The 144,179-nt window shown below is 33.6% G+C and overlaps 2 non-coding genes and 4 pseudogenes across 2 annotated transcripts; 4 read left to right on the forward strand and 2 right to left on the reverse strand.

Annotated features, from left to right (window-relative positions):
• Positions 1 to 386: 386 nt before the first annotated feature.
• Positions 387 to 458, reverse strand: TRNAN-GUU (transfer RNA asparagine (anticodon GUU)). Its single transcript has one exon. It is a non-coding gene; the product is annotated as a tRNA-Asn (tRNA).
• Positions 459 to 17,222: 16,764 nt separating this feature from the next.
• LOC125419376 (photosystem II protein D1-like) lies at positions 17,223 to 18,295 on the forward strand (annotated as a pseudogene).
• Positions 18,296 to 21,065: 2,770 nt separating this feature from the next.
• Positions 21,066 to 105,246, forward strand: LOC132799879 (protein Ycf2-like; annotated as a pseudogene).
• LOC132799841 (DNA-directed RNA polymerase subunit alpha-like) lies at positions 52,943 to 53,903 on the forward strand (annotated as a pseudogene).
• Positions 73,185 to 73,911, reverse strand: LOC132799874 (photosystem II CP47 reaction center protein-like; annotated as a pseudogene).
• Positions 93,217 to 93,290, forward strand: TRNAW-CCA (transfer RNA tryptophan (anticodon CCA)). Its single transcript has one exon. It is a non-coding gene; the product is annotated as a tRNA-Trp (tRNA).
• Positions 105,247 to 144,179: the final 38,933 nt, after the last annotated feature.

Raw genomic sequence — 144,179 nt, forward strand, 5'->3', positions numbered from 1 at the left:
AGCCTGAATCAAACATTTTTTTTTTGTTTTATGGCTCGTAATTCTTCCTCAACCAGTATGGGGCAGAATACCTAAGAAAGTACAAGTATTAGCAGCATAGCAAAAATATGTTCCTTGCCATTAATATATTTGCTTGCGGTAATTATGGCCTCCCAAGCAAATCGATGACTGCATCTTTGATGCATTTGCTAGTACATCTATGGAACAAAGGATTATCTCAGACCTACGCCGAGGTATTGATGGTGATTCTCAAATATCGCATAATAGAATGTGATATGATGAGATAGAATGCAATAGAAATAAAGACACAGAGAATGAGTTACCTACTCTTAACGGTCAAAGCGAACCCTTTCCTTCTGAATTCTTTAATTCGGAATGAATCAAATCTCCCTAAGTAGGATTCGAACCTACGACCAGTCAGTAAACAGCCGACTGCTCTACCACTGAGCTACTGAGGAACAATAGGAGATTAGATATGATATAGTTCAATTCCCATTCTCAACCTATGACCAATATAAGCTCGAAGCTTCCTTTGTAACTCCTAGAACTTCTTTGTAATGGCTCCATTCCATGCCTCGTTCCGTCCATATCCCAATTCCATTCATTTAATATCCCTTTGGTGTCATTGAGATAAGAGATGTCGTTTCTAGTCTATCTCTTTCTATTGCTATATATATATGGAAAGTTTAAAAATCTTCATATAATAAACAAGAAATTGCAATAGAAAAGAAAAAAGGGAGGTTTGTGATGATTTTTAAATCTTTTATACTACATAATATAGTATCCTTATGCATGAAGATAATCAATATGGTCGTTGTGGTCGGACTCGATTATGGATTTCTGACCACATTCTCCATAGGGTCGTCTTATCTTTTCCTTCTCTAAGCTCGCATTATGGAAGAAGGAGAAGAAGGAATCGAGAAGAAAGATCAGCAACAATTGATTTTATTACGGGATAGCTCATGATGTTCATATTGATTTATTATATGCCTCTGCATCTAGCATTGGGTAGACCTCATACAATAACTATCCTAGCTCTATTGTATCTTTTGTTTCATTTCTTATGGAACAATAACAAACACTTTTTTTGATAATGGATCTACTAACAAAAATTCAATGCGTAATCTTAGCATTCAATGTGTATTCCTGAATAATCTCATTTTTCAATTATTCAATCATTTCATTTTACCAAGTTCAATGTTAGTCAGATTAGTCAACATCTATATGTTTCAATGCAACAACAAGATGTTATTTGTAACAAGTAGTCTTGTTGGTTGTTAATTGGTCACATTTTATTCATGAAATGGGTTGGGTTGGTATTAGTCCGGATACAGCAAAATAATTCTATTAGATCTAATGTACTTATTAGATCTAATATGTACCTTGTGTTAGAATTGAAAATTTCTATGGTTTAAATCTTTAGTATTCTCTTATTTATTACCTGTGTCTACTATTTAGGCATAATACCACCACCCATTGTTACTAAGAAACTGAAAGAAACCTCAAAAATGAAAGAAAAGGTGGAAAGTGAGGAAGAAGCAAATGTAGAAATAGAAACAACTTCATAAACGAGGGGGACTAAATAGGAACAAGAGAAATCCACTGAAGAAGATCCTTCTCCTTCCCTTTTTTGGGAGGAAAAGGAGGATTCGGACAAAATTGATGCAACACAAGAGATATGAGACACGCTATAAACATAGACCCATTTATGAAACTTATTATATGGATGTGGATGAAAATCAAGAAAATTCAAAGTTAGAAATATTTACAGGAAAAAAAAAGATCTACTTTGGGCTGAAAAACCTCTCGTTAATATTCTTTTCTACTATAAACAATGGAATAGGCCATTTTGGTATATAAAAAAAAAATCAATTTGAAAATATTTTTTTTTATATATGCCAAAGTGATGGAAAAGAAAGAATATCTTTTACATACCCACCCAGTTTGTCAACTTTTTTGGAAATGATACAAGGAAAGATGTCTCTGTTTACAGCAGATAAACCCTCTTCTGCTGAATTATAAAATAATTGGACTTATAGCAATGAACAAAAAAGAAAAGACCTAAACAAAAAATTTATAAATAGAGTCAAAGCTCTAGATAAAACTTTAGATAGGATATTTTTTGTTTGGGATATACTCGAAAAAGAGACTAGATTTTGTAATGATAATCCTCAAAATGAATACTTACCTAAAATATATGATCCTTTTTTGAATGGCCCCTATTGGGGACAAATCACAAATTTTTTTTCAACTACAATCCTAAATGAAACTTCCAGAAAAAAAAATAATATTAACATAGAGGGTTTTTGGATAAATAAGATTCATAGTATCCTTCTTATTTTTAATTACCTACAATTTGAACAGATAAAAAATCCATTTGTAAAAAACAATTAACAGCAAAAATTTTATATTTCTTGAACTTATTGAAAAACCACCATCAAGTTTAAAATTTTAAAGAGCTTTCTTTACTTCTCGAAGAAGAACAAATAAAAATTGATTCAGAAAATAACAAAAAAAATTATAAATTTCTATTTGATGCAGTTATAAAAGACCCTAACGATAAAAAAATTAGAAAAAAACCTATCCAACGAAAATAAATTAGTAAAAAAGTTCCTCGATGGTCGTACAAATTACTTAATGATTTGGAACAACAGGAGGGAGAAAGCGCAGAGGGGGTGGAAATGGAATATGAGATTCAATCATGAAAATCCAAACGTGTAGTGATTTTGACTGATAACCTACAGACTGTTGATACTAATACCAAAGATACTAATAATCCCGATGAAATAGAGGAAGTGGCTTTGTTACGTTATTCACAACAACCGAATTTTCATCAAGACATAATAAAAGGTTCTATGCACGCTCAAAGATGCAAAACAGTTATTTGGAAACTCTTTCAAGCAAATATACATTCACCCTTTTTTTTGGATAGAATCGAAAAATGATATATTTTTTTTCTTTTGATATCTTTAAGCCGATGAATATGTTTTTTAAAAATTGAATGTGTAAAAACACAAAATTAACAATTTCAGATTATACAGAGAAAAGCCAAAAGGCACTGAGAAAAACAAAGAAAAAGATAAAATAGAAGAAGACAAAAGACGAGAAAAAGCATGTATAGAAATAGCATAAGCATGGGATAATATTATATTTGCTCAAATACTAAGAGGTCTTGTGTTAATAACCCAATCTATTTTTAGAAAATATATTCTATTACCCTTGTTGAAAATAGTTAAAAATATTATACGTATACTGCTGTTTCAATTTCCCAAATGGTCTAAGGATTTAAAGGATTGGAATAGATAAATGCATATTAAATGCACTTATAATGGTTTCCAATTATCAGAAACAGAATTTCTGAAACACTAGCTAATAGACGATATTCGAATAAAGATCCTATTTCCTTTTGTCTGAAACCTTGTCACAAATCTAAGCTATACAAAACTTAAAATGCTATAATGAAGAAGAAAGGATAAAAAAATGATTTCTGTTTTTTAACAGTTTGGGGAATGGAAATTGAACTGCCTTTTAGCTCTCCCTAAAACCACCTTTGAGTTGTTGAACCTATTTTTAAAGAACTCAACAAAAAAACTAGAAAATGGAAAAAGCAGCATTTTCTAGTTCTAATAATTTTACAAGAAAAAACAAAAAATTTTCTAAATATTTCAAAAGACATAAAAAACCAGTTTAGTGAAATCATTATATTTCTAAAAGAAATAGTAAAAGAACTCGAAAAAATAAATCCAATTGTATTATTTGGCTGGAGAGAACTAGAAATATATCAATTAAGTGAAACTAAAAAAGAAAAAGATTCAATAAGAAATAATACAAAATGAAAAGATATATATAGGTATCCTTTTAGGTATCATTGATATTCGGAATATTAATGCACAAATTTTTCAGGAATCAACAAAAAAAAAATTCTTAATAAATATATTTACAATGATAAAGATATTTCTAATTCTAATAATGAAACAAATCAAAAAATAATTTATAGAAAAAATAAAAGTCTAATTCACTTTATTTCGGCTATAAAAAAGTCCCTTTCTACTATTAGTAATAAAAGCGCACAAACCTTTTTTTTACTTATCTTACGTGTCACAAGTATACGTATTTTAAAAATTATCATAAGCCTTAGCCCTTAACATATATAAGTTAAGATCCGTTTTTCAATATAATGGAATAGCTTTTTTTCTTGAGTATGAAATAAAGAATTATTTTGGTGGAACACAAAAACTATTTCATTTCAAATGAAGACATTATTCTCTTCAAAATTTGGGAATGAATCAATGGAAAAATCGGTGAAAAGGTCATGATCAATATGATTTATCTCCGATTAAATGGTCTAGCTTAGTACCACAAAGGTGGCGAAATAGAGTCAATCAGTGCTCTATAGCTTAAAATAACCATTTAAAGAAATGCAATTCATATGAAAAGGAAAAAAACCTATTAATTCACTATGTAAAACAAAAGAATTTGGAAGCCACCTCATTACAAAAGGAAACAGAGAATTTTTAAAAACACTATAGATATGATCTTTTAACATATAAATTTATATCATCTAAATCTGTTATTTATGAAGATTAGAAGAACTCATCTATTGATCAACTTCCTTTTATAGTACCTACCCCCATGGGAAGTCGAATCCCCGCTGCCTCCATGAAAGGGAGATGTCCTGAACCACTAGACGATGGGGGCATACTTGCTCGAGCGCCATCATACTATGCTCATATGATGAATAGTTTTTTGAAATTGTCAATATACAATATAATAGAATGGGAATGGTATGACTCAATACAAAGGCTAACACTTTTCAGTGAGTAGTTGTTCTACCAAAAAGGGGACTAAACCCGATTCTTACGCTTTCATTCATCGATTGACTCATTGTTAAGATTAGGGGGGCATATCTCTACCTCAAACTAAGACAGGAAATTCAAATAAAAAAAATGATAAGTTATTGAATTTTTTGAATTTTTTTCTCTAAATTTCTTTTTTTTGGTTAAGAGGATATGTCGAATCTCTTTATCAACAATTGCTTCGATAAAATATTTCGGAGCTATGTTGAATTGGTAGGTACATGTATCAATCAAATGAATTTCATTATAATGGAAAATAGTGAAAAGAAATTAAGGTCAGCCGGTTAAAACCAATTCTTGCATTGATATGCATCAAATCCAATATCAATAAACCTTTTGTTACATACACTTACTAGTATATACTATACTCACTATGTAAATCAAATTGAGCATTCCTCAATGACCCACTATGCGTCTAAGATATATCTATTAGATAGACTATAATGTATACAGGTATAAGATATGTCTGCAGACATATAACATATAATAAGTATATACAATAGACTCATCGTAACTAGAGGCTTATTCAGGAGTTTGAGTAAATGAGCGCTTTTAACTCAGTGGTAGAGTAACGTCGTGGTAAGGCTTAAGTCATCGGCTTAAATCCGATAAGCGGCTTTGGTTTTTCCATAAAATCTAATGGCAGTATTCATATTTATAGAGATTGTTGCCATTTGTAATAAAAAAGTAACAAACCATAAAATGTAATTGTAATATAAGTAATTTTTATATTGAAATTCTATTAAATACTAATGAAGTTTAGTAATTTCTAGTAATTATAGTTATAAAGTTGAACATTTGTTATTATGTTTATTATATTGTTATAAATATTATAATGCTAAGTTTATAATGAATAATGCTAAGTTGTCTACTTGAATCTCCAAATATTCCTATTACTTTAGTCTATTATTCCAATAAAATCAATTAGAAATCAACCCAAAAAAAAAGTAAGTGGACCTAACCCATTGAATCATAACTATATCCACTATTATGATATTAAAAGATTTATTCCAAGCACAACATACATAAAACGTGTTTAAAATACATTTCTTTGATTCCAGCACACAAGACAAGATCACTTTCTATTTTATTATATATATTTCATAAGTTATAAGTATCTATTTTAGATACTTAGATAGATATCTATCAGATCATGGTTTCATGTAACAAATATTTCCATCCATATGGATACAAACAATATTTTTATTCCAATAATAAAATGGAAAATGATGCAAGAAAGAAACTTTTATCTATAATCTCCTATTATTAAATTCAATACCCTATTAATTTCATCAAAGATAAATAATAGAATAAAATAAATAGAACAGGAATTTTATTAAAAGAAAATGAAAGACTAAAATAGAAAGTAATAAAATATATGATATTGTAGTAGTTTAAGACATACAAATTCTTATTTTTATTAATTTTCCCAATGGGACTCAAAAATAAGATTAGTATATGGAACGGGAGGAATATATCTGGGGATCTATCAGTAGCAAGAAAAGGGATCACTTGTTTCTTGAATAGTTTTTTTCAAATCAAATAAAAAATGCATCTATCTGATTGATGAGTCATAAGACAATTCATGGTTCAAGTGGTTATTAAGAATAGGAAAGGATAGCCAAATTAAGTTCAGGGATTTTACTTTACTAGGTCGAGTTAGAAACCAATAAATTTTTTTATATTCGAAACCTTTTCAAAAGAAGGGGTCGTAGATGAGAAATCAAATCATACATAAATGATAGAATCCCCAATGTTCTGAAAATGCTACAAGGTGCTCAAAAAAGGTTGAAATAGTTGAATAGGAGGATCACTATGACAATAGCCCTTGGTAAATTTACCAAAGATGAAAATGATTTATTTGATATTATGGGTGACTAGTCACGGAGGGACCGTTTTGTTTTTGTAGGTTGGTTTGGTCTATTGCTCTTTCTTTGTGCCTATTTCACCTTAGGGGGTTGGTTTACAAGTACAACTTTGTAATTTCATGGTATACCCATGGATTAGCAAGTTCTTATTTCAAAGGCTGCAACTTCGTAACCGCCGCAGTTTCTACTCCTGCTAATAGTTTAGCACACTCTTTGTTGTTACTATGGGGCCCTGAAGCATAAGAAGATTTTACATGTTGATGTCAATTAGGTGGTCTGTGGACTTTTGTTGCTCTTCATGGTGCTTTTGGACCATTAGGTTTAATGTTACGTCAATTTGAACTTGCTCGATCTGTTCAATTACAACCTTATAATGCAATCACATTCTCCGGTCCAATTGCGATTTTTGTTTCTATATTTCTCATTTATCCGCTAGGTTAGTCTCATTGGTTCTTTGCACCAAGATTTGGTGTAGTGTCTATATTTCGATTCATCTTTTTTTTTCCAAGGGATTCATAATTGGACATTGAACCCATTTCATATGATGGGGGTTGCTGGGGTATTGGGTGTTACTCTACTATGCGCTATTCATGGTGCTACTTTATTTGAAGATGGTGATGGTGCAAATACATTCCGGGCTTTTAACCCAACTTAAGCTGAACAAACTTATTCAATAGTCACGACTAACTGCTTTTGGTCCTAAATCTTTGGGGTTGCTTTTTCCAATACACGTTGGTTACATTTCTTTATGTTATTTGTACCTGTAACTAGTTTATGGATGAGTGCTCCTCGAGCAGTTGGTCTAGCCCTAAATGATACGAACCTAGGACGACCTTCTCCTAAACCCGTATTATATTAGCCCAGATCTTAATTAAGTTTAAGTTCTAATGGAATTGACCTCAAACCCTAACCAACCTGTGGTTAGAAACCTTGGTATAATGTAGACGCCATAATAGGGGATGGAGATCCTACTGATAAGTCAAGATAAAACAACCAATTCTCTAATGGTGTTTTAGGTGTTCTCAAAGAACAAAGAGATAATTAATGTCACAAGTATTTTCTTAATCAAATCAAAGTTTTATTCTTATTGAAAAATAAGCCTTTAAATAGGCTTTGAAAGATACAAAATAAACCCTAAAAACCCTAGGAAAAACCAGCCACACAATGAAGAGTTCTAGCTTGATCGAATCTTTCCTTTTCCTAATCTAATTAATTAATTCCCTTATTTTCAATTAGGAATTAATTAATTTACAAACAAAATAATAAAATAAAAACTTTCCTAAACTTATTTGTCCAGCAAATAAAGGAAAACCCAAAAAGAAAAGTCAAACGCAAATCAGAAAATGAGTTGACTAGTTTGGCAACTAAGCTAACTTATGTTTGATGTCCGAGCTAACTTATGTCTGCCTAATGTCCGAGATAACGTATGTCTGTCCGAGCTAACTTATACTAAGCATTATTTATTCCACTAATATTTGTTTTTGGAATATATTCATAGCCATCTAGAATTAACATTGATCGTCAAGTTCACTTTATCATAATAAACATAAAACTACAATGACCTTGTATCCAGTGTGTTTTCTTATAGCATGATCCTTTAGGTAGGTGATAGCAAGGTAGTGAAAGGCCAATGTCAAGAGCTGCTAATATATATTTTTGTATCATATAAAAATTACATGTATGTACATATACTTTAAAAATAATAAGGATAGCAATTTCCAGCTTACTAGGCATTAAATTATGGCTAAACTTTGTGATATAGAGTTATCTTGCAACCTATTATTTTAAATAGAATGTGGACAATATCCCTGCATTTGGTTATTTCAATTGCTCTGCCACATGATTTTTGGGCTAAAGTTCGTGTAGATGCACTATTTTTATGGTTTTTGCCATAATAATAAATTAGTTTTTTCAATCTTATTGGATGGTAAGTCAAAAGGAAAAAACCACCTCATCCATGAACAACCAAACTATAATTCCAGGAAATTACATATAAGCTTAGAGATTATGAAAATCAAATAGGATTTGAAAATGTAATTTGTATAAGTCATAGTAACAAAAAGTATTCACATAATCCTATATATGCTGCAATAAGCTATAAGTTGTTCCAACAAAGAATGCAGGTTACATATATTTGTTTTCCTAGTGACTCATCATGTAGTTTGGTATGAACCCAAAAACAAAAATCTGATATATTTTTCAATATTTACAGTACTATAACTCTGTCATTTATAGAAAGACACCACAAAATCAGAAAGAAAATGTCTCTTGCCAAGAATGCATTCCTTAGGTCATGAAGAACCTTTTCCCTCTCAGCTCATCATATCCAGCTTCTTCCCCATCTAGCTCCTCAATCCAGTTGCTTTTGCTTGACATACTTATTAGAAATTTGATATTTTGATAAATATCAAAATATATAAATATATATTAGATATATAGATTTATAAGTTTTGACTATAAAAAAGAAATATTCAAAAATATTCGATAGAGATAAGAGAAAGTAAGCATAAGCAGGTAGCGGGGAATTGAAACCGCATCGTTAGCTTGAAAGGCTAGGGGTTATAGTCAACATTGATTCATCATTGTTAACGTCTCCAATTCAAAACCAAACATGAAACTTTGGTTTCATTCGGCTCCTTTATGAAAGATAAATAAATTTCCAGATATCAATGAAATTAAAAAATTCGACCCATAACATCTATGTCAGCTTTTCAGTCTCAATGCATTCAAAATGACCCGCTTTTTAGATGATCCTTGTAGAAAAGAGGGGATTATAACAATCTTTCTAGTTACTTCATTCTCTATTTCTATTTGAAAGAATCCTTAGGAAAAGGATTTGTTTCCACCGAGCTAAAACAATTTTTTGATGTCTCTAGTAAACCAAAGTCATTGTTTAATTAGTTATTTTGTTTCAATTGTCCCTATACAAAAAAGAAAAATTGAAGATTTAGTTACGATTAGAAATACACTTTCTGTCTTTATCCATGGATCCTTTACTCATACTTATTCAATTGGAAATATCAATTGATCCAATTAAAAAAAAAAAATTATGTTTTGTAATTTTATAATCAAAATTTTCAATTTCTAATTGATTATTGGATACAAATCACGAGAATGTATACTCTTCCTCGAATTTTTCATTGAAAGGTAAAGGATTTAATCCTTTTAAGACATAAAGTTTTTGCTCCAAATGGAATATTAATCAAACCAAGAGACCCCTTAACTATTCGGTGGTTAATTGAACGAATCGCACTTTTACCACTAAACTATACCTACTCAAATTTGATTATTGTATATAAAAGGACTTTTTCTCGAACAAGAAACTCGGGCGCAATCAAAAGATAGGATCAGAAAAAAATGCATTGTGCACGAATCCATAGTTCCGTTTTTTATTATATACATATTATTATTTATTTTTTATTTCAGTAAAATATCATTAAACAAAAAAGATAAAATAAATAACGAAGATAAGAAATCTCGCTTTGATTCTATATCAAAATAGGTCTTTTTATGACTTTTGTTGTTTCAATAATAAGCCTTTTTGTTTTGGTTTCAAATTAAATAATTCATTTTATCTTATTACGATTGAAAAAAAGAAAAGAGGCCCGGCCTGCTACGTACTACCAAGCGAAGCCGTGGAAAGAAAGGGCCATTTCGGACGAACGCAAAGAGGTTTTATTTATTTATTATTATTAATAAATATTATTTTCTCTCATTATTTTTATTTTGCCTTTTTTCTATTTCTTTTTTCTATTTATATATTATTTTTTTCTATTTATATATTACATAAAATATAGAATATATCTACTAAACATATATTAATTATGTAAATCTATTCAAAAAATCTAAAAAAACTATGTTAAACATATTAACAAATATAGATTCCATTTTTATATTTGATTTATATTGGATTTTAGATTTGATTTATATTGGATTTTTTATATTTATTTAATTTATATTGGGTTTATATATTGGATTGTTGATATCTCTTTCAAGTCTTTTCTTTATACATATATGTTATATGATTATAGAATTATAAATAACATATATGTATACGTTTTATGTACATTTTATACAATCTAATTATATAATATAAATGCTTTTATTTTATCTAAATGGTCTAAATGGAATTTGATTCTATATCATCATCATTCCGTATCTATTATATAAACTATCGTATATATATATAATATATAATAAAATAATAAAAAACACTAAAAAAAAATAAGGGCTTTTTTCAAGCCTTATTTTTGTGATGCAACATAGTAATTACCTCCTTTCAATTGGGGGAGAGATGGCTGAGTGGATGAAAGTGTCGAATCCCTCTCTTTCCATTTTCATCGATATCTTGTTCTTTTCTTTCAAATTTCTCATGAGTTTAGTGTGGAATAGATAAAATTCTACTAAGCTAAGAACGTTTTAAAATCAAGGAAGAAAAACCTTATTTCCTTTTTTTCTTTTTTTAATTCTTCACATCCAGGATTACATCCTGGGTCGTTAGATAGGAATTCAAAGATAAAGAGTGAAACAGAGAATATTACTACTGTGTAAACAAATAGTTTGAGAGTAAGCATTATACAATCTCCAAAATTATTTTTTAGGTAAAAAGATAATAGATTTGCTATTTTATTTTAGACTGCATACCCTACTCTTTTTATTTTGTATTTTGACATAAAGAAATAAAGGTTTTTTTTTAGAAATAGAAAATGAAATTTTCAAAAAATGCATTTGTAATATTTAAAATATAAGTGGATAAGTGGAGTTTTTCATTACCAATTTTTTTTTTCATACCCACAATTTGACATTGTGAGTACTCCAATAAGGCCTTTCAATGGAAAAAAGATCATAACAAGGAAATGGGTTGATCCAAATTTCTCGCGGCTGTACAAAAATTTCAATATTAGAATCGAGAGTTCATACTCTAAAACCTATCTAATCTTATTAAGCGTTATGTTAGAATTTTTTTTTTCAAATCAATCATGAATTTGGCTAGGACATTATTAAAGATCTCATCGAAAACTTACAGCAGCTGCCAAACAAAAGCTAAGAGAAAAAATAACACAGGTATTACTAACATAACATCTACGATTGGATTCAAAAAAGTGTAGGCCTCTAGTAATTTGGTGACCAAAAAGCCGTTTGAATAAAGGGTAGAATTAAGACAGATCCATATTAAACTAAATATATTAAGCATAACAAATATTTTGTTATTTTTGCTATTGAAGATAATTATATTATTTTGATTGAGTTATTAATAAGTTGAGTTATTGATAGAAGGGAAAATGAATAAAACTAGGTAAGATAGACCCCAAAAACCTTCTTTGATTTGAACTCCCCCAATAAAAAATCCTTCAATTCCCAAATCAAAAGACCTTCTTTAATTTGAACTCCCCCAATCAAAAATCCTTCAATTCCCAAATCAAAAGAAAATAGAATAAATCATACTTTCATACAATATGGATGCTAAAATATGGTCCTTACTTTAAAATGTTATTCAAATAATGTTCTCGAGTTCGAAAATTTTTCAATTACTTAAATCTTTATGATGATTTCTTATGGGTTCGTAATACTCGAAGAAGTGTGAAATTGGTACATTTATCCTATCAGTATCAAGTTACTTGAAGGTGCAGATTCAAAAAGAAATTTTTATTTTATTCGTGGTATTCATGGTATTTATATTTTATTATATTAAATAAATAAAAAACGAAATAAAATATATGTTAAAATAAATATATGTATTGGGTGTTGGGGATTAAATTGAATTCGTTCTGAGACTTTGTTAGAATATAGCCATTCATATTTCATATAGAAAGAAAAATTATAGATTACTATGTATCGACCGAACCAATGACTATTCATGATTCCATAATTGAATCAATTACATACTGGTTCCAAACTAAACGAATGTTATAGTAAAACTTCGTTTAAAACAATGTGGTAGAAAGCAACGTGCGACTTGAAGGACACGATCCGTTATGGATTCTTACATCTGCCATTTATTATTATACAAGAATTATAGAGGAATGAAAATGCTCTTGACTCGACCTCGTTTCTTCTGTTTCAATAGAACTTTCATTTTTTTTTTTTGGGTAATGTAAATCATACATGATGGAGCTCGAGTAAAAAGTATTGATTCATTTCTTGGAGGCAAGAATCTAGGGTTAGTATTAATCAATAAATTGGGACAATTTCGTAAATGTATTTGTAAATATATTTTCCATATATAAGTCAAACGGATCCAATTCAAGCAAGTTTCAAATTCAAAAGTCAAATTTTTTGGAATTGGTAAAACTTTTTTCGATCAAATCAAAAGTGTATTACACAAGAATCATTTAGTCATATGATTCTTTGATGGAAAGAAATCATAAAAAAGGGTATGTCGCTGCCATTTTGAAACGATTCAAAATCATCGAAGTAATGTCTAAACCCAATGATTCAAGGCAAAGATAAAGGATCCTGGAACAAGGAAATACCGTTTTCGATTGTCTCCACAACTAGATCAGAATACAGAATCAAAAGAGATTCTAAAAGAGACAGACAAAAGGGGCGTTAGAGACCACTCAATAAATGAAATGCTTAAAAGGTTTCCTTAAGTTATTTAAAAGTTATCCAACCTGAGTTATGAGGGTGCAAAGTGTAAATAAGAATAATTTTTTTTGGTGGGGGAAAGAATAAGTATTTAAATCATAGTCTAGTTGATTTTATGATTTTATGGATATATTTGACCTTATCATTCTATACATAGATATAATTTCCAATTTTCTTGAGCCATATAAGGAGAAAACTTCTTATACGTTTCTAGGGGGGGTTATTGTTCATCTATCCCAATGAGCCATTTATCGAATCATTGCAATTGATGTTCGATCCAGAAAAGATCTCCGCAAAGTGGGTTTTTATCACCCGATAAAGAATCAAACCTATTTGAATGTTCCTGCTATTCTATATTTCCTTGAAAAAGGCACTTAGCCTACAGGAACTGTTCATGATATTTCAAAGAAAGTGGCAGTTTTTACGGAACTTACCCTTAATCACCAAACGACAGTCAATTAATGAAAAATTAATGAAATATATCAAACTGAAATATATAAGAAATATATAAATAAAGAAGGTGGAGGTCACTCATAGAGAGCTTTTTATAGTATTTTCTCTACTATTCTCTTTTAATTTGTCATTCCTACTTTTGATTTTGGGTATTACCATTAATGATGATGGGGGTAGTTAAGCTTTTTTCTTTTAGTTATATTGATTGATTGACTAAATTCAAGCTTTTTTCTACTTCTTCTTCTTTCTTTTTTTCTTTATTACTTTTTCCTTACGTCTACATCCCTTATTAGTCTATATATCAATTAGCTATGTAGTGCCAATCCAACAGAAGTCCTTTTTTTTTATTTAAATTTACAATATTTTATTTTTTCCTAGTTCTCCATTGTATTCTTTTCTCAAATACTCATATTGACAACAGTGCATCGAATAAATATAATTTGATTGTGGATAAATGGATCTATTTTTCTCCATGCCATAGATTTGATTTCATTCAAGGAATGGGTTCATTGGATTTTCTGTAATACAAGAAGTTTTTGTTTTTGTATGATACAATTTGTTTTGCCGTTTCAAATTTAATGTTGTGATTATGCTGTGCAATTCAACCTCTTTATTTATTTTATTGGGATTCTGATTGTATCTACACATTCTAATTCTTTTATTCGAGTTGCTGACTCAATGGTGAAGTATTCGGCTTTTAAGTGCGGCTAGCATCTTTTACACATTTGCATGAAGCAATAGATTCATCCATACCACCAGTAGAGTTTGTAAGACCGCGATTGATCCTGAAAGGAATGAATGGAAAAAGTAGCATGTAGTATCAATGGAGAATTTTGAGAATATTTCATTGTTTCTGGATATGTCCAAAACCTTGTTTGTATTGTTTGAATTCGTAGTGTGGCAGAAAAAAAGAAATTGGAAAATCAATTTCAAGTTGGACAGAGCCCAACTGTGGCCCCAATTAAATTATAGGGAAACAAAGAGTAACGAGCTTTTGGTCTTAATTTTTGAATGATTATCCGAATAATTAGACACTAAAAATATATTAGTGCTTGACACAAGAAAGGTTTTTCCATGAGGGATTATCCATTTTTTATGAGTCCTACCTATTGGGTATTCTCCATTATGAGGTGGAGATAAATGAGTAAAAGAAGGCAGTGTATTGATAAAGAGGTTTTTTTTTTTTTTTTTTCCAAAATCAAAAGAGCGATTGAATTGCAAAAATAAAGGATTTCTAACAATCTTGTTATCTTAGATTGAACATAAACCACTTAGATGAAAAAAGAGAGGATAGAGAGTTTGCCGATGGTTTTACCTTTTTTCCGAGGTATCTATTTTTTTGTACTATAATACCTTGTTTTGACTGTATCGTACTATGCATCATTTGATAACGTAATAAACCCGTAATCTCTGGTTCAAATTGAATTTCAAATGGAAGAATTTCAAGGATATTTTGAACTAGATAGATCTCAGCAACATGATTTGCTATACCCACTTATCTTTCAGGAGTATATTTATGCATTTGCTCATGATCATGGTTTAAATGGATTGAGTTTGCTGGAAAATGTAGGTTATGACAATAAATCTAGTTTACTATTTGTAAAACATTTAATTACTTTAATGTATCACCAGAATCATTTGATTATTTCAGCTAATGATTTTGATCAAAATAAATGTTTTGGGTACAACAAGAATTTGTATTCTCAAATGATATATAAGGGTTTCATGATATCTGAGGGATTTGCAGTCATTGTGGAAATTTCATTTTCCTTACGATTCCTATGATTGGTATGTTCGAGGGCAGAATCATAAAACATTTTAATTTACGATCAATCCATTCAATATTTCCATTTTTAGAGGACAAATTCCCACATTTGAATTATGTATCAGATGTACGAATACCCTATCCCATTTATCTGGAAATCTTAATTCAAACCCTTTGTTATTGGGTGAAAGATGCCCCTTCTTTGCATTTATTGCGACTTTTTCTTCATGAGTATTATAATTGGAATAGTTTTATTACTCCAAAAAATCTATTTCTTTTTTGTTTTGAAAAGTAATTCAAGATTTTTCTTGTTCCTATATAATTCTCATGTTTTCTCCATTACCGATCTTCTCATTTACGATTAACATCTTCTGGGGTATCTTTTGAGTGAATTTATTTCTACAAAAAAATAAAACATCCTGTACAAAAAGTCTTTTCTAATGATTTTTCGGTGGTCTTATGTTCTTCATGGAGCCTTTCATGCATTATGTTAGATATCAAGGAAAATCGATTTTGGTTTCAAAAGATACGCCTTTTCTAATGAATAAATGGAAATATTTTCTTGTCTTTTTATGGCATTATCATTTTTATGCGTGGGCTCAATGTGGAAGGATCTATATAAACCAATCGGCCAACCATTCTTTCAGCTTTTTAGGCTGTCTTTTAAGTGTGAGACTAAATCTTTCGGTGGTACAGAGTCAAATGCTAGAAAATTCATTTATAATGGATAATGCTATAAAGAAGCTTGATGCATTAGTTCCAATTAGCCCAATGATTGTACCATTGGCTAAAATGAAATTTTGCAACGCATTACGACATCCTGTTAGTAAGTCGACCTGGGTCGATTTGTCAGATTTTGAGATTATCGACCGATTTGCTCGTATATGCAAACATCTTTCTCATTATTTCAGTGGATCCCAAAAAAAAAAAAAAAGAGTTTGTATCGAATAAAATATATACTTCGACTTTCTTGTCTTAAAACTTTGACTCGTAAACACAAAAGTACTATACGAGGTTTTTTTTTTTAAAGATTAGGTTCAGAATTATTGGAAAAGTTCTTTACGCTGAAAGAAAGGGTTCTTTCTCTGATTTTTCCAAGAACTTATTCAACATTTTGAAGGTTATATAGAGGGCGAATTTCATATTTGGATTTTGTTTGCATCAATGATCTAGTCAATCATGAATGATTGGCTGTTCGACCATGGAAGTGGAAATTAGCCTTAAATGCTGAAGAGATAACAAAAAATTTATCTAGTCGTCTATTATGAAATGTTCATGCAGTAAGAGTAAAGGTTGACCAACTGAATATTCAATTTTCTTAGAGGCTTGTCTAGGGAAGGAGCTGGATTTAGATGTATACATAGGGAAAGCCGTGTGCAATGAAAAATGCAACCATGGTTTGGGGAGAGATTTTTACCTATTTTTTATTTTCTAATTCTATGAAGTAAATTAAATCTGAATTTTAATCCAAATTTTGTAATTTATTTATTTTTATTCAATTTATTTATTCAGTTTACTAAAAAACATGGATGAATCTAGATAGATAAAAACCTCAATATATCTATGGATGTTGAATATTGGTTGACATGGGTATGTAAGTCATGTTATATTGTTGAATAACAAGCCCTCGATTATCTATTTATAGAAAATTCATGTGCTTGGGAGTCCCTGATGATTAATAATCAAATAAACCAATATTTTACCATGACTACAATTTTAGAGAGATACGAAAGCAGAAGCCTACGGGATCGCTTCTGTAATTGGATAACCAGCATTGAAAACCGTCTTTACATTGGATGGTTTGGTGTTTTTATGATCCTTACCTTATTGACCGCAACTTCTATATTTATTATCGCTTTCATTGCTGCCCTTCCAGTAGATATTGACTGTATTCGTGAAACTATTTTTGAATCTCTACTTTATGGAAACAATATTATTTCCAGTGCCATTATTCCTACTTCTCTAGTGATAGGTTTGCATTTTTACCTGATATGGGAAGCAACTTGCATTGATGAATGGTTATACAATGGTGGTCCTTATGAGCTAATTCTTCTACACTTTTCACTTGGTGTAGCTTGTTATATGGGTCATGAGTGGGAACTTAGTTTCCGTCTAGGTCTGCGCCCTTGGATTGCTAGTGCATATTCAACTCCTGTTGCAACTGCTACTGTTGTTTTCTTGATCCATCCAATTGGTCAAGGAAGCTTTATCGACGGTATGCCTCTAGGAATCTCTGGTACTTTCAACTTCATGATTGTATTTCAAGCTGAGCACAACATCCTTATGCACCCATTTCACATGTTAGGCGTAGCTGGTGTATTCAGGGCTCCCAATTCAGTGCTATGCATTGTTCCTTGGTAACTTCTGGTTTGATAAGGGAAACCACAGAAAATGAATCTGCTAATGAAGGTTACAGATTCGGTCAAGAAGAAGAAACCTACAATATCATAGCTGCTCATGGTTATTTTAGACGATTGATCTTCCAATATGCTAGTTTCAACAACTCTCATTCTTTGTACTTCTTCCTAGATGCTTGACCTGTAGTCGGTATTTGGTTCACTGCTTTAGGTATTAGTACTATGGCTTTTAACTTAAATGGCTTCAATTTCAACCAATCTATAGTTGATAGTCAAGGTCGTGTAATTAATACCTGGGCTGATATTATCAGCCGTGCTAACTTGGGTATGGAAGTTATGCATGAGCGTAATGCTCATAACTTCCTTCTAGATCTAGCTGCGGTCGAAGTTTTGTCTATAAACAGATGAGACATTGGTATTAGTGTATACTGAGTGATTGAACATAAAGGAGCAATAATCAATTTCTTATTCTAGCAAGAAGTTTGGTATTGCTCCTTTAGGAGTTTTTTTACTTAAATTTTTTTCTTTACTTCATCTTTACTTAAACATACCCATACTTTCGTTATGTATAAATTTTTATTTTCGATATCCTCTTTCCATTTGTTTTATTTTACATTTCAATTTAAAGGTTTCAATTCCATTTTTTCTTCTTTTAGTTTGAAGAATGAAAAAAAATATGATAAATGGTGTAAATTGACCTATTTGCTTGTAATTTGTAATAGGGTGGGATGTAGCCAAGTGGATCAAGGCAGTGGATTGTGAATCCATCATGCGCGAGTTTAGTTCCCGTTGTTCACTCATATATATATATATATATATATATATATTTAAACTAAAAATAGAAAAACATTAAAAATAGTAAAATAGTTAACTATATATACTATATATATTAACTAAATATAATATAGATATTAACTAAATAAAGAAAAATTTTAAAAATTTAAATTGAAGTATCAACTAAACGGGACCAAGTGGCTATTATTTCTTTTTCTGCTTTTGTGTTAAGCATATTTATTTTTCTTAGTAAATGATTCACTACAAAATGATTTTTTTTTCAGTGAACGTGTCACAATTAATTACTCCTATTTTTCTTTTTTCTTTTTTCTAAAGACAAAGAAACAAATTCTGTTTACTATGGCGATGAAGAATCAAATTATTACTATATTTATTCCTTTTTTCACTTCTTCTTCCAAGTGTAGGATAACCCCAAGGGGTTGCACGTTTTTTTCTACCAACTGGGGCCCTCCCTTCACCACCCCCATGGGGATGGTCTAACGGGTTCATAACTACGGGATGCTTACCTAACCAACATTTCGATCTGGCTCTACCCAAACTTTTTTGTTCACCCTAAAATTCCCCACTTGTCCGATTCTTGCTAAGTAGTTTTTGCGTATCAAATAGACATCCCTAGAAGGTAATTTTAATGTGGCCGATTTCCCCTTTTTCGCAATCAGTTTCACTACAGTACTTGCTGTTCTAGCTAATTGTCCAACCTTTCCAAGTGTGATTTCTATGTTATGTATGGCTGTGCCTAAGGGCATATCGGTTGAAGTAAATTCTTCTTTTTGATCAATCAAAACCCCTTCCCAAACTGTACAAGCTTCTTCCAAAGTATACGGCTTTCTAGATGTAGATGATGATATCTATATAGATGGATCTTATATATATATATTGTATAATTCTTATATATATCATATAATGAAGTATCACATGAGTGGATATATAGGGATGAAAATCTATCAAATCACTCATGTTATCCTAGGTCTTCTCATTCCTTCATTTGGCTCATGTTCTTCATGTAAACATTCAGACCAAATGACTCTATGAATTATGTCGATACTTCCACATATTACAGGTAACGTAGGAGAATTCTCTATTTTTCCCCTCGATAATCCTTAGAATTACCACTGCTTAGCTTTCAATTCGCCTCTGACCATAAAATGAAATGTGAATAACCCATCCTCCTCTCTTTGAAACAAAGGGCACTTCTCGTTTTGTTGGTGCTTGAAACAGTTTTATCTTCTCCATATTACTATATCTCTAGAATCAATAATTTTAAATGAGGAACTACTGAACTCAATCACTTGCTGCCATTACTCTTCAGTTTTTGGTTGAGGTCTATCCTATAGATGTACTCAAATTGGATCAGTGATCGATTTATAGGTTTCATTGGAAACCTAATTGGTTACTTCCAATTACGTAAATCAATAGTTCAAACCGCACTCAAAGGTAGGGCATTTCCCATTTTTATAGGAACTTCTGTACCGAAAACAATGGTATCTCTAATTATAGCCCCTCTGGGATGTAAATATATCTTTTCTTATGATCCCCAAAGTGTATGAGACAAATGTATGCATTTCAATTAGGATCGTATTCTAGAGTTACGATTCTACCATATATGTCTTTTTAATTTCATCAAAAATCGATTTTACGATGTAGATGCTTATGACCACCCCTTCTATGCCCTGCGGTAATGATTCCTCTGGCATTACGACCTTTACCATAATGATGCTGTCTACGGCTCCTTTGCATGTGCTCGGGGTAGAAGTTTTGTATAAATGTATCACCATGCTATTAAGTATTTTGATTTAAGTTCTTTTCTTTCTAACAGGTGGAATAAAGTAACCCGGTTGAAGTGTAATGATCATTAGTCTATAATGCATTGTATATCCCGTAATAGGTCCCATTCTTCTACCCTTTCTCGGTAGTCGATGAGTCTTCATAGCTATTACCTTGACACCAAAGAAGAGTTCAACCCAATGCTTTATTTCTATCCTAGTTGATCGTGATTCGACATTAGAAGTATATTGATTTTCAACAATAACCGAATACTTGTGTCTATAAATACTGCATATTTGATTCCATCCATAAATCTATTTTCTTCCCTATGAGTTCTAGTCTCAATAAGAATGCTAGTTCTTGCTGTTCATATGCTATGATATGAATATACCACCACCAATTTGTTATGTATGGATGATGAAATTCCATTGATATAGAGTCAATTCAATAGATTTATTTTATTGGAGGGTCCCATTAGCATGAATCTAATAGGAATTGAGTTGGGCGCTTTAACCATTCAGCCATGGATGCTTAGCAGGGATCCTCATACATGATGAATAACCAAATTCCAATTCAAATGAAATCTTTAGGATAAATCAATGCAATTTAGGAGGACTCAATGAAAGGACATCAATTTAAATCCTGGATATTCGAATTAAGAGAGATATTAAGAAAGATCAAGAATTCTCACTATTTCTTAGATTCATGGACCCAATTCAATTCAGTGGGATCTTTCGTTCACATTTTTTCCATCAAAAACATTTTATAAAACTATTGGACTCCCGAATTTGGATTATCCTACTCTCACACAGTTCACATTTACAGGATTCAACAAGCAATCGATTTTTCACGATCAAGGGTGCGGTACTATTTGTAGTAGCGGTCCTTATATATTGTATAAACAATTGAACGATGGTCAAAAGAAAAAATCTCTATTTGACAGGGCTTCTTCCTATACCTATGAATTTCATTGGACCTAGAAATTATACATTGGAAGAATCTTTTGGGCCTTCCAATATCAATAGGTTTATTATTTCGCTCCTGTATCTTCCAAAAGGAAAAAAGATCTCTGAGAGCTATTTCCTGGATTTGAAAGAAAGTACTTGGCTTTTCCCAATAACTAAAAAGTGTATCATGCTTGAATCTAACTGGGGTTCATGGTGGTGGAGGAACTGGATCAAAAAAAAAAAAAAGGCTTCTAGTTGTAAGATATCTAATGAAACCGTCACTGGAATTGAGATCTCATTTAAATAGAAAGATATCAAATATTTAGAGTTTCTTTTTGTATATTCTATGGATGATCCGATCCGTAAGAACCATCATTGGGAATTGTTTGATCATCTTTCTCTGAGGAAGAGGAGAAGCATAATCAACTTGAATTCGGGACAGCTATTCGAATATTAATGAAAGACTGGATTTGTTATCTCATGTTTGCTTTTCGTTAAAAAAAATACTAGCTAAAGTGGAGGGTTTATTCAAACAACAAAAACATGGGTTAACTATTCAATCAAATGATATTGAGCATGTTTCCTATCTCTTCTCAAGAAACAAGTGGGCTATTTCTTTACAAAATTGTGCTTAATTTCATATGTGGGAATTCCACCATTTCTATATATATATATAGTTTCAACGACTTCTTAGTGATATCAAGTGAATTCAAGAAGATTTGACTCTATTTCCCGCTGCCCGAAATCCATAAATGAACAAAAACTGCTACCCGGGTCCGTATTGGCTTCCACCACTTGTATGCCCAAAACAGGTCTTGGATCTTTGGATATGGACAAGCCCTCTTGAGAATGAATTATCCCATAGATAAAGGCAACAATGTTGTCCCTAAACGGGTTGTCGGTTGGTCAGCACCTCAACGGGTTGTCGGTTGTGTGGGCTTGGGCGGATTCGCATCAAGTAGGGTATAAGTACATCAAATACATAATTTAAATGTGGGAATTTGTCCTCTAAAAATGGAAATATTGCATGAATTGATCATAAATTATAATATTTTATGATTTTTGGCCTCAAAAAAACTAATCGTAGGAAGCATAAGGAAAATGGAATTTCCACAGTGACTGCAAATCCCTCGGATATCATTTGAGAGTACAAATTCTTGTTGCACCCAAAACATTTATTTTGGTCAGAATTATTAGCAGACATAATCAAATGATTCTGATGATACATTCGAGTAATTAAACATTTTATAGTTAGTAAACTAGATTTATGGTCATAACCTACATTTTCTAGCAAACTCGATCCATTTAAACCATGATCATGAGCAAATGCATAAATATACTCCCCAAAGATAAGTGGATATAGGAGATCGTGTTGTTGAGATCTATCTAGTTTGAAATATCCTTGAAATTCTTCCATTTGAAATTTGATTTGAACTGGAGATAAAGGGTTTATTGGGTTATCAAATGATACATAGTATGATACAGTCAAAACAAGGTATTATAGTACAAAAAAAATAGATACCTCAGAAAAAAGGTAAGACCATCGGCAGACTTTCTATCCTCTCTTTTCCATCTAAGTGGTTTATGTTCAGTCTAAGATAACAAGATGTTTAGAAATCCTTTATTTTTACAATCCAATCACTCTTTTGATTTTGGAAAAAAAAAAAAAAAAACTCTTTATCAATATACTACCTTCTTCTACACATTTATCTCCACTTCATAATAGAGAATACCTAATAGGTAGGACTCATAAAATGGATAATCCCTCATGGAAAAGCCTTTCCCACGTCAAGCACTAATATATTTTTAATGTCTAATTAGTTTGGGTAATCATTCGGATAATCATTCAAAAATGAAGACCAAAAGCTCATTACTATTTGTTTCCCTATAACTAGGGCCACAGTTGGGCTCTGTCCATTTATTCACTCAATCCGACTTGAAACTGATTTTCTAATTTCTTTTTTTCCGCCACATATAGAATTAAAACAATTTAAATAAGATTTTGGACATATCTAGAAAGAATAAAATATTCTCAGAATTCTCCATTGATACTACATGCTACTTTTTCCATTCATTCCTTTCAAGATCAGTCACCGTCTTACAAGTTCTACATATGGTATGGATGAATCTGTTGCTTCATTCGATTGTGTAATAGATGCTAGCCATACTTAAAAGCCGAGTACTCTACCGTTGAGTTAGCAACCCGGATAAAACAATTAGAATGTGTAGATACAATTAGAATCCCAATAAAATAACTGAAGAGGTTGAATTGCACAGCGTAATTACAACATTGAATTTGAAACGGCAAAACAAATTGTATCATGCAAAAAAAAAAAAACAAAAAACTTCTTGTATTATAAAAAATCCAATGAACCCATTCCTTGAATGAAATCAAACCTATGGCATGGAGAAAAATAGATCCATTTATCCACGATCAAATTATATTTATTCGATACACTATTGTCAATATGAGTATTTAAGAAAAGAATACAATGGAGAACTAGAAAAAAATAAAATATTGTAAATTTAAATAAAAAAAATAAGGACTTGTGTTGGATTGGCACTACATAGCTAATCGACATATAGACAAATAAGGGATGTAGATGTAAGAAAAAAGTAATAAAGAAAAAAAAAGTAGAAAAAAAGCTCGAATTTAGTCAATCAAACAATATAAGTAAAAGAAAAAAGCTTAATCCCTCTTTTTATTTGGTCATAGAAATCCAACTAACCCTCATTACCCTTAATGGTAATACCCAAAATCGAATGTAAGAATAACAAATTAAAAGAGAATATCAGATAAAAGACTTTACAGACCTCTCTACAAGTGGTCTCCACCTTCATTATTTATATATTTCTTATATATTTCATTTTGACATATTTCATTAATTTTTCATTAATTGACTACCATTTGGTATTAAGGGTAAGTTTTGTAAAAATCCTCGCTTTCTTTGAAGTATCATGAATAGTTCCTGTAGGCTGAGCGCCTTTTTCAAGGAAATATAGAATAGCAGGAACATTTAAATAAGTTTGATTCTTTATCGGGTCATAAAAACCCACTTTTTGAAGATCTCTTCCTTCTCTTATTTATCGAACATCAATTGCAATGATTCAATAAATGGCTCATTGGGATAGATGAACAATACCCCCACAAGAAACATATACGAAGTTTTCTCCTAGTACAACTCAAGAAAATTGGAAATTATATCTATGTATTGAATGAGAATGTCAAATATATCCATAAAATCATCAAATCAACTAGACTATGATTTAAATACTTATTCTTTCCCCCACCAAAAAAATTATTCATATTTACACTTTGCACTCTCATAACTCAGGTTGGATAACTCTCAAATAACTCAAGGAAACCTTTTAAGCATTTCATTTATTGAGTGGTCTCTAACCCCCCTTTTGTCTGTCTCTTTTGATTCTGCACTTTGATCTAGTTGTTGAGACAATCGAAAATGGTATTTCCTTGTTCCAGGATCCTTTATCTTTGTGTTGAATCATTGGGTTTAGACATTACTCCAGTGATCTTGAATCATATCAAAATGTCAGCAACATACCTTTTTTTTTATGATTTCTTTCTATCAAATAATCATACGACTAAGTGATTCTTGTGTAATACACTTTTGATTTGATCGAAAAGGTTTTGCCAATTCCAAAAAATTTGACTTTTGAATTTGAAACTTGCTTGACTTGGATCCTTTCGATTTATATATGGAAAACAAATTTACAAATATATTTACGAAGTTGTCCCAATTTATTGATTCATACTAACCCTAGATTCTTGCCTTCGAGAAATAGATCAATGCTTTTTATTCAAGCTCCATCATGTACGATTTACATCACCCAAACAAAAAAAAAAACTGAGAGTTCTATTGAAACAAAAGAAATGATGTCGAGTCAAGAGCATTCTCATTCCTCTATAATTCTTGTCTAATAAAAAATGGTGGATGTAAGAATCCATAACGGATCGTGTCCTTCAAGTCGCACGTTGCTTTCTACCACATCATTTTAAACAAAGTTTTACCATAACATTCCTTTAGTTTGGAACCAGTATGTAATTGATTCAATTATGGAATCATGAATAGTCATTTGCTCGGTCGGTACATAGTAATCTATACTTTTTCTTTCTATATGAAATATGAATGGCTACGTTCTAACGAATTCTCAGAACAAATTCAATTTAATCCCCAACACCCAATACATATATTTATTTTAACATATATTTTATTTCATTATTTATTTATTTAATATATTGAAATATAAATACCACGAATAGCACGAATCAAATAAAAAATTTCTTTTAGAATCTGCACCATCAAGTAACTTGATAGTGATAGGATAAATTTACCAATTCACACTTCTTAGAGTACTATGAACTCATAAGAAATCATCAAAAAGATTTTAGTGATTAAAAATTTTCCGAACTCGAGATCATTATTTGAATAACATTTAAAGTAAGGACCACATTTTAGCATCCTAAGAGAAATCCATATTTGAATTAAACCATCAACGATTAAAAAACTAGATAGCTAAAAAATCCAATTTATTTTTTTAGTGAACTAGTGGATAAAGACTGGTCTAAGGTAAGGTTGTTGTTTTTTCATACTGATTTCTAAAATTGGAATCAAAATAACAATAATACCCCTATACAGATAGACAAAAAAATTGTTACTGAAAGGAATTATAGATATTTTATGTTAAATATTTAACATTTAGGGACCATAAATGGATCCAATTATATCTACGTATAATTTGAACACGATTCAATTTGTGAAAAAGATATGATTCAGAGAAGAATTATTAAGAATACTAATAAAAATTTTACAATCCAATATTATACTCTTAAACATAAATGTATTTTATTTTAAAAGACAATCTTTTTTCTGATATATAGCATTATATATATTACAATGCTATAATGGGTTAGGCATGCTCTAGGATGGAAGGATTTGAACCTCTAAATAGTGGGACTAAAACCCGTTGCCTTACCACTTGGCCACGCCCCATTTCTATTCGAACCTAATGAACACTAATATTGATATTGGTTGTTCGTCAACTCCAGTACAAATATCTATAAAATATATAGATTGTTGCTAGAATTTTAATATGTGTCGATATAGAATTAAATTGAATTTATTGATCATTACATAGAGTTCAATTAAGATATAGATATTGAATTTATTGATTTATTCTATTCGCTTTTGATTTGAGAATTTAAGGATTCTCATTGGGGAAGTTCAAATCAAAGAAGGTTTTTGGGGTCTATCTTATTTAGTTTTATTCATTTTCCCTTCCATTAATAACTAAACTTATTAATAACTCAATCAAAATAATAAAATTATCTTCAATAACAAAAATAACAAAATATCTGCCCTTTATTCAAATGTTTTTTTCTTCGCCAAATTACCAGAGGCCTACACTTTTTTGAATCCAATCGTAAAAGTTATGCCAGTAATACCTGCGCTATTTTTTCTCTTAGCCTTTGTTTGGCATGCTGCTGTAAGTTTTCAATGAGATCTTTAATAACATCCTAGCCAAATTCATGATTGATTTGAAAAAAATAAAATGAAAATTCTAACATAATGCTTTGTAAGATTAGATAGGTTTTATAGTATGAACTCTTGATTCCAATATTGAAATTTTTGTACAGCCACAAGAAATTTGGATCAACCCATTTCCTTATTATGACCTTTTTTCCATTGAAAGGCCTTATTGGAGTACTCACAATGTCAAATTGTGGGTATGAAAGAAAATTTTTGGTAATGAAAAACTCCACTTATCCACTTATATTATAAATATTACAAATTTCTATTTGAAAAAGAAAAAAACTTTATTTCTTGGTGTCAAAATACAAAATAAAGAGTAGGGTATGCGGTCTAAAATAAAATAGCAAATCTATTCTCTTTTTTCCCTAAAAAGAATTTTGGAGATTGTGTAATGCTTACTCTCAAACTATTTGTCTACATGGTAGTAATATTCTTTGTTTCGCTCTTTATCTTTGGATTCCCATCTAACGACCTAGGGTGTAATCTTGGTAGTAATATTCTTTGTTTCTTCCTTGATTTTAAAACGTTCTTAGCTTCGTAGGATTTTATCTATTCCACACTGAACTCGCAAGAAATTTGAAAGAAAAGAACAAGACATCGATGAAAACAGAAAGAGAGGGATTCAAACCCTCGATAAGAAAAACCTATACAACGGATTAGCAATCTGATGCTTTCGTCCACTAAGCCATCTCGTCCCCAATTGAAAGGAGGTAATTACTATGTTACATCACAAAAATAAGGCTTGAAAAAAGCCCTTCTTCTTTTTTTTTTAGTGTTTTTTATATTTTTTATTATTTATTATTTTATTATATATAATATATATGCAATAGTTTATATAATAGATATGGAATTATAATAATAAAGAATCAAATTCCATTTAGACCATTTAGATAAAATAAATGCATTTATATTATATAATTAGATTATACAAAATGTATGCATATATGTTATATATAATTCTATAATCATATAACATATGTATAAAGATATAACATATATGTATAAAGAAAAGACTTTAAAGTGATATCAACAATCCAATCTACACAATCTACAATAGTCCAATATATAAATCCACTATAAATGAAATAAATATAAAAAATCCAATATAAATCAAATCTAAAAATGGAATCTATATTTGTTAATATGTTTAACATAGATTTTTTAGATTTTTTGAATAGATTTATATAATTAATATATGTTTAATAGATATATTTGGTATTTTATATAATATATAAGTAGAAAAAATAATATATAAAAAGAAAAAAGAAAAAATAGAAATAATGAGAAAAATATATATATATTAATAATAACAATAATAAAAAAACTTCTTTGAGTTCATCCGAAAGGGCCCTTTATTTCCATGGCTTGGCCTGGTCAGTACCTAGCCAGGCTGGACCTCTTTTGTTTTGTTCAATCATAATAAGATAAAATGATTTATTTAATTTGAAAAAAATTAATTTGAAACCAAAACAAAATGGCTTGTTATTGAAACAACAAAAGTCATAAAAGACCTATTTTGATATAGAATCAAAGCGAGATTTTAAATCTTCTTCATTTTCTTTTTTTTTTTTTTTTTTTTGTTACTGAGGTTTTACTGAAATAAAAAATAAAATAAAAATATGTATATAATAAGAAACGGAACTATGGATTCATGCACAATGCATTTTTTTCTGATCATATCTTTTGATTGCACCTCAGTTTCTTGTTCGACAAAAAGTCCATTTATATACAATAATCGGATTGGAACGGGTATAGTTTAGTGGTAAAAGTGCGATTTGTTCTATTAAACCCCGAATAGTTAAAGGATCTCTCGGTTTGATTAATATTCCATTCCGAGCAAAAACTTTATGTCTTAAATTGATTAAATCATTTACCTTTCAATGAAAAATTCGAGGAAGAATATATATTCTCATGATTTGTATCCAAGAGTCAATTAGAAATTGAAAAATTGGATTGCAAAATTACGAAACATAATTTTTTCTTTTTTATTGGATCAATCAATATTTCCAATTGAATGAGTATGGGTAAAGGGTCGATGGATAAAGATAGAAAGTGTATTTCTAATCATAACTAAATCTTTAATTTTTCTTTTTTGTATAGGGAAAATTGAAACAAAATAGCTAATTAAACAATGACTTTGATTTAATAGAGACATTGAAAAATTGTTTTACCTCAATGGAAACAAAATCCTTTTCCTAAAGATTCTTTCAAATAGAAATAGAGAACGAAGTAACTAGAAAGACTGTTATAATCCCCTCTTCTGTACAAGGATCGTCTAAAACATAGGTAATTTTGAATGCATTCAGACCGAAAAGCTGACATAGATATTATGGGTCGATTTTTTTTTTTTTTATTTCATTGATATCTGGAAATTTATTTATCTTCCGTAAAGAAGCTAAATGAAACCAAAGTTTCGCGTTCGGTTTTGAATTAGAGACGTTAACAATGATGAATCTATGTCGACTATAACCTCTAGTCTTCCAAGCTAACGATGCTGGTTTGATTCTCGCTACCCGCTTTTGCTTACTTTCTTTTATCTCTATTCAATATTTTTCAACATTTTTTTCTATAGTCAAAACCTATAAATCTATATATCTAATATATATTTATATATTTTGATATGTATTAAAATATCAAATTTCTAAGAAATATGTTTTATAGAAATATAAAAAAAATGAATATAATTAACGTTGTGCATAGTTGAACAAGCAATTCCAAAATTGTTTCACATATTCGTTTCGTCCGAATAATAAATGTGAACAGAACCCTAAACCCTAAACCCTAACCCTAAACCCTAACCCTAAACCCTAAACCCTAAACCCTAAACCCTAAACCCTAAACCCTAATAGGTCAGTATAGTGTTAGTGCCGCATTTCATGTCGCTGATTTAACTCCTTTTGCTGCAAGTGATGATATTGATTTGTGGACAAATCCTTTTCAAGAGGAGGGCAATGATGTGATTATGCCTGAGCCCGCTCAACTGATAACCCGCTGGGGTGTTGAACCGACACGGATGAAGACTAGGTCAATCACAAGAGCTCAAATTAAGAGATTTAAGGACAACCTGGGAGCATTTATATGGGGGGTAGTCAATCTCAATGGAGCTTTTCCATACTTGAAGATACAAAGCCTATTCTAAGCATCCAAGTGGTGGAAGCCGATACGAACCCAGGTAGCAGTTTTGGTGCAAATATGGACAACGGGCAGCATGGAATGGTTCCAACTCTTTATGGATTAAATACATATGTCTAAGAGGATATGGAATCAGGTCAATCCAACTTCAAAGGCATTCAAAAAGGGATTGTACAGACAGCTTCAAATTTGGCCTTTTTTTACTGTATTTTGTGCTGGCTTTACTGTATTTTGCTGAGTTAGCTTTTTCTTCCTCTTCCAAGCATGGGCAACGTGTGGGACTTCATATTCAGCTTATTTTGCATCCTACAAAGCATATTGTAGCTGATTTGGAGCTCAATTTGGTCAAAGATTGGTCAAAGTCAACATAGTCAAAAAGCTAGTATTATAGTTTCCTAATTTGATTCTACATTTTGTTTTAGGAAAGACCCATTTCTTTTTAGTTTTTATTTATTTATTTTCCGGAACAATAAGCTTAGGAAAGTTAATATTTTATTATTTTCATTGTAAATTAATTAATTCCTAATTCAAAATAAGGAGATTAATTAATCCAAATTAAATTAGTAAAGGAGTTAAAATTTCGACCACCATAAGAAACTACTTTGTATAGCCGATTTTCCCTTTGTTTTTAGGGTTTTATTTCATGGCTTTGTAGCCTATTTAAAGGCTTGTTCTTCAATAAAAAAAAAGCTTGAATTTTATACAGAAAATTATTTGTGAGATTGAATTCTCTTTTTTCTTTTGAACACCTAAAACACCATTTGTGAATGAGTGTTTTGGTTTTGACTTATCAATAGAATTTCCATCACCTATTGTGGTGTCTTCATTATATACCAAGGTTTCTAATCACAGGTTGGTTAGGGGTTAAGGTGACCATTAGAACTTGGACATAATTAGATCCGGGCTAATATAATATGGGTTTAGGAGCAGGCCGATCACTAAGGCTCAAACTAAGAAGTTTAAGGAAAATATTGCTGCTTTTATCCAGGGAATAACTCATACTCAAAAGGGCTTGTCCATATCCGCAGAGCCAAGACCTATCCTAAGCATCCAAGTGGTGGAAGCCGATACAGACCTGGGTAGCGATTTTGGTGCAAATATGGACACCGCGCAGCATGAAATGGTTCCAAATCTTTATGGATTCAATACATATGTCTAGTAGGATATGGAATCAAGTCAATGCAGCTTCAAAGGCATTCAGAAAGGGGTTGTACGGACAGCTTCAAATTTGGCCTGTTTTTTACTGTATTTTGTGCAGGCTTTACTGTATTTTGCTGAGTTGGCTTTTTCTCTTTCTTCCAAGCAAAGGCAACGTGTGGGACTTCATGGTCAGCTTATTTGGCATCCTAAAAAGCACATTGAAGTTTATTTGAAGCTCAAATTGGTCAAAGAATGGTCAAGTAAACTTAGTCAAAAAGCTAGTATTTTAGTTTCCTAATTTGATTTTGACTTTTTGTTTAAGGAAATTAGTCTTTTAATTGGATTTTGATTTATTTATTTGTTAAAAAATAAGTTTAGGAAAGTTATCATTTTAGTATTTCAATTGTAAATTAATTAATTCCTAATTCAAAATAAAGAAATTAATTCATCCAAATTAGTTTAGGAAACTAGGAAAAATTAGGCACTTTCCTTTTCTCTACTTTTCTTTTCTCCACACTTTGAGTTCGGTTTTGAATTAAATTTTTTTAGGGTTTTTGCTTTGTAATCTTAGCCTATTTAAAGGCATATTTTCAAAGAGAAATCAAGCTTGAATTTTATATAGAGAATTAATTGTGAGAGTGAATTCTCTTTGTTCTCTTTGAACACCTAAACACCATTAGTGAATGAGTGTTTTAGTTTGACTTATAAATAGGACATCCATGACCTATTGTGGCATCTTCATTATATACAAAGATTTCTAATCATAGGCTGGTTAGGGGTTAAGGTGACCATTAGAACTTGAACATAATTAGATCCGGACTAATATAATACGGGTTTAGGAGCGGATCGTCCTAGGTTCGTATCATTTGGTATCAGAGCCAAATTTTGTTCAGGTTTGATCTATCTTTATTTGCTTTATTTGTTTTTATGTTATTCTGCAATTTTAGCATTAGGTTAAGGTTGCATCCATCCCATACACGTTCTGCATCTTAAAAAATAAAAATAAAAATATTTCATTCCTAGTTGAATTAGGATTTCCTAGTTTTAACGTATTTTTTGTTTCCTAGTTTGTTGGTTGTCTTTCATCATTGTTCTTTTAATTTGGTTATTGTTGATTTTCTTTGCTGTTTTAGTCTTGAATATTTTCATTCATCTATTAAAAAAAAAAAAAAAAAGAGTTCAATGCAACATTGAAAAAAAAAAAAAAACAAATCGCACAATTTGAATTTTTTATTGGGAGGTCATGGGTTTAGTGTTTGTTTTGGAGTTGGAATTGCAATTTTGGTGATTTTTCTTGCTACTTCAGTTGTTTATGTTCTATGAGTGAAAAAGAAAAAAAAAAAAAAAGAAGAGGTAAAGCCGAATTAAAAAAAACATTTCGGGTTTGTTGAATTTGGTGTTGAAATTTGAGTTTGGGAACTTGTTTGATTTGGAGATTTGATTTGTGATATTTTGATTTTCTGGAGAATTATTTTGTTGGATATTTGAATTTTGGGTGCTTAAATTATTTGGATTAAAATTAGTTAAAGGATTTGATACAAAACTTGAATTACAAGAACAACAACCAACACTTTTCTATATTTTTGTTCTCTTTGATTCTTGTTCGTATTTGAATTTATTTTTCTAGAATTTTATTCTTGAACTCATTGTCTATTATCATCTGGTCCAGATCTTCAAAATTCCTAAGTTTTCTCATTAATTTGCTTTATTTCAGCTAGAAAAGCCTAAAACTAGGTTTTGTTGAATTCTTCGGTATTGCCTACTTTTTGCTAATGTTTTGTTGATAAGTTTAATTAAAACATACTTGTGATCTAATTGCTGTTTTTTGGGTGTTTTAATTAGAATTTTGAGATAATTCATTGAGAGGAAAAAGGCAAGAGAGTGTGAGCACAAAAGAAGGTTAAAAGCCAAAATTAGTGTGCAAACATGAGTGTCGAGTTCTTATATCGAGTGAAACACATGAGGGAGTGAACCTGGTGAGAATTTATTTTATTTATGTATTATTCATACTAACATGGCAGATTCAAGGGTGAGAAGAGGAGATCCACCTTTGAGAATTAATGAAGAGGAGTCCGTAGGATTTAAAGGTGATTTCCGAGCTACAAGGAGCGGTGAGCAAACGGACATGAGGGCTATATTGGAGCAATTACAGCAGATGCCTGATTTGACCCATTAAATCAAAAGATGGACAGGTTAGAAACATCCCAAGGAGTGCCCAATATAAGGTTAGATGCTCATGGAGGTCGAGGTCGAGGAGGCCGAGGGAGACCAAGAGAGGAATTCAGGGGAAGTAACTATGGAGATGACTTGGATGAGGGGCTTGATGAAAATTTTGAACTTCAAGAAAGGCTAATCCATGGGAGACCAGCAAGGAATGAAGATGATGATCTTGGCAACATCAAGGTAAACATCCCACCATTCATGGGTAAAAGTGATCCGGAAGCATATTTCGAATGGGAAGAAAAAATGGAGATGATCTTTGATTGTCATAATTATTCGGAGGCTAAGAAGGTGAAATGGGCAACAATGGAGTTTGGCCATTATGCACTCCAATGGTGGACCAATGAGCAAAATACCCGAAGGAGAGTTGGTGATGACTTGATCACTACATGGCACCAAATGAAAGGAGCCATGAGGAAGCGATTTGTACCATCACATTATCATAGGTTACTGCATCAAAGGCTTCAATCTCTATCTCAAGGGAGTATGTCCGTGGAGGATTATTACAAGGAGATGGAGATGCTTATGATGAGGTTAAACATGAATGAGGATAGAGACGCAACCATGGCAAGATTTCTTGGTGGCTTGAATTGTGAGATAGCCAACCAACTAGAATTGCAACAATATGTGGAATTGGACGAGATGTTGCATGTGGCTATTAAGTTGGAGCATCAATTCAAGAGGAAGGGTGTAGGCTCATGGTTAGGAGGAGTTTCCAACAGTGGAAGATCAATTCCAAGTGGCTGGAGAAACAATCCTACCTTTGAAAACAACCCAAAGCCAAAAGTGGGAGAAGAAAGTTCAAATCGGCCAAGGAAAGAGACTAGAACCGAATCTGTCCAAGCACATAAAAGTGAAGGTAAATATGATCCTAAGCCTTCTAAAAGTCATGAAATTGTGCGTTTTAAGTGCCAGGGACAATGACACATCACTAGCCAATGCCCAAATAGGAGGATTATGGTGTTGAAAGGTAATGGCGAACTAGAATCCAAAAGTGAAGAGAGTGATGCTGAAACTGAAATTGAAGATTGAGAAGTCAAAGATGATGAGCATGAGGAACCCGAAACACTCCAACCTTCAAGGGATGACTTGAGCTTGGTTGCAAGGAGGTTCCTTACCGTATAGAAAGATAAGGAACAAATTCAAAGAGAAAACATCTTCCAAACCCGATGCGAAATTCAAGGTAACATATGTAGTATGATTATAGATAGTGGAAGTTGTGCAAATGTAATTAGTAGCATGGTAGTTGATAAATTCGGCTTAACAACTATTCAAAATCCAGAACCATATAGATTACAATGGCTAAATGATAGTGGTGAGATAAAAGTAAATAAACAAGCCAAAGTAAAATTCAGCATTGACACATATGTGGATGTTGTATTGTGTGATGTTGTTCCTATGCATGTGGGTCGTATTTTGTTGGGTAGGCCATGGCAATTTGATAGAGATGCTATCCATTATGGTAGAGAGAATAGCATTGTATTTAAATTGGAAGGGAAAAAGTTTAAGCTTGAGCCATTAACTCCAAAGGAAGTATTTAGCTATCAACTTCAAATGCAACAAATGAGGGAAGTCGAGAGGCTCAAGGAGAAGGCTAGTATGGCACCAAAGGTTCCACCATCCATTCAAGAGGCGAAAGATGAGTTTGCTGTCCAAGGTAAGTCCTCTAAAACCCGGGTTGAGTGGAAATATTTTAACAAACCCGAGAGAGAGAAAGTGAGAGAAAAAACCGAGTGTGAGAGAAAACAAATGCAAACCGTGAGTGGGAAAGAAAAAGAAAGGAAAGAGAAGAAAAATAAATTTTTTTATCTTAGCTTTGGTGATGTTAATAAAGTAATTATGAATAATAAATAATTGCTGATCATAAATTTTAAAGATACTTATATTGTTCGCTAACTTTAAAAAGTGTAATTTTTACCACAATGAGCATGTATTTCTAGATTTTGTTGTAATGGTGTTTGACCCAGGAGAATTGGTTTGGTTGCACTTACGAAAGGAAAGGTTTCCTAAACAAAGAAAGTCAAAGCTCATGCTGCCAATGGATGGACTTTTTCAAGTTTTGGAGTGGACTAATGAGAATACCTACAAACTTAATTTAATATGTGATTATAGTGTTAGTGCCACATTTAATGTTGCCGTTTTATCTCCTGTTGTTGCAGGTGATGATCTATTTTTGAGGACAAATCATTTTCAAGAGGAAGGGAATGATGTGATTCCGAGTGAACCTGCACAACCGACAACCGCTGGGTTGCTAACCCGATACGGAGGAAGACCAGGCTGATGCGAACCCGCTCGAGCTTACACCACCGACAACTCGCTGGGGTACTGATCTGATACAGATGAAGACTGGAATGATTACTAGGGCTCAAGCTAAGAGGTTTAAGGACAACCTTGCTACCTTTATCCAGAAAGTATTTCATTCTCAAAAGGGCTTGTCCATACTTGAAGATAAAAGACCTGTTTTACGGACACCCATACATCGGATATTTTATATCGGACACCCATGTCTCGGACATCTGATATCGGATGAGTCTTGCCTCGGACATCTGATCTCGAGCGAGTCTTACCTCAGATATCTGATCTCGGACTTCGGACATCGGATGTAACTTAGCTCGGCCAGACACAACTTAACTCGGACAGACATCCGTTAGCTCGGCCAAGCACAACTTAGTTCGGACAGAAATCAGTTAACTCGGCTAAACACAAGTTAGCTCAGACAGACATCGGTTGGCTCGAATAGGCCATAAGTTAGCTCGGACATCAGGCAGTCATAAGTTAGCTAGGTTGAAGACATAATTCAGCCTAGATGTCAAAGTCAACTCGTTACCTAATTTGTGATTGACTTTATTTCTTTTTGGGTTTTATTTATTTATTTTCTGGACAAATAACTTTAGAAAGGTTTTTATTTTATTGTAAATTAATTAATTCCTAATTTAATATAAAGGAATTACTTAATCAAACTTAGATTAGGAAAGGAAGTATAGTTGCGGCCAACTAGGTTTCCTTATGTGTGTGGCAGATTTTTCCTAGGGTTTTTAGGGTTTATTTTGTTTCTTTCAAAACCTATTTAAAGGCTTATTTTTCAGTTAGAAAAAAACTTTGATTTGATTAAGAAAATACTTGTGAGATTAATTATCTCTTTGTTCTTTGAGAACACCTAAAACACCCTTAGAGAATTGGTTGTTTTAGCTTGACTTATCAATAGGTTTTCCATCCCCTATTGTGGCGTCTACATTACACCAAGGTTTCTAACCATAGGCTGGTTAGGGGTTGAGGTCAATTCCATTAGAACTTGAACTTAATTAAGATACGGGCTAATATAATAAGGGTTTAGGAGCAGGTCGTCCTAGGTTCATATCACAGGCCGATCAAGGCTCAAACTAAGAAGTTTAGGGAAAATATTGCTGCTTTTATCAAGGGAATAATTCATACTCAAAAGGGCTTGTCCATATCCGAAGAGCCAAGACCTATCCTAAGCATCTAAGTGGTGGAAGCCGATACGGACCCGGGTAGCGATTTTGGTGCAAATATGGACACCGGGCAGCATGAAATGGTTGCAAATATTGATGGATTCAATACATATGTATAATAGGGTATGGAATCAAGTCAATGAGGCTTCAAAGGCATTCAAAAAGGGGTTGTAAGGACAGCTTCAAATTTGGCCTGTTTTTTACTATATTTTATGCTGACTTTACTGTATTTTACTGAGTTGGCTTTTTCTCTTTCTTCCAAGCAGCAATGTGTGGGACTTCGTGGTCAGCTTATTCGGCATCCTAAAAAGCATATTGAAGTTGATTTGAAGCTCAAATTGGTCAAAGTCAACTTAGTCAAAAGGCTAGTATTTTAGTTTACTAATTTGATTTTGACTTTTTATTTTAGGAAATTAGTCTTTTATTTTGACTTTTATTTATTTATTTGTTGGAAAAATAAGTTTAGGAAAGTTCTTATTTTAGTATTTCAATTGTAAATTAATTAATTCCTAATTAAAAATAAAGAAATTAATGAATCAAACTTAGATTAGGAAAGGAACTATAGTTGCGGCCAACTAGGTTTCCTTATGTGTGTGGCCGATTTTTCCTAGGGTTTTTAGGGTTTATTTTGTTTCTTTCAAAGCCTATTTAAAGGCTTATTTTTCAATTAGAAAAAAACTTTGATTTGATTAAGAAAATACTTATGAGATTAATTATCTCTTTGTTCTTTGAGAACACCTAAAACACCATTAGAGAATTGGTTGTTTTAGCTTGACTTATCAATAGGTTTTCCATCCCCTATTGTGGCGTCTACATTATACCAAGGTTTCTAACCATAGGCTGGTTAGGGGTTGAGGTCAATTCCATTAGAACTTAAACTTAATTAAGATCCGGGCTAATATAATACGGGTTTAGGAGCAGGTCGTCCTAGGTTCGTATCACAGGCCGATCAAGGCTCAAACTAAGAAGTTTAAGGAAAATATTGCTGCTTTTATCCAGGGAATAATTCATACTCAAAAGGGCTTGTCCATATCCGAAGAGCCATGACCTATCCTAGGCATCTAAGTGGTGGAAGCCGATACGGACCCGGGTAGGGATTTTGGTGCAAATATGGACACCGGACAGCATGAAATGGTTGCAAATATTGATGGATTCAATACATATGTCTAATAGGATATGGAATCAAGTCAATATGGCTTCAAAGGCATTCAAAAAGGGGTTGTAAGGACAGCTTCAAATTTGGCCTGTTTTTTACTGTATTTTGTGCTGATGTTACTGAGTTGGCTTTTTCTCTTTCTTCCAAGCAAAGGCAACGTGTGGAACTTCGTGGTCAGCTTATTTGGCATCCTAAAAAGCATATTGAAGTTGATTTGAAGCTCAAATTGGTCAAAGTCAACTTAGTCAAAAGGCTAGTATTTTAGTTTCCTAATTTGATTTTGACTTTTTATTTTAGGAAATTAGTCTTTTATTTTGACTTTTATTTATTTATTTGTTGGAAAAATAAGTTTAGAAAAGTTATTATTTTAGTATTTCAATTGTAAATTAATTAATTCCTAATTAAAAATAAAGGAATTAATTAATCCAAATTAGTTTAGGAAACTAGGAAAAATTAGGCAGATTTATGGATGGAATCAAATATGCAATATTTACAGACAAAAGTATTCGGTTATTATTGAAAAATCAATATACTTCTAATTTCGAATCACGATCAACTAGGACAAAAATAAAGCATTGGGTCGAACTCTTCTTTGGTGTCAAGGTAATTGTTATGAATAGTTATCGACTCCCGGGAAAGGGTAGAAGAACGGGACCTATTATGGGACATACAATGCATTACAGATGTATGATCATTACGCTTCAACTAGGTTATTCTATTCCACCTGTTAGAAAGAAAAGAACTTAAATCAAAATACATAATAGCATGGAGATGCATTTATACAAAACTTCTACCTTGAGCACATGCAAAGGAGCCATAAATAGTCAAGTGAAATATAATCCATGAAATAATTTGATCTATGGGCAGCATTGTTGTGATAAAGGTCATAATGCCAGAGGAATCATTACCGCATGGCATAGAGGGGGAGGTCATAAGCATCTATACTGAAAATTGATTTTTGACGAAATGGAAAAGACATATACGGTAGAATCGTAACTCTAGAGTATGATCCTAATTGAAATGCATACATTTGTCTCATACACTATGGGGACCATGAGAAAAGATATATTTTACATCCTAGAGGGGCTATAATTGGAGATACCATTGTTTGTGGTACAAAAGTTCCTATAAATATGGGAAATGCCCTACCTTTGAGTGTAGTTTGAACTGTTGATTTACGTAATTGGAAGTAACCAATTAGGTTTATGACGAAACCTAGAAATTGATCACTGATCCAATTTGAGTACCTCTACGGGATAGACCTCAACAGAAAACTAAAGAGTAATGGCAGTAAGTGATTGAGTTCACTAGTTCCTCATATTAAATTATTGACTATAGAGACATAGTAAGATGGAGAAGACAAAATTATTTCAAGCACTGAAAGAACCAGAAGCGCCTCTTGTTTCAAAGAGAGGAGGATGGGTTATTCACATTTCATTTGATGGTCAAAGGCGAATTGAAAGCTAAGCATTGGTAATTCGAAGGATTCCTGAGGGGAAAAAGAGAGATGTCTCCTATGTTACCTGTAATATGTGGAAGTATCGATGTAATTTCATAGAGTCATTTGGTATGAATGCTACATGAAGAACATAAGCCAGATGAAGGAACGGGAAGACCTAGGATTTAGAAGATCATAACTTGAGTGATTCGATAGATTTTGATTCCTATATATCCACTTATGTGGTACTTCATTATATGATATATATAAGATCCATCTGTATAGATATCATCATCTACATCCAGAAAGTCGTATGCTTTGGAAGAAGCTTGTATAGTTTGGGATGGGGTTTTGATTAATTAAAAAGAAGAATCTACTGCAACTGATATGCCCTTAGGCACGTCCGTACATAACATAGAAATCATGCTTAGAAAGGGTGGACAATTAACTAGAGCAGTAGATCCTATAGCAAAACTGATTGCAAAAAAAGGGTAATCAGCCACATTAAAATTACCTTTTGGAGAGGTCCATGGGATGCCCAAAAACTGCTAAGCAATAGTCGGATAAGTGGGGAATGTTGGGGTGAACCGAAAAAGTTTGGGTAGAGTCGGATCAATATGTTGGCTAGGTAAGTGTCGTGTAGTAAGAGGAGTAGTTATGAACCCTATAGTGATGTGATTCCGCCCGAGCCCGCTCCACCGATAACCCGCTAGGGTGCTGACTTGACATGGATGAAGACTAGGCCAATCACAAGAGCTCAAATTAAGAGATTTAAGGAAAACCTGGGAGTATTTATACATGGGGTAATCAATCTCAACAGAGCTTGTCCATACTTGAAGATACAAAGCCTATTTTAAGCATCCAAGTGGTGGAAGCCGATACGGACCCGGGTGATGGTTTTGGTACATTTTTGGAGTCCGGGAAGCATGAAATGGTTCCAATGATTTATGGGTTCAATACATATGCCTAAGAGGTCATGGAGTCAAGTTAAAGCAGCCTCAAATGCAATAAAAAAGGGCTTGTATGGACAGCATCAACAATTTGGCCGAATTTGCTGTATTGCTTGCTGGCTTTACTATATTTTACTGTATTAGCCTTTTCTTATTTTTCCAAGAATGGGCAACATGTGGGCCTTCATATTCAGCTTATTTGGCATCCTAAAAAGCACCTAGAAGCTGATTTGGAGCTCAAAGAGGTCAAAGATTGATCAAAGTCAATTTGATCAAAAACGCTAGCATTTTTAGTTTCGTAATTTATTTTTATTTTTTGTTTTAGGAAACTACCATTACTTTTTGGCTTTTATTTATTTATTTTCTCAAAAAATAACTTTAGGAAGGTTTTTATTTTATTCTTTCCATTGTAAATTAATTAATTCCTAATTTAATATAAAGGAATTAATTAATCAAACTTAGATTAGGAAAGGAAGTATAGTTTCGGCCAACTAGGTTTCTTTATGTGTGTGGCCGATTTTTCCTAGGGTTTTTAGGGTTTATTTTGTTTCTTTCAAAGCCTATTTAAAGGCTTATTTTTCAATTAGAAAAAAACTTTGATTTGATTAAGAAAATACTTATGAGATTAATTATCTCTTTGTTCTTTGAGAACACCTAAAACACCATTAGAGAATTGGTTGTTTTAGCTTGACTTATCAATAGGTTTTCCATCCCCTATTTTGGCGTCTACATTATACCAAGGTTTCTAACCATAGGCTGGTTAGGGGTTGAGGTCAATTCCATTAGAACTTAAACTTAATTAAGATCCGGGCTAATATAATACGGGTTTAGGAGCAGGTCGTCCTAGGTTCGTATCACAGGCCGATCAAGGCTCAAACTAAGAAGTTTAAGGAAAATATTGCTGCTTTTATCCAGGGAATAATTCATACTCAAAAGGGCTTGTCCATATCCGAAGAGCCATGACCTATCCTAGGCATCTAAGTGGTGGAAGTCGATACGGACCCGGGTAGGGATTTTGGTGCAAATATGGACACCGGACAGCATGAAATGGTTGCAAATATTGATGGATTCAATACATATGTCTAATAGGATATGGAATCAAGTCAATATGGCTTCAAAGGCATTCAAAAAGGGGTTGTAAGGACAGCTTCAAATTTGGCCTGTTTTTTACTGTATTTTGTGCTGATGTTACTGAGTTGGCTTTTTCTCTTTCTTCCAAGCAAAGGCAACGTGTGGAACTTCGTGGTCAGCTTATTTGGCATCCTAAAAAGCATATTGAAGTTGATTTGAAGCTCAAATTGGTCAAAGTCAACTTAGTCAAAAGGCTAGTATTTTAGTTTCCTAATTTGATTTTGACTTTTTATTTTAGGAAATTAGTCTTTTATTTTGACTTTTATTTATTTATTTGTTGGAAAAATAAGTTTAGAAAAGTTATTATTTTAGTATTTCAATTGTAAATTAATTAATTCCTAATTAAAAATAAAGGAATTAATTAATCCAAATTAGTTTAGGAAACTAGGAAAAATTAGGCAGATTTATGGATGGAATCAAATATGCAATATTTACAGACAAAAGTATTCGGTTATTATTGAAAAATCAATATACTTCTAATTTCGAATCACGATCAACTAGGACAAAAATAAAGCATTGGGTCGAACTCTTCTTTGGTGTCAAGGTAATTGTTATGAATAGAGCTTGTCCTACCTTTGAGTGTAGTTTGAACTGTTGATTTACGTAATTGGAAGTAACCAATTAGGTTTATGACGAAACCTAGAAATTGATCACTGATCCAATTTGAGTACCTCTACGGGATAGACCTCAACAGAAAACTAAAGAGTAATGGCAATAAGTGATTGAGTTCACTAGTTCCTCATATTAAATTATTGACTATAGAGACATAGTAAGATGGAGAAGACAAAATTATTTCAAGCACTGAAAGAACCAGAAGCGCCTCTTGTTTCAAAGAGAGGAGGATAGGTTATTCACATTTCATTTGATGGTCAAAGGCGAATTGAAAGCTAAGCATTGGTAATTCGAAGGATTCCTGAGGGGAAAAAGAGAGATGTCTCCTATGTTACCTGTAATATGTGGAAGTATCGATGTAATTTCATAGAGTCATTTGGTATGAATGCTACATGAAGAACATAAGCCAGATGAAGGAACGGGAAGACCTAGGATTTAGAAGATCATAACTTGAGTGATTCGATAGATTTTGATTCCTATATATCCACTTATGTGGTACTTCATTATATGATATATATAAGATCCATCTGTATAGATATCATCATCTACATCCAGAAAGTCGTATGCTTTGGAAGAAGCTTGTATAGTTTGGGATGGGGTTTTGATTAATTAAAAAGAAGAATCTACTGCAACTGATATGCCCTTAGGCACGTCCGTACATAACATAGAAATCATGCTTAGAAAGGGTGGACAATTAACTAGAGCAGTAGATCCTATAGCAAAACTGATTGCAAAAAAAGGGTAATCAGCCACATTAAAATTACCTTTTGGAGAGGTCCATGGGATGCCCAAAAACTGCTAAGCAATAGTCGGATAAGTGGGGAATGTTGGGGTGAACCGAAAAAGTTTGGGTAGAGTCGGATCAATATGTTGGCTAGGTAAGTGTCGTGTAGTAAGAGGAGTAGTTATGAACCCTATAGTGATGTGATTCCGCCCGAGCCCGCTCCACCGATAACCCGCTAGGGTGCTGACTTGACATGGATGAAGACTAGGCCAATCACAAGAGCTCAAATTAAGAGATTTAAGGAAAACCTGGGAGTATTTATACATGGGGTAATCAATCTCAACAGAGCTTGTCCATACTTGAAGATACAAAGCCTATTTTAAGCATCCAAGTGGTGGAAGCCGATACGGACCCGGGTGATGGTTTTGGTACATTTTTGGAGTCCGGGAAGCATGAAATGGTTCCAATGATTTATGGGTTCAATACATATGCCTAAGAGGTCATGGAGTCAAGTTAAAGCAGCCTCAAATGCAATAAAAAAGGGCTTGTATGGACAGCATCAACAATTTGGCCGAATTTGCTGTATTGCTTGCTGGCTTTACTATATTTTACTGTATTAGCCTTTTCTTATTTTTCCAAGAATGGGCAACATGTGGGCCTTCATATTCAGCTTATTTGGCATCCTAAAAAGCACCTAGAAGCTGATTTGGAGCTCAAAGAGGTCAAAGATTGATCAAAGTCAATTTGATCAAAAACGCTAGCATTTTTAGTTTCGTAATTTATTTTTATTTTTTGTTTTAGGAAACTACCATTACTTTTTGGCTTTTATTTATTTATTTTCTCAAAAAATAACTTTAGGAAGGTTTTTATTTTATTCTTTCCATTGTAAATTAATTAATTCCTAATTTAATATAAAGGAATTAATTAATCAAACTTAGATTAGGAAAGGAAGTATAGTTTCGGCCAACTAGGTTTCTTTATGTGTGTGGCCGATTTTTCCTAGGGTTTTTAGGGTTTATTTTGTTTCTTTCAAAGCCTATTTAAAGGCTTATTTTTCAATTAGAAAAAAACTTTGATTTGATTAAGAAAATACTTATGAGATTAATTATCTCTTTGTTCTTTGAGAACACCTAAAACACCATTAGAGAATTGGTTGTTTTAGCTTGACTTATCAATAGGTTTTCCATCCCCTATTTTGGCGTCTACATTATACCAAGGTTTCTAACCATAGGCTGGTTAGGGGTTGAGGTCAATTCCATTAGAACTTAAACTTAATTAAGATCCGGGCTAATATAATACGGGTTTAGGAGCAGGTCGTCCTAGGTTCGTATCACAGGCCGATCAAGGCTCAAACTAAGAAGTTTAAGGAAAATATTGCTGCTTTTATCCAGGGAATAATTCATACTCAAAAGGGCTTGTCCATATCCGAAGAGCCATGACCTATCCTAGGCATCTAAGTGGTGGAAGTCGATACGGACCCGGGTAGGGATTTTGGTGCAAATATGGACACCGGACAGCATGAAATGGTTGCAAATATTGATGGATTCAATACATATGTCTAATAGGATATGGAATCAAGTCAATATGGCTTCAAAGGCATTCAAAAAGGGGTTGTAAGGACAGCTTCAAATTTGGCCTGTTTTTTACTGTATTTTGTGCTGATGTTACTGAGTTGGCTTTTTCTCTTTCTTCCAAGCAAAGGCAACGTGTGGAACTTCGTGGTCAGCTTATTTGGCATCCTAAAAAGCATATTGAAGTTGATTTGAAGCTCAAATTGGTCAAAGTCAACTTAGTCAAAAGGCTAGTATTTTAGTTTCCTAATTTGATTTTGACTTTTTATTTTAGGAAATTAGTCTTTTATTTTGACTTTTATTTATTTATTTGTTGGAAAAATAAGTTTAGAAAAGTTATTATTTTAGTATTTCAATTGTAAATTAATTAATTCCTAATTAAAAATAAAGGAATTAATTAATCCAAATTAGTTTAGGAAACTAGGAAAAATTAGGCAGATTTATGGATGGAATCAAATATGCAATATTTACAGACAAAAGTATTCGGTTATTATTGAAAAATCAATATACTTCTAATTTCGAATCACGATCAACTAGGACAAAAATAAAGCATTGGGTCGAACTCTTCTTTGGTGTCAAGGTAATTGTTATGAATAGAGCTTGTCCTACCTTTGAGTGTAGTTTGAACTGTTGATTTACGTAATTGGAAGTAACCAATTAGGTTTATGACGAAACCTAGAAATTGATCACTGATCCAATTTGAGTACCTCTACGGGATAGACCTCAACAGAAAACTAAAGAGTAATGGCAATAAGTGATTGAGTTCACTAGTTCCTCATATTAAATTATTGACTATAGAGACATAGTAAGATGGAGAAGACAAAATTATTTCAAGCACTGAAAGAACCAGAAGCGCCTCTTGTTTCAAAGAGAGGAGGATAGGTTATTCACATTTCATTTGATGGTCAAAGGCGAATTGAAAGCTAAGCATTGGTAATTCGAAGGATTCCTGAGGGGAAAAAGAGAGATGTCTCCTATGTTACCTGTAATATGTGGAAGTATCGATGTAATTTCATAGAGTCATTTGGTATGAATGCTACATGAAGAACATAAGCCAGATGAAGGAACGGGAAGACCTAGGATTTAGAAGATCATAACTTGAGTGATTCGATAGATTTTGATTCCTATATATCCACTTATGTGGTACTTCATTATATGATATATATAAGATCCATCTGTATAGATATCATCATCTACATCCAGAAAGTCGTATGCTTTGGAAGAAGCTTGTATAGTTTGGGATGGGGTTTTGATTAATTAAAAAGAAGAATCTACTGCAACTGATATGCCCTTAGGCACGTCCGTACATAACATAGAAATCATGCTTAGAAAGGGTGGACAATTAACTAGAGCAGTAGATCCTATAGCAAAACTGATTGCAAAAAAAGGGTAATCAGCCACATTAAAATTACCTTTTGGAGAGGTCCATGGGATGCCCAAAAACTGCTAAGCAATAGTCGGATAAGTGGGGAATGTTGGGGTGAACCGAAAAAGTTTGGGTAGAGTCGGATCAATATGTTGGCTAGGTAAGTGTCGTGCAGTAAGAGGAGTAGTTATGAACCCTATAGTGATGTGATTCCGCCCGAGCCCGCTCCACCGATAACCCGCTAGGGTGCTGACTTGACATGGATGAAGACTAGGCCAATCACAAGAGCTCAAATTAAGAGATTTAAGGAAAACCTGGGAGTATTTATACATGGGGTAATCAATCTCAACAGAGCTTGTCCATACTTGAAGATACAAAGCCTATTCTAAGCATCCAAGTGGTGGAAGCCGATACGGACCCGGGTGATGGTTTTGGTACATTTTTGGAGTCCGGGAAGCATGAAATGGTTCCAATGATTTATGGGTTCAATACATATGCCTAAGAGGTCATGGAGTCAAGTTAAAGCAGCCTCAAATGCAATAAAAAAGGGCTTGTATGGACAGCATCAACAATTTGGCCGAATTTGCTGTATTGCTTGCTGGCTTTACTATATTTTACTGTATTAGCCTTTTCTTATTTTTCCAAGAATGGGCAACATGTGGGCCTTCATATTCAGCTTATTTGGCATCCTAAAAAGCACCTAGAAGCTGATTTGGAGCTCAAAGAGGTCAAAGATTGATCAAAGTCAATTTGATCAAAAACGCTAGCATTTTTAGTTTCGTAATTTATTTTTATTTTTTGTTTTAGGAAACTACCATTACTTTTTGGCTTTTATTTATTTATTTTCTCAAAAAATAACTTTAGGAAGGTTTTTATTTTATTCTTTCCATTGTAAATTAATTAATTCCTAATTTAATATAAAGGAATTAATTAATCAAACTTAGATTAGGAAAGGAAGTATAGTTTCGGCCAACTAGGTTTCTTTATGTGTGTGGCCGGTTTTTTCTAGGGACTTTAGGGTTTATTTTGTTTCTTTCAAACCTATTTAAAGGCTTATTTTTCAATAAGAATATAACTTTGATTTGATTAAGAAAATACTTGTGAGATTCATTATCTCTTTGTTCTTTGAGAACACCTAAAACACCATTAGAGAATTGGTTGTTTTAGCTTGACTTATCAATAGGTTTTCCATCCCCTCTTGTGGCGTCTACATTATACCAAGGTTTCTAACCACAGGTTGGTTAGGGGTTGAGGTCAATTCCATTAGAACTTGAACTTAATTAAAATCCGGGCTAATATAATACGGGTTTAGGAGCAGGTCGTCCCCATGGGGGTGGTGAAGGGAGGGACCTAATTGGTAGGAAAAAAACCATAACCCCGTAGGGTTATCCTGCACTTGGAAGAAGAAGTAGAAAAAGGAATAAATTTAGTGATAATTTGATTCTTCGTTACCATAGTAAATAGAATTTGTTTCTTCGTTTTTATGAAGAAAAAAAGGAGTAATTAATTTTGACACATTCACTAAAAAAAAATAAAAATCCTTTTGTAGCGAGTCATTTATTAAGAAAAATAAATATGATTAACACAAAAGCATAAAAAGAAATAATAGTCACTTGGTCCCGAGCATCTACTATTATACCGACAATGATCGGGCATACTATTGCTATCCATAATGGAAAAGATCATTTGCCAATTAATATAATAGATCATATGGTAGGACATAAATTGGGAGAATTTTCACCTACTCTAAGTTTTTGAGGACATGCAAAAAATGATAATAGATCTCATCGTTAATAATTTTTTAATAAATACGAAAAGTGAATATAGTTTTATTGTTCATTAGTGAGAGGTAAACCTTATGGGAAAGAAGAAAAAGACAGACCGATGTATAGAAAAATACGCTATAGGTGGATTTATAGATATGTTTGCTCACAAAGTTGAAGAGTAATTGATCAGATTCGTGGGCATTCTTATGAAGAAACACTTCTGATACTCGAACTCATGCCCTATCGAGCATGTGCTCCCATTTTAAAATTGGTTTCTTCTGGAGCAGCAAATGCTAATCACAATAGAGGTTTCACCAAAGCAAAGTTAAAAATTAGTAAAGCAAAAGTCAACGAAGGCATTACTGTGAAAAAAATTAAAACATCGAGCTTGGGGATGAGGTTATCCAATAAAAAGACCCACTTATCATATAACTATTGTACTAAAACATACAGCTGTATACTATTATACAGACTACTTAAAGAACAAAATTGTCTTTCAAGAATTTTAAGGTTAAGGTTAAATGACAAATATTTTTCTATAATAAAAATACAAATAAAATATGCCATATTATGCTTAGAAAAACATGGATGAATAAAAAAAAAGTACATTGATATGACATGTCATGATATGTATAGCAGTGGGGGACTATGGGACAAAAATAAATCCACTTGGTTTCAAACTTGGCGCAACCCAAGGTCATCATTCTCTTTGATTTGCACAACCAAAAAATTATTCGGAGGATCTAAAATAAGATCAAAAAATACGAAACTGTATCAAGAATTATGTACAAAAAAATATGAAAATATCTTCTAATGTCGAGGGAATTTCATGTATAGAAATTTAAAAATGAATCGATTTGATTCAGGTCATAATTTATATGGGATTCCCAAAGCTATTTATGGAACCTAGAAGAATCGAAGAATTATAGATGACTATACAAAAGGAACATAATTGTGTGAACTGAAAACTCAACATTGCTATTACAAGATTTGAAAACCCTTATGGAAACCCTAATATTCTTACGGAATTTATAGCCGGACAATTAAAAAATAGAGTTTCATTTCGCGAAGCAATAAAAAAAGCTATTGACTTAGTTGAGCAGGCGGGTACAAAAGGAATTCAAGTACAAATTGCAGGGCGTATTGACGGAAAAGAAATTGCACGTGTCGAATGGATCAGAGAAGGAAGAGTTCCTCTTCAAACCATTCGAGCTAAAATTGATAGCTATTCATATACAGTTTGAACTATTTATGGGGTATTAGGCATCAAAATTTTGATATTTATAGAAGAGGAATAATAGGCCTTTACTTGACTTATCTTTAGTTCTATTCTATCCATTCAGTAATAGAACAGAAAATGACAAATTCTTTCATTCTTTTTCTCTTAACTTAAAACAAAAATGAACAATTCTATAAGGTTGAATAAAAATTCGATTAATCATTTGATATAATTGCTATGCTTAATGTGTGACTCATTGGTTTTTTTTAAGATTAGGATTCAAAAAAAGAAAGAAGTACCAGCCCATAGTATGAACTAATAACTATTATAGAACTAACATAGATATAGAACTAATAACCAACTCATCATTTTGCATTATCTGGATATAAAAAACCGGTCGGGATATGATATATTGGTCATACCAACGTAGCAACTGAAATCTTTTCGCATAAACAAAGAACAAAAAAGAAAAACCTAATCTGAAAAAAAAATGCGGATAAATGGAAGGATGACAGAAAGAGAGAAAAATATATATATATATATCAATGATATATTATTCCAATATGTAGGGTCTATGATTCATCTCATAACGAGGAATGTAATAAAGCATTAATACTGATTGGTCTATAACTATACAAAGCCATTCATAGAAAAAGAATCAAGAGCCCCGAGCTAATAAATACTGAGAGGATTGACTCGAGAACAAATCAAATTTTGTTAGGGGCTCCATTGTAGAAGTCAGACTTAACCATTAATCAAGAAGCGATGGGAATGATAGAACCTGTGAATACATAAGATTATATTGAAAATGAATCATAATGATTCATTGGGTAGGATGGTGGAATGAACCAGAAACCAATTCATTTATTTTGAAAGGTCATGTCATAAACTAATCATATAATTGAATATTGAAAGAGTAAATATTTACCAGCAAAATTTTTGATTTTATTGGATTTCCAAATTTTGGCCGATCTGATATGATAATAAAAAGCAAAACAAAATAAAGATTTGTTATAACCTTATATAAAAATGACTTTATCTATGCTATTATCTCTAAATGTATCCCTAAATAAAAAATTATCTATAAATCAAATCCATGTTTAGGTATATATCAAAACAAGATATACAGGTTTCTAATAGATTAGATGAAATTTCAAAAAATCTCACGAAACAATATATTTTTTAGTATATTATTCATTAAATACATAAATATAAATACATAGATATTATTTTTTAATCGTTTCAGTCGCAAGGAGCTGGATGAGAAGAAACTCTCATGTCTAGTTATGTAGTAGAGATGGAATTAATAAACAACCATCAACTATAAGCCCAAAAGAACCAAATTCCATAAACAGCATAGAGGAAGAATGAAAGGAATATCTTATTGAGGTAATCGTATTTGCTTCGGTAGATATGCTCTTCAAGCGCTTGAACCCGCTTGGATCACATCTCGACAAATTGAAGCCGGTCAACAAGCAATGACACAAAATGTTTGCCGCGGTGGGAAAGTATGGGTACATATATTTCCAGAAAAACTGGTTACAATAAGACCTACAAAAACCTGTATGGGTTCAGGGAAAGGATCTCCTGAATATTGGGTAGCTGTCGTGAAGCCTAGTAGAATACTTTGTGAAATGAGCGGAGCCAAAAGGGCTATTTCACTAGCGGCATCAAAAATGCCTATACGAACTCAATTCATTATTTTGGTATCGAAATGTAGAACCAAAAGAAAAGGTTTTTTGGATGAAATGAAAAAAATAATTGCAGGTTTCCTTTTTTGTTTTGAACAAACAACATTTTTTTTTTTTTGTTTTCTTGCTTCGCCCTTTGTGTCAATTGAAAAAACTGATAAAAAAGTGATTCAACCTCAAAGCCATTTGAATGTAGTAGATAACAACGAAGCTTGAGAATTAATGTGTATTCAAATCATAGGAGCTAGTAATCGACGATATGCTCCTATTGGTGGCGTTACTATTGTTGTAATCAAGGAAGCAGTACCAGATACACTTTTAGAATGATCAAAAGTGATCAGAGCTGTAATTGTACATACTTATAAAGATCTTAAACGTGAGAACGGTATGATAATATGATATGATGATAATGCTGCGGATGTTATTCAAGAAGGAAATCCAAAAGGAATTCGAATTTTTGGTGCGATCACCTGGGAATTAAGACAGTTAAATTTCACTAAAATAGTTTCATTAGCGCCTGAAGTATTATAAGAAGAGACCATAACATAATTAGTATAATTAATTATAACATAATTAATATAATTAACATAGTTATAATATTTAACTAAGTATTTACTGAGTATTTAACTGAAGTTGATTAAGATTATTTAGTAAATTGAGATTTATTATTAGTAGTAGATTGGTTGTGTCTCACGTATATGCCTTTAAGAATTCATAATTAAAAAATAAAGAAAAACAGAAAAAGAGCATGTTGATTATATCAAAATTTGAGTACAACAATAATATGAGTTTATCATGAATAAAGACACTACTGCTGACATAATAACCTCTATACGAAATGCTGACATGAATTAAAAAAAGAACAGTTCGAATACCATCTACTAACATTATTGAAAACATTGTTAAAATCCTTTTACTCGAATGTTTTATTGAAAACATGCTGAAACATCAGGAAAAGAACAAATATTTTTTTGTTTTAACCCTACGACGTAGAAGGAATAGGAAAGGACCATATAAAGCTGTTTTAAATTTAAAATAGATTAGTCGACTCAATCTATGAATATATTCTAACTATCAATGAATTCCTAGAATTTTATGCGGAATGGGGATTGTAATTCTTTCTACTTCTAGGGGTATAATTACTTACAAAGAGGCTCGATTAGAAGAAATTGGTGGAGAACTTTTGTGTTATATATGGTACTGCTTCTGATATAGGAATTATATGCGGAACTTTCTTATTTGTGAAAAAAAAAAGAAAAAAAGAGAGACGGCGGTTTTCTAATATCACCCATCCCTATTAGTTGATACCTCAAGAAGTTTGATCTAAAATGAAAGAAAAAAAAGGATTCGTGAAGGTTGAATTTCTGCATGACTGCCCAATGGTATAGTCTAAATTCGTTTAGATAATGAAAATCTAATTCTCGATTATGTTTGAGGAACGATTATAAGTAGTTTTTTTATATGTATATGATGAGAAAATTGAAACAAAAGTGAAGCAAGTTTTTATGATTCAACCAGCGGACGTATAGTTTATAGACTCTGAAAAAAGATTCCAGTGATTAGATGGTTTTTTCAAATTCAACATTCATTTTTGGGGTATAGAATTCGAAGTTAAAAATGTTAAGCAACTTATTTTCTTAGAATAAGGAAAGTTAGAATTAAGTTAAGGAATGATAAATATGAAAATAAGAGCCTCTGTGCATAAAATTTCTGAAACATGTCGATTGATTTGTAGGCAGGATAAATTATACTAATTTGTTCCAACCCGAGACATAAACAAATATAAGGATAATCTCTCTAAACTAAAAACGACTCTATAAATCTAAAGGAACCATTGTACAAATACATAAATAAAAATAAAGGATCTGTTTTGATATGAAATGGATATATCCATATATCTTTGACTTATATTTATGAGATGATAAAATATGGCAAAACCTATACCAAGAACTAGTTCACATAAGAATAGATGTATTGGTTCACATAAAAATGCACATAGAATACCAAAGGGATTTATTCATGTTCAAGCACGTTTCAATAATACTATTGTGACTATTATAGATGTAAGGGGTCGGGCAATTTCGTGGTCTTCCGCTGGTACTTGTGGATTCAAGGGTACAATATGAGGGACACCATTTGCCGCTCAAACCGCAATGGGAAATGCTATTCGGATAGTAATAGATCAAGGTATGCAATAGATAGAAGTTGTGATAAAAGGCCCTAGTCTCGGAAAAAGATGCGGCATTAAGAGCTATTTGTAGAAGTGGTATACTATTAAGTTTCATACGAGATGTAACCCCTATGCAACATAATGGTTGTAGACGTCCTAAAAAAAGGCATGCATAAAAATAAACATTGAATATATTTCAAGAGAAATAAATTATTCAATGATGTGATTAAATAATATTACTATGGTTCATGAGAAGGTAACAGTATCTATTCAAACACTGCAGTGGAAGTGCGTTGAATCACAAGTAGACAGTAAGCGTATTTATTATGGATGCTTTATTCTGGCCTCACTTATGAAAGACTAAGCTGATACAATAGGCATTGTGATTCAAATAGCTTTGCTTGGAGAAATAGAGGGAACATGTATCACATGTGCAAAAATTTGATAAAATACCATATGAATATTCTACCATTGTGGGTATTCAAGAATCTGTATATGACATTTTAATGAACTTGAAAGAAATTGTACTAAGAATTAATCTTTATGGAACTCGTGATGCATCTATTTGTGTCAAAGGTCCCCGATATGTAATTGCTCAAGACATCATCTTACCACCTTCTGTGGAAATCGTTGATAATACACAGCCTATTGAATTACAACTCGAAAGGCATCGTGGGTATTGTATTAAAATGCCAAATAACTTTAAAGATGGAAGTTATCCTATAGATGCTGTATTCATGCCTGTTCGAAATGCCAATCATAGTATTCATTCTTATGCAAATGGGAATGAAAAACAAGAGATACTTTTACTCGAAATATGGACAAATGGAAGTTTAACTCCTAAAGAAGCACTTCATTAGGCTTTCTAGAATTTGATTGATTTATTTATTCCTTTTCACATGCAGAAGAAGAAAGCTTCCATTTAGAAAAAAACCAACACAAAGTTACTTTACCCCTTTTTAACTTTTCATGATAAATTGGCTAAACCACGTAAAAATCGAAACGAAATAGCATTGAAATCTATTTTTATTGAAGAATTAATTGCACCCCAGGGTCTATAATTGCCTTAAAAGGTCCAATATACATACATTATTAGACCTTTTGAATAACAATAAAGAAGACTTATAAAATTGAAACATTTTCTCATAGAAAATATAAAACATATATTGGACATTCTAGAAATAGAAAAGCATTTTGCATAAATTTTAATGGATTATTTCTTTTTTTTTTCTTAAAAAAAAGATAAAAATGAGTTTTGAATCTTTAGTACATTCCATATACTAGGAATAGATCCAAAATTTATTTGAATAAATAAATGTATCTAGGGAGAATTCACTTTGAAGCGACTATTCCCTAGATACACACATCGTGTTTTTATTTATTTATTTCACAATTGAATCAGTTTAAAAAAGACCTAAAGTTGGGGATTTATCAATAGGTAATGTTGCTCCAATACCAAACCAAAGGCTACAGCGGTACCAATAAAAAAGACGATCGTCACTACTGGATGAAGAAATGGGCTTTGGAATTTCTTAACATTCTCCAAAAAGGGTACTGTTAATAACTCCGTGGGTATGGAAACCATTAAAAGAATTCCTAATAATTTGTTAAGCACCGTACGAAGAATTTGAAATACAGAAAAGAAATACCATTCAAGCAATATATCCAAAGGAGATGCAAATGGATCCATGGGTTCGCCAATCATTGATGGTTCTAGAACTGTTAAACCTATGTTACATACAATAGTATCTAAAATTACTATCGGAAAAAATATATAAAAGATCATTGGGCCATGCGGGCTTTCCATAATAATTATACCTGATACGAACCTAGGACGACCTGCTCCTAAACCCGTATTATATTAGCCCGGATCTCAATTAAGTTCAAGTTCTAATGGAATGGACCTCAACCCCTAACCAACCTGTGGTTAGAAACCTTGGTATAATGTAGACGCCACAATAGGGGATGGAAAACCTATTGATAAGTCCAGCTAAAACAACCAATTCTCTAATGGTGTTTTAGGTGTGCTCAAAGAACAAAGAGATAATTAATCTCACAAGTAATTTCTCAATCAAATCAAAGTTGTATTCATATTGAAAAATAAGCCTTTAAATAGGCTACAAAGTCACGAAATAAAACCCTAAAAATAAAGAAAACCGGCCAACCACACATAAAGAAACCTAGTTGGCCGAAAGTATACTTCCTTTCCTAATCTAAGTTTGATTAATTAATTCCTTTATATTAAATTAGGAATTAATTAATTTACAATAGAAAGAATAAAATAGAAACCTTCCTAAATTTATTTGTCCAGAAAATAAATAAATAAAAGCCAAAAAGTAATGGTAGTTTCCTAAAACAAAAAGTAAAAACAAATTAAGATACTAAAAATGCTAGCCATTTGATAAAGTTGACTTTGATCAACCTTTGACCTCTTTGAGCTCCAAATGAACTTCTAGATGCTTTTTAGGATGCCAAATAAGCTGAATATGAAGTCCCACACGTTGCCCATGCTTGGAAAAATTAGAAAAGGCTAATGCAGTAAAATACAGTAAAGACAGCAAGCAATATAGCAAATTCGGCCAAATTGTTGATGCTGTCCGTACAAGCCCTTTTTTATTGCATTTGAGGCTTCTTTAACTTGATTCCATGACCTCTTAGGCATATGTATTGAACCCATAAAGAATTGGAACCATTTCATCCTTCCCAGACTCCAAACATGTACCAAAACCGTCACCCGGGTCCGTATTGGCTTCGACCACTTGGATGCTTAGAATAGGCTTTGTATCTTCAAGTATGGACAAGCTCTGTTGAGATTGATTACCCCCTGTATAAATACTCCCAGCTTGTCCTTAAATCTCTTAATTTCAGCTCTTGTGATTGGCCTAGTCTTCATCCGTGTCGAGTCAGCACCCCAGCGGGTTATCGGTGGAGCTGGCTCAGGTGGAATCACATCATTCCCCTCCTCTTGAAAATGATTTGTCCTCAAATCAAGATCATCACCTGCAGAAAAAGGAGTTAAATCAGCAACATTAAATGCAGCACTCATGTTATACTCACCCGGTAAATCAAGCTTGTAGGCATTCTTGTTATTCGACTCCAAAACTTGAAAAGGTCCATCCATAGGCGGCATGAGCTTTGACTTTCTTTGTTTAGCAAACCTTTCCTTTCGTAAGTGCAACCAAACCAATTCTCCTGGGTCAAACACTATTACAACAAAATCTAGAAATACATGCTCATTATGGTAAAAATTACACTTTTTAAAGTTAGCAAACAATATTTCCCAAATTTTCAAATTGCCACTAAGTAAAACTCTCAACAATGCAGATAAAGTTCTATGCAATAAAGACATCTTTAAATAAGTATCTTTAAAATTCATGGTCAACAATGATTTCTTATTCATAATTACTTTATTAACATCACCAAAGCTAAGATAAAAATTTATATTTTTCCTTTCTTGTCTTCCTTTTCCTTTCTCACTCAGGGCCATCTCACCTTCCTCACTCTCGGCTTTTACACCAAATTTTTCACTATTGGTTTTATTAAAATTTTTCCACACAACCTGAGTATTAGAAGACTTACCTTGGACAGAAAGCTCACCTTTTCCCTCTTGATTGGATGGTAGTCCACTTGGAATTTCATTTGGGAAGACATCTCCAAATTCCTTCAAAAGAGAAATCATTGAACTTGGCAATCCAAGTTCTTCAATGTTAGTTTGATCATTAAAATAATTTTCTTTATAAATCATGACCAAAAAAGGTTTCTTACACTCAATAACCATATTAATATCCCCTAAACTCTAATAAAAGTTGCTACGTGACCTTTCTTTTCTTTCTTTTTCTTTTTCTCCCTTGGATTGGCGCAAACCTTTGGATTTCCCTTCCTTCTCCAAGCTCTCGGGTTTGCCACTTTCTTTCCCCTCTCTTTCGGTTTTTACTTGATCTTTCCACTCAATATGAGTCTTAGAAACCTTACCTTGATCAGCAACCTCATTCTTACCTTCTTGAAAGGATGGTGAAGCCGTTGGTGCCATACTTGCTTTTTCCTTGAGCTTTTCGGCTTCTCTCCTTTGTTGCATTTGTAATTGGTCTTTGTAAACCTCTTTAGGAGATAATGGTTCCAGCTTGACCTTCTTCCCTTTAAACCTGAAAACAGTACTATTTTCTCGACCAAAATGAGTAGCATCTTTATCAAATTGCCATGGCTACCTAATAATATATGTCCAGCAATCATGGGTACAATATCACATAAAACTACATCCTCATATCTACCTATATTAAATTTTACTTTGGCTTGTTTATTCACTTTTATTTCACCACTATCATTAAGCCATTGTAATCTATAAGGTTCTGGATGTTTAATAGTTATTAAGCCTAATTTATCAACTACAATGTTACTAATTACATTTGTATAACTTCCACTGTCAATTACCATACTACAAATCTTACCTTGAATTTCACATCGGGTGTGGAAGATGTTCTCTCTTTGAATTTCATCCTCCTCTTTGTATGCAGCAAGTACTCTCCTAGAAAGCAAGTTTAATTCAGCATTGGATGCTTGCAAGGTTTCGGGTTCATCCTCCAAGTCCTCCTCCTCTTGCTTGGCTTCATCCTCACTTTCTTCACTTTTCGATTCTAGTCTCCTTCTTTGGCCAATTTGAACTTTCTTCTTTGACTTTCGGCTTTGGCTTGCTTTCATAGATGGGATTGTTCCTCCAGCCACTTGAATTGGACCTTCCACTGTTGGAAACACCTCCAAACCATGATCTTACACCCCTCCTCTTGAATTGATGCTCTAATTTAATAGCCACATGCAACATCTCCTCCAATTCCACATATTGTGGCAATTCTAGTTGATTGGCTATTTCACAATTCAAATTACCAAGAAACCTTGCCATGGTTGCTTTCCTATCTTCATTCAAGTTCAATCTCATCATAAGCATCTCCATCTCCTTGTAATAATCCTCCATAGATCCATGTCCTTGAGATAAAGATTAAAGTCATTGATGCAGCAACCTATGATAGTGTGATGGTACGAATCGCTTCCGCATGGCTCCTTTCATTTGTCGCCATGTAGTAATCAAGTCATCACCAACTCTCCTTCGGGTATTTTGCTCATTGGTCCACCATTGGAGTGCATAATGGCCAAACTCCATTGCTGCCAATTTCACCTTCTTAGCCTCCGAATAATTATGGCAGTCAAATTTCATCTCCATCTTTTCTTCCCATTCCAAATATGCTTCGGGGTCACTTTTTCCCATGAATGGTGGGATGTTGATCTTGATATTGCTAAGATGGTCATCTGTTTCTTCCTCCTATATCTTCTACGGCCAGCTCTATCTTGGACAGCAAAAGTTTTGTCCATACCTTCCTCAAAGCCTCCACCGAATGGCTCCTCATCAAATTCCTCTCTTGGTCTCTCGCGACATCCTCGTCCTCGGCCTCGTCCTCCATGGAATTCTTGCCTATTTCTTGTGTTTGGAATTCCTTGGGAAACTTCTAGCCTTCCCATCCTTTGATTCACATGCTCAACTTGAGCACTAACCCGCTGTATTGACTCCAAAACAGCTCTCATGTCCATTTGGTCTCCACTCCCGGTAGCTTGGGCATCGCCATGGAATGCTACGGACTCCTCCTCATTGATCCTCAAAGGTGGATCTCCTCTCCTCATTTTTGATTCTGTCATGTTAATATAATAATGCAATAGAAATAAAATAGGACCTTACCAATTTCACTCCCTTACGTGTTTCACTCAAATAAGGACTCGACACTCATGTTTGCACACTTGTTTCGGCTTTTACCCTCTTTTAAGCTCACACAGTCTTGCCTTTTTCCACTCAATGAATTATCTCAAAGTTCTAATTAAAACACCCACAAAACAGCAATTAGATCACTAGTATGTTTTAATTAAACTTATCAACAAACAATAAGCAAAAGATAGGCAATACCGAAAGAATCCAACGAATCCTAATTTTTTGGGCTTTCTAGACAAGAAAACACAAAATAATGGGAAAACGTTGGAATTTTTGAAAACTAAACCAGATGGTAGTAGATTATGAGTTCAAGAATAAAATTCCAGAAAAAGAAATTCAAATACGAACAAGAATCAAATTGAACAAAAATATAGAATAGTTGTTGGTTGTTGTTCTTTGTAATTCAGGTTTTTGTATCAAATCCTTTAACTGATTTTAATCCAAATAATTTAAGCACCCAAAATCCAAATATCCAGCAGCAAAAATAACTCCCCAGAAACTCAAATATTGAATAAATAAGCAAAAAACCAGCAGCTCCAACAAATTTCCAGCAAGCAAATCAAACTTCCACAAACTGAAGTAGCAAGAATAATTACCAAAATTGCAATTCCAACTCCAAAACAAACACCAAACCCGTGACCTCCAAATAAACACAAAACTGCAGTTTTTTATTATTATTATTATTTTTTTTAATATGTTGCCACAAACTCTTCTTTTTTTTTTTTTTTTTCCTTTTTTCTTTGAATATATGAATGCAAATATTTAAGAATAAAACAGCAAAGATAAATCAACAAAAACCAAAATTAACAAGAACAATGATGAAAAATAACCAACAAACTAGGAAACAAAAATACGATAAAACTAGGAAATCCTAATTCAACTAGGAATGATTTTTTTTTTTTTTTTAAGATGCAGAACGTGTAGGGGATGGATACAACCTTAACCTGATGCTAAAATTACAGAATAACACAAAAAACAAATAAAGCAAATAAAGATAGATCTAACCTGAACAAAATTTAGCTCTGATACCAAATGATACGAATCTAGGACGACCTGCTCCTAAACCCGTATTATATTAGCCCGGATCTCAATTAAGTTCAAGTTCTAATGGAATGGACCTCAACCCCTAACCAACCTGTGGTTAGAAACCTTGGTATAATGTAGACGCCACAATAGGGGATGGAAAACCTATTGATAAGTCAAGCTAAAACAACCAATTCTTTAATGGTGTTTTAGGTGTTCTCAAAGAACAAAGAGATAATTAATCTCACAAGTAATTTCTCAATCAAATCAAAGTTGTATTCATATTGAAAAATAAGCCTTTAAATAGGCTATAAAGCCACGAAATAAAACCCTAAAAATAAAGAAAATCGGCCACCACACATAAAGAAACCTAGTTGGCCGAAAGTATACTTCCTTTCCTAATCTAAGTTTGATTAATTCATTCCTTTATCTTAAATTAGGAATTAATTAATTTACAATAGAAAGAATAAAATAGAAACCTTCCTAAAGTTATTTGTCCAGAAAATAAATAAATAAAAGCCAAAAAGTAATGGTAGTTTCCTAAAACAAAAAGTGATACGAACCTAGGACGACCTGCTCCTAAACCCGTATTATATTAGCCCGGATCTTTAATTAAGTTCAAGTTCTAATGGAATGGACCTCAACCCCTAACCAACCTGTGGTTAGAAACCTTGGTATAATGTAGACGCCACAATAGGGGATGGAAAACCTATTGATAAGTCAAGCTAAAACAACCAATTCTCTAATGGTGTTTTAGGTGTTCTCAAAGAACAAAGAGATAATTAATCTCACAAGTATTTTCTCAATCAAATCCAAGTTGTATTATTATTGAAAAATAAGCCTTTAAATAGGCTTTGAAAGAAACAAAATGAACCTTAAAAACCCTATGAAAAACCGGCCACACAATGAAGAAGTTTACCTTGGCCGAAACTTTCCTTTTCCTAAACTAATTTGGATTAATTAATTCCTTTATTTTGAATTAGGAATTAATTAATTTACAATGAAAATAATAAAATAATAACTTTCCTAAACTTATTTGTCCAGAAAATAAATAAATAAAAACTAAAAAGTAATGGTAGTTTCCTAAAACAAAACGTAGAATAAAATTAGGAAACTATAATACTAGCTTTTTGACTAAATTGACTTTGACCAATCTTTGACCAAATTGAGCTCCAAATCAGCTTCAATATGCTTTGTAGGATGCCAAATAAGCTTATTGTGAAGTTCCTCACGTTGCCCTTGCTTGGAAGTATGAGAAAAGGCTAATACAGTAAAATACAGTAAAGCCAGCAAGGAATACAGCAAATCCGGCCTTTCCTTCTCCTTGTGCGCAAACCACCTTGTTGGTCGGCTTTGAAGCTGCTTTGGCTGGTTTCTATGACTCATCCTCCATATGAATTGAACCCATAAGGATGGGGTTCCAATTCATACAACCCGGCCTCCTTATTATCACCAAAAACGTCACCCGACCCTGTTTTGGCTTCTATTGCTTGTATGAGTAAAACAGGCCTTGGTTCTTTAGATGTGACCAACCCCTCTTGACTATGACTTATTCCTTGTATGAAGACAGCAAGATTGTCCTTGAACTTCTTGGCTTGGGCCCTAGTGATCGGTCCCACCTTCATTTGTATTGGGTCAGCACCCCAGCGGGATGTCGGTCGAGAAGTCTCGGGTGGAATCGCATCATTCCCCTCCTCTTGAAAAGGATTTGTCCTCAAATCGAAGTCATCACCTGCAGCAAAAGGAGATAAATCAGCAACATTAAAGGTGGCACTAACACTATACTCACCTGGTAGATCAAGTTTATAGGCATTGTCGTTTATCCTCTCCAAAACTTGAAATGGTCCATCACCCCTTGACATGAGTTTTGATTTCCTTTGTTCGGGGAATCTTTCTTTCCTTAAATGCAGCCACACCTAATCTCCAGGTTCAAACACCATTGATTTTCGACCTTGATTAGCCACCTTTGCATATTGCTCGGTCCTCCTCTCAATGTTTGCTCTAGTCTTCTCATGAATCTGCTTTACAAAATCAGCTTTTTGTTTTCCATCTAGATTAGCACGCTCACTTAAAGGCAAAGGTGTTAAATCTAATGGAGTCAAAGGATTAAAACCATAAACAATTTCAAATGGAGTAAATTTAGTTGCTGAATGTAAAGACCTATTATATGCAAATTCAACATGTGGCAAACATTCTTCCCAAGTCCTTAAATTTCTACTAATTAATGCTCTCAACAATGCAGACAAGGTTCTATTTACTACTTCGGTTTGTCCATCAGTTTGTGGATGACAAGTAGTTGAAAATAAAAGCTTAGTAGCTAATTTAGCCCACAATGTTTTCCAAAAATAGCTTAAGAACTTAGCATCCCTATCCGACACAATAGTTCTTGGCATTCCATGCAATCTCACAATTTCCTTGAAAAATAAGTTAGCAATATTGGATGCATCATCAGTTTTGTTACATGCAATAAAATGTGCCATCTTAGAAAACCTATCTACTACAACAAATATTGAATCCTTACCTGTCCTTGACCTAGGCAACCCAAGAATAAAATCCATAGACAAATCTACCCAAGGATAGGTAGGAATCGGCAAAGGCTTATACAATCCATGCGGTTTCAATGTTGATTTTGTTTTTCGGCATTTCAAACATCTTTCACAAATTCTCTCAACATCTCTCCTCATGTTAGGCCAATAAAAATGTTCTTGCAGCAAGGATAAAGTTTTTAAAACACCAAAATTACCCATTAAACCACCCCCATGACCTTCCCGAACCAATAATTCCCTAATACTACAATTAGGCACACAAAGTTTATTTTCCTTAAATAAATATCCCTCAAATATGTAAAATTTATTAAATCCATGTTTCAAACAGGTTTTAAAAATTTCTCCAAAGTCACTATCATGCTCATAAAGTTCTTTCAATTGTTCAAATCCAAGCAACCTAGCATCTAAGGTAGAAACGAGCACATACCTTCGGGATAATGCATCGGCAACCACATTTTCCTTACCTTTTTTGTAGCGGATCACATATGGAAATGTTTCAATAAACTCAATCCACTTAGCATGCCTTCGGTTGAGCTTTCCTTGACCCTTGATATGCTTCAAAGACTCATGATCCATATGAATCACAAACTCTTTTGGCATAAGATAATGCTGCCACGTCTCCAAAGCCCTCACCAAAGCATACATCTCCTTGTCATAAGTCGGGTAGTTTAGGGCAGCTCCATTCAATTTTTCACTAAAGTAGGCTATGGGCCTTCCTTCTTGCATTAAAACAGCTCCAATACCTACACCCGAAGCATCACACTCAATTTCAAAAGTCTTAGAAAAATTTGGCAAAACTAACAAAGGTGCATTACACAATTTTTCTTTCAACAAATTAAAAGATTTTTCTTGTACTTCCCCCCATTTGAAACCAGCATTCTTCTTGACAACTTCATTCAATGGTGCTGCTATGGTACTAAAATCCTTGACAAATCTTCGGTAAAAGCTTGCCAAGCCATGAAAGCTCCTCACTTGGGTGATAGAAGTAGGAACCGGCCACTCTTGAATTGCTTTCACCTTAGCTTGGTCAACTTTGATACCTGCAGCACTTACTACAAAACCTAAAAACACAAGCTCTTCTTTGCAAAATTCACATTTTTTAATGTTAGCAAATAATCTTTCCTTTCTAAGAACTTGCAAAACTTGCCTAAATTGATTCACATGGTCATCCAAATTTCGGCTATATATTAAAATGTCATCAAAATAAACAACCACAAATTTACCAATAAATGGACGCATTACATGATTCATAAGCCTCATGAAAGTACTAGGTGCATTGGATAATCCAAAAGGCATAACTAACCATTCATACAGCCCATATTTAGTTTTGAATGTGGTTTTCCATTCATCACCTTCTTTCATTCTAATTTGGTGATAACCACTCCTAAGATCAATTTTTGTAAACATGCAAGCACCATGCAACTCATCAAGCATATCATCTAATCTAGGAATGGGATGTCTATATTTGATGGTAATATTATTTATAGCCCTACAATCAACACACATTCTCCAAGAACCATCCTTTTTAGGTACCAACAAAACAGGAACAGCACATGGACTTAAACTCTCACAAATGTATCCTTTATCAAGCAAATCACTTACCTGTTTTTTGCAGCTCCTTTGTTTCTTCGGGATTGCTCCTATAAGCTGGTCTATTTGGTATGGCAGCCCCTGGAACAAAGTTAATTTGATGTTCTATCCCTCGAATAGGTGGTAGCCCACTTGGAATCTCATTTGGGAAGACATCTCCAAATTCCTTCAAAATAGAAATCATTGAACTTGGCAATTCAAGTTCTTCAAAGTTAGTTTGATCATTAAAATAATTTTCTTTGTAAAGCATGACCAGCAAAGGTTTCTTACACTCAATAACCTTATTAATATCCCCTAAACTCAAATAAAAATTCTGGTTTTTCCTCTCTTTTCTTTCTTTTCTTTTTCTTTCCTTGGTTTGGCTCTCATTGGCGGAAATTTCCAGATTTTTTGTGCTCTCGGGTTTGCTCTCTTTTCTCACCCCTCTCTCAGCTTTTCCTTGGTCTTTCCACTCAATATGAACCTTAGAAACCTTACCTTGGTCAGCAACCTCAATCTTACCTTCTTGAAAGGATGGTGAAGCCGTTGTGCCATACTTGCTTTTTCCTTGAGCTTTTCGGCTTCTCTCCTTTGTTGCATTTGTAATTGGTCTTTGTAAACCTCTTTAGGAGATAATGGTTCCAGCTTGACCTTCTTTCCTTTAAACCTGAAAACAATACTATTTTCTCGACCAAAATGAGTAGCATCTTTATCAAATCGCCATGGTCTACCTAATAGTATATGTCCAGCAATCATGGGTACAATATAACATAAAACTACATCCTCATATCTACCTATATTAAATTTTACTTTGGCTTGTTTGTTTACTTTCATCTCACCACTATCATTAAGCCATTGTAATCTATAAGGTTCTGGATGTTTAATTGTTTTCAAGCCTAATTTATCAACTACAAGATTACTTATCACATTAGTACAACTCCCACTATCTATAATCATGCTACAAATTTTACCTTGTATTTCGCAGCGAGTGTGGAAGATGTTTTCTCTTTGTATCTGCTCTTCATCTTTGTAGACAGCAAGTACTCTCCTTGAAACCAAGCTCAACTCGGCATTAGATGTATCTACAGGCTCGGCTTTATCTTCATTGCAATCCTCCTCTTGCTCGGTTTCAGCCCCACTTTCTTCACTTGCGGATTCCAGCTCACCATCACCCTTTAATACCATGATTCTTCTATTTGGGCATTGGCTGGCTATGTGTCCTCTTCCTTGGCACTTAAAACAAATTATTTCTCTGGATTTTTGAGGTTTAGGATCAGATTTTATCTCACCTCTAAGTGCTTGGACAGATTCGGTCTTGACCTCCCTTCTTGGCCGGTTGGTAGATTCTTCTCCTAATTTCAGCTTCAACTTGTTTTCATAAGTGGAATTGTTTTTCCAGCCACTTGAACTTGTCCTTCCACTGCTAGAAACTCCTCCAAACCGTGTACTAACACCCCTCCTCTTGAATTGGTTCTCAAGCTTAATGGCTACATGCAACATCTCCTCCAATTCCAAGTATTGTTGTAATTCAAGTTGGTTGGCAATGTCTCGGTTTAACCCTCCAAGAAATCTTGCCATGGTTGCCTCCCTATCCTCATTCATATTCAGCCTCATCATTAACATCTCCATCTCTTTGTAATAATCCTCCACGGACCTACTTCCTTGAGACAAAGATTGAAGTCTTTGATGCAGCAACCTATGGAAATGGGATGGCACAAACCGCTTCCTCATGGCTCCTTTCATTTGTCGCCATGTTGTAATTAAGTCATCACCAACTCTCCTTCGGGTGCTTTGCTCCTTTGTCCACCATTGGAGTGCATAATGGCCAAACTCCATTGCTGCCAACTTCACCTTCTTACCTTCTGAATAATTGTGGCAGTCAAAAATCATCTCCATTTTTTCTTCCCACTCCAAATAAGCTTCGGGATCACTTTTACCCATAAAAGGTGGGATATTAACCTTGATATTTCCCAAATCATCATCTGTATCTTCCCTCCTATATCTCCCATGGCCAGCTCTATCTTGAACAGCAAAGATTTCATCCATACCTTCCTCAAAGTCACCGTCGAATGGTTCCTCATCAAATTCCTCTCTCGGCCTCTCGCGGCCTCCTCGTCCTCGGTCTCGTCCTCCATGGAATTCTTGCCTATTTCTTGTATTCGGCCTTCCTTGTGAGGCTTCCCACTCTTTGATTTACATGCTTAACTTGAGCACTAACCCGCTGTATTGACTCCAAAACAGCTCTCATGTCCATTTGGTCTCCACTACCGATAGCTCGGTCATCGCCATGGAATGCTACGGACTCTTCCTCATTGATCCTCAAGGGTGGATCCCCTGTTCTTATTCTAGAATCTGCCATGTTAATAAAATACTGCAAAAATAAAATAAATCCTCACAATATTCACTCCCTCACGTGTTTCACTCAAACAAGGTCTCGACACTCGTGTTTGCACACTACTTTCGGCTTTTACCCTCTTTTAAGCTCACACACTCTTGCCTTTTTCCACTCAATGAATTATCTCAAAGTTCTAATTAAAACACCCACAAAACAGCAATTAGATCACTAGTATATTTTAATTAAACTTATCAACAAAACAGTAGCAAAAAGTAGGCAATACCGAAAGAATCCAACAAATCCTAATTTTTCGGCTTTCTAAACAAGAAAACACAAAATAATGGGAAAACGTTGGAATTTTTGAAAACTGCACCAGATGGTAGTTGATTATGAGTTCAAGAATGAAATTCCAGAAAAAGAAATTCAAATACGAACAAGAATCAAAGAGAACAAAATTATAGAAAAGTGTTGGTTGTTGTTCTTGTAATTCAAGTTTTGTATCAATTCCTTTATCTAATTTTAATCCAAATAATTTAAGCACCCAAAATCCAAATATCCAGCAGCAAAAATAATTCTCCAGCAACTCAAATATTGAATAAATAATAAAACAAAACCAGCAGCTCCAACAAATTTCCAGCAAACAAATCAAACTCCAACAAACCGAAATATTGTTTTTTCTTCCCCTTTTTTTTTTTTTTTTTTTTTATTCGGCTTTACCTTCTTTTTTTTTTTTCACTCACAGAACATAAACAACTGCAGTAGCAAGAATAATTACCAAAATTGCAATTCCAACTCCAAAACAAACACCAAAACCGTGACCTCCAAATAAACAAAATGTGCAGTTTTTTTTTTTTTTTAAATGTTGCCGCAAACTTTTTTTTTTCTTTTTTTTTTTTTTTTGAATATATGAATGCAAATATTTAAGACTAAAACAGCAAAGAAAAATCAACAAAAACCAAATTAACAAGAACAATGATAAAAGACAACCAACAAACTAGGAAACAAAAATACGATAAAACTAGGAAATCCTAATTCAACTAGGAATGAATTTTTTTAATTTTTTTTTTATTTTTAAGATGCTGAACGTGTATAGGATGGATGCAACCTTAACCTAATGCTAAAATTGCAGAATAACACAAAAACAAATAAAGCAAATAAAGATAGATCAAACCTGAACAAAATTTAGCTCTGATACCAAATGATACGAACCTAGGACGACCTGCTCCTAAACCCGTATTATATTAGCCCGGATCTTTAATTAAGTTCAAGTTCTAATGGAATGGACCTCAACCCCTAACCAACCTGTGGTTAGAAACCTTGGTTTAATGTAGACGCCACAATAGGGGATGGAAAACCTATTGATAAGTCAAGCTAAAACAACCAATTCTCTAATGGTGTTTTAGGTGTTCTCAAAGAACAAAGAGATAATTAATCTCACAAGTATTTTCTCAATCAAATCCAAGTTGTATTATTATTGAAAAATAAGCCTTTAAGTAGGCTTTGAAAGAAACAAAATAAATCCTAAAAACCCTATGAAAAACCGGCCACACAATGAAGAAGGTTACCTTGGCTGAAACTTTCCTTTTCCTAAACTAATTTGGGTTAATTAATTCCTTTATTTTGAATTAAGAATTAATTAATTTACAATGAAAATAATAAAATAATAACTTTCCTAAACTTATTTGTCCAGAAAATAAATAAATAAAAACTAAAAAGTAATGGTAGTTTCCTAAAACAAAAAGTAGAATAAAATTAGGAAACTATAATACTAGCTTTTTGACTAAATTGACTTTGACCAAATTGAGCTTCAAATCAGCTTCAATATGCTTTGTAGGATGCCAAATAAGCTTATTGTGAAGTTCCTCACGTTGCCCTTGCTTGGAAGTATGAGAAAAGGCTAATACAGTAAAATACAGTAAAGCCAGCAAGGAATACAGCAAATCCGGCCTTTCCTTCTCCTTGTGCGCAAACCACCTTGTTGGTCGGCTTTGAAGCTGCTTTGGCTGGTTTCTATGACTCATCCTCCATATGAATTGAACCCATAAGGATGGGGTTCCAATTCATACAACCCGGCCTCCTTATTATCACCAAAAACGTCACCCGACCCTGTTTTGGCTTCTATTGCTTGTATGAGTAAAACAGGCCTTGGTTCTTTAGATGTGACCAACCCCTCTTGACTATGACTTATTCCTTGTATGAAGACAGCAAGATTGTCCTTGAACTTATTGGCTTGGGCCCTAGTGATCAGTCCCACCTTCATTTGTATTGGGTCAGCACCCCAGCGGGTTGTCGGTCGAGCAGTCTCGGGTGGAATCGCATCAAAAAGTAAAAACAAATTAGGAAACTAAAAATGCTAGCCTTTTGATCAAGTTGACTTTGATCAATCTTTGACCTCTTTGAGCTCCAAATAAACTTCTAGATGCTTTTTAGGATGCCAAATAATCTGAATATGAAGTCCCACACGTTGCCCATGCTTGGAAAAATAAGAAAAGGCTAATGCAGTAAAATACAGTAAAGACAGCAAGCAATACAGCAAATTCGGCCAAATTGTTGATGTTGTCCGTACAAGCCCTTTTTGATTGCATTTGAGGCTGCTTTAACTTGTTCCATGACCTCTTTGGCATATGTATTGAACCCATAAAGAATTGGAACCATTTCATGCTTCCCGGACTCCAAACATGTACCAAAACCGTCACTCGGGTCCGTATTGGCTTCCACCACTTGGATGCTTAGAATAGGCTTTGTATCTTCAAGTATGGACAAGCTCTGTTGAAATTAATTACCCCCTATATAAATACTCCCAGTTTGTCCTTAAATCTCTTAATTTGAGCTTTTGTGATTGGCCTAGTCTTCATCCGTGTCGAGTCAGCACCCCAGTGGGTTATCGATGGAGCGGGCTCGGGCGGAATCACGTCAATACCCCATCCCCTTAGCCAACTTAGCTCTTAATACAGGATCGTTCAAGTCAGGTTTTTTTGTTATTAGGATAGGTGCGTTATTCTAGATCCATCCCCCAAAAGAACCGGACATGATAGTTTTTCATCATCCGGCTCAAGCATGACTCAAACGAACCAAATAGATCCATATAAAAAATAAAAAAATTGATATGGTATCCACACCTATGTGAATGATTCTATGTAAGAGTAAGAAAAAATTTATCAAATTTCCTTTTTCGAAGTTTCAACAACCATCCATTGTAAAGAATTCAGTTCTTACAGATAAATGCTCGATACACAAGTAAGCTTACAAATCATGATCAAGTGCCTTCTGGGCCATCTCAGACCTTGCAATTGGACTTTATCCCCAAGAATATCAAAACACTTTACATACAAAGGATTTACTTGTTACTAATGTAGTTTAGCCCCTGTTCTTCTTATTCTTCTTTATATCCTTTATTTCACTCCGATAGTATAATAAATCGAGTGAATGCAGAGGAGATGAATACATTTCCATACTATTAAGTAAGTGAAATATATAAAACATACTCCGGGATTATGTCACATCACTTCACTTATTCGTTCTATTGGATCACACAGAGCCTACTCATACACATCATGATCGAGTATGATGATAGAAAATATTCTCTTCAAACGAACCAGCCTATACCTCTTTATGGGCCTTACGTGGTGGTTGGAATAAAGACACATTTTTTTATTTTAGTTGTGAATTCAAATGTGGCAGATAAGGGCGTATATTCTGCACGGCCCAATTAATAGTTCAAGTCACACTCCCATAATCCGTTTTATCTTCAAAAAATTCACTTCAACTATGAGTGTCAAAAAAATAAAAATAATACATTATTACATTTTTGTAAAGTTGAAAAGAAGTATCCAAATACATGTCTTAGTCGTTTCAATAAGACATATTTGTAGCAATGAAATACTATTGGTCCTACCCCAATTTATATTATTTACATTATAAATTACATTATGTTATATTATAAAGGGCTATAAATCCTTTGCTTACGTATCATTAGGAAGTGCATTAACATGAATACGGCAGTAAGACGAGGTAATATAAAATCGTGTAAACTATAAAACCAAGTTAAAGTGGATTGTCCCACACTAGCATTTTCGCGTAATAACTTTACCAAGGGCGATCCTATTAGAGGAATACCTTTTGGCACACCTGTTATAATTTTTACTACCCAATAACCAATTTGGTCCCAAGATAAGGAATAACAAGTTACACCAAAAGATGGGGTCAATACACCCAAAACCACACCTGTAAACCAAGTCAATTCGCAAGGTTTTTTAAAGCCTTCGGTGAGATACACACGAAATACATGTAGGATCATCATTAGGACCATCATACTAGCCGACCATTGATGAACTGATCGGACTAAGCAACCAAAGTTAGCTTTAGTCATTATATATTGAATAGAAGCAAAAGCCTCCATAACGATCGAACGATAAAAGTCATAGCAAACTTTGTAGCTACTTGTACTAAAAAATAAGTAAGTGTAATTCCGCCTAGACAATAAAAAATGTTGACATGGGGAGGAACATATTTACTAGTTATATCATCTACAATTGCTTGAATCTCGAGATGTTCTTCAAAACAATCATAGATTTTATTGGGATAGGTAAACAGAGCGGACCCCCCCCCCCCAAATGAACTGTATATGAGAATTTCATCTGGTACGACTCAAACAGAAACACCAAAATACTAGTTCTACAGGATATGTGTAATAGAAAGTTAAGTTCAAAAATTCTTAATCCTTTGATTCAATTGTTTATGAAGATACAAAAGAAATAAAAATCTGAAAGTTCTTTCTTTTGGTTATAATGCCAAAATATCAAGTCGGCTCATTTGTCTCTATGGTGATGATTATAGGCCTCTTGAATATCTTTTTACCTATTTATAGTTTTTTATTGTGTGTAATGCACCTTGAACTGCTGTCTTCTTTATTATAGATATTGATAGGAATTCTCTTATTAAGACCCTATGAATCAGTTAAAACCCCAGATTCATACTAGAACCACGATGATTCAATAAAACCATTTCTTTATAAACTAATTCCAAAAATTCCTTGAGGAAGAACTGTTGGATTATCACTTATTCAACGAATAACTAGAATGAATAAAAATCCAACAACTCCCTTATCCTTTGATCAAAATATATGTAAATAAGAGTTTAAAAAAAATAAACATATTTCGATTTATAACTTCTAAATCTAACTCTTTGAGAAAAAAAAAAAAACAAGGAAGCATAAATGTGTGGTCTGAATATTAAGGATGATTCATAGTGCTAATAATACTTTGGAATCTATTTCCTATATTCCATGCTTCAGATACTAGGATGAATATCTGATGAAGTAAAACCATCTCTATCAAGATGATAGACGCATTATCTGTACTATCCAGAGAATCAATTATAACAAGTCACCCATTCATATTTCGAAACTACATATACAATGTAATTTCACGATCAAAGTACCAAAATAGAATGGGATAAAAATTAGAGACCTAAATGCTTCACTTTGTATTGTAAAGCTAGTTACTAGTTCTTGTGAATCTAATTAATTCCAATTCCATCTAGTAAAATCGAAGAATTATAAAACTCCAAAATAATATATTGGAATACCACAAAAAGGGCCATTGCGATACCCATCAAAGGAGTAGTTCCCCACTAGGAGCTACTTTACCATATTTTGAATTCAATGGTTTCAATAAACTCCGTACAATAGTTCGTCTTGGACCAGATCTAGAACTACTCTCAACGGTTTGTGTAGCCATAAATTGTATTTTATATTCATTGAGATCTGTTGACTTTGTATACCATTCATTATCATAAACCCATTGTGGTCTTGAAACTATATAATAATGGAAATGGCAACCCTAGTTGCTATCTTTATATCGGGTTTACTTTACTAGGTATGCCCTAGATATTGCTTTTAGGCAACCTTCTGAACAACTAAGAGATCTAATCGAGGAACATAGAGACTAGTCAAAGTAATGAGCATCTCAATATTGGGAGACTCATTACTTTCAATTGAGATAATGAAAAATCATTTCACCTTTTTAGTTGGAACTTTAGGTGGTTGTCCAAAAAAGATAGCAAAAAGAATTATTCCTAAAGTTAAGACTAAGAGGAATGTATAAACCAATGCTTCCATAGATTTGATCGTGGTTTACATACAATTATTGCTTCCATACCTATTTATTTGGGATCATCTCCTAGATAAAGAAAGAGCAAGAGTCAAAGAAAAGGTAGCAATTCAAATCAAGGTTTATTTGGTACCCTACTCACAAAACTAAAGACGAAAAATAACAAAATAATATTTTATCAGATTACTTGTCTTCTTGTGGTTGGATCTCCAAGTTTTTGGAATGCTCCAAATTCTACTTGAGCATCCAAATCAGGGTCAATACCAGTAAAAACATCTCTGAACAAGGTCCTAGCACCATGCCAAATGTGTCCGAAGAAAAAGAGCAAAGCAAACAAAGCATGTCCAAAAGTAAACCAACCCCTCGGACTGCTACAAAAAATACTATCGGATTTCAAAGTAGCATAATCTAATTCAAAAATTTCACCCAATTTAGTACATCTAGCGTATTTTTTCATTGTAGCGGGACCACTATAACTAACTCCATTGAGTTCGCTACCATAGAACTCAACAGTTACACCTACTTGTTTGATGCTGTATTTCGATTCTTCCCTTCTAAAAGGAACATTGGCTCTAACAATTCCATCTCCATCTACCAAAACGATTGGAAATGTTTCGAAAAAAGTAGGCATACAATGTACAAAAAGTTCACGACCCTCTTTATCTCTAAAAATAGGGTGTCCTAACGACCCAACAGCAATTCCATCCCCATTGTCCATTAAGCCCACTCTGAATAATCCCCCTTTTGCTGGATTATAGCTGATGTAATAATAAAAAGCTAATTTTCTAGGAATTTTAGACCAAGCTTTGGATAAACTTTGACTTTCAGCTAGCCCAGCACCAACTCATTGATATATTTCTTGTTGAAAGTATCCTTGATCCCATTGATAACGAGTGGGACCAAATAATTCAATCGAGGTAGTTGCCGAACCATACCACATAGTTCTAGCAACCATAAAAGCTGCAAAAAAGATAGCAACGATAGTACTGGAATGGACGGTTTCAATATTTCCTATACATAATCCCTTTTATAGACATTGGGGTGGACAGAAACTAAGATGGAATAGACCCGCCAATATGCCTAAGGTCCCTACTGCAATATGATGAGAGGTTATTCCTCCCGGAACAAAAGGATCAAAACCTTTCGACACGTTATGCTGGATTTACAGATTTTACCCTTCTAGTTAGTTCATAAGGATCGGATACCCATATTCCCGGACCATACAATCCTGTTACATGAAATGTGCCAAAACCAAAGTAAGCCAGCCCTGAAAGAAATAAATGAATTCCAAAGATTTTGAGTAAATCCAAATAGGGTTTTCCTGTATGTTCATCATAAAATATTTCTAGATCCCAATACACCTAGTGCTAGATAGCTGCTCAAAAGCATAAGCCAAAAAACACTATATGTGAACCGTCCACGCCTTCGTAACTCCAATCACCCCATGAATTGGTGATTCCTAAATGAGTCATGAAGGGTAGAACAAACATCCCTTGTCTCCGCATTGGATCATGAATAGGGTCAGAGGGATAAAAAACTGCTAAGTTATATAGAGCCATCAAACTGACCCAACCAGTAACCAGAGCTGTATCCATTATATGGATTGATGCGAATCTACCCGAGATTGTTCAACCGTCAACCCGCTAGGGTGCTCACCCAATACAAATGAAGGTGGGACCGATCACTAGGGCCCAAGACAAGAAATTCAAGGAAAATCTTGCTGTCTTCATACAAGGAATAAGTCATAGTCAAGAGGGGTTGACCATATCTAAAGAACCAAGGCCTGCTTTACTCATACAAGCAATAGAACCCAGAAAGGGCCCGGGTGACGTTTTTGGTGACAATATGGAGGTCGAGTTGTATGAATTGGAACCCCATCCTTATGGGTTCAATTCATATGGAGGATGAGTCATAGAAACCAGCCAAAGCAGCTCCAAATCTTACCAATAAGCTGGTTTGCGTACAAGGGGAGGAAAAGGCCGGATTTGCTGTATTCCTTGCTGGCTTTACTGTATTTTACTATATTAGCCTTTTCTCATACTTCCAAGCAAGGGCAACGTGAGGAACTTCACAATAAGCTTATTTGGCACTCCCTAAAGATTATTGAAGCTAATTTGGAGTCCAATTGGATCAAAGAAGGGTCATTACCAACATAGCCGAAAATTACCATTTTTAGTTTCCTAATTTGTTTTTACTTTTTGTTTTCGGAAACTACCATTACTTTTTGGCTTTTATTTATTTATTTTCTGGAAAAATAACTTTAGGAAGGTTTTTATTTTATTCTTTCCATTGTAAATTAATTAATTCCTCATTTAATATAAAGGGATTAATTAATCAAACTTAGATTAGGAAAGGAAGTACAATTTCGGCCAACTAGGTTTCTTTATGTGTGTGGCCTGTTTTTCCTAGGGATTTTAGAGTTTATTTTGTTTCTTTCAAAGCCTATTTAAGGGCTTAGTTATCAATAAGAATACAACTTTGATTTGATTGAGAAAATACTTGTGAGATTAATTATCTCTTTGTTCATTGAGAACACCTAAGACACCATTAGAGAATTGGTTGTTTTCACTTGACTTATCAAGAGGTTTTCATCCCCTATTGTGGCGTCTACATTATACCAAGGTTTCTAACCATAGGTTGGTTAGGGGTTAAGGTCCATTCCATTAGAACTTGAACTTAATTGATATCTGGGCTAATATAATACGGGTTTAGGAACAGGTCGTCCTAGGTTCCTATCATTTGCTATCAGAGCTAAATTTTGTTCAGGTTTGATCTATCTTTATTTGCTTTATTTGTTTTTGTTTTATTCTGCAATTTTAGCATTAGATTAAGGTTGCTTCTATCACCATACACGTTCTGCATCTTAAAAAAAAAAAGAAATTTCATTCCTAGTTGAATTAGGATTTCCTAGTTTTGTCGTATTTTTGTTTCTTAATTTATTGGTTGTTTTTTATCATTGTTCTTGTTAATTTTGGTTTTTGTTGATTTTTCTTTACTGTTTTAGTCTTAAATGTTTGTATTCATATATTCAAAAAAGAAAAAAAGAAAAAAAAAAGAGTTTGCGGCAACATTTAAAAAAAAAAACTACACATTTGTTATTATTTGGAGGTCACGGGTTTGGTGTTTGTTTTGGAGTTAGAATTGCAATTTTTGTAATTATTCTTGCTACTGTAGTTGTTTGTGTTCTGTGAGTGAAAGAAAAAAAAAAAGAAGGAGAGGTAAAGCCGAATAAAAAAAAAATTAGAAAACATATTTCGGTTTGTTGGTTTATTTTGTTTCTTTCAAAGCCTAGAAAAAAATATTTTTGTTCAATTTGATTCTTGTTCGTATTTGAATTTATTTTTTTGGAATTTTATTCTTGAACTCATAATCTACTACCATCTGGTGCAGTTTTCAAAAATTCCAACGTTTTCCCATTATTTTGTGTTTTCTTGTCTAGAAAGCCGAAAAATTAGGATTTGTTGGATTCTTTCGGTATTGCCTACTTTTTCCTACTGCTTTGTTGATAAGTTTAATTAAAACATACTAGTGATCTAATTGCTGTTTTGTGGGTGTTTTAATTAGAACTTTGAGATAATTCATTGAGTGGAAAAAGGCAAGAGTGTGTGAGCTTAAAAGAGGGTAATAGCCGAAAGTAGTGTGCAAACACGAGTGTCGAGACCTTGTTTGAGTGAAACACGTGAGGGAGTGAATATTGTGAGGATTTATTTTATTTTTACAGTATTGTACTAACATGGCAGATTCTAGAACAAGAAGAGGGGATCCACCCTTGAGGATCAATGAGGAAGAGTCCGTAGCATTCCATGGCAATGACCGAGCTACCGGGAGTGGAGACCAAGTGGATATGAGAGCTGTCTTGCAATCAATACAGCGGGTTAGTGCTCAAGTTGAGCATGTGAATCAAAGAGTGGGAAGACTAGAAGCCTCACGAGGAATGTCGAATACAAGAAATAGGCAAGAATTCTGATGTGATTCTGCCCGAGCCCGCTCCACCGATAACCTGTTGGGGTGCTGACTCGACACGGATGAAGACTAGGCCAATCACAAGAGCTCAAATTAAGAGATTTAAGGACAACCTGGGAGTATTTATACAGGGGGTACTTGAAGATACAAAACCTATTCTAAGAATCCAAGTGGTGGAAGCCGATACGGACCCGGGTGACGGTTTTGGTACATTTTTGGAGTCTGGGAAGCATGAAATGGTTCCAATGCTTTATGGGTTCAATACATATGCCTAAGAGGTCATGGAATCAAGTTAAAGCAGCCTCAAATGCAATCAAAAAGGGCTTGTACGGACAGCCTCAACAATTTGGCCGAATTTGCTGTATTGCTTGCTGGCTTTACTCTATTTTACCGTATTAGCCTTTTCTTATTTTTCCAAACATGTGCAAAGTGTGGGACTTCAAATTCAGCTTATTTGGCATCCTAAAAATCATCTAGAAGCTGATTTGAAGCTCAAAGAGGTCAAAGATTGATCAAAGTCAACTTGATCAAAAAGGCTAGCATTTTTAGTTTCCTATTTGTTTTAACTTTTTGTTTTAGGAAACTACCATTACTTTTTGGCTTTCATTTATTTACTTTATGGAAAAATAACTTTAGGAAGGTTTTTATTTTGTTCTTTCCATTGTAAATTAATTAATTCCTAATTTAATATAAAGGAATTAATTAATCAAACTTAGATTAGGAAAGGAAGTATAGTTTCAGCCAACTAGGTTTCTTTATGTGTGGTGGCTGGTTTTCTTTATGTTCTAGGGTTTTATTCCGTGGCTTTGTAGGCTATTTAAAGGCTTAGTTATCAATAAGAAAACAACTTTGATTTGATTAAAAAAATGACTTGATTACAACATGGCGTCAAATGAAAGGAGCCATGAGAAAGCGGTTTGTGCCATCTCATTACCAAAGGTAGCTGCATCAAAGGCTTCAATCTTTGTCTCAAGGAAGTAGGTCCGTGGAGGATTATTACAAAGAGATGAGGCTGAATATGAATGAGGATAGAGGAGCAACAATGGCGAGATTTCTTGGTGGTTTGAACCGTGACATTGCCAACCAACTTGAATTACAACAATACTTGGAATTGGAGGAGATGTTGCATGTAGCCATTAAGCTTGAGAACCAATTCAAGAGGAGGGGTGTTAGTACACGGTTTGGAGGAGTTTCTAGCAGTGGAAGGACAAGTTCAAGTGGCTGGAAAAACATTTCCACTTATGAAAACAAGTTGAAGCCGAAATTAGGAGAAGAATCTACCAACCGGCCAAGAAGGGAGGTCAAGACCGAATCTGTCCAAGCACTTAGAGGTGAGATAAAATCTGATCCTAAACCTCAAAAATCCAGAGAAATAATTTGTTTTAAGTGCCAAGGAAGAGGACACATAGCCAGCCAATGCCCAAATAGAAGAATCATGGTATTAAAGGGTGATGGTGAGCTGAAATCCGCAAGTGAAGAAAGTGGGGCTGAAACCGAGCAAGAGAAGGATTGCAATGAAGATGAAGCCGAACCTATAGATACATCTAATGCCGAGTTGAGCTTGGTTTCAAGGAGAGTACTTGCTATCTACAAAGATGAAGAGCAGATACAAAGAGAAAACATCTTCCACACTCGCTGCGAAATACAAGGTAAATTTTGTAGCATGATTATAGATAGTGGGAGTTGTACTAATGTGATAAGTAATCTTGTAGTTGATAAATTAGGCTTGAAAACAATTAAACATCCAGAACCTTATAGATTACAATGGCTTAATGATAGTGGTGAGATGAAAGTAAACAAACAAGCCAAAGTAAAATTTAATATAGGTAGATATGAGGATGTAGTTTTATGTGATATTGAACCCATGATTGCTGGACATATACTATTAGGTAGACCATGGCAATTTGATAAAGATGCTACTCATTTTGGTCGAGAAAATAGTATTGTTTTCAGGTTTAAAGGGAAGAAGGTCAAGCTGGAACCATTATCTCCTAAAGAGGTTTACAAAGACCAATTACGAATGCAACAAAGGAGAGAAGCCGAAAAGCTCAAGGAAAAAGCAAGTATGGCACCAACGGCTTCACCGTCCTTTCAAGAAGGTAAGATTGAGGTTGCTGACCAAGGTAAGGTTTCTAAGGTTCATATTGAGTGGAAAGATCAAGGGAAAACTGAATGAGAGGGAAAAGGAAGTGGCAAACCCGTGCTCTTGGAGAAGGAAGAGGAATCCGTATGTTTGCGCCAATCCAAGGAGAAAAAAGAAAAAGGAAGAAATGAAAGGTTAAGTAGCAATTTTTATTTGAGTTTAGGGGATATTAATAAGGTTATTGAGTGTAAGAAACCTTTGCTAGTCATGATTTATAAAGAAAATTATTTTAATGATCAAACTAACTTTGAAGAACTTGAATTGCCAAGTTCAATGATTTCTCTTTTGAAGGAATTTGGAGATGTCTTCCCAAATGAAATTCCAAGTGGACTACCATCCAATCAAGAGGGAAAATGTGAGCTTGCTGTCCAAGGTAAGTCTTCTAATACTCAAGTTGTGTGAAAAAATTTTAATAAAACCAAGAGTGAGAAATTTGGTGCAAAAGCAGAGAGTGAGGAAAGTGAGATGGCCGTGAGTGAGAAAGGAAAAGGAAGACAAGAAAGGAAGAATATAAATTTTTATCTTAGCTTTGGTGATGTTAATAAAGTAATTATGAATAAGAAATCATTGTTGACCATGAATTTTAAAGATACTTATTTAAAGATGTCTTTATTGCATAGAACATTATCTGCATTGTTGAGAGCTTTACTTAGTGGCAATTTGAAAATTTGGGAAATATTGATTGCTAACTTTAAAAAGTGTAATTTTTACCATAATGAGCATGTATTTCTAGATTTTGTTGTAATACTGTTTGACCCAGGAGAATTGGTTTGGTTGCACTTACGAAAGGAAAGGTTTCCTAATCAAAGAAAGTCAAAGCTCATGCCGCTTATGGATGGACCTTTTCAAGTTTTGGAGCCGAATAACAAGAATGCCTACAAGCCTAATTTACCGGGTGAGTATAACATGAGTGCTGCATTTAATGTTGCTGATTTAACTCCTTTTGCTGCAGGTGATGATCTTGATTTGAGGACAAATCCTTTTCAAGAGGAGGGGAATGATGTGATTCTGCCCGAGCCCGCTCCACCGATGACCTGCTGGGGTGCTGACTCGACACGGATGAAGACTAGGCCAATCACAAGAGCTCAAATTAAGAGATTTAAGGACAACTTGGGAGTATTTATATAGGGGATAATCAATCTCAACAGAGCTTGTCGATACTTGAAGATACAAAACCTATTCTAAGCATCCAAGTGGTGGAAGCCGATACGGACCCGGGTGACGGTTTTGGTACATTTTTGGAGTTCGAGAAGCATGAAATGGTTCCAATGCTTTATGGGTTCAATACATATGCCTAAGAGGTCATGGAATCAAGTTAAAGCAGCCTCAAATGCAATCAAAAAGGGCTTGTACGGACAGCCTCAACAATTTGGCCGAATTTGCTGTATTGCTTGCTAGCTTTACTCTATTTTACTGTATTAGACTTTTCTTATTTTTCCAAGCATGGGCAACGTGTGGGACTTCAAATTCAGCTTATTTGGCATCCTAAAAATCATCTAGAAGCTGATTTGAAGCTCAAAGAGGTCAAGGATTGATCAAAGTCAACTTGATCAAAAAGGCTAGCATTTTTAGTTTCCTAATTTGTTTTTACTTTTTGTTTTAGGAAACTACCATTACTTTTTGGCTTTCATTTATTTATTTTCTGGAAAAATAACTTTAGGAAGGTTTTTATTTTATTCTTTCCATTGTAAATTATTAATTCCTAATTTAATATAAAGGAATTAATTAATCAAACCTAGATTAGGAAAGGAAGTATAGTTTCAGCCAACTACGTTTCTTTATGTGTGGTGGCTGGTTTTCTTTATGTTCTAGGTTTTTATTTCGTGGCTTTGTAGGCTATTTAAAGGCTTAGTTATCAATAAGAAAACAACTTTGATTTGATTAAGAAAATACTTGTGAGATTAATTATCTCTTTGTTATTTGAGAACACCTAAAACACCATTAGGGAATTGGTTGTTTTAGCTTGACTTATCAATATGTTTTCCATCCCCTATTGTGGCGTCTACATTATACCAAGGTTTCTAACCACAGGTTGGTTAGGGGTTGAGGTCCATTCCATTAAAACTTGAACTTAATTAAGATCCGGGCTAATATAATACGGGTTTAGGAGCAGGTCGTCCTAGGTTCATATCAAATTCCATGGAGGGTGAGGTCGAGGACGAGGAGGTCGCGAGAGACCGAGACAGGAATTTGATGAGGAGCCATTCGGTGGAGACTTTGAGGAAGGTATGGATGAAAATTTTGCTGTCCAAGATAGAGCTGGCCGTGGAAGATATAGGAGGGCAGATATAGATGATGATTAGGTTAATATCAAGGTTAACATCCCACCTTTTATGGGAAAAAGTGATCCCAAAGCTTATTTGGAGTGGGAAGAAAAAATGGAGATGATTTTTTACTGCCACAACTATTCGGAAGGTAAGAAGATGAAGTTGGCAGCAATGGAGTTTGGACATTATGCTCTCCAATGGTGGACCAATGAGCAAAATACCCGAAGGAAAGTTGGTGATGATTTAATCTCGACATGGCATCAAATGAAAGGAGTCATGAGGAAATGGTTTGTGCCACCCCATTACCATAGGTTACTACATCAAAGGCTTCAATCTTTGTCTCAAGGAAGTAGGTCCATGGAGGATTATTACAAAGAGATGGAGATGTTAATGATGAGGTTAAATATGAATAAGGATAGGGAGGCAACAATGGCAAGATTTCTTGGAAGGTTAAACCGTGACATTGCCAACTAGCTTGAATTACAACAATACTTGGAATTAGAGGAGATGTTGCATGTAGCAATTAAGCTTGAGAACCAATTCAAGAGGAGGGGTGTTAGCACACGGTTTGGAGGAGTTTCTAGCAGTGGAAGGACAAGTTCAAGTGGCTGGAAAAACAATTCTACTTATGAAAGCAAGCTGAAGCCGAAGCTTGGTGAAGAAGCTACTAACCGGCCAAGAAGAGAACTTAAAGCCGAATCTATCCAAGCCATTAAAGGTGGGGTAAAATCTGAACCTAAACCTCAAAAGTCAAGAGAAATTATTTGTTTCAAGTGCCAAGGATATAGCCAACCAATGCCCAAATAGAAGGATAATGGTAATTAGGGATAATGGAGAGGTGGAATCCGAAAGTGAGGCTAATAAGGCTGAAATTGAACAAGAAGATGAAGGACTTGATGATGAGGCCAAACCATTAAACACATCAAATGTTGAGCTAAATTTGGTCTCAAGGAGGGTACTTGCTGTTTACAAGGATGAAGAACAAATCCAGCGTGAGAACATCTTCCACCCTCATTGTGAAATACATGGTAAAATTTGTAGCATGATTATAGATAGGGGGAGTTGCACTAATGTGATAAGTAACCTTGTAGTGGATAAATTGGGCTTAAAAACAATAAAACATCCTGAACGATATAGATTACAATGGCTTAGTGATAGTAGTGAGATGAAAGTAAACAAACAAGCCAAAGTAAAATTTAATATAGGTAGATATAAGGATGTAGTTTTATGTGACATTGTACCTATGATTGCTGTGTTAAAATGTGGTGATCTTGCCACAATGTGCTAGGTAGTTTGTTTACACTTGTACTATTTATTTTGCAACATCAAAGACCAAATATTATTTATGTTTATGCATTTTATTTTATCTTGTAATGTTTAAGAACAATATCCTTTTTTGTAATGCCCTAATCTCAATTAACTAAAGCTTAGGGCCTTTTTGTCTAGTTGCTGGAATTGTATTTCCAGCAACATAAGTCCACTTCCTTGGATGCCGTTTGAAGAAGGTTTGAGATTTGGATATGAATTTTGGATATAATAAACTAGAAACGCAGAGGAAGCAGCAACAGAAAGAATGGCCCAATTTGGAGCTGGGAAGACTGAGTTAAGCCCTAAACAATCTGACCCTTGTGCAGTTTTGTTTTATCTGATTTTTGGCTAGAACACAGTTTAATATTCAAAAAGGCTTCCTCCAATTTTCAAGTCAAATGGAGCTGGTTTTCAAATTCAAATGCCTCAGACAAGCTGAACTTCCATTAAAGAAGGTTTCTTGCATGCCTAGCACATTGATTAGAGTTAGTTGAGGTAGTTTGGCTTGGTTGGTTACTTTTAATGCTTTTGTATTTATTGCTCAATATGGCAGCATGTCTTATTGTCTTTTTGATGTATTTAAAAGTATGAAAATTGCAATGAAAATGTTGAGGAAGTAATATTCAAAAATTTTGAAAAACAACAATTTTGGCTCTCTCTCCCTCTCAACTACTACATTTGTTTTCTTCTTCATCCCAAAAGCTAACAACCTTCTCAAGAACCCCAAACCTCCATTAAAACCAGAAACAAAACCTTGACAAACCCAAAAAAGAAAACAAAATCAAGAACCAAGAACCAACAACAATCATTCTGGACTAACAACTTGAATGATTGTGCTCTAGGGTACAACAACATAAACCTACACCAAATTTCATCATGCTGGACATATACTATTAGGTAGGCCATCGCAATTTGATAAAAATGCTACTCATTTTGGTCGAGAAAATAGTACTGTTTTCAGGTTCAAAGGGAAGAAGGTCAAGCTGGAACCATTATCTCCTAAAGAGGTTTACAAAGACCAATTACAAATGCAACAAAGGAGAGAAGCCGAAAAGCTCAAGGAAAAAAAATCCGAAGGTTTGCGCCAATCCAAGGGAAAAAAAGAAAAGGAAAGAAAAGAAAGGTTAAGTAGCAATTTTTATTTGAGTTTAAGGGATATTAATAAGGTTATTGAGTGTAAGAAACCTTTGCTAGTCATGCTTTACAAAGAAAATTATTTTAATGATCAAACTAACTTTGAGGAACTTCAATTGCCAAGTTCGATGATTTCTCTTTTGATGGAATTTGGAGATGTCTTCCCAAATGAAATTCCAAGTGGACTACCACCTATTCGAGGGATAGAACATCAAATTGACTTTGTTCCAGGAGCTGCCATACCAAATGGACCAGCTTATAGGAGCAATCCCGAAGAAACAAAGGAGCTGCAAAAACAGGTAAGTGATTTGCTTGATAAAGGATACATTCGTGAGAGTTTAAGTCCATGTGCTGTTCCTGTTTTGTTGGTACCTAAAAAGGATGGTTCTTAGAGAATGTGTGTTGATTGTAGGGCTATAAATAACATTACCATCAAATATAAGCATCCCATTCCTAGATTAGATGATATGCTTGATGAGTTGCATGGTGCTTGCATGTTTACAAAAATTGATCTTAGAAGTGGTTATCATCAAATTAGGATGAGAGAAGGTGATGATTGGAAAATCGCATTCAAAACTAAATATGGGCTGTATGAATGGTTAGTTATGCCTTTTGGATTATCCAATGCACCTAGTACTTTCATGAGGCTTATGAATCATGTAATGCGTCCATTTATTGGTAAATTTGTGGTTGTTTATTTTGATGACATTCTAATATATAGCCAAAATTTGGATGACCATGTGGATCAACTGAGGCAAGTTTTGCAAGTTCTTAGGAAGGAAAGATTGTTTGCTAACATTAAAAAATGTGAATTTTGCAAAGATAAGCTTGTGTTTCTAGGATTTGTAGTAAGTGCTACAGGGATCAAAGTTAACCAAGCTAAGGTGAAAGCAATTTAAGAGTGGCTGGTTCCTACTTCTATGACCCAAGTGAGGAGCTTTCATGGCTTGGCAAGCTTTTATAGAATATTTGTCAAGGATTTTAGTACCATAGCAGCACCATTGAATGAAGTTGTCAAGAAGAATGTCGGCTTTAAATGGGGGGAAGTGCAAGAAAAATATTTTAATTTGTTGAAAGAAAAATTGTGTAATTGATGCGAACCCGCCCGAGCTCACACCACTGACAACTCGCTGGGGTACTGATCTGATACGGATGAAGTCTGGGCCGATCACTAGGGCTTAAGCTAAGAGGTTTAAGGACAACCTTGCTCCCTTTATTTAGAGAGTAATTCATTCTCAAAAGCGCTTATCCATACCTGAAGATAAAAGACCTGTTTTAAGTATCCAAGTGGTGGAAGCTGATACATCGGATACCCATACATCGGGCATTTTATATCAGACACCCTTGCCTCGGACATCGGAGCCTTGCCTCGGACTTCGAACATCAGAAGTTACTTAGCTCGGACAGACATCAGTTAGCTCGGATAGGCCATAAGTTAGCTCGGACATCAGGCAGACATAAGTTAGCTTGGTTGAAGACATAATTCAGCATAGATGTCAAAGTCAACTCGTTACCTAATTTGCGATTGACTTTATTTCCTTTTGGGTTTTTATTTATTTATTTTCTGGACAAATAACTTTAGGAAGGTTTTTATTTTATTGTAAATTAATTAATTCTTAATTTAATATAAAGGAATTAATTAATCAAACTTAGATTAGGAAAGGAAGTATAGTTGCGGCCAACTAGGCTTCTTTATGTGTGTGCCAGGTTTTTCCTAGGGTTTTTAGGGTTTTTTTTGTTTCTTTCAAAGCCCATTTAAAGGCTTATTTTTTAACAAGAATACTACTTTGATTTGATTAGGAAAATACTAGTGAGATTAATTATCTCTTTGTTCTTTGAGAACACCTAAAACACCATTAGAGAATTGGTTGTTTAAGCTTGACTTATCAATAGGTTTTCCATCCCCTATTGTAGCGTCTACATTATACCAAGGTTTCTAACCACAGGTTTGTTAGGGGTTGAGGTCCATTCCATTAGAACTTTAACTTAATTGAGATCCGGGCTAATATAATACGGGTTTAGGAGTGTTGGGGTGAGAAGGTTATGACCAAGAGCAAGCTAGCTTGAAGTGTTAGCAACAAGCAAGCTTTTGGTGATGCTCTTGGGAATGGTTGTGTGTGAGTTGTGATTTTAGGTTTTGGTTATGGTGTTTTCTGGTTTTTAGGGTTCCTAGAGTGTTCTAAGGTGTTGAAGAAGAGATAAGAAGAAGGGGACTACGTTGCTTTTGAAAAATGAGGCTTTGATCTTTAGCCATTTCATTCATTTTGCAATATAAGCTTGAAATTACAACTAGTTCACACATGCCAAGCATGTGAGCTTACAAAATGAGTAAAGTATTTGAAATTTAAAAAATAAAATGGACAACACCTAACTTTTCATACACAAAAGAGGTCAAAAACAGCTGCAACATGTCTATTCCAAATATAGTAAAAAGTGGCACATGGTTTGAACTAAGTTCCTATTGTTTAACTAGTTTGGGTAAACAACCAAACTAGCTTCACCTACTTAGTTTCCCTTTGTATATGCCTATGAAACTTGGTTTGAAGCATCCTTGGTCATCAATAAATATTGTTCCAAGAGCTAGGAAAGTTCTGGAACCGGATCATGGGCCAAACAGCTCCAAAACTGGCCCATACTCTGCATACTGGGCCCATCAGATACAGCAATCTGTTTGGAATAGAAAATGGACTTTCCCATGTCATGTGGACCTGAACTTTGAATCATAGTCTTCCATATATGCCTGTAGACATCCCTCAAAATTTCAGCCCAAAACACCATTTGCAACCTGAGATATAAGATAAATAGTGGAACTATGTTGCTGGAAATTATGAATCCAGCACCATAGGCATTTCAAGAATAACATTCCTACTCTTTTGTGCATAATTTTGCCTATACTTTTGCATACATAACTTAGGCACAAAACATTATCAAAATATGCCTTGCATAAATTAAAACATACAAAAAAAAATATAAACTCATAAAAGGAAATGATTTGATACCAAGGTGTGCATGCTAGCCGGTGACATGCACCATCAAGTGGCAAAATTGCCACACTTCAACACTCCTCCTTGGCAATTTTGTATGAGACATTGAGAAGTCCTCTCAATATCTCAAATCTCTTCTTTCCCAATGGCTTGGTGAAGATATCCGCCAAGTTCTCCTCGGAAGTCACATACTCCAACTTCACTTCACCACTTGCTTCAAATTCCCTTAAGGAATGATACTTGACCGGTATGTGCTTGGTCCTCCCATGTTGGACTGGATTTTGAGCAATTGCTATTGCTGAAGTATTGTCACACAATATTACCATGGCTTCCTCTTGCTTCAAGCTCAAGTCCTCCAATAATTTCCTAAGCCAAACACCTTGATTAGGACAACTTGAGCAAGCAATATACTCGGCTTCCGCGGTGCTTTGTGCAACGGTTTGTTGCTTCTTGGAATTCCATGAGAAAGGACCATTTCCAAGAGTGTAAATGTAGCCCGATGTGCTCTTGCTATCATCCAAAGAACCAGCCCAATCACTATCACTATAACCAAGCAAAGCTTCATCATGCCATCCTTGTACCATATACCAAAATCACTAGTACCTTTCAAATACCCTAGGATTCTTTTTGCACAACTAAGATGATTTTGTGATGGACTATGCATAAATCTTGACAAAACAGCCACACTAAACATGATATCCGGTCTAGTAGAGCATACATATAAAAGGCTACCAATTAAACTTCTATAGATGGAAGGATTTACCTTTGGAGAATCATCATCCTTCACCAACTTGGTGCCTTCATTCATAGGTGTGGCAACGCTATTACAATCCTCCATGCCAAACTTCTTGAGCAACTCCTTCACATAGCTTTCTTGAGATATGAAGATGCCCTTGGATGATTGGACAACTTCAATTCCAAGAAAGTATTTCATCTCTCCAAGGCTAGACATCTCAAAGTTCAATTCTAGCTCACCTTTGAAATTGCTCACTTCTTTCTCATTACCATCGGTCACTAGGAGGTCATCAACATAAAGAGACACCAACACCATGCAACCATGAGTCCTAATATACAATGTAGGCTCATTAGGACTCCTCCTAAATCCATGCTTTGTCAAAAAACCATCTATCTTGGCATAGCATGCCCTAGGAGCTTGTTTAAGGCCATACAAGGCATTGTGTAGCTTGTATACCTTCTCTTCACTTCCTTTCTCCACAAAACCTTCGGGTTGCACAACATAGACCTCCTTCTTCAATATTCCATTCAAGAAGGCTGACTTCACATCAAGGTGATATACTTTCCAAGACTTTTGTGCCGAAATTGCAAGGAGAAGTCTTATGGTTTCCATCCTTGCAACCGGTGCAAAAGTCTCTCCATAATCCACACCAGCTTGTTGTGCATATCCTTTGACAACAAGCCTTGCCTTGTGCTTATTTATGGATCCATCCGGATTGTACTTGGTCCTAAAGATCCACTTCACCCCAATAGCATTCTTTCCCTTTGGTTTTGTTACCAAGCTCCAAGTGTCATTCTTGTTTATCACATCAATTTCATCTTGCATGGCTTGTCTCCACTCTTTTCTTGCCATAGCCTCATGGACATTGATTGGATCACTCAATGCCACATTACACCTTTCATAAATCTCATTAAGAGGTCTTGTGCCTCTCACACCATCACCAATCTCCAAATCAGCCCCTATGGAGATTTCTAGCTCATTCTCATCATATTCATCATCATGGGCAGCACCTTCATCATTTCCTTGTTCCTCATCATTATCATGAGCTTCAAGTCAATTGTCTTCATCCATACTAGCCAACTCCTCCTTACTACAAACCCATTTAGCTTCCTCATCAACTTTCACATCTCTACTTATCACAAGTTTCTTGGTTTCCAAGTTATACACTCTATATCCCTTGGTCACATCACTATAGCCAACCAAGACACCAACTTGTGACCTTTCATCAAGCTTTCCTCTCTTCTCTTGTGGTACTAGGATGTAACAAATGCTTCCAAATACCCTTAGATGATCAAGAGAAGGCTTATATCCAAACCAAAGCTCAAATGGGGTTTTACTCCTCAAAGACTTGGAGTAAAGCCTATTTTGGATGTAGATGGATGTATTAACTCCTTCGGCCCAAAACTTCTTTGGCAAGCCACTTTCAAACAACAAACATCTAGCCATCTCCATGATGGTACGGTTTTTCCTTTCACATACACCATTTTGTTGTGGTGTGTATGGTGTAGTGAATTGATGAATTATACCATGATCCTTACAAAGTTGTTTGAAAGCCTCACTTGTGTATTCCCCACCATTGTCCGTCCTTAACACCTTTATAGTGCAACCGGATTGATTTTGCACTAACTTCATAAATTCTACAAATTTCTCCAAAGCTTGTGATTTTCTTTCAAGGAAATACACCCAACACATTCTTGAGTAATCATCAATGAAAGTTATGAAATACTTGCTGCCATTTAAGGATGGAACACTCATAGGACCACAAATATCCGAATGTATAAGTCCTAACTTCTCCTTTGATCTCCAATAACAAGATTGAAATGCTAGCCTAGTATGCTTTCCTTTTTGACACACTTCACACACATGTTCTTGCTTCTCCACCAATGGCATGTCTCTAACAAGTTCATGTGTGCCTACCAATGACTTAAAGCTAGCATGGCCTAGTCTTTTATGCCAAAGTTGAGAGTTGTTCTCAACTTTGGTGTTCAATGCAACCGATGCACCATTTTCATCCATATTCAACCTAAAATTCTTGTTCTTCATTCCAACACACATTAATTCATTTTTATGTGGATCAACTATAGTGCATGTCATGTTTGAGAAGTGTAATGCATATTTGCTCTCAAGCATTTGACCTACACTAAGTAAGTTCTCACATAGAGAACATCATGGATAGTTTTGATACCTTTGGTGGTGTGTATCACCACATCTCCTTTGCCTTTCACTTCCATCAAGGCTCCATTTCCAATTTTGACTTTGTTGTGGCTGCTCCTATCCAAGTTTGTGAACCACTCATGCTTGTGAGACTTATGGTGTGTTGCTCCACTATCAATGATCCATCCTTCATCATTCTTGATGCTACTAAAATAAGTAGCAACAAACAACTCTTCGGATTCACTATCACTTGCATTATCTTTAGCAACATTTGCTTGTTGCTTATCTTTCTTGTTTGCCTTGCATACTCTCTCCACATGACCCTTTTGTTGGCATTTATAGCAAAATGCATCCGGCCTCCACCAACACCTTCTTGAATGATGACCTTTCTTCTTGCAATGGTGACAAGGTTCATAGGACTTCCTCTCGGGTTTGCTAGTTTCACCTTTCTCCTTTATGACCTTAAGCTTGTTCTTCTTTTGATTTTGTGTCTTTTGATGTTGTTTAGACACAAATGCAGCCTCCATTGATTCTTCATGTCTAATCCTCCTCCTTTGCTCCGTAGCTTGCAAGGCATTCACCAACTCGGTCAAGGAAATTTCATTTAGGTTCCTTGACTCCTCCAATGAAGATATCTTGGCTTCAAACCTCTCGGGCAAGGAGACCAACACCTTCTCCACAATCCTTTGGTCACTTAATCTTTCACCTAGCACCCTAATTTGATTCACCACATTAAGAAGCCTTGTGGTGAACTCCTTAACCGTTTCTTTGTCTTTCATCTTGATATTCTCAAACTCCCTCCTTAGGTTAACGATTTGCATTTGCCTTGTCCTTGCACTTCCTTGGAACTCATCTTGAAGTTTGTCCCAAGCTTCTTTGGCACTCTCACATGCCATTATCCTTGTGAAAATGGTATCACTAATACAAGAATGAATGGCGGTGAGAGCCTTGAAACCTTTAGCCAATTCCTCCTCATGGTGCTTGATTTGGTTGACCGTTGCCCCTTGTCTCAAAGGCTCGGGTTCTTGGGGATTTATGGTGACCTCCCAAAGACCATAAGCCATCAAGTAGGCTTGCATCTTGATACTCCAAATGTTGTAGCTCTCCCCATTGAAGATAGGAGGAGAAGGAGTTGAAAAACTTGAAGAAGCCATGTGAATGTTGCTTTCTAGTATGAAGGAATATGAAAATATATTTGTGCTTTCAAGTATCTCTTCACTCTCAAGGAACGAACCAGCCCAAAAACCTCACAAATCTCACAAAAATGTGCCTTGCTCTGATACCACTTTGTTGGGGTGAGAAGGTTATGACCAAGAGCAAGCTAGCTTGAAGTGTTAGTAACAAGCAAGCTTTTGGTGATGCTCTTGGGAATGGTTGTGTGTGAGTTGTGTTTTTAGGTTTTGGTTATGGTGTTTTCTGGTTTTTAGGGTTCCTAGAGTGTTCTAAGATGTTGAAGAAGAGATAAGAAGAAGGGGACCACGTTGCTTTTGAAAAATGAGGCTTTGATTTTTAGCCATTTCATTCATTTTGCAATATAAGCTTGAAATTACAACTAGTTCACACATGCCAAGCATGTGAGCTTACAAAATGAGTAAAGTATTTGAAATTTAAAAAATAAAATGGTCAACACCTAACTTTTCATACACAAAAGAGGTCAAAAACAGCTGCAACATGTCTATTCCAAATATAGTAAAAAGTGGCACATGGTTTGAACTAAGTTCCTATTGTTTAACTAGTTTGGGTAAACAACCAAACTAGCTTCACCTAATTAGTTTCCCTTTGTATATGCCTATGAAACTTGGTTTGAAGCATCCTTGGTCATCAATAAATATTGTTCCAAGAGCTAGGAAAGTTCTGGAACCGGATCATGGGCCAAACAGCTCCAAAACTGGCCCATACTCTGCATACTGGGCCCATCAGATACAGGAAACTGTTTGGAATAGAAAATGGACTTTCCCATGTCATTTGGACCTGCAATTTGAACCATAGTCTTCTATGTATGTCTGTAGACATCCCTCAAAATTTCAGCCCAAAACTCCATTTGCAACCTGAGATATAAGATAAATAGTGGAACTATGTTGCTGGAAATTATGAATCCAGCACCATAGGCATTTCAAGCATAACATTCCTACTCTTTTGTGCATAATTTTGCCTATACTTTTGCATACATAACTTAGGCACAAAACATTATCAAAATATACCTTGCATAAATAAAACATACAAAAAAAAATATAAACTCATAAAAGGAAATGATTTGATACCAAGGTGTGCATGCTAGCCGGTGACATGCACCATCAAGTGGCAAAATTGCCACACTTCAACAAGGAGCAGGTCATCCTAGGTTCGTATCATTTGGTATCAGAGCTAAATTTTGTTCAGGTTTGATCTATCTTTATTTGTTTTATTTGTTTTTGTGTTATTCTACAATTTTAGCATCAGGTTAAGGTTTCATCCACCCCATACACGTTCTGCATCTTAAAAAAAAAAAAAAATTCATTCCTAGTTGAATTAAGATTTCCTAGTTTTATCGTATTTTTGTTTCTTAGTTTGTTGGTTGTTTTTCATCATTGTTCTTGTTAATTTTGGTTTCTGTTGACTTGCTTCTTTCAAATTTTTTCTCGTTATTAAGAAAAGGTAACGAAGATAAAATACGAGCTTGTTTTATAGCAATGGTAATTAATCGTTGTTGTTTTAAAGTCAACTTATTCACTCGTATAGATAATATTTTTACTTGTTCACTAATAAATCGACTTATTAAACCCGTGTTTTGATAATCAATTCGATCCCCCGATTGGATCCAGGACAAATGCCAATGAAACGATCGCATGGATTTAAGAAAGAATCGCTTGGATTTACCCATGGTTTGTTTATTCCTTATTCCGAAAATCCTACTCCTATTTCAATTGAATCAAAACAAAAACGATTAAAAGTGATTTAGAATTAATTAATAAATAGGATTTGTTTATATTTAATATATGTTATAGAAATGGTTATGTTATATATAATATGTCATTTTTCACCTTCCTTGGATTGGAAGGCTGGCACGGAGGCAATCAGTTCAATCTATTTCTTTATTTCACTGTGAATCTTGTGTTTGTAACAAAAGGTATAGAATTTTCTCAATTCCAATCGACCAAGCATATTATGTCGATTCTTTTGAGTAATATATCTGGAAATGGCCATTGATTTTTTATTAACATGATTTCGAACACAAACGGTACATTCCAAAATAACCATTACTCATACATCTTTGCCCTTGGCCATGAACCTCCTTTGGGTTTTTGACTGACTTCATTTTTCTATTTTCCAATCTGAAGGGAAGAAGAAAGGAACAAAAAAAAAAATGAAATAAAAGTTGCTAACTCGAAATAAAATTATGAAAGATTTCCTTTCAAATTCAATCAATCAATAATTACTATAATAATCATAAAAAATATAATGATTTCTAACAATATTTAATTTACACTTTATAATAAATACAAATCACTGTACAGTATTTCATTTAAGTATCTTGTACGATATTGTTGCTATAGCCATCACATTTCTTTTTATTTAAAAAAAAAAAAAAAGAGAAGGAGAGGGATTAGTCACATATATTTGATTGTATCTCTAATCTTCTTCACACCCCCCCCCCCCCCCAACCCCCCAATCTCACTGACTATAATGAAAAAAAAAAAGGAAATATCAACACATCCAAAAATAAATGATTGATCTTTATCAATAAACTCATTAAAGACCTGAACCATAGAGTACTTGCTATCGGTGCCACAGAGGGGTATGTTTTTAGATCTCGCATTGAAAATCCTTCTTCTTTATTCGCTAATGTAATTTTATTCTAAAATGTATTACATAATGGTAATACATATATGACCCAATGTGTATATTTAGTTAACGATTGGCCACTTAGATTTGTACGTAGAATCCCTAATTCAAATTGATATGTACAACTTGACTTGAAATGTACAAGGATTCAGTACAGTAGCTAGTACAATAGATAGTCAATATTCCTTTTCTTAAAATGAAAAAAAAAAAAAGCCTTTTTACATCTACCTGAGAATTCACAAAAAATATTCATTTCTTTTTTTTTTACTTTATGCCGGATTTTATCGTTATTTAATACGTATATAATATAAGTCTTTTATTATTATATGATATATGATATATGAGACAAAAAAGAAGAAATAGCAAGATATTTTATGTATATTAATGGAAGAAATAAAGATGTAGAAAACAAGACAGAGATTCTCTACAATGACACTGTAGGCCAATTGAAAGGAATGTAGCACAGCTTGATAGTGCGTTTATTTTGGGTACAAAATGTCATGGGTTCAAATCATGTCATCCCTACCTATTACTTATAGGCAGTAATGAGGGATCAATTGAAATTGATTAATATTGGATATACAAAATCAATCTTTAATTTTATTATATTTTTTATGATAGTATATACATGCAAGATAAATTGGGTCACAAAATTATTTTTGTGATAATAAAGCACTCTTAGTTCAATTTGGTAGAATGTGGGTCTCCAAAACCCGATGTTGTAGGTTCAAATCCTACAGAGCGTGATTCCATTCTTGTTATTTGTTCGGTTGAAAATTATACTAAAATATTTGAACAACAATCTTAATTTGACCTCCTGTAGATTAAAGAAAAAGAAAGTAGGAGGTCAATAAAAAAAAGAGATGCTAATTAATCAAAGGTCCAATTGATCACCACGTTTGTATTGTAAATATGCAATTATGAATAATCCAGCCATGTCAATTTCATTATGAAGAAAATTCCAAATAGAAAAACTTCAATCATTTCAATTTCTTTGAATGGAGAAAAGGAGAGGTAATATATCTATTTTATCCTTAAATATTAATCCGTATTACCCATGAATCCCAACGACCAAGAATTGGACATTGACCGGGTAAGGAACTATAAAATATATGAACTACCATAGAAGGGTTTTTTTAGGAATGGTTCATGCAATTAATTTCATATAATTCGTATCTTGTTTAGACCGATAAATAGAGCTGAGGTTATAGTCAAAGCTGCTAGTAGAAAATCGAAACAACTAGTTATAGTAAGCATGAAAAGGATCAATTTAAATACAATATGTCTTTTTTTTTTAATACATATGTTTATAAAGCACTTCCCTAAGTTTCCATTTTTGAAAGATACGAGGATAAGCAAAAAATACCAATTAAAAGGATAAGCTCAATTGCAAGTTTTTTATTCAGTAATTATTATAATTATAGACGGTACTGACAAAAATAGAGTAACATAGGTAAGAAATCAATTCATCATCTGGGACATCTACCCTCCCTGAAAGTTGGAATCAATAGATTCCTTGAGCAACTCTTGAGTCAAGTAAACTAGTAACTAATAGAATAGTAATTAGAATACTAATAACCATTATATGTCTACAGTATATAGATATAGAATATTAATTATTATTATAAATATTATTAATATTATTAATATTAAACTAATAAACTTTGTTTTAGAACTTCACTCAAAAAATGAAACTTTCTTTGAATGACTATGGAAAAAAAATGAGAAAATAATTTATAGTTTGATCTTTTTTTATTGTATAGATCAGTCCATTTTTTTTAGAATGATAAGTGACCTTATCTTACAACGAAAATGCCTTTTATTTATATTTATTTTAAATTGAAATTGAACTTATTAGATTTAGTAGTAGGCTCATTCACATAACCTCTCAAATGAAAAAAAAAATAGTCTGGTATGATCAGATCACTCAAAATGGGGTTTGACATTTTGTCTTTCCATATTACATAGCCCCATCCTTGTAATTAGATCAAGAACGACCCCTTCTTTGGGGTTTAATACAACACCAATGTGTATATCACGAGCATTTGTTTTTATTTTTTCTTTGTTCTTTCATTGAATATATTTACTTTTGTTACTTGTTACTGGACGACTGACCAATTCCTTAAAATGAAAAAACAAATTCCTACAAAAAAAAAAAAATTTCTCCAACCAAAAAAGTATTTTTTTTAAATGGAACATTTAATTGAATCTTAAGAATATAATAATCTCCTTCATAAATTATTGGAAACAAATAAACCATCAGATTCACATTTTACCTGATCCTCAGTTTTGAGCCTAAAGCCAATAATAGAGAAAACCCTTATATTACAAGTACTACTACGGGTACTACAGGAATTTGAGGTATTTTCTATTGAATAGTACATAATTCTACATGGACAAGCAACAAGAAAAGAGGAAAGAAATTATCTAACACTTCATTTCCATACGGATTATGAAATTTCGTTGCTGTGTCGGAAGAAAGATAGCTATACTGATTCAATATACTCTAAAGACACCTTTAGTACAATATTGACAATCTCACAAAGAAAAGATTCAACTTTAGTTCATGGAAATTTATTGATTTCAACTTTTAGGCAATCGATCCCCCTTTGATTGTACAATAATATGAAAAGCTTAACATTTCTGAAAGCATAAGAGAATATTCTTTTGCTAATATTATTACTAGTATTTGGTATTGGATCATTCATAGCATTACTATATGTTTCCTATTCATTGCAGGTTGGCTATTCATCAACACTAGTTTAGCTTATGAGGTATTTGGAAGCCCTCATCCAAACGAGTATTTTACAAAGAGACGACAAGGAATTCCATCAATAATTGGCGTTTTGATCCTTTGGAACAACTTGATGGATTTAGTAAATCTTTTTAAGAGGCCCCAATGACTATAGTTAGAACCTATCCAATTTTACAGTGCGATGGTTAGCTATTAATGGACTAGCTATACCTACCATTCCTTTTTGAGGGTCAATATCAATAATGCAGTTCATCCAATGATAAATATAATCCGAATCATAAAGCTACGAAACAATCAAACCTGAATGAACAAAATGTTAAATTGAATCGTACCAGTCTCTACTAGGGTTATTACTCATTTTTGTACTTGCTGTTTTATTTTCCAATTATTTCTGTTGAAGTGTGGCAATTTTGCCATTTGATGGTGCATGTCACCGGCTAGCATGCACACCTTGGTATCAAATCCTTTCCTTTTATGAGTTTATATTTTTTGTATGTTTTAAATTGATTCAAGGTATATTTTGATAATGTTTTGTGCCTAAGTTATGTATGCAAAATTATAGGCAAAATTATGCACAAAAGAGTAGGAATGTTATGCTTGAAGTGCCTATGGTGCTGGATTCATAATTTCCAGCAACATAGTTCCACTATTTATCTTATATCTCAGGTTGAAAATGGAGTTTTGGGCTGAAATGTTGAGGGATGTCTACAGACATATATAGAAGACTATGGATTAAATTTCAGGTCAAAATGACATGGGAAAGTCCATTTTCTATTCCAAACAGATTGCTGTATCTGATGGGCCCAGTATGCAGAGTATGGGCCAGTTTTGGAGCTGTTTGGCCCATGATCCGGTTCCAGAACTTTCCTAGCTCTTGGAACAATATTTCGTGATGACCAAGGATGCTTCAAACCAAGTTTCATAAGCAGATACAAAGGGGAACTAAGTAGGTGAAGCTAGTTTGGTTGTTTACCCAAACTAGTTAAACAATAGGAACTTAGTTCAAACCATGTGCCACTTTTTACTATATTTGGAATAGACATGTTGCAGCTGGTTTTTGACTCTTTTGTGTATGAAAAAGTTAGGTGTTGACCATTTTACTTTTTAAATTTCAAATACTTTACTCATTTTGTAAGCTCACATGCTTGGCATGTGTGAACTAGTTGTAATTTCAAGCTTATATTGTAAAATGAATGAAATGGCTACATATCTAAGCCTTATTTTCAAAAGCCAACGTGTTCCTCTTCTTCTTATCTCTTCTTCAACACCTTAGAACACTTTAGGAACCCTAAAAACCAGAAAACACCATAACCAAAACCTAAAAACACAACTCACACACAACCATTCCCAAGAGCATCACCAAAAGCTTGCTTGTTGCTAACACTTCAAGCTAGCTTGCTCTTGGTCATAACCTTCTCACCCCATCAAAGTGGTATCAGAGCAAGGCACATTTTTGTGAGATTTGTGAGGTTTTTGGGCTGGTTCGTTCCTTGAGAGTGAAGAGATACTTGAAATCACAAATATATTTTCATATTCCTTCATACTAGAAAGCAACATTCACATGGCTTCTTCAAGTTTTTCAACTCCTTCTCCTCCTATCTTCAATGGGGAGAACTACAACATTCGGAGTATCAAGATGCAAGCCTACTTGAAGGCTTATGCTCTTTGGGAGGTCACCATAAATCCCCAAGAACCCGAGCCTTTGAGACAAGGGGCAACGGTCAACCAAATCAAGCACCATGAGGAGGAAGTGGCTAAAGGTTTCAAGGCTCTCACCGCCATTCATTCTTGTATTAGTGATACCATTTTCACAAGGATAATGGCATGTGAGAGTGCCAAAGAAGCTTGGGACAAACTTCAAGATGAGTTCCAAGGGAGTGCAAGGACAAGGCAAATGCAAATCCTTAACCTAAGGAGGGAGTTTGAGACTATCAAGATGAAAGACAAAGAAACGGTTAAGGAGTTCACCACAAGGCTTCTTAATGTGGTGAATCAAATTAGGGTGCTAGGTGAAAGATTAAGTGACCAAAGGATTGTGGAGAAGGTGTTGGTCTCCTTGCCGAAGAGGTTTGAAGCTAAGATATCTTCATTGGAGGAGTCAAGGAACCTAAATGAAATTTCCTTGACCGAGTTGGTGAATGCCTTGCAAGCTACGAAGCAAAGGAGGAGGATTAGACATGAAGAATCAATGGAGGCTGCATTTGTGTCTAAACAACATCAAAAGACACAAAATCAAAAGAAGAACAAGCTTAAGGTCATAAAGGAGAAAGGTGAAACTAGCAAACCCGAGAGGAAGTCCTATGAACCTTGTCACCATTGCAAGAAGAAAGGTCATCATCCAAGAAGGTGTTGGTGGAGGCCGGATGCCTTTTGCCATAAATGCCAACAAAAGGGTCATGTGGAAAGAGTATGCAAGGCAAACAAGAAAGATAAGCAACAAGCAAATGTTGCTAAAGATAATGGAAGTGATAGTGAATCCGAAGAGTTGTTTGTTGCTACTTGTTTTAGTAGCATCAAGAATGATGAAGGATGGATCATTGATAGTGGAGCAACACACCATATGTCTCACAAGCATGAGTGGTTCACAAACTTGGATAGGAGCAGCCACAACAAAGTCAAAATTGGAAATGGAGCCTTGATGGAAGTGAAAGGCAAAGGAGATGTAGTGATACACACCACCAAAGGTATCAAAACTATCCATGATGTTCGCCATGTACCTTCTTTATGTGAGAACTTACTTAGTGTAGGTCCAATGCTTGAGAACAAATATGCATTACACTTCTCAAACATGACATGCACTATAGTTGATCCACATGGAAATGAATTAATGTGTGTTGGAATGAAGAACAAGAATTTTAGGTTGAATATGGATGAAAATGGTGCATCGGTTGCATTGAACACCAAAGTTGAGAACACCTCTTAACTTTGGCATAAAAGACTAGGCCATGCTAGTTTTAAGTCATTGGTAGGCACACATGAACTTGTTAGAGACATGCCATTGGTGGAGAAGTAAGAACATGTGTGTGCAGTGTGTCAAAAAGGAAAGCATACTAGGCTAGCATTTCAATCTTGTTCTTGGAGATCAAAGGAGAAGCTAGGACTTATACATTCGGATATTTGTGGTCCTATGAGTGTTCCATCCTTAAATGGCAGCAATTATTTCATAACTTTCATTGATGATTACTCAAGAATGTGTTGGGTGTATTTCCTTGAAAGAAAATCACAAGCTTTGGAGAAGTTTGTAGAATTTATGAAGTTAGTGCAAAATCAATCCGGTTGCACTATAAAGGTGTTGAGGACGGACAATGGTGGGGAATACACAAGTGAGGCTTTCAAACAACTTTGTAAGGATCATGGTATAGTTCATCAATTCACTACAGCATACACACCACAACAAAATGGTGTATGTGAAATGAAGAACCGTACCATCATGGAGATGGCTAGATGTTTGTTGTTTGAAAGTGGCTTGCCAAAGAAGTTTTGGGCCGAAGGAGTTAATACATCCATCTACATCCAAAATAGGCTTTACTCCAAGTCTTTGAGGAGTAAAACCCCATTTGAGCTTTGGTTTGGATATAAGCCTTCTCTTGATCATCTAAGGGTATTTGGAAGCATTTGTTACATACTCGTACCACAAGAGAAGAGAGGAAAGCTTGATGAAAGGTCACAAGTTGGTGTCTTGGTTGGCTATAGTGATGTGACCAAGGGATATAAAGTGTATAACTTGGAAACCAAGAAACTTGTGATAAGTAGAGATGTGAAAGTTGATGAGGAAGCTAACTGGGTTTGTAGTAAGGAGGAGTTGGCTAGTATGGATGAAGACAATCGACTTGAAGCTCATGATAATGATGAGGAACAAGGAAATGATGAAGGTGCTGCCCATGATGATGAATATGATGAGAATGAGCTAGAAATCTCCATAGGGGCTGATTTGGAGATTGGTGATGGTGTGAGAGGCACAAGACCTCTTAATGAGATTTATGAAAGGTGTAATGTGGCATTGAGTGATCCAATCAATGTCCATGAGGCTATGGCAAGAAAAGAATGGAGACAAGCCATGCAAGATGAAATTGATGTGATAAACAAGAATGACACTTGGAGCTTGGTAACAAAACCGAAGGGAAAGAATGCTATTGGGGTGAAGTGGATCTTTAGGACCAAGTACAATCCGGATGGGTCCATAAATAAGCACAAGGCAAGGCTTGTTGTCAAAGGATATGCACAACAAGCCGGTGTGGATTATGGAGAGACTTTTGCACTGGTTGCAAGGATGGAAACCATAAGACTTCTCCTTGCAATTTTGGCACAAAAGTCTTGGAATATTGAAGTCAGCCTTCTTGAATGGAATATTGAAGGAAGAGGTCTATGTTATGCAACCCAAAGGTTTTGTGAAGAAAGGAAGTGAAGAGAAGGTATACAAGCTATACAAGGCCTTGTATGGCCTTAAACAAGCTCCTAGGGCATGCTATGCCAAGATAGATGGTTTTTTGACAAAGAATGGATTTAGGAGGAGTCCTAATGAGCCTACATTATATATTAGGACTCATGGTTGCATGGTGTTGGTGTCTCTTTATGTTGATGACCTCCTAGTGACCGGTGGTAATGAGAAAGAAGTGAGCAACTTCAAAGGTGAGCTAGAATTGAACTTTGAGATGTCTAGCCTTGGAGAGATGAAATACTTTCTTGGAATTGAAGTTGTCCAATCATCCAAGGGCATCTTCATATCTCAAGAAAGCTATGTGAAGGAGTTGCTCAAGATGTTTGACATGGAGGATTGTAATAGCGTTGCCACACCTATGAATGAAGGCACCAAGTTGGTGAAGGATGATGATTCTCCAAAGGTAAATCCTTCCATCTATAGAAGTTTAATTGGTAGCCTTTTATATGTATGCTCTACTAGACCGGATATCATGTTTAGTGTGGCTGTTTTGTCAAGATTTATGCATAGTCCATTACAAAATCATCTTAGTTGTGCAAAAAGAATCCTAAGGTATTTGAAAGGTACTAGTGATTTTGGTATATGGTACAAGGATGGCATGAATGAAGCTTTGCTTGGTTATAGTGATAGTGATTGGGCTGGTTCTTTGGATGATAGCAAGAGCACATCGGGCTACATTTACACTATTGGAAATGGTCCTTTCTCATGGAATTCCAAGAAGCAACAAACCGTTGCACAAAGCACCGCGGAAGCCGAGTATATTGCTTGCTCAAGTTGTGCTAATCAAGGTGTTTGGCTTAGGAAATTATTGGAGGACTTGAGCTTGAAGCAAGAGGAAGCCACGGTAATATTGTGTGACAATACTTCAGCAATAGCAATTGCTCAAAATCCAGTCCAACATGGGAGGACCAAACATATACCGGTCAAGTATCATTCCTTAAGGGAATTTAAAGCAAATGGTGAAGTGAAGTTGGAGTATGTGACTTCCGAGGAGAACTTGGCGGATATCTTCACCAAGCCATTGGGAAAGAAGAGATTTGAGATGTTGAGAGGACTTCTCAATGTCTCATACAAAATTGCCAAGGAGGAGTGTTGAAGTGTGGCAATTTTGCCATTTGATGGTGCATGTCACCGGCTAGCATGCACACCTTGGGATCAAATCCTTTCCTTTTATGAGTTTATATTTTTTGTATGTTTTAAATTGATTCAAGGTATATTTTGATAATGTTTTGTGCCTAAGTTATGTATGCAAAATTATAGGCAAAATTATGCACAAAAGAGTAGGAATGTTATGCTTGAAGTGCCTATGGTGCTGGATTCATAATTTCCAGCAACATAGTTCCACTATTTATCTTATATCTCAGGTTGCAAATGGCTTTTTGGGCTGAACTTTTGAGGGATGTCTACAGACATATATAGAAGACTATGGTTTAAATGTTAGGTCAAAAGAACATGGGAAAGTCCATTTCTATTCCAAACAGATTGCTGTATTTGATGGGCCCAGTATGCAGAGTATGGGCCCGTTTTGGAGCTGTTTGGCCCATGATCCGGTTCCAGAACTTTCCTAGCTCTTGGAACAATATTTATTGATGACCAAGGATGCTTCAAACCAAGTTTCATAAGCAGATACAAAGGGGAACTAAGTAGGTGAAGCTAGTTTGGTTGTTTACCCAAACTAGTTAAACAATAGGAACTTAGTTCAAACCGTGTGCCACTTTTTACTATATTTGGAATAGACATGTTGCAGCTGGTTTTTGACTCTTTTGTGTATGAAAAGTTAGGTGTTGACCATTTTACTTTTTAAATTTCAAATACTTTACTCATTTTGTAAGCTCACATGCTTGGCATGTGTGAACTAGTTGTAATTTCAAGCTTATATTGTAAAATGAATGAAATGGCTACATATCTAAGCCTTATTTTCAAAAGCCAACGTGTTTCTCTTCTTCTTATCTCTTCTTCAACACCTTAGAACACTTTAGGAACCCTAAAAACCAGAAAACACCATAACCAAAACCTAAAAACACAACTCACACACAACCATTCCCAAGAGCATCACCAAAAGCTTGCTTGTTGCTAACACTTCAAGCTAGCTTGCTCTTGGTCATAACCTTCTCACCCCAACAATTTCTTCAATTAAAAGAAGAAAAGAGAATAGTAAAAATATAGTAGGAATTTTGTTATCTTTTCCGGAAGGATATAATGTTATAATTATCTATGGCTGTTTATGTCTCTAGCATGACCCCCTGATGAAATGTGAAGAAAAGTAGAAAAAATGGCCGATACTACTGGAAGGATTCCTCTTTGCTTAATAGGTACTGTAACTAGTATTCTTGTGATCAGTTTAATCGGCATTTTCTTTTATGGTTCATATTTTGGATTAGGTTCATCCCTTTAGTAATCGAATGAACCGAGTTATAGACATGACATGAAAGCGTAAGAACTCAACGGTGCCCCCTCGAATCAAACAAAGAAAGAGGGGGTAGGCTCGTTGAGTTATGAATAATTATAATAGTTTATTCGTCTAAATGGTAAAAAAAAAATGGATCACTTTTTCTGATGTTTCAAAAAACTCCGTTTCATTTTTTTTATGATGTTTTTGGAAAACTCACTTCATTACTTGATTCAAAACATCTGTTCCTCAATAGTATCCGGTGATACTTTCAAAAGTCACGAAGGAATCACTCTATTTCCTCTTTTTGGATGACACAACCACAATTACATCTATTTTTGTTTAATAGGCTTTCTAAGTTCATTGAAGAAGTTCTATTTGCTCAATAAAGTTTCCTATATTTTTTGTTTGTCCACTATCACTACTTATGTTTCTCTCATTTCTTTTGTACTTTGCTTTCCATTCCATGCTTATTTATCTTTTAATTTTTGGTATCTAATTGAATAGAAAACTATAAATTCATTCTATGACATTGAAATCTGACAATATTGACATAATCATACTGCTTCAATTTAGATTCAAAAAACAAAGAAATAAAAAACAAAGAAATAAGGAAGAGGGGAGTAACCTTAAATAGTCTTCTTCACAGTATACATACTAGGGGTGTGGTCCAAGTAATTCAATTCCCAAACTCGGGTAGAAAAAATATAAAAAAAAGAAGGTTTTCAAAACTTTTTTGATCATCTTTAATTACATAACATAATTAGCGACAAAAGATGGATTCCTTTTAGAGCTTGGTGTGGATAAATCTTCAGATCTAGAAATTCATTTCGGACAATTGAACCTTCTCAAACTGTTTTTTCTTAAGAACCAAAAATATTTGTGCCAAAATAATGTTGAAAATGTGGTAATCTTGCCAACTTGTGCAAATCCAAATCCACCAAGGTTTACACTCTCTTTCTTTCTTTAAAAGAAATATTTTATTGAATGACCTAATACAATATTTATGTCTATATTTTATGTTCTTTTTAATGTCTTTTAACTGCCTAAGTTTTATTGTATTTAGCTTAGGAATTGTCTTTTTTTTGGGTATTGATTTTATTTTGTAAAATGGCTATGTGCTGGAAACAGTGTTTCTAGCCACATAGATCCATTTTTGGGGCTGGTATTCTCTGAACTTTTAGAATAAGGTTATGATTTTTGGATATGTTGTAATAGACATATAAATTAAAACATAGAAAAAATAATGATGCAGAAAGGCCTTCGGAAGTGATACGAACCTAGGACGACCTGCTCTTAAACACGTATTATATTAGCCTGGATCTAATTATGTTCAAGTTCTAATGGTCACCTTAACCCCTAACCAACCTATGATTAGAAACCTTGGTATATAATGAAGACGCCACAATAGGTGATGGATGTTCTATTGATAAGTCAAACTAAAACACTCATTTACTAATGGTGTTTTAGGTGTTCAAAGAGAACAAAGAGAATTCACTCTCACAATTAATTTTCTGTATAAAATTCAAGCTTGATTTCTCATTGAAAATAAGCCTTTAAATAGGGTAAGATTACAAAGCAAAATCCCTAAAAAATAATAATTCAAAACCGGACTCAAAGTGTGGAGAAAAGAAAATGCCAGTTTTTACTGTTCATATGTTATGATATGAATAGACCACAATAATTTGTTATGTATGGATGATGAGATTCCACTGATATAGAGCCAATTCCAATAGACTTATTTTATTGGAGGGTCCCATTAGCATGCATGTAGTGGGAATTGAACCTTTGGGTGCTTTAACCATTCAGCATGGATGCTTACCAGGGATCCTCGTACATGGTGAATAACCAAATTCCAATTCAAATGAAATCTTTAGGATAAGTCAATGCAATTTAGGAGGACTCAATGAAAGGACATCAATTGAAATCTTGGATTTTTGAATTAAGAGAGATATTGAGAGACAACAAGAATTCTCACTATTTCTTAGATTCATGGGCCCAATTCAATTCAGTAGGATCTTTCGTTCACATCTTTTTCCATCAAGAACATTTTGTAAAACTCTTAGACTCTCGAATTTAGAGTATCCTACTTTCATGCAATTCACATTTACAGGGTTCAATAAGTAATCGATATTTCACGATCAATGATGTAGTACTATTTGTCGTAGTGGTCCTTATATATCGTATTAACAATCAAAAGATGGTCGAAAGAAAAAATCTCTATTTGATAGGCCTTCTTTAGTCGAATTAAGATCTCATTCAAAGAGAAAGATATCAAATATCTGGAGTTTCTTTTTGTATATTCTATGGATGATCTGATCCGTAAGGACCGTGATTGGGAATTGTTTGATCGTCTTTCTCCGAGGAAGACGCAAAACATAATCAACTTAAATTTGGGACGGCTATTCGAAATCTTAGTGAAAGACTAGATTTTTTATCTCATGTTTGCTTTTCGTGAAAAAATACCAATTGAAGCTAATGGTTTCTTCAAACAACAAGGAGCTGGGTGAACTATTCAATTAAATGATATTGAGCATGTTCCCATCTCTTCTTGAGAAACAAGTGGGCTATTTCTTTGCAAAATTATGCTCAATTTCATATGTGGCAATTCTACCAAGATCTTTTCTTTAATTGGGGGAAGAATCCGCACGAATCAGATTTTTTAAGGAAAATATCGAGAGTGAATTGGACTTGGTTAGACAATGTGTGGTTGGTAAACAAGGATCTGTTTTTTAGCAAGGTACGGAATGTATCGTCAAATATTCAAAATGATTTCACAAGATCCAGTTCTGTTCAAGTAACGGATTCTAGCCAATTGAAAGGATCTTTTGATCGATCAAGAGATCATTTCAATTCCATTAGTAATGAGGATTCAGAATATCACACATTGATAATCAAAGATAGATTCAACAACTAAAAGATAGATCGATTCTTTAGGATTCGTCCTCTCTTCAAATGAAACAAATAGAGATAAAATCAGACCGATTCCCTAAATGCCTTTTTGGATATTCCTCAATGTCCTAGCTATTCATGGAATGTGAGAAGCGGATGACTAATCATCTGCTTCTAGAAGAAATCAAAGGATTTCATGGGAATCCTGTTGGGGTGAGAAGGTTATGACCAAGAGCAAGCTAGCTTGAAGTGTTAGCAACAAGCAAGCTTTTGGTGATGCTCTTGGGAATGGTTGTGTTTTTAGGTTTTGGTTATGGTATTTTCTGGTTTTTAGGGTTCCTAAAGTGTTCTAAGGTGTTGAAGAAGAGATAAGAAGAAGGGGACCACGTTGGCTTTTGAAAATAAGGCTTTGATGTGTAGCCATTTCATTCATTTTACAATATAAGCTTGAAATTACAACTAGTTCACACATGCCAAGCATGTGAGCTTACAAAATGAGTAAAGTATTTGAAATTTAAAAAGTAAAATGGTCAACACCTAACTTTTCATACACAAAAATAGGTAAAAACCAGCTGCAACATGTCTATTCCAAATATAGTAAAAAGTGGCACATGGTTTGAACTAAGTTCCTATTGTTTAACTAGTTTGGGTAAACAACCAAACTAGCTTCACCTACTTAGTTCCCCTTTGTATCTGCTTATGAAACTTGGTTTGAATGATCTCTGGTCATCAAGAAATATTGTTCCAAGAGCTAGGAAAGTTCTAGAACTGGATCATGGGCCAAACAGCTCCAAAACTGACCCATACTCTGCATACTGGGCCCATCAGATACAGTAATCTGTTTGGAATAGAAAGTGGACTTTCCCATGTCATTTTGACCTGAAATTTGAGCCATAGTCTTCTATATATGTCTGTAGACATACCTCAACATTTCAGCACAAAAATCCATTTGAAACATAAGATATAAGATAAATAGTGGAACTATGTTGCTGGAAATTATGAATCCAGCACCATAGGCATTTCAAGCATAACATTCCTACTCTTTTGTGCATAATTTTGCCTATACTTTTGCATACATAACTTAGGCACAAAACATTATCAAAATATACCTTGCATCAATTACAAAAATACAAAAAATATAAACTCATAAAAGGAAAGGATTTGATACCAAGGTGTGCATGCTAGCCGGTGACATGCACCATCAAGTGGGAAAATTGCCACACTTCAACACTCCTCCTTGGCAATTTTGTATGAGACATTGAGAAGTCCTCTCAATATCTCAAATCTATTCTTTCCCAATGGCTTGGTGAAGATATCCACTAAGTTCTCCTCGGAAGTCACATACTCCAACTTCACTTCACCACTTGCTTCAAATTCCCTTAAGGAATGACACTTGACCGGTATGTGCTTGGTCCTCCCATGTTGGATTGGATTTTGTGCAATTGCTATTGCTGAAGTATTGTCACACAATATTACCATGGCTTCCTCTTACTTCAAGCTCAAGTCCTCCAATAATTTCCTAAGCCAAACACCTTGATTAGCACAACTGGAGCATGCAATATACTCCGCTTCCGCGGTGCTTTGTGCAACAGTTTGTTGCTTCTTGGAATTCCATGAGAAAGGACCATTTCCAAGAGTGTAAAAGTAGCCCGATGTGCTCTTGCTATCATCCAAAGAACCAGCCCAATCACTATCACTATAACCAAGCAAAGCTTCATTCATGCCATTCTTGTACCATATTCCAAAATCACTAGTACCTTTCAAATACCTTAGGATTCTTTTTGCACAACTAAGATGATTTTGTGATGGACTATGCATAAATCTTGACAAAACAGCCACACTAAACATGATATCCTGTCTACTAGAGCATACATATAAAAGGCTACCAATTAAACTTCTATAGATGGAAGGATTTACCTTTGGAGAATCATCATCCTTCACCAACTTGATGCCTTCATTCATAGGTGTGGCAACGCTATTACAATCCTCCATGTCAAACTTCTTGAGCAACTCCTTCACATAGCTTTCTTGAGATATGAAGATGCCCTTGGATGATTGGACAACTTCAATTCCAAGAAAGTATTTCATCTCTCTAAGGCTAGACATCTCAAAGTTCAATTCTAGCTCACTTTTGAAGTTGCTCACTTCTTTCTCATTACCACCGGTCATTAGGAGGTCATCAATGATACGAACCTAGGACGACCTGCTCCTAAACCCGTATTATATTAGCCCAGATCTTTAATTAAGTTCAAGTTCTAATGGAATGGACCTCAACCCCTAACCAACCTATGGTTAGAAAACTTGGTATAATGTAGACGCCACAATAGGGGATGGAAAACCTATTGATAAGTCAAGCTAAAACAACCAATTCTCTAATGGTGTTTTAGGTGTTCTCAAAGAACAAAGAGATAATTAATCTCACAAGTATTTTCTTTATCAAATCAAAGTTATCTTCATATTGAAAAATAAGCCTTTAAATAGGCTAAGTTTACAAAGAAAAAAACCCTAAAAAATTAATTCAAAACCGGACTCCTATAGGAATTAGGAAACTTGACCGAATTCTATTATGTCCTAAACTAAGTTTCCTAAACTAGATTTGATTAATTAATTCCTTTATTTCGAATTAGGAATTAATTAATTTACAATGGAAATAATAAAATAAAAACCTTCCTAAAGTTATTTATCCAGAAAATAAATAAATAAAAACCTAAAAGTAATGGTAGTTTCCTAAAACAAAAAGTAAAAACAAATTAGGAAACTAAAAATGCTAGCTTTTTTTATCAAGTTGAATTTGATCAATCTTTGACCTCTTTGAGCTTCAAATCAGCTTCTAGATGCTTTTTAGGATGCCAAATAAGCTGAATATGAAGTCCCACACGTTGCCCATGCTTGGAAAAATAAGAAAAGGCTAATACACTAAAATACAGTAAAGCCAACAAGCAATACAGCAAATTCGGCCAAATTGTTGATGCTGTCCGTACAAGCCCTTTTTGATTGCATTTGAGGCTGCTTTAACTTGATTCCATGACCTCTTAGGCATATGTATTGAACCCATAAATCATTGGAACCATTTCATACTTCTCGGACTCCGAAAATGTGCCAAAACCATCACCCGGGTCCGTATCGGCTTCCACCACTTGGATGCTTAGAATAGGCTTTGTATCTTCAAGTATGGACAAGCTCTGTTGAGATTGATTATCCCGTGTATAAATACTCCCAGGTTGTCCTTAAATCTCTTAATTTGAGCTCTTGTGATTGGCCTAGTCATCATCCGTGTCGAGTCAGCACCCCAGCGGGTTATCGGTTGAGCGGCCTCGGGCGGAATCACATCATTCCCCTCCTCTTGAAAAGGATTTGTCTTCAAATCAAAATCGTCACCTGCAGAAAAAGGAGTTAAATCAGCAACATTAAATGCAGCACTCATGTTATACTCACCTGGTAAATCAAGCTTGTAGGCATTCTTGTTATTCAGCTCCAAAACTTGAAAAAGTCCATCCATAGGCGGCATGAGCTTTGACTTTCTTTGTTTAGGAAACCTTTCCTTTCATAAGTGTAACCAAACCAATTCTCCTGGGTCAAATACTATTACAACAAAATCTAGAAATACATTCTCATTATGGTAAAAATTACACTTTTTAAAGTTAGCAAACAATATTTCCCAAATTTTCAAATTGCCACTAAGTAAAGCTCTCAACAATGCAGATAAAGTTATATGCAATAAATACATCTTTAAATAAGTATCCTTTAAATTCATGGTCAGCAATGATTTCTTATTCATAATTACTTTATTAACATCACCAAAGCTATGATAAAAATTTATATTCTTCCTTTCTTGTCTTCCTTTTCCTTTATCACTCAATGCCATCTCACATTCCTCACTCTCGGCTTTTGCACCAAATTTTTCACTCTTGGTTTTATTAAAATATTTCCACACAACCTAAGTATTAGAAGACTTACCTTGGATAGCAAGCTTACCTTTTCCCTCTTGATTGGATGGTAGTCCACTTGGAATTTCATTTGGGAAGACATCTCCAAATTCCTTCAAAAGAGAAATCATTGAACTTGGCAATTCAAGTTCTTCAAAGTTAGTTTGATCATTAAAATAATTTTCTTTATAAATGATGACCAATAAAGGTTTCTTACACTCAATAACCTTATTAATATCCCCTAAACTCAAATAAAAGTTGCTACTTAACCTTTCTTTTCATTCTTTTTCTTTTTTCCCCTTGGATTGGCGCAAACCTTCAGATTTCTCTTCCTTCTCCAAGCTCTCGGGTTTGCCACTTTCTTTCCCCTCTCTTTCGCCTTTTCCTTGATCTTTCCACTCAATATGAGTCTTAGAAACCTTACCTTGATCAGTAACCTCATTCTTACCTTCTTCAAAGGATGGTGAAGCCGTTGGTGCCATACTTGCTTTTTCCTTAAGCTTTTCGGCTTCTCTCCTTTGTTGCATTTGTAATTGGTCTTTGTAAACCTCTTTAGGAGATAATGGTTCCAGCTTGACCTTCTTCCCTTTAAACCTGAAAACAATACTATTTTCTCGACCAAAATGAGTAGCATCTTTATCAAATTGCCATGGTCTACCTAATAGTATATGTCCAGCAATCATGGGTACAATATCACATAAAACTACATCCTCATATCTACCTATATTAAATTTTACTTTGGCTTGTTTATTCACTTTTATTTCACCACCAGCATTAAGCCATTGTAATCTATAAGGTTCTGGATGTTTAATAGTTATTAAGCCTAATTTATCAACTACAATGTTACTAATTACATTTGTACAACTTCCACTATCAATAATCATACTATAAATCTTACCTTGAATTTCACATCGGGTGTGGAAGATGTTCTCTTTTTGAATTTCATCCTCATCTTTATATGCAGCAAGTAGTCTCCTAGAAAGCAAGTTTAATTCAGCATTGGATGCTTGCAAGGTTTTGGGTTCATCCTCCAAGTCCTCCTCCTCTTGCTTGGCTTCATCGTCACTTTCTTCACTTTCCGATTCTAGCTCGTCGTTGCCCTTTAACACCATGATTCTTCTATTCGGGCATTGGCTAGCAATGTGTCCTCCTCCCTGGCACTTAAAACACACAACATCATGAGTTCTAGAAGGTTTAGGATCTAATTTTACCTCATTCTTTGGTTCTTGGACAGATTTGGTTCTAGTCTCCTTCCTTGGCCAGTTTGAACTTTCTTCTTTGACTTTCGGCTTTAGCTTGCTTTCATAGATGGGATTGTTCCTCCAGCCACTTGAATTGGACCTTCCACTGTTGGAAACACCTCCAAACCATGATCTTACACCCCTCCTCTTGAATTGATGCTCTAATTTAATAGCCACATGCAACATCTCCTCCAATTCCACATATTGTTGCAATTCTAGTTGATTAGCTATTTCACGATTCAAACCACCAAGAAACCTTGCCATGGTTGCTTCCCTATCTTCATTCAAGTTCAATCTCATCATAAGCATCTCCATCTCCTTGTAATAATCCTCCACGGATCCATGTCCTTGAGATAAAGATTGAAGTCTTTGATGCAGCAACCTATGATAGTGTGATGGTACGAATCGCTTCCGCATGGCTCCTTTCATTTGTCGCCATGTAGTAATCAAGTCATCACCAACTCTCCTTCGGGTGTTTTGCTCATTGGTCCACCATTGGAGTGCATAATGGCCAAACTCCATTGCTGCCAATTTCACCTTCTTAGCCTTCGAATAATTATGGCAGTCAAATATCATCTCCAGTTTTTCTTCCCACTCCAAATATGCTTCGGGGTCACTTTTTCCCATGAATGGTGGGATGTTGATCTTGATATTGCTAAGATTGTCATCTGTTTCTTCCCTCCTATATCTTCCATGGCCAGCTCTATCTTGGACAGCAAAATTTTTGTTCATACCTTCCTCAAAGTCTCCACCGAATGGCTCCTCATTAAATTCCTCTCTCGGTCTCTCGTGACCTCCTCGTCCTTGGCCTCGTCCTCCATGGAATTCTTGCCTATTTCTTGTGTTCGGAATTCTTTGGGAAACTTCTAGCCTTCCCATCCTTTGATTCACATGCTCAACTTGAGCACTAACCCGCTGTATTGACTCCAAAACAGCTCTCATGTCCACTTGGTCTCCACTCCCGGTAGCTCGGGCATTGCCATGGAATGCTACGGACTCTTCCTCATTGATCCTCAAGGGTAGATCTCCTCTTCTTATTGTAGAATATGCCATGTTAGTAAAATACTGCAAAAAATAAAATAAACCCTCACAATATTCACTCCCTCACGTGTTTCACTCAAACAAGGTCTCGACACTCGTGTTTGCCCACTAGTTTCGGCTTTTACCCTCTTTTAAGCTCACACACTCTTGCCTTTTTCCACTCAATGAATTATCTCAAAGTTCTAATTAAAACACCCACAAAACAGTAATTAGATCACTAGTATATTTTAATTAAACTTATCAACAAAACAGTAAGCAAAAATAAACAAATACCGAACGGAATGAAAATACCTATTTTCAGTTTTTCTAGACAAAATAAAGCAAATTAATGAGAAAATTTTGGAATTTTGAAGAACTGGACCAGATGGTAATAGATTATGAGTTCAAGAATAAAATTATAGAAAAAGAAATTCAAATATGAACAAGAATCAAAGAGAACAAAAATATAGAGAAGTTGTTGGTTGTTGTTCTTTGTAATTCAAGTTTTGTATCAATTCCTTTAACTAATTTTAATCCAAATAATTTAAGCACCCAAAATCCAAATATCCAGCAGCAAAAATAATTCCCCAGAAACTCAAATATTGAATAAATAAACAAAAAAATCAGCAGCTCCAACAAATTTCCAGCAAACAAATCAAACTCCAACAAACCGAAATATTTTTCTCTTTTTTTTTTTTTATATTCGGCTTTACCTCTTCTTTTTTTTTTTTTTCACTCACAGAACATAAACGACTACAGTAGCAAGAATAATTACCAAAATTGCAATTCCAACTCCAAAACAAACACCAAACCCGTGACCTCCAAATAAACAAAATGTGCAGTTTTTTTTTTTTTTTTTAAGTGTTGCCGCAAACTTCTTTTTTTTTTTTTTCCTTGCTTTCTTTTTTCTTTTTGAATATATGAATGCAAATATTTAAGACTAAAACAGCAAAAAAAAAATCAACAAAAACCAAATTAACAAGAACAATGATAAAAGACAACCAACAAACTAGGAAACAAAAATACGATAAAACTAGGAAACCTAATTCAACTAGGAATGAAATTTTTTTTTTTTTTTCAGATGCTGAACGTGTATAGGATGGATGCAACCTTAACCTAATGCTAAAATTGCAGAGTAACACAAAAACAAATAAAGCAAGTAAAGATAGATCAAACCTGAACAAAATTTAGCTCTGATACCAAATGATACGAACCTAGGACGACCTGCTCCTAAACCCGTATTATATTAGCCCGGATCTTTAATTAAGTTCAAGTTCTAATGGAATGGACCTCAACCCCTAACCAACCTGTGGTTAGAAACCTTGGTATAATGTAGACGCCACAATAGGGGATGGAAAACCTATTGATAAGTCAAGCTAAAACAACCAATTCTCTAATGGTGTTTTAAGTGTTCTCAAAGAACAAAGAGATAATTAATCTCACAAGTATTTTCTTTATCAAATCAAAGTTGTCTGCATATTGAAAAATAAGCCTTTAAATAGGCTAAGTTTACAAAGAAAAAAACCCTAAAAAATTAATTCAAAACCGGACTCCTATAGGAATTAGGAAACCTGACCGAATTCTATTATGTCCTAAACTAAGTTTCCTAAACTAGATTTGATTAATTAATTCCTTTATTTTGAATTAGGAATTAATTAATTTACAATGGAAATAATAAAATAAAAACCTTCCTAAAGTTATTTATCCAGAAAATAAATAAATAAAAACCTAAAAGTAATGGTAGTTTCCTAAAACAAAAAGTAAAAACAAATTAGGAAACTAAAAATGCTAGCTTTTTTTATCAAGTTGAATTTGATCAATCTTTGACCTCTTTGAGCTTCAAATCAGCTTCTAGATGCTTTTTAGGATGCCAAATAAGCTGAATATGAAGTCCCACACGTTGCCCATGCTTGGAAAAATAAGAAAAGGCTAATACAGTAAAATACAGTAAAGCCAGCAAGCAATACAGCAAATTCGGCCAAATTGTTGATGCTGTCCGTACAAGCCCTTTTTGATTGCATTTGAGGCTACCTTAGCTTGATTCCATGACCTCTTAGGCATATGTATTGAACCCATAAATCATTGGAACCATTTCATACTTCCCGGACTCCAAAAATGTACCAAAACCATCACCCGGGTCCGTATCGGCTTCCACCACTTGGATGCTTAGAATAGGCTTTGTATCTTCAAGTATGGACAAGCTCTGTTGAGATTGATTATCCCCTGTATAAATACTACCAGGTTGTCCTTAAATCTCTTAATTTGAGCTCTTGTGATTGGCCTAGTCATCATCCGTGTCGAGTCAGCACCCCAGCGGGTTATCGGTTGAGCGGCCTCGGGCGAAATCACATCAATCAACATAAAGAGACACCAACACCATGCAACCATGAGTCCTAATATACAATGTAGGCTCATTAGGACTCATCCTAAATCCATGCTTTGTTAAAAAACCATCTATCTTGGCATACCATGCCCTATGAGCTTGTTTAAGGCCATACAAGGCCCTTGTGTAGCTTGTATACCTTCTCTTCACTTCCTTTCTTCACAAAACCTTCGGGTTGCATAACATAGACCTCCTCCTTCAATATTCCATTCAAGAAGGCTGACTTCACATCAAGGTGATATACTTTCCAAGACTTTTGTGCCGAAATTGCAAGGAGAAGTCTTATGGTTTCCATCTTTGCAACCGGTGCAAAAGTCTCTCCATAATCCACACCGGCTTGTTATGCATATACTTTGACAACAAGCCTTGCCTTGTGCTTATTTATGGACCCATCCGGATTGTACTTGGTCCTAAAGATCCACTTCACCCCAATAGCATTCTTTCCCTTCGGTTTTGTCACCAAGCTCCAAGTGTCATTCTTGTTTATCACATCGATTTCATCTTGCATGGCTTGTCTCCACTCATTTCTTGCCATAGCCTCATGGATATTGATTGGATCACTCAATGCCACATTACACCTTTCATAAATCTCATTAAGAGGTCTTGTGCCTCTCACACCATCACCAATCTCCAAATCAGCCCCTATAGAGATTTATAGCTCATTCTCATCATATTCATCATCATGGGCAGCACCTTCATCATTTCCTTGTTCCTCATCATTATCATGAGCTTCAAGCCGATTATCTTCATCCATACTAGCCAACTCCTCCTTACTACGAACCCATTTAGCTTCCTCATCAACTTTCACATCTCTACGTATCACAAGTTTCTTGGTTTCCGAGTTATACACTCTATATCCCTTGGTCACATCACTATAGCCAACCAAGACACCAACTTGTGACCTTTCATCAAGCTTTCCTCTCTTTTCTTGTGGTACTAGGATGTAACAAATGCTTCCAAATACCCTTAGATGATTAAGAGAAGGCTTATATCCAAACCAAAGCTCAAATGGGGTTTTACTCCTCAAAGACTTGGAGTAAAGCCTATTTTGGATATAGATGGATGTATTAACTCCTTTGGCCCAAAACTTCTTTGGCAAGCCACTTTCAAATAACAAACATCTGGCCATCTCCATGATGGTACGGTTCTTCCTTTCACATACACCATTTTGTTGTGGTGTGTATGGTGTAGTGAATTGATGAACTATACCATGATCCTTACAAAGTTGTTTGAAAGCCTCACTTGTGTATTCCCCACCATTGTCCATCCTTAACACCTTTATAGTGCAACCGGATTGATTTTGCACTAACTTCATAAATTCTACAAACTTCTCCAAAGCTTGTGATTTTCTTTCAAGGAAATACACCCAACACATTCTTGAGTAATCATCAATGAAAGTTATGAAATACTTGCTGCCATTTAAGGATGGAACACTCATAGGACTACAAATATCCAAATGTATAAGTCCTAGCTTCTCCTTTGATCTCCAAGAACAAGAATGAAATGCTAGCCGAGTACGCTTTCCTTTTTGACACACTTCACACACATGTTCTTACTTCTCCACCAATGGCATGTCTCTAACAAGTTCATGTGTGCCTACCAATGACTTAAAGCTAGCATGGCCTAGCCTTTTATGCTAAAGTTGAGAGGTGATCTCAACTTTGGTGTTCAATGCAATCAATGCACCATTTTCATCCATATTCAACCTAAAATTCTTGTTCTTCATTCCAACACACATTAATTCATTTCCATGAGGATCAACTATAGTGCATGTCATGTTTGAGAAGTGTAATGCATATTTGCTCTCAAGCATTTGACCTACACTAAGTAAGTTCTCACATAAAGAACATCATGGATAGTTTTGATACCTTTGGTGGTGTGTATCACCACATCTCCTTTGCCTTTCACTTCCATCAAGGCTCCATTTCCAATTTTAACTTTGTTGTGGCTGCTCCTATCCAAGTTTGTGAACCACTCGTGCTTGTGAGACATATGGTGTGTTGCTCCACTATCAATGATCCATCCTTAATAATTCTTGATGCTACTAAAACAAGTAGCAACAAACAACTCTTCGGATTCACTATCACTTGCATTATCTTTAGCAACATTTGCTTGTTGCTTATCTTTCTTGTTAGCCTTGCATACTCTCTCCACATGACCCTTTTGTTGGCATTTATGGCAAAATGCATTCGGCCTCCACCAACACCTTCTTGGATGATGACCTTTCTTCTTGCACTGGTGACAAGGTTCATAGGACTTTCTCTCGAGTTTGCTAGTTTCACCTTTCTCCTTTATGACCTTAAGATTGTTCTTCTTTTGATTTTGTGTCTTCTGATGTTGTTTAGACACAAATGCAGCCTCCATTGATTCTTCATGTCTAATCCTCCTCCTTTGCTCCGTAGCTTGCAAGGCAATCACCAACTCGGTCAACGAAATTTCATTTAGGTTCCTTGACTCCTCCAATGAAGATATCTTAGCTTCAAACCTCTCGGGCAAGGAGACCAACACCTTCTCCACAATCCTTTGGTCACTTAATCTTTCACCTAGCACCCTAATTTGATTCACCACATTAAGAAGCCTTATGGTGAACTCCTTAACCGTTTCTTTGTCTTTTATCTTGATATTCTCAAACTCCCTCCTTAGGTTAAGGATTTGCATTTGCCGTGTCCTTGCACTCCCTTGTAACTCATCTTGAAGTTTGTCCCAAGCTTCTTTGGCACTCTCACATGCCATTATCCTTGTGAAAATGGTATCACTAATACAAGAATGAATGGCGGTGAGAGCCTTGAAACCTTTAGCCAATTCCTCCTCATGGTGCTTGATTTGGTTGAAGATTGCCCCTTGTCTCAAAGGCTCGGGTTCTTGGGGATTTATGGTGACCTCCCAAAGACCATAAGCCTTCAAGTAGGCTTGCATCTTGATACTCCAAATGTTGTAGTTCTCCCCATTGAAGATTGGAGGAGAAGGAGTTGAAAAACTTGAAGAAGCCATGTGAATGTTGCTTTCGAGTATGAAGGAATATGAAAATATATTTGTGCTTTCAAGTATCTCTTCACTCTCAAGGAATGAACCAGCCCAAAAACCTCATAAATCTCACAAAAATGTGCCTTTCTCTGATACCACTTTGTTGGGGTGAGAAGGTTATGACCAAGAGCAAGCTAGCTTGAAGTGTTAGCAACAAGCAAGCTTTTGGTGATGCTCTTGGGAATGGTTGTGTTTTTAGGTTTTGGTTATCGTGTTTTCTGGTTTTTAAGGTTCCTAAAGTGTTCTAAGGTGTTGAAGAAGAGATAAGAAGAAGGGGACCACGTTGGCTTTTGAAAATAAGGCTTTGATGTGTAGCCATTTCATTCATTTTACAATATAAACTTGAAATTACAACTAGTTCGCACATGCCAAGGATGTGAGCTTACAAAATGAGTAAAGTATTTGAAATTTAAAAAGTAAAATGGTCAACACCTAACTTTTCATACAAAAAAGAGGTAAAAACCAGCTGCAACATGTCTATTCCAAATATAGTAAAAAGTGGCACATGGTTTGAACTAAGTTCCTATTGTTTAACTAGTTTGGGTAAACAACCAAACTAGCTTCACCTACTTAGTTCCCCTTTGTATCTGCTTATGAAACTTGGTTTGAAGCATCTTTGGTCATCAAGAAATATTGTTCCAAGAGCTAGGAAAGTTCTGGAACCGGATCATGGGCCAAACAGCTCCAAAACTGATCCATACTCTGCATACTGGGCCCATCAGATACAGCAATCGTTTTGGAATAGAAAGTGGACTTTCCCATGTCATTTTGACCTGCAATTTGAACCATAGTCTTCTATATATGTCTGTAGACATCCCTCAACATTTCAACCCAAAACTCTATTTACAACCTGAGATATAAGATAAATAGTAAAACTATGTTGCTGGAAGTTATGAATCCAGTACCATAGGCATTTCAAGCATAACATTCCTACTCTTTTGTGCATAATTTTGCCTATACTTTTGTATACATAACTTAGACACAAAACATTATCAAAATATACCTTGCATCAATTAAAAACATACAAAAAATATAAAATCATGAAAGGAAAGGATTTGATACCAAGGTGTGCATGCTAGCCGGTGACATGCACCATCAAGTGGCAAAATTGCCACACTTCAACAAATCCTACAAGATCCATTTGTTCTTTTTTCTCTGACAGATGGTGAGAACTTCATATGGGTTCGAATCCTACTGAGAGGTTCACTAGAGATCAGAAATTGTTGAAGAAATAACGAGATGTTTCTTTTGTCCTTTCCAATTGATTATAAAATAAAGAAATAGTTAATATATTCAAGATAACTATGTATTTACAAAATACCGTCTCAATTCATCCTATTTTATTAGATTTGGGATGTGATATGGTTCCAAAGGATGAATTGGATAGTTCCAATAAGATTTCATTCTTAAACAAAGATCCATTTTTTTATTTATTTCATCTATTCCATGACGGGAACAGGGGGATACACGTTACACCATGATTTTGAATTAGAAGTTCAAGAAATGGCAGATCTATTCACTTTATCAATAACTGAGCTGGATCTGGTGTATCATAAGGGATTTGCCTTTTCTATTGATTCGTATATATTGGATCAAAAACAATTCTTGAATGAGGTATTCAACTCTAGGGATGAATTGAAAAAGAAATCTTTATTGGTTCTACCTCCTATTTTTATAAAGAAAATGAATCTTTATATCGAAAGATCAGAAAAAAATGGGTCTAGACCTCATGCAGGAATGATTTGGAAGATGTAAAACCAAAAATAGTGGTATTTGCGAGCAACAACATAATGGAGGCAGTCAATCAATATACATTGATCCGAAATCTGATTCAAATCCAATATAGCACCTATGGGTACATAAGAAATGTATTGAATCGATTTTTTTTAATGAATAAATTCGATCGCAACTTCGAATTCGAAATTCAAAGGGATCAAATAGGAATGATACTCTGAATCATAGAACTATAATCAAATATACAATCAACCAACATTTATCAAATTTGAAAACAAGTGAGAAGAAATGGTTTGATCATCTTATTTTTATTTCTCAAACTGAGAGATCCATGAATCGAGATCCTAATGCATATAGATAAAAATGGTCCAATAGGAGCAAGAATTTGCAGGAACATTTGGAACATTCATTTCTGAGCAGAAGAGCCTTTTTCATTTTTAAGTAATGTTCCTTCTATTACGTACTAATCAATATTCGATTGGTTGGTCTGAGGTTATCGACCAAAAAGATTTGTCTAAGTCACTTCCTTTCTTGTTGTCCAAGTTTCTTCTCTTTTTGTCTAGCTCACTTCCTTTTTTCGTTGTGAGTTTCAAGAATATTCCCATTCATAGGTCCAAGATCCACATCTATGAATTGAAAGGTCCGAATGATCAACTCTGCAATCAGTTGTTAGAATCAATATGTCTTCAAATCGTTCATTTGAAAAAATGGAAACCCTTCTTATTGGATGATCATGATACTTCCCAAAAAGCAAAATTCTTGATTAATGGAGAAACAATATCACCATTTTTGTTCAATAAGCCAAAGTGGATGATTGACTCATTCCATACTAGAAATAATCACAGGAAATCTTTTGATAACACAGATTCGTATTTCTCAATGATATCCCATGATTAAGACAATTATCTGAATCCTGTGAAAACCATTTCATAGAAATTCATTGATATCTTCTTCCTATGAAGGAAAATGACTTCAATTCTTGAATATTCCATGTCACTTTTGCTTCCATTGTAACAAAGGATTCCCTTTTTATGTGGAAAAGGCCTGTATCAATAATTATGATTTTATGTATGGACAATTCCTTAATATCTTGTACAAATCTTTCCATTTTCCAATTCGATCCAATCCTTTCGTTGGTAGAGCAATTTACTCGATCGCAAACATTTTTGGAACACTTCTAACAGAGGGACAAATAGTCAATTTTGAAAGAATGTATTGTCAACCTCTTTCAGATATGAATCTGTCTGATTCAAAAGGGAAGAACTTGTATCAGTATCTCAATTTCAATTCAAACATTGGTTTGATTTACACTCCATGTTCTGAGAAATATTTATCATCCGAAAAGAGGATAAAAGGGGGTCTTTGTCTAAAGAAATGCCTTGAGAAAGGGCGGATGTATAGAACTTTTCAATGAGATAGTGCTTTTTCAACTCTCTCAAAATGAAATATATTCCAAACATATATGCCATGGTTCCTTACTTCGATAGGATACAAATATCCAAATTTGATATTTTCATATGCTTTTTCAGACCTATTGTTGATACTAAGTAGCAGCCAAAAATTTATGCATGGATTAGATATATCATTCTGAATTCTTTAGAAAAAACTGTGTCTTCTATAATGGAATCTGATAAGTGAGATTTTAAGTAAGTGTTTACATAATCTTCTTCTATCCAAAGAAATGATCGAAATAATGAGTCACCATTGGTATTGACACATCTGAGATCGCCAAATGTTTAGGAGTTCTTCGATTCAATCATTTTCCTTCTTCTTGTTGCTGGATATCTCATTTCGACACACCTTCTCTTCGTTTCTCGACCCTATAGTAAGTTACAGACATAGTTTGAAAAGGTCAAATCTTTGATTATTCCATCATACATGATTAAGTTGCGAAAACTTTTGGATAGGTATCAGACATCTGAACTAAATTCTTTCTAATTTAAAGAATCTCTTTCTAGTTGCTCTGGAACAATTAGGAGATTCTCTAGAAGAAATATAGGGTTCTGCTTCTCGCGACAACATGCTATGGGGTGGTGGTCCCACTTATGGGGTCAAATCAATAGATTCTAAGAAGAAATATTTAAATATCAATCACATCGATACCGTCGATTTCATAAGTATCGTACCAAATTTGGTCAATTGAATCGGTGTTTTGAGAAATACAAGACATCTAAGTCATACAAGTAAAGAGATCTATTCATTGATAAGAAAAAGAAAAAACGTGAACAGTGATTGGATTGATGATAAAATAGAATCCTATGTCTCAAATAGTGATTCAATTGATGATAAAGAAAAAGAATTCTTGGTTTAGATCTCCACCTTGACGACAGAAAAAAGGATTGATCAAATTCTATTGAATCTGACTCATAGTGCTCACTTATCAAAGAATGACTCTGGTCATCAAATGATTGAATAATAGGGAGCAATTTACTTACGATACTTAGTTGACATTCATAAAAAGTATCTAATGAGTTATGAGTTCAATACATCCTATTTAGCAGAAGACAGATATTCTTTACTCATTATCAGATAATCACTTATTCATAAACCTCCAGTGGGGCTAATAATTTTCATTTCCCATCTCATGGAAAATCTTTTTTTGCTTCACTTACCCCTATCCCTCTCTAGGGATATTTTTAGTGATAGGTTCTATAGGAACTAGATGATCCTATTTGGTCAAATACCTAGTGAAAAACTCCTATGTCCCTTTCATTATAGTATTACTAAACAAGTTCCTAAATAAAAAGGGTTTTCTTATTGATGATAATGACGACATCGACTGTAACCTTCATATAGAGCTAGAGCTTTTAACTATGATGAATACGCTAACTATGGATATGATGCCAGAAATAGATCAATCTTATATCACCCTTCAATTATAGATCTTTTTTTTTTTTTTTTTTTACGTTTTTTATCATTGGCTCTTTGTTAAGAAAGACATGTAGATCATTTTTTTTTTAATAACTAAGATGGATAATTTATAAGCGTTGAACCAACATATATATTTATATAATTGATATTATTCTAAGAATGATACTATTTTAGTATATTTTTATTTACAACATGTATAATTTTTGTTTAAAAATAATATAAAATGCCATGGTATGCATATTATCATGGCCTTTTATGTCAACTTTATATTGTATGTTGAGGCTGGCTAGCTAATGCAGTAACAATGAATATGTATGTATGTATGTATGGTACCATTACAATTTATGATACGGTAACTTCGTGTTACTTTTATGATATGGTATCGTCTTCCAAATGAAATATTATTAAATAGTATTATCATTTGATCTGCAAATATTTAGAGAACCAATTCTTCTTAGGTATGTGACCAAAGGCAAAGACTTGTAGGCCAAGATTTTTTTTTAAAAAGAAATTTTGCAAGAAAAAATTGTAAATTAAACAATTAATCGTAATGAAAAATAAAAATTAAAGCCATATATTTTAAATTTAACAAAACCGTAGAAAATCAATGTAACAAATATAATGACCAATTTAAAATAATGGAATATTTTCTTGTATTATAGATTTAAACTATGATATATGGTAGGTGTGGAAATTTTGCTTAAATGAGTTAATTATCCAACCTAAACACTAGGCCGGATCTAGAGTTTTTATTCTTTTTTTAAGCATATACATTAATATATATATATATATATGCATGTGTGTGTATGTGTGAGTGTGTAAGATATTGATATAGTAATTAATGTCCAATTACTTGTGCTTCCACTTATTTATATCTGTATGTGAAGTGCCTAACTCATGCACAATGCGTGGGACTAGCATAAATTTTCTATATATAAATATATGTAGATATGTAGTTTTGACAGATAATGAACAATTAAGCTATTTTCTTTGGCACGTACTTAAAAATATAGTGACAGGTAGCACCATGATTGGTCTGGTGGCACTGGAAATGTTCCATACCCACCAAATGTTGGCATTAGAGAGCGGCCACTATAAGAATTGCAATGACAGGAGACATAATTAATGCGCCGTGTAAAATAAGAGCCGATGCTTTGCAAAGCATCCCCTAATATGGTGTCGTTAAAATGACCAATAAAAAGTCGATGCTTTGAAAATTGTCGACTATTAGTCAAGAAAAGCCTATGCTTTTCTTTAATAAAAGCATCGTTAAATGTGTCAAAAATACCGATGCTTTTTTGAAAAAGCATCCCCAAATATACCGTAATAATTGATGCTTTTCTTAAAAACGCATCGCTAAAATTTTACAAAAAACTCACTTTTTCTATAAATGTATCGACTATTCTATAAGTTTGTAGAGACTTTTTTCAGAAAGGTGTTGGCTTTTCTTTACATTTTCAATGATGCTTTTAAAATATCATCGCTAAAAGTTTACAAAACAGCCAACTCTATTTAAGAAATCATCGCTAAGGACCCTAACAATAGCCAATGGTTTTACTAAAAAGCGTCGGCTTTTCTCCTTTTCGGTGATGCTTTTTCAAAAAAGCATCACCTTTTCCTTTTTTTTTTTTTTTTTGGTTGAATGGTGCTTTTAATTTTGTCAAATTCAGATTTTTTAATAAAGTTTTATGCAAAATATTTAATATACAACAAAATTAAAATAAATATTTACATAACAAAATAATATTTCAAATTAAATTAAATATTAACTCATGTAATACTTTTACAAATTGGTTAAATATTTTATATTGTTGTATATAAACAAAATCAATTACATTATTATACTCATTGAGATGAAAAGCTTGAGATCATAATTGATACCCATTCAGCTTTAAACTGGTTGACATCATCTTGAGACCAAGTTACACCCTCATACTGCACATCAAAAAATTATGTCAAAAAGATATTAATACATACATAAAATAATTCAATATTAATTATTATAAAGAAATTAAGTATATGAAAATGTTAAAATTACCATTGTTCCTAAGTTTTGCCAATGTACATTTCTCCTAATGACATCCCTCATTATCATCATGATATAATAACCAAGTTCGGTGTTCATCGGCTACTTAGAAGTCTAAATTTGTAAACATGAGTTTAAATATAATATTCGATAAGAAGACTTTAAATATGAAACTCAAACTCATATAATAATTCAATTTAATATTATCAAAAAAAATAAAATTAAATTAAGCATACCTTTTTCCAATGATGCAAAATCCGACACAATCTAATAAACAAACCCAAACACAACTTGAGGCCCAGTCGATCATCCAATGCAGTAAACTTCGATCATCATGCTAACCCAATCCACTGCAGAACGAGTGACCAAAATCAAAATGAAAACCCAACCTAATGCAAAAGCAAGAACAAAATCCCAATTCTAAGTAAAATTGCGACAAAAACCCCAGTTCCAAGTAAAATCATAAACAAAATATCAACTCAAGTAAGATTAAGAAAACCCACCGATTAAATTTAAAGAAAAACCCATGACCCAAAATTTTTTCACCTACAACCTGTACAACACAGAAACCTAACAATAGACACACCAAAAAATCCAGCAATCAAGCAAGAAAAAAAAAAAAAAACAAAAAATGGTCTAAAAAGGAAACGCACGGATGAACCTAGCATGGCCACTGTTCCAAATGGAAGAGAAACTAGTGAATATGTGTTCATCGACAGAGGCAGAGGAAAAAGAAAGAAGAAATCCACAGAATCCAGCTAACCTGACTGTTCAACTCTTCTTAATGCACAACAAAGCTTAGATCTTTTAGGGCTTGTACTTGGTAAAAAGATGGGGGTTGAAAAACACACCCAATATTTTTTAAAATATTAATTATGATTTAAAAATATCAAACGGTGAGGCTTGAAAAAATTGGAGGCAAATACAAATGATTTTAAAATTTGAAAGAAAAACTAATTTGCTTAATATTTATTCATTTTTGTGTAAATTACCACTTATTTACAATATTTTAGTACATTTGATTCATATTCTAAACGGTACATTTCATGGGTAAAAAATTAAAAGTAAAAATTCAAATAAATACACGATGCTTTTATCATAAAAAGTGTCACCTATGTATTTTTAAAATAATGAAATTTATCATATTTTTATTAACTATTGATTAATGTTTATAACAATATGAATAAAATATAAAATTAATTAAACTATCAAAAATTAAGACAATAGGTGACACCATTTTATTAAAAGCGTACTCTAATTGTTTTAAATTATAAAAAAATTAATTTTCTCAAACTTGTAATAATTTAAAAAATAATTAATTTTAAATTGAATCACAAATAAATTAAATGAATAGATTAATTATTTTGTTTTATATTGTTAATTAATATATTTAATATTTATATACGTACGAATACAATATAAATTAATTAAAATTTCAAAAATTAAGACAATAGCTAACGCTTTGGATGTTAAAAGTATTGCCTAATTGATACGAACCTAGGACGACCTGCTCCTAAACCCGTATTATATTAGCCCAGATCTAATTATGTTCAGGCTGTAATAGTCACCTCAACCTCTAACCAACCTATGATTAGAAACCTTGGTATATAATGAAGACGCCACAATAGGTGATGGAAGGCTTATCGATAAGTCAAACTAAAACACTCATTCACTAATGGTGTTTTAGGTGTTCAAAAGAACAAAGAGAATTCAATCTCACAAATACTTTTCTGTATCAAATTCAAGCTTCATTCTTATTGAAAAATAATCCTTTAAATAGGCTACAAAGCCACGAAATAAAACCCTAAAAACAAAGGGAAAATCGGCCATACAAAGTAGTTTCCTATGGTGGCCGAAATTCTGACTCCTTTCCTAATCTAATTTGGATTAATTAATTCCTTTATTTTGAATTAGGAATTAATTAATTCACAATGAAAATAATAAAATAATAACTTTCATAAACTTATTGTTCCAGAAAATAAATAAATAAAAACTAAAAAGTAATGGTAATTTCCTAAAACAAAAAGTAGAATCAAATTAGGAAACCAAAATACGAGCTTTTTGACTAAGTTGATTTTGACCAATCTTTGACCAATTTGAACTCCAAATCAGCTTCAATATGGTTTTTAGGATGCCAAATAAGCTGAATATGAAGTACCACACGTTGCCCATGCTTGGAAGAGGAAGAAAAAGCCAACTCAGCAAAATACAGTAAAGTTAGCACAAAATACAATAAAAAACAGGCCAACTTTGAAGCTATCCGTACAACCCCTTCTTGAATGCCTTTGAAGCTGGATTGACTTGATTCCATATCCTCTTAGACATATGTATTGAATCCATAAAGATTTGGAACCATTTCATGCTGCCCGTTGTCCATATTTGCACCAAAACTACTACCCGGTTTCGTATCGGCTTCCACCACTTGGATGCTTAGAATAGGCCCTATATCTTCAAGTATGGACAAGCTCTGTTGAGATTGATTACCCCCTACATAAATGCTCCCAGGTTGTCCTTAAATCTCTTAATTTGAGCTTTTGTGATTGGCCTAGTCTTCATCCATGTCGGGTAAGCACCCCAGCAGGTTATCGGTTGAGCGGGCTCGGGCGGAATCACATTACTAATGCTTCTAAATTATAAAATAATTAATTTTGTGAAATTTTTATTAACTTAAAAAATAATTAATTTAAAATTGAAATACAAATCAATTAAATAAAGGATTAATTATTATCTTCATATTGCTAATTAATATATTTAATTAATATTTTAGTAGTTTTTTATTCATATTTTTATTAACTATCTATTAAAATTTTCAAAATAATTAAATTTATCGTATTTTTATTTCCTATCTATTAAATATGTATTAACTATCTAGCAAATTATTAATTTTAAAATAATAAAATTATTATATGAGTTAATCTTTCATTTATTTGAAATATTAGTTTGTTATGCAAATATTTATTTGAACGTTGTTGTCTATTAATTATTTTGCATGAATTTAACTATTAAACAGTCATAATTTGAGAAAACTAAAAACAACTTTCAAATTGGAAGGAAAAATAAAATAAAAATAAAAGGCAACACTTTTTTTTATAAAAGCATCACTAAATATGTAAATAAGCGACACTTTTTTTGAAAAGCGTTTCTAAATACTAAAATAAGCGACGCTTTTCTAAAGTGTCGATAAATATTAGGATAACATACTTTTCAAAAGCATCGCTAAATGTTAGAATAGGTGACGCTTTTCTGGAAAAGGGTCACTAAATGTGGTAAAAGGGGCGATGCTTTTTTGAAAAAGCATTGTCTATTACTTTTTTTTCAGGGTATATTACACTGCACACCCTCGAGGTTTTTTTTTTATTACAACCGAATATCTTCGTGCTTATATTTTTATAACTTCATAAAGGTATCTGGTTATAATTAAAAGAAACTTCTAAGATATGTAATGTAATATACCCTCTTTTTTTTTTAACATAAAAAAAAAATTTTAATAATGTTTCAAGGCCTTTAATAATACAATTATTAAGCATAGATCTCTTAAAAATAATTTTTATTTTAAAAATTATTTTTACAAGGATAAATAATTGATATGTCATTAATTTATAGAATATATCATTGAAAAATATAACAAATATCTATGGCCCTAATTTTATATGGAGAATTCAGGCAAATGCCCCTATTTTGAGACTCTTAATGAAAAATATCCCTCCTCTTTTAACCTTTTTTTATCTACCCACCTTCTTTTCATTATGGCAACTCTACCCCTTTTCAATAAAGCCATAAAATTTTTTTCTCCCTCTTACCAATGTCCTAGCTACCACATTTCACATCCAATTTCCCGATTTCTCTTACTAGTAACCCTTCTCATATTCAAGTTCTTTCTCTGGTTGAATTCGAAGGACGATCTCAAAGATGTGGAAGGAGGTTTTATGCTCAATTTGAGGCATCCAAATGGTGGACCACGACACATATGACATTGACTCCGAAGCAATGGAAAGAGAGAGAGAGAGAGAGACAGAGAGAGAGATAAAGAGAGTGAGAGAGAGTAGGTGTGGGTTTACATCAAGATAAGGAACAAGCAGTAGATGCCGGGGAGAGAGATAGAGGGTGTAAGTAAGTTAGAAGGCAGGTGGTTGTGGTTTCAGACCCCTCTCTCTCTCTATTATCTATCTTCATTTTTTTTTTTTTGGGTTATTCATTCCATTTCCTTTTCCTTCATCTCCACACTATCCTTTTCCTTCTCACTTTGTCTTTATCTATGATCTCAGGTATAGGGTTGTAGTACAATCCTTTTCCCTCTCACTCTCTCTTTCTCTACGATCTCTGCTATGGCATCATAGTACTCAGTCACCAGTCCCATTACTCAGCTCCTTAACTCCTCCTCCAATAGCTGCTCAGCCTCCTTCAATCGATAATGGACTATTCCTCATCAATTTCGTTCGATTGTATTGCAAATCAAAGCACACTCGTAGGAAATTCGAAGCTCTGATGATCTCTCGGTTAAGACCTCGTGGTCGGTCAAAGTGGTGCTCAATCTTTAACATACTAGTATATCCTTGGATGAATCACCTTCTCATCCTAACTTGAAGCCACAGGTATGTCTAGCTTTTCATCCGTAATGGTGCCGTACCTTTTCTTAATTTATTATTATTATTTTTTTAAGGTTCCTTCAGAGGTTTTGAATGGAATTTTCTATTGAAAGGTTGTGCTTGCTTATACTCTGAATGCAAGAATAAGGTGATAGCAATATGTGTTAGAATTCCATCATTATGATTAGGTTGTTAGCTAGAACATGTTTTTTGCCAATGGTTATATGGAAAGCTTTGGTGCGGCAGAGTTGAGGATTTTTCTTCTGGAAGTTTAGCATGTCATTCTTTACAATGGCCCACTAATAAAATTTTTCATCAAATGTTAAAAATTTAACTAAGTCTTTTTTCATTAGTTTTCGTTAGATTATCACTTTGGACCTGGACTTCCAATTAATTTATTGCTGGCACTTCATCAGTGTTTAATTTTCTTATGCTCTAGTGTTTAATTGGCCAAATTTCACATTGATTATGTGCTCTTCTTTATATTTTCTTTTTAATGTTCATTCTTGATGTGATTTCTTGAACAAACGATTGGTACTTCAAAGAGGCATAATGAATTAAAGAAATTGTTTTCCATATAAAGTGGATATGCTAATGTCAAACAAAAGAAGAACTTGCGAAAGAACTAAAACCTTAACAACCTTATAAGAAAATACATTTTTCATTATTTTTATTATGATAATAAGTGTTATTTTGAAATTATGATTTCCATGTTCTATGAGGTTTTTGTGCTCCTTAAATGGTGTCACTTACATGTATTCTATATGGGGAAAGATGGGCACATCACTTCATAGGTCTTCGAATGGACAGGCAATAAGGTCAAAACCTCCATACCTTATGGTAAAATTTGTTTTCAATATCTTTTTATTTTGCTTTTATCTTGTGCGTACACCTATTTATATGATGAAAACTAGATACTGACTTTTGTAGCTTGTGCATGTATGTTTCATTCTAATATAAAGATAAGTCTACCTCTTATTTCCTACATGTACCTTATCTATGCATTTCTTCCTCCATATTCGAAGTACAATTTGTTTGAAAGTTATGTCCTATGTCCACTATCTTCTTAGTGTTTACTCATTGAAATTTATCTTTTAAGCATATCTTGGTTATGCAGCCCTTTTTTGGCATGTTTGGATATGGAGGACCTATTGCATATATGCATTTAGAAAGGTATGAGTTGCACCTTCATTTGTGTCCTCATTTTGATTGAATATTCTTAAATGTTTAGTTTTACCTTTTTTCATTTTACTTCCCTGTCCTAGGCATGCTTTTGTTTCTTCAAAGACAAGGAATTCTGAGAAAGTATATATGTTACATCTTGAGAGAGAAGTCTTACTTGGCATTTCTGGCTCTGAACATACTTGGAACGTAGTTATGTTGCATACCAATTTCTTGATCTGTCAGAGGGCTATTTTCTAATGCTTTTATTTGATTTCTCTTACATCTTTACAATAGAACAACCCAATGGTTTTCCATCTCTTGCACTAGTGGACAACTTCATTTCCATTTTCGACTGATGGTAAATCCCTCAAAAGATAAAATTAGGGACACACCCCAAGGAAGTTTTACAAAGGTAGATTGTTGAATCATTATGTTTGCTGTCTAATTTTACATCTATTTCATCTTTTAATGTCATTGTTTTTATTGATAAAATTTGCCTTTACGTTGCCTTTTTTTCTAGTAGATTTGGTTAATACAATTTTTGAGTTGCTTTTTTAAAGTCCTTCTGGAAAAAGGCATGTGATCTTAGTAGTTATCCAGATTGACATAGCTTGTGAGTTCTTAAAGCTATGGTTTTTGTAAACTTTAAACAGGCTTGTAATTCTGTTTCCATTTCCAAAATAATGGCAGGTTGAAATTTTTGAACCTAGAATCAAAAGGTTGGACATATCTCAACTTCAATGTAGGCTAAAGGACATATAATTTCCTTACATACAGGTCTAGCTTTATGATATTAGTTTCTTTCGTTATTCTGGCTTGTACTCTTAAATATCAATAGTGATGTTGCTTTGTGTGCTTTCCATTCTTCTTTGTGCTATCATTTGTAGGATGCACATCCTATGGTACGTGGTTCTAGGTGAAGGTGTTTCCATATTTGGTAGGATGGTTCTAATAAATTAATGAAGAATGCTTGATGCAATGTCTTGCATAACACATTAGAATAGATTTTTCTAGTTGAGTTCTTGAAGAACTTTTTATATTTCCTTTTTTACTTAATCATACTTTCTTGTTGTTTGCTAATATTAATTTTAAAAGTCAAGATGTTCATCCATTTTGTTGATTAATAGTTTAAGTTTCTTCCAATGAGTTATGGGTTGCATTGCACTTTATGTTATTAAAAATGACCTCAATATGTTGTGTTCCTACACGAGCTACTGTAATTGGCTAATGCACAAAATATCATATGCATTATTGTGGTACACATTCATACATAGGCATAACAACATTATTATTTTTATGAAATGATACTCTTTCAAGTCCTTTTTCTTTCTGTCCCCCAAATTCATGTTCATCTATATAATCTTCTCTACCTTTAAATAAATAGATTTGACATTAGCAGGAATCTTGAGTGCTCTTCTTTCGTATTGGCACTTGGTCTTAACCCTATATGTTAGTAGTTGATAGATTTTTTTGTTTTCCACCCTACAATTTACAAATCCTACTATTGATCCTTTTAGAGAAGGGTTAGTTATGTCTCTCGAAGTGAACATTGGGAAGCAAGAAAATATATCAAAGGTTGGACCTGAAAATATTGCACAAGTTTGTCAGCATTTTCCTGTTACACTCACTCATATTTAATGGTTAATAATGCAATAATTTTTGTAGTTGAACTTCTCAAACTGTGCTTAGTAAATGCAATTTACTTGAACTTTTTAGTTGAACATTTCAGTTTATGCTTATCTGCATTTTCAATGTTAATTTGAACAGGAAACCTATACAAAATGGATGCTTAAGATGACGGTTGGGTTTGAACTTTTCAAACTGTGCTTAGTAAATGCAATTTAGTTGAACTTTTTAGTTGAACATTTTAGTTTATGCTTATCTGCATTTTCAATGTTAATTTGAACAGGAAACCTATACAAAATGGATGCTTAAGATGACGGTTGGGCCACAGGTTTTGGAGAAGAATAAGAAGAACAAGTACTGCAGTTTTTCTTTGTCTTCGAAGGACAAAACGATGTCGTCTTCGACTGGTCCTAGTTGTAGTGTTATTTTGTTCCCAAACGAATCTCAGAAGCCTTGGTGCTCTGGTATTTCTATACCCCATTCGCTAATATTGACAATAGTAATTACCGATGAACCACTGGTATTACCAATGGTTTCCATCGGTAATTATTAAAGAAACATGTGAAAAAAATTTATTGGATTACCAATGGCCCATCATTAATCAAGTTAATATGTAATTTTTGGCTTTTCCAACTCATTTTTTTTTGTTTTCTTTTCTTTACTTTCATTATTATCATGAAATAAAGTTGCATTGAGCATGTTCTTGGTGCAAATATACAATATCAAAGTAGTGTATTCAATTATGGTCAATTCGGTTGAAAATTTTGAAAATTGTCTATTACCGATGGTGTCCATCGATAAATTTTCCTACAAGCTTCCAAAAAATTTAGTGGATTACCAATGACTTCCATCGGTAATTATGTTCATCTGTAATTTTTACACTGTTTTCCAACTCTTTGTGTTTTCTATTTTTTACCATGATTCTTATCATGAAACAAAGTTGCTTTGATCATGTTCTATGGTCCAAATGCACATTGTCAAAGTAGATGTGTTTTATTATGTTGAATGGAATTGAAATCTTTGAGAATGAACTATTACCAATAGGCCATTGGTATTATCGATGGTGTCCATCGGTAAATCTTCCAGCATGAATTCCTTAATTTGGATGGGATTACCGATGGTTTGCATTGATGATACCGATGACATGTCAGTAATCATGCTCAATAGAAAATTTGTACAATTTTCACAACTCTTTTTTTGTTTTATTTTCTTTACGATGATTCTTATCATTAAATGAGGTTGAAATGAACATCTTCTATGGTGTAAATACACATCATGAAAGTAGTAAAATTGGATGTCAAAGTCAAAAACATAAAATCTAAATTGAAAGTTTATTAAAGTACAACTCAACAATATATTTCTTGCTAAACCAATGAATGTCTTATGGCTTAAATAAAAAATCATCATCATTGCTCCTGTCCTTAATAAACTTCAAAGCAAACACCCCACAATCACCCCTATATAATTGCATTCATGAAATAGTGTCAAGGAAGTGACAAATTAATGTTTGTATGCACCATGTAAGAGGATTGAAAAATTATAAATGAAATCAAATATCAACAAAAAGCAATCTTGTTTTTCTGACATTTAAGCACAATAAAATATCATCAATAGAAGTTAATTTCAAATGACAACACATTCATATCCATTTTGTTGGTGGGGTGCGTCTTTGATGATTGTCATTGTGAATGGATCTAAACTTCGAAGCACGTCTGGTTTCTTATCGTAACATCCCCCATCCCTCAATAAGGCAGCATAAACATGAGGCATTCAGCATTTTTAATCTCTTATTCTGGGGCATATTTGTTTCCAATATTTGGATGATATAAATCAATATGCCATGCCTTCAAGTCAATACATGCTGCCAACCAATGGGCACCTCTATTATTAATGGGGAAGTACAACTGAAATGATGAAATTGACCTCATTATCCACAAATGAGAGAAAATAGTAAATCATTTTCCAATATATATAGACTTACATAATCACAGATCCACCAAATCATGCTGTGTCTTGGTGATGTCCCATGCACATAGCTTAGCAGTGTTGAATCACACACATATATGCTTGGGGATGCCTCGAGTGTAGGGTAATGACCTTTTATTAATGACTGATGACGAATCAAATGGATATAATAAACTTTTAAATCCAATAAATAATGTTTTCAATAATATATAGCAACGATGTAAGTTTTCATCATCTTACCCAAATAAGATGTCCAATATGGCACATTGTTAAGTGAACGTGATGCGATAATCAGACCACCTATTTCGTATGAAAAATAAATGACATCCATATGCTGTAAACAATATACAAGGAAATCATAAGCAAGTGTGTGGTATAATACATCATTCCAAAACTGCTAAGACAATGAACTTATATGAAAGTAAGGTATATAACTTATATCAAACGTCAACCATCCAGTGGGGGTAAGTAGAACATCAAAAAAATGTTTGTCCACCTCAATATAATCGATACAAAAGCTTGATCTTGCTGGTGCTAGTCTATACCACTCATCAAATGACCTCTCCTTCGCTTAGTCAATAGGTTATTTGAGATTCAATTTAACCTTCTTCTTACAAGGATCAGTATACGAGGAGTTGACGTGCTATGATTGGTGGTAAACTTGACCGAAGTGGCTTTTCTCTACAAATTCATGCATCACGGGCTCCACTTCACTCTCCCATTCCATGTACGGCTCATGCTGTGGACTATCAACTGAAGTGATATTGTCCCATCCCATTTACAATGGCCGATATCCATAAGTGTACGGCACCAAAACCCATCATCTATATGGGGTCCACCAGGTATGATAGGATCGAGTGATACTTTATAGTCTTCATCTATTTTCTTACCATTGGCACGGTCCATGGGAGTATCATATTCTTTTTCTTATGTAGAATCCATTCGTCCTTGCTCACCATAAGATGATGCCAATGGGGATGACTGTCGCACCAAAGAGGGAGGTGACTGTGTATGCACTTGATGTTCGGCCTGCATAACATAATGGTTATTTTTTGGTTTCCAAAAACTAACAAAAAGTCATTGCTACATAAAAGTATAGAATTTGATAATAATGTGACCCCTAAAGTATAATGTATGAAAACATGCAATCACCCCTATAGTTTTACAACCTGATTCTATGTGTTAATGTAAAATGATACCTGATACTTTAGTTGGCCAATAAGAGAACCAAGAACCATCCTTCAAACAGTCATCTCCTACTTGACTTCATCAAATTTCTCAGCCACATATTTCTTTAATTTATCAAATTTTGCCTCCACACAATTAATCTAATAAACATCAGTACTCGAAACAAGTAAATATATATTAGTACAACATTCACCAACTTATGTAATATATATTTTGAATGTAACAGTTGCATAAACTTACATTATCATTTGGTGGGGCACTGACATGCTTTTCGTCTTTGGCTGCATCTTGACCACCAATAGCTACCTTGGATGCTATCAGCTTAACAAGTTGTGGTTTTGCATACCAAACCACATGTATACTAACTGTTAATGTTCCCCAATAATCCATATTTGCCTCATCTTCGATAGCATTTAACCTCTAATGCACACCATATTGCATGAAATTAATAACCAAAAATAAATAAACAAAGCAAAACGAAAAACAAAACATTTATATCAAAATAAAATATATAATGCAACTTTAATGAAATAGCAATCAAGTTGAATTTGGTATGACAATCTTAAATTTGGTACAACATATGTAACAGCCCAGACCACCCGCATCAAGATGTTGTCCGCTTTGGGTCCGGCCCGCACGGTTTTGCTCTTCCCGACCCCAGAACAACGGTGGGTCACAGGAAAAGACCTTTTGAAGGGAAAGGTATCCACACACTTATAAGCCATGCTTCGTTCTCCTTTCCAACTGATGTGGGATGTTACAATCCACCCTCCTTAGGGCCCAGCGTCCTCGCTGGCACACCGATCCTGGTCCGGCTCTGATACCACTGTAACAGCCCAGACCACCCGCATCAAGATATTGTCCGCTTTGGGCTCGGCCCACACGGTTTTGCTCTTCCCGACCCCAGAACAACGGTGGGTCACAGGAAAAGGCCTCTTGAAGGGAAAGGTATCCAACGCTTATAAGCCATGCGTCGTTCCCCTTTCCAACCGATGTGGGATGTTACAACATACAGCAGAATTAAGTTTGCCTTACATCGCTATTTGAGGTGAACCAAGAATTCATAGCTCTATGATTCGGTGGACTTGTTAAATGCCATCCAACAATCCTAGGATAACTAGTTTCCCATCACTCACCAAATTGTTTACCAAAATTTGGAATGGCTTCAAAATCCCATACCTACAAAATATAAAATATAGGTGATCAAGTATAATTTTTAAATAAACCCTAAATTTATATTTGATGGTAAAATATACCTGAAATGCCAACAGGAAACCTTTTAGATGCATGATTTTTTTTTATTTTTTTATAGTTCTTCTCCTCTGTGGTGGAATGCATTGTATACCGACTCTATCGTCTCCTTGTAGCTCAAAATACCCCAAGGGAAGGAATTGAAAAGCTTGATATCATAAACCAATTCAACAAACTTTCTATTAACCATGAACTAGGAAATATAGCAAAGAAATCTTCATTACATCCCAATTATCCCTAAGATATGTACTTTTGAATATTCTTTCCAACTTGGGTGGTTTCAAGTCAGATTTATCTTGGAGCAACCTTATGCAGCTCCGTTGATTTACTATTTTACAGATCAAAATCAAAGGGATACCGACAAAACTTTAAGCTAGTAATGAGTGCAAACTCCCATTTCGTAAACCAAACTCCAAATCCACGAAAATTCAACTCAAGCATCTTAGGATCATTGGACACAACTTTTCTACATACTAGGTTATGAACTAAGTGACCAGAGAACCTAAGGTTCTTCAATTCAAGCAATGGTCCAAAACATGTCCGACTGTACAAATTTATTGATCAACCATGAGCACACTTCTAATTACTACATTTGCCTCCATGGGGTTCCCAAAATAATGTACCCTAGCTTTAAATATATCTACATCCTTGAAAATTCATTCCTTCCAACTTGAAGCTTCATTGGCCTGCAAAATAATTTACATAAATGGAATGGAAGTCAACTATTTTTTCATACACTATTTTTCCACCCCCAACTTGATAATAATATGTTCGAGCCAATCTTAATACATATGTGTTAACATTTTTGCACTAGTGGTATTACCAATGAAGTCATTGGTGATCAAGGTACAATAAACTAAAAAAATCCCAATGGTCTATCAGCAATTACTGAAGGCCATCGGGCGAAGTTTATTTTGAGTATCGACATTCATGATTAAATAGTTAAAGACGTATTATCAATAAAACTGACATAAACCTCACCAACTTAAAAAATATATATCAAAATCTCATAATTTTGCATATTTATAATAAATATAGTCAAACACAAATGAGCTAGGACTTAAACCAAATCCCACATTCAACACACCAAGCTATGTAAAAGAATATAAAACTTACCATCTTAGATGAGGGAGATGAGATTGGAATATTGACTGGAAGCTTGGTTGGAGGAATAAGCTGGGTGCTTTCCTTCTCAGATTGAGATTGCTACCTAGAAGTTCGTCAACACTTCGAGACAGGTGGCGATGTGCTTCCACCGTGTCTCTTGGTTTGCAGCTTCTTACCTCCCTTCTTTGATTGAGATCACAAGTTCTTCTTTGGTGCCATTCTAAAGTACAGCCTATAAATGTAAATTGACAACACCAATCAAACCAAATTATGAATAGAAAATATACATAATTCAAACCAATACAAAATAAACATATAAATTAAAATTTCCAACACTAATAATTTTTCATCCACATTTTAAGTATATATATATACATATGTATGTATATGAATATGTATGAATGAATTAAACACCATAAAATTTGATCAAACACATTTATTTATGTATATTCATCGAAATTATTCTACCTTTTCTATCACATATATGAATCTTACATGAATCTTATAAAACGAATGAAAAAATATCAAAACAATGCATATCAATGTGCCATATTCATTAAGAGAGATTCTAATTGACCAACAAAAAAACTATGTTGGTTTTGATTTTAAAGCTTTTCTAAAAGTTTAAAAAGTTCTTCCCTGAAAATCATTTCCATGGTTAAAAAGGAAAGAAAACAAATTACACTTATGCACGTCATTTGTAAGTTTTACTAAGGGTAAAATGGATATTAAAGAGTAAAACAAAAAACGTCATAAAAGTGTGGGTATATATCCTTATGAGGCTTCCAACAGAGGTAATGGGTCAAATTCCCCATTTTGTATCTTATGTATTGTGCTAATTCACTAATAACTTATTTCCTAATTTATCTATAAAAAAAGTGTTTTATTTTTTTTTTATTTTTAGCTATATATTAAACAATCCAAACTGAGAAAAATAAAAGCAAAACTTAAAAAATAGTTGAATAAATTGTAAAAATATTACATTAGTTAATATTTAATTTATTTGAAGTATTATTTTGTTATGCAAATATTTATTTTAATTTTGTTGTCTTTTTAATTATTTCGCATGAAGCTCTCTTTTAAACAATCTAATATTTAGACCTGGCAATTCGTGTTCATGGGTCATGTTCGTGTCAACCCGTTTAATAATCGTGTCAAAAATGCATAACTCGAACACAACCCATTTATTAATCGTGTCAGGTACCTAAAACACTAACCTGACCCGTTTATAAATAGGTCAACACGACACGACCCATTTAACACATTACTTTAATGGGTTGTGTTGACCTATTAATTTGTTAACCTGAAATTGACCCGTTAACCCAAAAATTAACCTATTTATTTTTATTTTATTAAAGATTTATTTTTTATCTTTAAAATATTAATAATAGAAAATTGTTTTTATAAAATTTTTAATTTATAATATTTTTTAGTTATTAAATATTATATTATGGATAAAATTATAATTTAAATGGGTTGTAATAGGTATATAATCGTGTCGGGTTAAAATTGATACGTTTAATAAATGGGTCATAACAGGTCAATTTCGAGTTAAATGGACCAACCCGAAAATGACACGATTAATAATCGTGTTAAATGGGTTGACCCAATTATGACCCAAACCCATTTATGATAAACCCAAACCCATTTATTGCGTATCCTTTTCGAGTCGTGTCGTCGTATCATGACCTAAATTGCCACCTTTACTAATATTGATAAAATTAAAACACCATTAAAAAAAATAATAATAAAAAATAAAAAACGAAGCAAAGCTGACGCTTTTAGCTAAAAGCATCTGCCAATGTGATAATGGCCAATGCTTTTAGTTAAAAACATTGGCTTTGATTCTTTTTTTTTTTTTTTTTGGTTAAGTTTTTCTTTTGTTTTTTTTTTTTTTTTTTTTTTTTTTTTTAAAGTTTGGAGCTATCTATTAAACAATCTGAATTTTAAAAAAATAAAAAAAAGTTAAAAAATAGTTGACCAAATTGTAAAAGTATTACATTACTTAATATTTAATTTATTTGAAATATTATTTTGTTATGCAAATATTTATTTTAATCTTGTTGTCTTTTAATTATTTTGCATAAAACAATCTTTTAAACAATCCAATTTTGACAAAATTAAAAGACCATTCAAACAAAAAAAAAAAGAAAAACAAAAACAAAAAACAAAGCAAAGCTTATGCTTTTAGCAAACAGCGTCTGCCAAAGTGATAATAGCCAATGCTTTTAGTTAAAAGCGTTGGCTTTGATTATTTATTTATTTTTTTTTTTTTGGGGGAAAATTTTGAGCTATCTATTAAGCAATCTGAATTGGAAACAATAAAAGTAAAACTTAAAAAATAGTTGACCAAATTGTGAAAATATTACATGAGTTAATATTTAATTTATTTGAAATATTATTTTGTTATGCAAATATTTATTTTAATTTTGTTGTCTTTTAATTATTTTGCATGAAGCTATCTTTTAAACAATCTAATTTTGACAAACTTAAAATACTGTTCTAACAAAAAAAAAAATAAAAGATGAAAAATGAAGCAAAACTTATGCTTTTAGCTAAAAGCGTTTGCCAATGTGATAATAGCCAATGCTTTTAGTTAAAAGCGTTGGCTTTGATTCTTTTTTTTTTTTTTTAAATTTGGAGTTATCTATTAAACAATCCGAATTGAGAAAAATAAAAGTAAAACTTAAAAAATAGTTGACCAAATTGTAAAAATATTACATGAGTTAATATTTAATTTATTTGAAATATTATTTTGTTATGCAAATATTTGTTTTAATTTTTTTGTCTTTTAATTATTTTGCATGAAGCTAGCTTTTAACCAATCCAATTTTGAAAAAATTAGAACACCATTCAAACAAAAAAAAAGGAAAAGAAGAAAAGCTTACCCTTTTAACTAAAAGCATTGGTCAAAGTGATAATAGCCAAAGCTTTTAGTTACAAGTGGTGGCTTTGATTATTCTTTTGTTTTTTTTTTTTTTTAACTTTTGCTTTTATTTTTTTAAATTCGGATGATGTGATTCCGCCCGAGCTCGCTCAACCGATAACCCGCTGGGGTGCTGACTCAACACGGATGAAGACTAGGCCAATCACAATAGCTCAAATTAAGAGATTTAAGGACAACCTGGGAATATTTATACAGGGGGTAATCAATCTCAACAGAGCTTGTCCATACTTGAAGATACAAAGCCTATTCTAAGCATCCAAGTGGTGGAAGCCGATACGAACGCGCGTGACGGTTTTGGTACATTTTTGGAGTCTGGGAAGCATGAAATGGTTCCAATGCTTTATGGGTTCAATACATATGCCTAATAGGTCATGGAATCAAGTTAAAGCAGCCTCAAATGCAATAAAAAAGGGCTTGTACGGACAGCTTTAACAATTTGGCCGAATTTGCTGTATTGCTTTCTGGCTTTACTGTATTTTACTGTATTAGCCTTTTCTTATTTTTCCAAGCATGGGCAACGTGTGGGGCTTCATATTCAGCTTATTTGGCATCCTAAAAAGAATCTAGAAGCTGATTTGAAGCTCAAAGAGGTCAAAGATTGATCAAAGTCAACTTGATCAAAAGGCTAGCATTTTTAGTTTCCTAATATGTTTTTACTTTTTGTTTTAGGAAACTACCATTACTTTTTGGCTTTTATTTATTTATTTTCTGGACAAATAACTTTAGGAAGGTTTTTATTTTATTCTTTCCATCGTAAATTAATTAATTCCTAATTTAATATAAAGGAATTAATTAATCAAACTTAGATTAGGAAAGGAAGTATAGTTTCGGCCAACTAGGTTTCTTTATGTGTGTGGCCGGTTTTTCCTTTGTTTTTAGGGTTTTATTTCGTGGCTTTGTAGCCTATTTAAGGGCTTATTTTTCAATAATAATACAACTTTGATTTGATTAAGAAAATACTTGTGAGATTAATTATCTCTTTGTTCTTTGAGAACACCTAAAACACCATTAGATAATTGGTTGTTTTAGCTTGACTTATCAATAGGTTTTCCATCCCCTATTGTGGCGTCTACATTATACCAAGGTTTCTAACCACAGGTTAGTTAGGGGTTGAGGTCCATTCCATTAGAACTTGAACTTAATTAAAGATCTGGGCTAATATAATACAGGTTTAGGAGCAGGTCGTCCTAGGTTCGTATCATTCGGAGCTATCTGTTAAACAATTCAAACTTGAGAAAAATAAAGCAATTCTTAAGAAAAAGAAGAAGAAAAGCTGACGCTTTTAACTAAAAGCGTCGGCAAAAGTTATAATAGCCGATGCTTTTGCGTAAAAACATTGCCTTTTTTTTTTCAAGTTTGATTAATATGCATATAATTGAGATATCTGTGTATACTTGGCTTGTAAAAAACTTAAGTAAAGCATTGTGTCGCTTAGGCAAGACTCCTGCTGTCACTTTATTATCTGTTTTGTAGAACAAAGAATTTTATGTTAATTAAATGGCTGTGTTTAAAAGGTTAAACATAGTGTGGGAAGATCTTGGTGGTATAGTTTAACAAACTAATTAGCAATATGAAGTAAAATTAAAAATATTAACTAATATTTACTTTTTTTTTTTTTTTTTTTTGCAATGTTTAATTTTTTTTTTTGCTTGCAATTTTAACTTAATTAATTTTGTAATATTAACTAACTTGTTTGTTAAATTAAGGAGTTTCAATCTTTTTTTTGTTTAAATATCAAAGCATCAGGCGACGCTTTTCTCATTAATTTTATCTTACTTTGATAAATTAAAAATAAAGAATTTAAAAATAAATAAATTAAATTGAATGAGTAAATTAATTATTTTTCGATGTGTTTCTGATTAATATATTCAATATTTAGATACATTTATATAAAATACAAAACGCACGATAATGTTAAAATTACATACACAAACCGACGTTTTTGCTTACATCACTGTCGTCTAAGCTTGTTATTTGTAAATAAATAAATAAATATTATATGCTTCTTTAATATAGTTATTCTTCTTCATACTTATAAAACTAAATAAAATAAGTATAAATTACAAAATAAAATTATAATAGTCGACATTTTCATCACAAAAATATCACCCAATATTTCTCATTTTTTCCGATGCTTTGTTCGTAAAAGTGTCAGCTAATGTTTTTAATCATCTATCTAGTGACACTGAAGAAAAGCGTCACTTATTTTTGTTATATTAAGTGACGCTTTATCTTCAACCTTTTTTGAAAGCATCGTATATTTTTTTATTTTAGTTGACGCTTTAACTTCAATATCGCAGCTTTCTTTTCATAAACACTTTTTTTTTTTTTTTTAACTTCGTGTAATTAGTATCGATAGATCACTATTTTCGCATAGTGGGCATTTGTTTCTTCATCTCGGCATTGATGAATCAGTTGCTCATTCATCAGGGTGCTTTGTCTATGATGCCATGAATGATAAGGAAAGATAGATTCAATGGATTGTGCCGTGGGACAATACAGCCAATGTCCCAAAAAAATCGAGTAACTATATAATTAAGCTAGCTTAAATAGTATATATTATATTTAAGTTAATATTTTATTGGTTTACTTCTCTGTCTGTCTATATATACATAATCATGCATGCATGCATTTAGCATTTAGGTTTTAGAAACATGATCATATGAATATATACTATTAGTTTATTAGTTTTATCAAATTCATTATTAGTCATTTTAATCCAAAAAAAAAAAAATCATTGTGAGACATGTATAATTGTATTTATACGTTCTTATGATATTGAAATGTAGCTATACACTGAAGTCCGTGCATCCGCTAGCATTGAATGGAATGTGATAAAACAAAAGCTGCCTCCTAATCAAAACTCTAGCAGCTACAATGGATGTTTCGCCCATGTATCAATTACTGATGGCGATTTCCCTGAAACTCGGACAGTACTCTCGCCGAAGTTCAAAAGCAACAACTAGCTTGCCAGCTAGCACTAGACATAGATACATATATATATATATATAAGTAATAAGCATGCATGCATGTATTGTGTGTGGAATAATGCAATAATATGCATATTATCATGGCCTTTTGTGGTATCGTATGTTGAGGCTGCTTAGCTGGTGCAGTCATAATTATATATGTATGCATGTATGTATGGTGCCATTACAGTTTATGATTTGGCAATTTTATGTTATTTTTATGATATGCTATGGTCTTTTAAATGACATATTATTAAATTATGTTATCTTGTGGTTTGCAAATATTTAGAGAATCATTTTTTCATATGTATGTAACCAACAGCGGAGCCTTGCAGGCAAAGATTTTTTTTCCAAAAAAAAAAAATTACAATAAAAAATTCTAATATACAGCATTTGATCATAAGGAAAGATAAAAATAAAAAGCATATAATGAATATAATAACTTATTTAAAATAATTTTCCAATTTTTCTTTTAAATTTTATAAATGACTTATCATTTTATTTTTTCATAAATCATTTTTTTGTTAAATAACAAAAATATATAATTCCGAGCTACTATATATAATTGATATTTTAATAAAAAAAGATGTTATATAAGCATATTATTATTCAAAGTATGTATTGCTTTTTGTTTAAAAATAATATAAAACGTTATATGAGATTTTTTCAATTGATAAACTACTTGCACCAATAATTTAAAAGTTATAAATTTAAAATAGTGAATTAAGAAGAAAAATATTTTAAATGAAAAAAAGAAACACAGTGTTGCAAGAGGAAGAAAATTCTAACATATTTTCTTGGACACCTCACATGTATGCACTCCACTACTCCTCTGGCATTCGATGATTTAATGCCATGCGTATCAAATTTTTCTTTCACACTGTTGTCATACACCGTGATTGATATACCGATTGGAAATTAAGTTGCTCACGATAAGCATAAAAGAAGTACTAGAGTCAGCAATGCTCTAGAGCAAACAAAACTTTTTTGATTTAATTAATCTTGGTATCAAATTTTATTAGCTAATCTGTCTCAAAAACTTATAAAGTAATTAAATTAATTCATCATGCAATCGTCAATTGAAAAAGTACTCTATCTAATTTTAGAAATGAAAAAAAACAATTATCAAAAAAATAAAAAATATCATGTGTACATTTTTTCTTTCTAACAAAGATGTATAGATCATTATTTTTATTTTTGTTGACTAATAGAGATGGATAAATTTTAGTTCCTGAACCTCAGCATGTATGCATATAATTGATATTTCATTAGAAATGATATTATTTTAATATATTTTTATTCATGGTATATATTTTTAATTTCAAATAATATAAAATATAAATAAAATTAATTTGATAGTAAACCATTTATATTTATAATTTAAAATTATAAATTTGAAAGATGAGAATGAACGAGAAATTATTATAAATAATTAAAAGAAATACAGTGTGAGATGGAAAAAAAATTCTAACATATTTTCTTGATCACCACACCTCACATGCATGCATTTCACTACTCCTCTGGCACTCCATAATTTTAACATATATATTTTTTTCAACATATTTTCTTGGGCACTACTCACTACACCTCACGTGCATGCAATCCACTACTCCTTTGGCACAAATTTTAGCATAACTTTTCAATTTAATTAATCTTAGTACCATATTGTATTAGCTAATTTGTCGATGCAACCATCTGGAATACTTATACAAAGTAATTAAATTATTTTACCATACAACCTTCACCACACAAAATATTGTATCTAATTTTAGATATGAAAATAAAATAATTATCAAAAAAAGAAATATATCTTCTGTACATTTTTTAATTGTTGGTTCTTTGTTAAGAAATACATGTTGATCATTTTTTTTTAAATAACAAAGGTATAAAATTTATAGTTGCTAAACTTATGTATCTATATAATTGATATTTTAATTCAAAAATATTATTCTAGTATATTTTTGTTACAGTATATATAATCTTTGTTTAAAAATAATATAAGATGTCATGATATGCATATTATCATGGTCCTTTGTGTCAAATTTATCATATGTTGAGGTTACTTAGCTAATGCACTGATAATTAATATGTATGTATGTATGGTTGTTGCCATTATAGTTTATGAAATAACAA

The sequence above is a fragment of the Ziziphus jujuba genome, chromosome 11 (genome assembly GCF_031755915.1).
Source record: "Ziziphus jujuba cultivar Dongzao chromosome 11, ASM3175591v1".
In the NCBI taxonomy this organism is placed as follows: Eukaryota; Viridiplantae; Streptophyta; class Magnoliopsida; order Rosales; family Rhamnaceae; genus Ziziphus; species Ziziphus jujuba.